The sequence below is a fragment of the Impatiens glandulifera genome, chromosome 5 (genome assembly GCF_907164915.1).
Source record: "Impatiens glandulifera chromosome 5, dImpGla2.1, whole genome shotgun sequence".
Classification (NCBI taxonomy): domain Eukaryota; kingdom Viridiplantae; phylum Streptophyta; class Magnoliopsida; order Ericales; family Balsaminaceae; genus Impatiens; species Impatiens glandulifera.
In genome coordinates this window covers 39,599,497-39,726,267 of record NC_061866.1, presented here as the reverse complement: position 1 = coordinate 39,726,267, position 126,771 = coordinate 39,599,497, and the positions used below count along the sequence as shown (strand labels likewise).

Here is a 126,771-nt window from a genome sequence, read left to right as displayed (position 1 = left end):
CAATTGCTATAGGCCTATAGAGATTGGTTTGGGGTTTTCCGAATATGCTTCCAAATACTCATCCTGAATGCAGTTCATTAATAAATTGAGTTTCAATTTCTCTATTCATATATATATATATATATATATATATATATATATATTTGAATCTAACCAAACTAAAAACGAAATCTTATTTAATACAACTACCCAAAACATATTTGAATCTAAACAATATGAATCTAACCAAAACTCAAACAAAATCAACCATATATCTAACATATACTAACCAAAATCAAACAAAAATCTAACATATATTAAACAAAATCAAACAAAATCAATCCTAAATCTAATATACTAACCAAAATTATAAAAAAAAACCTGAATCTAACATATACTAACCAAAATTAAAACAAAATTACCATAAATCTAACATATACTAACCAAAATTAAAACAAAATCATCTAAATCTAACATTTATATATATAAATCTAACATATACTAACCTTAAGTTGAAGAATCTGTAGAGGGAGAGAGAGGCGCCTGGAGAATAATCGGGTAAAGAAAAGGGGATCTGGTTTTTAATTAGTAAGGTTTTTACCGAGAGTTCTTCTAAAACTCTCGGTAATTAAATAATGGCAAAATCAAAGGTAAATCCTAAACCTTCGCAATTACCCATTCTCAATACTTTGCGGTTTTTTTGGAATGTTTTTTTTAGGGAAAAGTTAAAACCGAAGGTTTATTGAAAACCTTCACAATTACCAATCTAGGAAAAGATAAAATCGAAAGTTTTCCAATAAACCTTCATAATTACCAATTCCCACACTTAGAATTAGTTTTAGTTTTTGGGGGGAAAAGTCAAAACCAAAGGTTTATTAAATAACTTTTGCAATTACCAATTTGGGAAAAGATAAAATCGAAAGTTTTCCAACAAACTTTCACAATTATCAATTCCCAACACTTAGAATTATTTTTGGAAAAGGTCAAAACCGAAGATTTATTGAAAAACCTTCGCAATTACCCCATTTTTAACACTTGGATTTTTTTTTGGTTTTTTGATAAAAGTCAAAACCAAAGGTTTATTGAATAACTTTCGCAATTACAATCTAAGAAAAGAAAAAATCGAAAGTTTTCCAATAAACCTTTGCAATTACCAATTCCCAACACTTAAAATTATTTTTAGGAAAGGTCAAAACCGAAGGTTTATTGAAAAACCTTCGCAATTACCCCATTTCCAACACTTCATTTTTTTGTAGGTTTTTTTGGAAGAGTCAAAACCGAAGGTTTATTGTAAAACCTTTGGTAAAAACTTGTATCACCGAAGGTTTTATACGCCTCTCGGAATCTATTTTGAATAACGAAAGATTTCTTCCTCTCGGGACCATTATTGAGAGTTTTATAAATTTCTCAGTAAACTCTATTGGTAAAGGTCCATTTTTTAATAGTGATGAATCACATTCTAGTTATTTTATTATAAATTTTGTGTTATAGTCATATAATATAATAAATCAAACTCCTTCAACAAAGTAATACAGTAAAACTTTAATAATATTTGAAGTAGGTATAAATACATACATAAATTTCGTTTGTAATCTCCATTGATGAACATATTTACTAATATAAGATAATATATATGTAAGATATAATACTATAAATTGTGTTAATATCTATAAGCATGAAGAATCGGCTTACCCTAATTAACAAATAATATTATGAAATTATAATAATATTAAAATAATATTTTGAATTTTTAAAATTCAAAATAACCCAAAAAGAGATTAAAGATCAAATTAGGACTAATTATTGTGATAATAAAACCCTAATTAGAAATTATATAAAAATCCAAAAATAATTTGAAGTTAAAATATTGTGTTTATTTTACATAAATTAAACTCAAAAGGAGGTTGAAATTATTTAATTATGATTTTAAACATAAATTATGTATAATTTATGACTTAAAACAATTAAATAAATACCCCCAATATACCCAAAAATAAAAATAATGAAAAATTATGTTCAAATTTTTTTTTGTGGAACTTTGGTGAAGAAAACGCAAGAAATGGTTAAATATTCATTTTCAAATAACTCATTTATTAAAAGTATAAAATAATAATTCCATGTACCCAAATTATGTTTAATTGTTGCAACATGATTTAGGGTCATCGGATCAGTGCTGGATTTTCATCCAACGCCACGCATCCGGATGTAACGGAATACGTGCATGCCCAGGGCCACACTCGATCGACTAATGGGACGTCAACCTTGTTAGTTTAATCACCCAAGCACCAACGGAACGCCGACGACGCGTTTTGACAAATCAAAACAATGACGTTTTGATCATCTTCTTCGCAAACTTTGGAGGCCCACAACTAGAACTCAAACCCGATGATCTTTTAGAAGCTCCAACTCCTTAGTTTCCTAACCTTATCCTCTCATTTTTCACATGTTCTTATCTTATCCTCGCCTTCAGTTCCCCTAGATCTATAAGTCAAACCCTAGTTCTATCTACGCTGCCAAAGACGAACAGATAACTTAAGGGATAAGATTTCAGTGATCAAATTGAAGTTGAATTAGACTTCAATAACCGACCTAGTTGAGTATAAATACTCTCTAATTCCTCCTCTTCCAAATCATCAAACAAAATCCCAATTTTTAAGCTGAATTGAAGAAATTTCAAAAATTCAAACAAACTGAGTTTTTGCAGAAGTTGTTTCGGAGACCTAAGCTTCAATCCAGGTTTCGGGAAAGCTTCTCATACATCCATGGAGTGTTCTCCGAGTATTTTTAAGCATCTAGATCCATTGTAATTCATATTATGATTTTTGATTGAATTTTTCCAAGTTTGATCGGTTTGATTTGTTCTAGGGTTCAATCATGTGTTTTTTTTGTTTATAATCATTCCCTAGATGATATATGAACTTTCTATTGAAATAGTTTTGATCAAATCAACATAAACAACAAAAATTTGGTTTGAACATCTAGATTTTTTAATTTGATGTTCTTGAACTATAAATTTAAATTTTTTTATTCAAATAGCTACTAAACATGTTTGTAAACATGTTATAAAATTTCCTGATCATTATAAGAACATCCCGATCATGATTGATCCATCTGAAATTTAAAAAAAAAATGGATTTGAATTTCAGTTTGTAAATTTGCTATAGAGCTTGAATGATGTTCTTGTTTTGGTTTTGTTTGAATATGTTCATCATTTCAAAACTTTTGGAACAAGAATTAGGTCATGATATGGCCTAATTCAAAAGATCCCAAATTTTGAACTAAAACAGTTTTGAGAAATTGATCTTTGTATTGATCGATTGATCGTGATTAGGGTTAGGGATTTTAATCTATGCAATCATATGAGTTGATTGCAACTTACAAAACATTATTTCATTATCTGTATCAAAGATACAAGACTGCAAATCTTTACCAATTCAAGAACATTCGGTCCTCTTGGACCAAGGCAAAGGACCGAGGTTCTTAGCCTTGGACAGAGAACTTAGACCGAGGATCCTCAGTCCGGACCGAGACCAAGGACCGATGTTCTTGGGTCTGGACCAAGACCAAGGACCGATGTTCTTGAGTCACGATCGAGACTTAGTTTTGATGTTCTTGAGCAATGATCGAGGAATCCGACCAAAGTTTCTAACCTTGATCGAGAGGTCTCACTTGGGACTGATCTTCCCAAGTCCACAATCGAGAAAACTAGACTTGGGTCCAAGCTTCCCAAACCTAGGAATGATCAGCCTGAGTATAGGACTGATGCTCATTAACCCTAGGACTAAGACCTCTAGTCCCTCGACCGAGTTGTCTGAATTCGAGACCGAGCCTCCTAAGCCTAGGACTAAACCCTCTAGATCCATGGACCCACACTCTCGAGCCTTAATCTAGACCTTCCCGGTCTAGACTGAGCTTGTCTGAGCCCAGATCGGTAAAAATGGACCCCAAGCCCTATGACTCCGATCCTAAGGCCTATTTGGTTCCAACTTTTAAAATCCAAAATTATTTTTGGAATTTTGGAATTCCAATCTATTTTCAAATAATCCTGAAAGGTCAGAAAATGATGTTTAAATATTTTTGAGATATTTCTCAAACAAATATTTTGGCTAAGGTCTCGTTTGAAATTTATTTTTAACTTCTAACACTTTTCTAATATTTTTTAGGGTTTTTTACTCAGCCTTATGTCAACGCAATCGCATATACGCCCTTTTAAATAATTTTGGTATAATTATTTATGAAATCCTTGATTAGGACCCTCGAACTACTAATTAAAGGAAATAAATCTTATAAATAAATCTTGTAATAGCCAGACTTTGTTTAAAAAAATAAAACCATCATTTGACGGGTGCAGAGGACATAGCGCGAAAATCCTTTCCTAAGCGTAACCAAAATCCGAACTCCTTATAGAAACTCTAGCATAAAGTACGTTTATACATGTACCTTTACTTATTTTTATAAAATCTTTTGGAGACTCTGTGTTCAAATAAATAATTTTTAAAATTAATTATGTTTAATTAATTTAAACCGGGTTTTAATCAAACTATTTGGTCCCTCATATTATTAAAATTTAAATAAAATTAATTATGATTAATTTCTAAAACCTCCCAGGTATTTTCAAAACTTTTTTTAAAAAAATAATGTTTTTAAAAAAAAGATATCTAGCACGCAAACCAAGGTTGAAGCTCATCGAACCTCGAGCCACCCGACGATTCCTGTATTACCATGTGTCATCTAGACATGTGCTAAGCTACAGAAAGGGAATTCTTGAGGGTTACGATATCATTATTATATTATTATATTAATTTTCTTATAAATATAATATAATGTTTATATATTAGACATAACATATAAAATTCTATATAAAATCACTATAATTGTTTCTTTATATTCTAACAACACAATATAATCTAATACAATCTTCTCTTTATTCTAACATAGTATCATAGTATTGTTTATGTTCTTAAGCACACCAAGTCGTAGTCTTCTGTTTCCTCCATCAATCGTTACTTTAGTCATTGGTGGAGGACACTCATAAATTTATTACTATATTATACTTTTTAATAATATTTTTTAAAAATATTTGTGTTGATGTTTGTTTTCTACAGCTATCATATCCTCTAAGTTGTTTTTTCGGTTGTTATTTTATCCTAGCAGTCAATGTCCATATTTTTCGTCTTAATCCAATCATATGAGATTTTTTTGCTGATTATTAGTCAACACGTTTTCATCTTGTCGTTTGATGAATTTCAACACTCACGAGTAACATCGGAGTGGTTTCAGTTGTGGTTTCACCCCAGCATTCAACACCCATGCGATCTACCTTTTTCATTGTTTATTAGTCAACACATTGTCATCTCATTGATGAATGAATCTCAACACTCACGAGTAACATCGAAGTTCTTTTAGTTGTTGTTTCACCCAACATTCAACGCTAATGGGATTCTACTTTATTCATTGGTTTATCAATCAACACAATGTCATCCTATAATTGAATAGATTTCAACACTCACGAGTTTATCAAGTTTGAAGAACATAATATCAACATATCACACTCTCGTCTTCAACCTCAAATTATTCAAGTTCTTTCCATCTTGAGTTTGATGAGCGATGTTATAATATAAAATAATATATATGTAAGTTATTATCATAATATTATAAATTATGATAATTTTATTATTATATTATATTAGTTTTCTTATAAGTCTAATTTAATGTCTATATATTAGACATAACATATGTCATTCAATACAATTTCATCATATCCTTAACAACTATAAAGCCTAACATCAGGGATGAATCAATAAATTTGAGTTGGAGTGAGTTTAAAAAATATTTGAAGTGGGTTTAAAAAAAATAATATAAAAATTATGAAGGAAATAAATAAATAAACATAAATATTACCCCATTTTTATGAATTAGAAAAGAAAATATGAAATAAATTAAAAATAATTAAAAATTTATGGATTATGTCACATTTTATTGTAAATATAAATATATTTGGGTGGGGTCAACCAAGCCTAACATAGATCCTCTATTGCCTACCAAAATAGACTTTTAGTCATTCCTTTCATTCATATTCAATACAAACATGTTATTATAAATGGGAGAGGTTGAATAACTACCTTAACTATGAATCTTTGTTCTCGGAAGCCCATATCATACATTAACTCATATGCAACTGGGTTCTACTGTACCCCTTCCATACACAAATTATGCCTACCTAAAGAATTTGATACAACTTGTCCAATCCATTAGACTTTAATGTTAATCCCATGAATTTGGTACAACTTGTCATATTTGGCAGAATAACTTCCATGTGATTATGATAATCAAGATATCATCGTGAAAGTATCACTTAGTTGTGCACCAACTAGACATGAACCAACTATATCTAGTGTTCCATACATCTCAATTTTCCCACCAAAGTGGTACAACATACACCTGATTATACCATGGTAATCCCAGATATAATTATATCTTCTTTTGGACAGTCAATTGATTGAAGTGTTAAATACCGAATGTATAAGGAGTGTTGTAGAAATGGGAGGATTTATTCCACATCGGCCTAACTTGATACAATAAATCAGGAATTATTATTTTCCCGAATGGAACTGAATTTAGGAGAGCCTATCAAAAAAAAGATTATATTTTAAATAGTTATTAATTTGTTCAAAATAATGTGTTGTACAGTGGTTTGACAGTCATTTAAGTTGGGACGAGGTTTTGAATTAAGAGAAAGACACACGTATACAGATGATTAGAAAAGATAAAAAAAAAATGTGTACTATTTAGTATTTACTAGGCGAAAAATTAACACAATTATAATATTATTTATTATTAATAATGTATTTGTTTTTATAATATTAGTATTGTAAAAAAAGTGTTAGCTTATTTGTTGCAACAATTATTTTCTTAAGTTTGTGATTATCATCCTACTAATAGGTAGAAAGTAGGGTTATGTTTGATTTGAGATATTTAAATAATAAAATTTAAAAAATAATATTTCATTCCTACTCCTAAAAAACCCCTATTGCTTATTTGTTGTAATAGTTATTTCCTTAAAGTTTCTTGATCATTAGCCCACTCACATGGAGAACGTATTATGTGTGAGTTAATACAATTTATAAATCATTTCCGCACTCCTCTCGTATTTATCATATCACTCAATTTATTAAATAAAATATTAAAATATATTTTATTTTTAAATTATTATTTTATATTTTATCACTATATATTCATATATTTTAAGTCTTTTTTCAAAAAAAATACCTCATTAAAATTATCTCAAATCATTACTTTTAAAATAATCCAATCTTTATAAAAAAATTCTAATCCAAAATAGACGGTTTTGTGAAACTAATTAACATAGGAAAATTATTTAAAACAAATTTCAAATAAATAAGTATTTCATTGACAAGGTTATATCCCAAAAAAACATTTTTTCCTTTTATTATACTTGCGCTATTAATTAAAAAAGATCTGCGAGGGGTAAAGGACTACAAGAGCATATATTGAGCTTACAATAATTTGCTCAAAATAAATACATAATGGCCATGAGAAATTCACAATTGGCCTAGAAAATGCACACGGACATGAAATCAAAGTACAAAAGTGAAAAAGGGATGAAACTAGCAATCAATCAACTAAAACAAAATGATAGGGTTGACTTCCCCGACCTCGTCTCTCTTGTCTTTACCCCTGTTCTTTATTTCCTTTATTCTTGTCACCCTTAGGTCTTTTTGGAATAAATTTCCGGATAGAGTATCGGTTTCTTCGTCTTCGATGTCATCTATTGTCACTTTTTTCCTTTAGGGCTTGAGTTTGGAGTTGGGTGTATGAGTTGTTTCCCTTGAGGTGGTTTCTTTGATAACGTTGCAATTTTCTTTGGTTTCGGAGCTCATGGTTTCCAAGATGCTTTGGCTTTTGCTATCATTCATGTAGACGTCGTGCATTTCGAACCAAATTGGTGGGAAAAGAACCACGGTTTCGGGCTAGGTGGGCTCGGGATCGGTTTGGTTCTCGTTGACGTGTTCGTTGTGGCTTTCATTTGCCTTGAGGACTTCAATATATGATTTCTTAATAACCTTGATATTCTCTTGTTCGGGGCTGGCTATGAGTTTCTTTTTCTTTTCCGTCATCTTTTCCCGGTTTCTCGTACATGACCTCAATGGTGGCCATGTTTCCATTATGGCATTTTAGCTCGATGTTTTTTGGGTTTTGCACTCATTGAGTCGATCTCAATGTAAATGCGTGCAAACGTGACCCGTTCAAACGAGTCAAAGTCGGGGTCAAGCTTAAGCGGCTTTCCAATGAATCCGGTGAGGTAGGCAAGTGTTTGGCATTACAAAGGTGCGGTGGGATGTTTCTCAGTCTCACTCACACTTGTTCGGATTGTGGCGGTTTGTTATTGGTGTTCATTTCTTCATTCCATTTGGCGAGCTTGAAGCATAAGCTGAATATGAAAGTGAAATTTGAGTCAGTAATGGCTTGGGCTTCGGGCTCCGTGCCAAAAGTGAGGAAAAAATAGCCAAAGTAGTTGACTTTGACTTTTTTGAGTCCCTTTTCGCTGCATTGTCGGAAGAAGGTTGCCTTGGTTGCTCGGAATGGGGCATTGTGGGTGCCCATGAAGTGACCGATGACAACTCGCTTCCAATCGTTGACGCATCGCTCTTCAATTTCTAGGGGAGTTCGATTTGAGGCGGGTGTTCGAGCATTTTGACTTTAAGGCTATGATCCATATTGAGCTTGCCTCTATTAGCTGTCCCGTTTTTACCCCAAACCTTGTTGGTTTGCCATGTTTGGTTTGTGTTTGCTTATGTAGTATAGGCATAAGTTTTGGGGCACTTATAGAATTCCATCATTACATTGTCTGACCATTGAACGATTTCCTCGTATTCGGCTTTGTCGAGTGAATTTCAATCTTGCTCGAATCGAATTTTGAATTGTCATGACAAGCCAATGACTTTTAAAATTATTATATAAACATATATAAAAAAAAAAAGCCTAATAGAGCATATGAAATACTAAATTGAAATATTACAAATAAAGTGGATATGAAAAAGAAAACTATCTTGTTATTTAAGTAAACTAATAAATAAAGATGGTTATATACAAAGGAGCTCGTTTGATTATTTGAGGTATTTTTTTTTATTTTGTTAAAAATCTTGTTTGATATAAACAAATGTTATTTAAAATTTTAATTAACTGAATTACTATAATATTTTTTATTTAAAATTTAAATTTATAAAAATTAAATAAGCATATTTTATTTAATAAATTAAATAATTTATTAATTAAAAAGATATAGATTGAATGGTTACATTTTGAGTAGAAAAATAAATAAATCAAACGAGCTCTAGGAGAGATTAAGGCCTCTTTGGGATAGGGATTATTTAATATCACGAGTTGTTTGAAAAATAATTATAGTGTGGTTTTCTAAGGATGTATAATTGTTTTAATTAAAAGACTTAAAATGATATATATTTTTTAGTATTTTAATTAATTGGTGAATATTTTATTATTTTGATAAATGAATTAAATGATATAATATATATATGTTGTAGAGAGTAAATAAGAAAAACTTTACAAATATGGAAGTTATATATTAAGTTTTATAGTTGTTTTTTAAAATTAAAATATTTTAGAATGTTATGAAATTCTAAATTATTTTATTACTTGTATTTATAAATATATATTATTTTATAATATAACTAAAACAAGATTCTTGTTTTTCTATTCTATTTATTAAAATATATGATAATATTTATTAAAATATAATATATTAATTATTTATTATAAATATAGATATAGTATATAAATCTTATAGGTTTAAGAATCACATTTATATGTATTTAATCATATAGATCAACATATATTTGATGATAAAACAATGACTAACTTTATATATATATATATATATATATATATATATATATATATATATATATATATATATATATATATATATATATATTTATAATAAAGTTTTGAAATTAATATACATATATAATATCCTTTCTTAAAGCCTCCCCTTGATTTGTAGAAAAAGTTCATGTATGAAATTCATAATAAAGTAATACCACATACAATTTGCAATAATTATAACTAAAATTAAAATGGAATTGACAAATCTAAATTATCATAAAATTATAAAATAAAATATAAAACATAAAAAAATCAAAATTAGCTTAAGAAATTATAAATAGAATAAATCTGCATAAAAATCAAAATTAACTAAAATCCATAAAAACAAATAAATCCCAAAAATAATATAACATCAAAATTCAAAACTAAACTCAATCAAACATAATATTCAAAATTAACTTATCATCCTTAAAATAAACCCCAAAATAACATAGATATGAAACGAATCTCACATAATAAAGCAACCATCTTGGTCCCCATTGTTATTGTTGTTGTTCCCATTGTTGTTGTTGTACCCATTGTTGTTGTTCCCACTGTTGTTGTTGTTCCCATTGTTGTTGTTATAATTGCCAAAATCCATGTTATTATAGGGTTGTATGATATCAGATAGATATCCAGAACCCATGTTATTGGTGGGTGGCAAATCATTTGATTGATATCCATATTGATATCCAGAACCCATATTATTTGTAGGTGGCATATCATTCGATTGATATCCAGAACCCATGTTATTGGTAGGTTGCATAGATCCTGATCCATAATAATAATTTGGTCCGGTCGGATACTCTATTTGGAGTGGTGGATAATAATTGGGTTGAAGCTGAGACTCAAATATTGGTGGAAAGTAATTGGAGGGATATTGAGGTTGAGGTGGGTAATAATCAGTGGAGTATTGAGTCGGGTTGTAGTCGGGAAAAGGGGTGGGTTGAGGTGAATCTTGTGGCGGTAAATTCAAATTTATCGAATGATTTGGATTAGGACCAGGAAAATCAGTATTTCTATATTCACTAGGAGAAGAAGATCCATCAGAAGCATGACCAGAATTCGGTTTAGCGTTGAGCGGCCTCAATTTAGTGTAATTAACTACTTTTCCTTTTAATTTCATAGCCTTGGAAATATATTCCTTCAATTCCTTTGGTTTCATTGTCGTAGTTACACGTATAGAGCCATCATTTCCCAAAATATCTGTATCGGATATCTCTACAAAATCATCCAAAAATAAAATATTGTTAATCAATCTTATTAAATTCATACAAATATGAAAAAGAGAAACAAAAAAATTATAAAGATACCTTGGACTAATAATAATCTTGATTGAAACTCTGAATTGCATCTCCAAGCATCTTTAAGTTTGAAAACAACCTTTTTTTTTATGATAAATTAAAATGAATTCAAGTAAAATAAATATTGAATAGAAAATAATCTTAGTAAAAAAAAATTTGTAAATATTGATAGTTATCTTACCCGATACGTAGAAGGCATTGTTAAAACTAAAATTAGAATAACAAAGATGAAAGACAATTAAAAGAAAACATGTATATTTATAACATAGAAAGACATTATTTTATATAGAAGGTGCAATATTTTGAAATAAGGAATTATATATATTTATTTTAAAATTTTATAATTATTTTTTAAAATAAAATCTTTATAAATATTTTAGATTGTCCAACTTTTAAGTTATTTTATTAAGTTCTATATATAAAATTTATATTATATTATATGATAAAAAAAATTAAAAATCTAATTTGTCTTTTTCATTATCTATATAGTATATAAATATTATAGTTTTAATAATCAAATTTATAAATACTTTCAAATATATATATATTTTTTTAGTAATATGATAATTTAATTTAAGTCAACCTTTATAAATATTTATTATCTATTTGAATTTTCAATTCTTATCTATAAAAGTAAAACTTGAATAAAATAATTATAGGGCATAAATTAAAATAAATTTTAGATTCAGTTAATTATTATTAAAATAGAGTTTATTTAATATTTGCAAAGGTAAAATATTTTGTATTTAACCTCAATATCAATTATAATATGACTTTTAATAAGTATTATGTACACAAATAAATTTATAACATCCTTCCTTAATTATTTATAAATATTCTATAAAAAAACTTTAAGAACTAATTGTTAATTTGGAGAAAATGACAATTAAATTTTAGATCTAATTATATTTGACATTAGATTATATTTAGAATTTTATTTTACTTCTAAAATTAAAGTATATTACCTACAATAAATTTACACATTTACTATCTTTTCTTAAAATTCATAATTCAAAAAACATAAATATATATATATATATATATATATATATATATATATATATATATATATATATATATATATATATATATATATATATATATATATATATATGAGAGAGGGAATTAAAGATTTTCCTACATTAATATTTCAGTTAATTAAAGTATATTACTTCTAAAGTTGGAGAGGAAATTTTACTTTACTTCTAAAATTAAAGTATATTACCTACAATAAATTTACACATATATTATCCTTTCTTAAAGTTCATAATTCAAAAAACATAAATTTATTATATTATATATATATATATATAATAATATTATTTAATATATATATAAGAGGGATAGGGGGGTAATTATATATTTAATATATATATATATAATTCCAATTAGAAGGTATAAAGATAATATTAATGTTCATAATGAAGTCTTAAGTCATCTAACTCATTTATTAACACATCTAATATCTTTTCTTAAATTTACAATTAAAAAACATAAATATATTATATTATATTATATAATATTATATATATATATATATATATATATATTATATTATATATATATTATAATATATATATATAATTCTAATTAGAAGGGTAAATGTGCAATTTGTTCATAAATATATTATATTATATATATATATATTATATAATAATATTATTTAATATATATATATATATATAATTTCAATTATAAGGTGCAATTGGATATGATGATTTGGCATAAAGATAAAATATATTAATGAAGTTTTAAGGTATCCATCTCATTTAGTGACAGAGATCTTTTAATGAAAAGTTTAGACTTTTTGTCCGAGTCTCAGAAATGTAATTCGCAAGTAACGAATTTCAACCCTTTGCAAATGGAAAGACATCTTATAGCATTTAGTTTTTTATTATTATTCCTTTTAACGTCTTCCTACAATTGGTATGGATAAAAGTAACTTAATTCTTTCAATTTTAATCTTTGGGTTAAAAAGATTCGGGGATTCGATTGATGTGTTTTTCAAGTAATTGATTGACGAGTTAAAAGAGTTGTGGCATACCGGTGTAATGACTTACAACGCGGGTCGTAAAGAATATTTTAATATGTTTGCAGCTATGTTATGGAAAATTAATAATTTTCCACCGTATGCAAATTTATCTAGATGGAGTACAAATGGAAAACTTGCACGTACGTGTTGTAATAAGAATATAGTTTCGCTCAGATTGGTACACACCCATAAAGAGTTTTACATGAGTCATCAACGATTTTCTTCCACCTAATCATGTTGGCGTGGGGAAAGAGATTTTCTTGACAGTAATACTGAGTTAAGACAGACACCTGATCTTTTGTCTGTAACTGAAATATTACTGTAGGCAAAAAATTTGAAAAACATTTGTTTGACTAAATATCATCCTAAAAGAGTAAGATTTCTCATCAATAAACGGGTACAAGTTCAACACCGAGAAACATGAAAAAATCTTAACCACACAAAATAGTGATGTCTTAGTAATTAGCAACAATAGGGGAGAGACAATAAATTACTACGGAGTACTCACAAATATCATAAAAGTTCAGTACTTTGGTGATAACCGAGTAATTTTTTTCAAAAGTGTAAATGGTTTGATGTAAATTTCAAGAATCGTGGTATAAAAGTATATAAGTTTGGGTTTATAAGTGTTAATGTGAACATGACATTGAGAACTCAGTTTCATGATCCGATTGTAATGGCAAGTCAAGCACAACAAGTTTTTTACGCTACGGATATGGCATCTAGACCTCGATGGAAAATTGTCACAAAAATAAATTCCCGTTATTCGAAAATATATGGTTAATTTGGGTCAAATAGAATAGGAACGCCTATATAAAATTTGAACTTTATTTTTCTAACAGATATCATGGAACATAAGAGATGAGTTACACGACAAGACATATTGAGATAGATAGACGAGCTCCAAACTTGTAACGATGTCGACATACTGTCCAGTGATCTTCTGACCTTTATGGGATCACTTGCACGTCTAACTACGTATCTGTTAGACTTGCACGTCTAACTACGTATCTGTTAGACTTGCACATCTAATTACGTATCTGTTAGATTTGCACGTCTAACTACGTATCTATTAGACTGGACGTCTAACTACGTATCTGACTGGCACGTCTAACTACATATATGTTAGATTGACAAGTCTAATTAGCCTACTTAGACCCGTCTAATTAGCATACTTAGACCACGTCTAACTTAGCAAAATCTGATGCATCTGCATAGAAACAATTAGACAGCTTAGCTTCTTTCATTCATCTTTTACTTATATTTAAGTTTCACTCATACATCATCAAAATAACGTTAATCAAATAAAATTTTACCCAAAAATTTCCCCCTTTTTGATGATGTTAAAACTTAGTTAACTAATTGAAAACATATAAGCACAATTAATCAAAGCAGCAAAGGTTCATCTATTCATACTTTCAAAAAGTTGATGAGATACATATCATTATCGAAATTTTTTCAAATAAAACAGCAAAAGATGCAAAAGATTTTCTTCCCCCTAAATTTAAGGCTATATCATTCTTTTTCCCCCTTTTTAATATCATCGGAAGGAAAGATTCCTACTGATCATTTTAGGCCAGAAAGATCTCCCGATTTCTTTTCTTTTGTTTGAGCCTCCTAGCTTGGATAATGTAGTCAAGAACTTTTTGATAGTTCAAGACCCTTGATGATTTGATGAGGATCCTTGGGCCCCTGACACTGGAAATGATAAAAGGAATGAACTTGCTGAGTGGAGCAGCATATCCAGGGGACCTCCTTTCAAACATTCCCACCAGGATGCGGAAAATGACTCTCGACTAGTTGATTGCTGTACCCTTAGTGATAGCAATCATCATCTCGAAGACCATCTTCGAGTAATGGTTAGAACATCCCTTAGCCAAAAGGGATCGAGAAATGATATGTTGTTGAGTAACGAAAACTCAACTTTCAGATAGGACCGTAGTCTAGAGTTATTGACAGGAACTAAAGTCCCATCACGAAAGGTGTCGGAGAAGACAAGTCTCATTTCAGAAAGGACTTCTTCTAAGAACGTTGGGAACTCGGATATCCCCTCGGTCGGAAAGTTGAAGAATTGAGTGAAAGACTCTTCAGTGAAGGCAGCGATATCATCAAATATTTTGGTTGCGACAAGCATGCCACCGTATAACTCAGCGTTTTTTAAAAGTTCACGAACCTCAGGCTCATGAATGACGACGGGAGCCTTGAGGAATTTCTCAAGGCCTGAAGCTTTGAGCGATTCAAACATAGCTACCATAGCCAGAATTTCCATCATTGACACGGAGTAAAAGTCAATTTGAAGGGTGGATGGTACAATAGAACCCATTTTGAAATGAGAGTGCAGAGATTTCTTGAAGAATACTAAGAGACACACGAAGAACTCTTAGAGAGAGAAGAAGATTTGCATAAAGGAGATACTCAACTCTTTGAGTATGACCGTTTCTTTTATAAATGAATGTTGACGTATGACCATTAAAACAATGATTATATGAACCGTCAAAGATGAACGGATATATGTTTACAAGGGACGCATTATTCAAGATAAGCAGCATTTAAGACCATAATCATCAAATTTTCATAAAATTTCATGCGTGTAGATAAAAGTTATCAGAACATTTAGTCATTCTTTTAACGTTAGGAGACACATGTCTCCAAGTTATTGAAGAAATGACTTTTCAATTTTGGCGAAAATAGTACCTGGACAACTACTATAGGAGTGGACAGTTGTCCCAACTAGCCTGAAGATGAGCAGTCCAAGTACACATGTAGTTAGACGTTTAACTTACCTTTCACACTCTATGCCTCTAATCTGAATAGACGTCTATTAGACACATGAGTCTATTAGACACAAGCGTCTAATCATAATTGTCTTATAGGCGGCTAAAAGTCAATTAGACTTCGGACGTCTAATTACGCATAAACACCACATGCTAGACATGTGTCTGGTTAGACGTGAGCATCCAACTGCTCTTGTCTTTCAGCCGTCTAAACGTCTAATAGATTTGAACGTCTAACCGCGCAGCTTATCAACCAAGACATTTATTCAAAAAAAAGCATAGACTGCTTGAGCAAGCATGCGTCTATGTAGATATGCTTCTTAGACTTCTGATCTATTGGACATATTGAGACCTATGTCTGCTCGTCTGTCTAGTTATATTTGAACAACATGTTTGCCCTCAATATGTGCATGCTCAATTCAGATGAAAAATTAGTCAAGATCAACAAGCCCTAAAATATTTCTAAAGTAAGAAAACTTAGACTCGGGAAGTGGCTTCGTGAAGGCTTCAGCCACTTCAGGCTATTGAATGTCATATGCTATGTTCGAGCAATCGGCTGTCCAGATGCCATTTGACTCTTCCAGGCTGCTTCCTATTTTACCTGTATACAAAAACAATAACGAATCTGGTACCCATTTTTCTTTGGGTCCATGGCTTATTAGTCCCTTAGGAATCCATACTTTGATTATTTTTATGGATTTCCCATGTTGTGTTGTGATCGGTGCGTCTGATTTAGGCTTAGCAGACGTCTTCTTACTAGCAGTTGATCCCTTAACCTTGGAGGATGATTTTGATTTAAAAATTCTTGACTTCTTGTCAAGTTTTAGTTTGCCAGACTTGCTGGGTGTTTTCTTCCTACATTTTAGCCAGCTAATAGTCGGCAGAACATAAATAAGGTCATCCTTCAAGGTTAGTTTTTCACATCTTAAGTTAGTTCCATTATCTGTTAAGTTACCTTTGACAAAGTTTAAAGACTTAAACTTGCCAGTATCTAAGTTTAACTTTTTACAGGACTGGTCTGGGTCATTGTTGTCAAATCCTAAACCATATTTGCATCCGGCAGGCCTCAGCATATGAATTTGCTATCTGACAGCGTCTCCAGATTTTGTCCATGAACTAACCACATACTTCAACCGTCTGTTTTCAGAAGATAGGACCTCAACCTTTTCTTTGAGCATCTCATTCCAGATGAGATCTCAGCTACTTTGTTTTCAAAAAAAATTGGTTTAGAAACTTGAGATGAAGAAGAGTTATCAGGTTCATATTTTAATTTCATTTCAATGAATGAGTTTGATAACTTCTTGTACTCAGTGACCATGTCATTGAGTGCAGAAGTTAAATCATCTCGAGTAAAGTCTTCTAAAGAGAAATCAAATACCTTAGGTTGATCATCTACCATTAAGCATGTGATGACTTCATTCTCGTTATCGCTAGGTGAGTCACTATTGGCCCACTTTGACTTGTTTTCAACACTTACAAGAACCGTATGCTCAGTTCGGTTCTTCTTTCTTTGAACATTATTTCCATAAATTTGAATCAGCTTCTCCCAGATTTCTTTAGCAGAGGAGCATGACTTGATTTCACTAAATATGTTCATGTTGATGGACTTGAACATTACGTCTTTGGAAACATTATCCAGGTTGTTCATCATTTTATCTTCAGTCGTCCAGTTACATCTTGGCTTTTCAATCTTTATCAGGCCATTAGTGATGACATTCCACATGTCACAGTCAAGGACAGCCAAGTGCGCTTGCATTCTCATCATCTAATAATCGTGGTTTTCTTTCAATCTAGAGGGATATCGTTGATGATAGACATAATTCAGGTTCTTGATGCTTGAGAATAGAAAACATGACTCTGATACTAATTGATAGGATCAGTGTAATCAATAGAGACGGGGGTCTGACTATTGATAACAAATTTGGATTAACGGAACGGTTTGATAGAAATCCTGTTAGGGATTAATATCTCTTTCTATTTTTCGCAAACCTTCACAAACACTTGAAATGATTTAAGTGCGGAATTGTTTGTTTGGGTTTGAAGCCTTAATCCAATGAATAATAAAAGACAGAAGGAAAGAACATAGAAATATGTTTATGGATGTTCGGAGCTAACTCTCCTACGTCACCCCTTCTTCCAACAACCGGAAGTATTTTACTAAACTTTTTGAATCAAATACACTTCACTGAATAACTAGCACTCTATTGAACAGAACAGAATATGTTCAACTAACAATATGATTAAGAATATCTCTCAACTAAAATAGTGTTTTTGATTCTCTCTTTTGAACTTGAATATGATGTACAATCAGTAAGTGCAAGAGTGATTCGGTAATTCGTGAGTAATGTGAGTAGACTAACTTGTAGTTCTTCTAGCAGATTTGTCCATTGTCCTTGAGCAGCTAAATATAGTGGAAGGACACCAAAGGTCAAATATTCTATATGGACATGTGGCACGCGTCCATAGGATGGCTGCCTAAAGGAAAGAGTATAGCAGGCTCTATGCTTCTAGAACGTTGCCGTAATGAACGGTAGTGGGCGGGATATTCTTATGCAACTGTCTTGTACTGAACAAGTAGTGAGAGGAATATTTGCGTACGTGGCGTACATTTATTTGATGTAAGTAGATGGCGTACTGAACTGCAAGAGAAAGTGGAGCAGGAGTAGCGTACAACTAGTTGATCATGGGTAGACGTATGCTAACTTCAGATGGCTACTAAAGTGAGGCATTAGCGTGCTCCATTAGACTACCAAGTCTAATAGAGCTAGACGCCAACGTCTATCAAAGAGATCCATGAGATTACCACGTCTAATGGAGTTACACTACAACGTCTAACTACGCATCCCATTAGACAACCACGTCTAATGGAGTTAGACTACAACGTCTAACCTTACATCACTTCATACTAATCTGAAGGAGTTAGACTAGCATGTCTAACTACGTATTTGTTAGACTAACACGTCTAACTACGTATCCGTTAGACTTGCACGTCTAACTATGTATATGTTAGACTGACACGTCTAACTACGTATCTGTTAGACTTGCACGTCTAACTACGTATCTGTTAGACTGACACGTCTAACTACATATCTATTAGACTGACACGTCTAACTACGTATATGTTAGACTGGCACGTCTAACTACGTATCTGTTAGACTAGCACGTCTAACTAAGTATCTACGTATTTGTTAGACTTGCATGTCTAACTACGTATTTGTTAGACTAGCACGTCTAACTACGTATCTATTAGACTAGCACGTCTAACTATGTATCTGTTAGACTGACATGTCTAACTACGTATATGTTAGACTGGCACGTCTAACTACGAATCGGTTAGAATGGCATGTCTAACTACGTAACACGTCTAATTAGCCTGCTTAGACCACGTCTAACTTAGCCAAATCTGATGCACCTACATAGAAATAATTAGACGGCTTAGCTTATTTCATTCAACTTTTACTTATATTTAAGTTTTACTCATACATTATCAAAATAACGTTAATCAAATAAAATTTGGCCCAATAGAGCGGAAAGAAGGCAGATGTATCTCACCTAAGGATTTTTGGGAGTATTGACTACAAACATGTGCTGGAGAAAGGGAGAACCAAACTTGATGATAAAAACGAGAAGTTTTGTTCATCGGTTATGAAGGAAAATCAAAAGGGTACAAATTCTATAATCATGTCAACAAAAAGATTGGTATGGGTCGTGATGTGAAGTTCGATGAATATATTTATTAGAATTGGGAAGTTAATGAAGATTCCATCAACGAGTTCTTCACATTCTTCTTTGAGGACAATCAAGGAGAAGAAACATGGCAGTCCGCAGTTTTTACGACGACACCGAACACATCTTCTAGTGCATCTTCATCAAGTGGAAGCCCTAATGAAGGATCACGAAGGATGAGAACTATCTAAGAACTTTACGAGAATACAGAAGTAATGAATGATGTCTCTATGTTCTGTCTTTTAGCTAAAACAACGCCTTTGAGTTTTGAAGAGGCTATAAAGGAGAAGAAATGGAGACAAGCCATGGAAGAGGAAATTTGAGCCATTAAAAGAAACAATACATGGGAACTCACTTCTCTTCATAGGGGTTAGAACTTCATTTGTGTCAAGTGAATATTTAAAGAGAAAAAGAATGCCAAAGGTGTTGTCAAAAAATATAAAGTGAGATTAGTCGTCAAAGGGTATGCACAACGACACGAAGTGGACTATGATGAAGTATTTACTCTAGTTGCTCGTCTAGAAATAATCAGATTTTTGTTTCACTACCGGCACAAAAAAATTGGAAAATATTCCAATTGTACGTGAAGTCAGTATTTTTTAACAGTTTCCTTAAGGAGGATGTTTTTGTGGAACAACCAGAAAGTTATGTGATGAAAGGACAAAAAGGAATTGTATTAAAGTTGAAGAGGACTTTATACGGTCTCAAACAAGCGGCTTGTACATGGTATAGTCGGATTGATGCTTATTTTCGTGAGAAAGGATTTGAAAGATGTTCACATGAGTTTGCACTTTATTTAAAAATGGATAAAAATGAAGATTGTTTATTCGTTTGCCTCTATGTGGATGATATTATTTTCACTGAAAATAATCTGTGTCTCTTTAAGATTTCAAGAATTATATGGCCCCACAATTTGAGATGACAAATATTGGTTTAATATCATTTTATCTCATATTAGAAGTGTGTCAATCAGGTGATGAAATTTTTGTTGGGCAACAAGTATATGTAAAGGAAATTCTGGATAGATTCAATATGTCAAATAACAAACTAGTGGCTACTCCTATGGAGGTTGGAGCTAAATTGAGCAAGAACGAAAATGGAGAAAATGTGGATCCAACACTATTCAAAAGTCTCGTTGGATGTCTAAGGTATTTGACATTTACTCGGTCGGATATAATTTTTAGTGTGGGAACTATTAGTCATTCATGGAGGTGCCCACGACGGAGCACATGAAGGCGGCAAAAAGGATTTTGATATATTTGAAAGGTACTATTAATTTTGGACTATTTTATTCATCGTCCAAGGAATTTCAACTTGTTGGATATTTTGATAGTGATTTTTCCAAAGATATAGATGATCGGAAGAGCACAACTAGATTTGTGTTTCTTATGGGGTCTAATGTAATCTCATGGAGTTCGAAGAAACAAGTGATAATGTCGTTATCATCCTGTGAAGTTGAATTTGTTGCAATGACAATATGCGTTTGTCACGAAATCTAGCTAAGAAGAATGTTGAAGGAGATAGGTTTGTCAGAGAATGAAGCGACCACAATTTTTGTCGACAAGAAGTCTTTTCAAGCTCTAGCAAGGAATCCTGTTTTTCATGATCGAAGTAAACACATTGATTCGTGATATCACTTCATTCGAGAGAGTATTACGAAAAAAGAGATCAGACTTGAATATGTGAAATATGTTAAATCAAATTGCAAATATTTTTACGAAGTCTCTTGTAGTGGAAGTTTTTAGTAGAATGAGGAGTATGCTTGGAATCACGAATAAGAATTAATTTTATAGGGGAGTGCTGAAAATAAAATTAATTAATTGAAAATTAGACGTTATTATCTTTTGTTTAATAGGTGTATTAATTAGAATTAAAGGTCTAGTTAATATTAGACGTTATTATCTTTTGTTTAATAGGAGTCTTAATTAGTATTAATTCGGACAATTTAAGAGTTTTTTTGTCCTAATATATATAGAGTAGTTGTATTTGCAGAAAAAAGATGAACTAAAATAAAATATATTCCCCTTTCTTTTTAATTATCTTGAGTTGGTGAGTGAATACCTTTCTTTTTAATTATCTTGAGTTGGTGAGTGAATACGTCGATTCTTCACTAACGTTTCCAACAATAATTTTCATGTCATTATGATAATAAATATATTGTCTTTGAATTATCACTTAGTTGTGCACCAACTAGACTTGAACCGATTATATCTAGTGTTCCATACATTTCAATATCCCCACCAAAGTGGTGCAACATACACATGATTATACAAAGGTAATCCCAGATATAATTATCTCTTCTTTTGGACAATCTATTGATTGAAGAAGTGTTAATTACCATATACAAGGAGTGTTGTAGAAATGGGAGGATTTCTTCAACATCGGTCTAACATCATGCAATAAATCAAGAATTATCATTTTCCTGAATGGAACTGAATTTAGGAGAGCCTATCAAATAATTAATTGGAAAATATTATATTTAAGCAATTATTAATTTGTTTAAAATAATGTGTTGTATTAGTGGTTTGACATTTAAGCTAGGATGAGGTTTTGAATGAAGAGAACGACACCACATGTACAGATGTGGATTAAAAAATGAAAAAAAAAAATGTGTACTATCTCCTTGAGAAAAATTAACACAAGAATAATATTATTTATTATTATTTAGATTTTTTTATTAATTACATTACTTCATTCATTAAATAAAATATTAAACTATTTTTTATTTTAAATTATTATTTTATATTTTATCATTATATATTAATATCTTTTAAAAAAATTTAATAAAAATAAAATAAAATTTACCTCATCAAATTATCTCAAAACATTACTACTTTTTAAAAAACCATTTTTTAAATAATTAGGTCTTTATAAAAAATTATAATCCGAAATACAATGTTGGGTGAAAATAATTAACAAAAGAAAATTATTTTAAACAAATTTTAAATAAATAAGTATTTCATTTACAAGATTATATCCCAAAAAAAACATTATTTCATTGACATGACTTACAATGACATTCTCATGGATTTATACAAATTAAAATCCTCAATTCTCCATCTAATCAAATAATCAAATCTTCCTTAATACAAATGATAGAATCTAGCATGTATCCTATAATATAAAAAATCGTAAAAAAAATATTACGGTAAAATGGTAATAATATTTTTAATTTTATTTTTAATCGTTTTAAGTTTATGGGCGAGTCAACTCACAATCCGACTCAAGTATCCATTTACTCTCACATTACAGAACGATCTTTAAAATAATTGATACAATTTGATTTTTCAACTCAATTAGTTTGACCTCTAGATTCCACTTCTTCCCCATACTACGAGTGAAAGGGAAATATAAAGACTACCATTAAAATAGCCTAAGCGAGACTTACTATATCCATATAAATTATGCCCCCTATCTCTATAAATATGACGGAATTCTTCCATTATTTCTCACTAATAATAGTGAAATCTATAGCGCGGAGTCAAAATAGAATCATGGCCGATTAAAAACTATTGATGAACTACCGTGTTCATCAAATTTGGTGTTGAATTTAAAATAAAAAAAATATTATTAGCTTAGTTGGTTAAATGGTTGTACTTGTTTTGTTATGTTGCAAGTTCGAACCATACCTATAGCATTTTTAATTTTATTTTTAACCGTTTTAAGTTTATGAGCGGGTCAACCCACAATATGACTCAAATATTTATTTACTCTCACATATATATCCAAATTAACCACAGCTCTCGACCCGGCAATCCGGACACTTTAAAAATTAAGCATCATTATATATATAGAGATAATTTTATTTTTAGCCGTTTTAAGTTTATGGGCGGGTCAACCCACAATCCGACCCAAATATCTATTTACTCTCACATATATATCCAAATTAATCACAACTCTCGACCCGACAATTCGGACATTTTAAAAATTAAGCATCATTATATATATATATAATTATATATAGATTAGGAATCATATTAAATCCATGAAAATATGTGATTTCAATAATATTATTAAAAAATATTGAAAAAGAAAAGAAAAAAAACTACATATTGAATCATAAACAATAAATTAGTAAAGCTGTAATGATCATTTTCATTCAATCAATTGATTAAGGCGTTCTCAAACGTCCGCCAAACCGAAAAACACAAATTTTACTCTAAGACCATCTCCAACCGAAAAACTCATTTTCAAACTCATTTTGGTATAAATATCACATCAAACAGTAATTCTACTCCAACCGAAAAACCTATTCTCAAACTCAAAAGAATATTCTTATAATATTATTTTTTATATCAATTTTATAATTGTTTAATATCACCTATATATTTTTCAATGTTATAAATTGTACTATAATATTTTAATATCACCCTATTATTTTAAATTTAATTGTAAATTAATTATAAAAATTCAATAATACACATAAAATAAATATTATAAAAAAATATTGTATAAAATAATACTGTTTGATAAAACAAACATTATTAAAAAATATCATTAAATATTCTTCATTATTATAATATTTGAACATTATTATAATTTTTTTTAAAACATTATTATAAATTTATGTTATATAAATAAATTAAAATAATAAATTATATAAATAAATTAAATAAATAAATGTAATGTATAAAATATACCTAAACTAAGTTTAGGGGTTGAATTAAAAATAAAAAAAAAAAAGTTTTGCGATTATGAATAGTGCAAACGCATATTTGCGTTTGCAAGAGAGAAAATAGATGAAAACTCATTTTAAGTTTAAGAATGGGTGTCGGTTGGAGGAAAAATGACTGAAAACCATTTTGAGTTTGGACATAGAGTAAGGTTGGAGATGGTCTAACCGGCCTGACAAACGCAATCACATAATGGGAATTGACACTCTCTCCAAAAAAACAATATATATATATATATATATATATATTATCACTATCCATTTATACCATTTTTTGGTCATTTTTCAAAAATGGCTCTTAAACTTTTTTTTGCTTTTTTTAATAACTTTTAATTTTTATATATATAAATTAATCCTTCAACTTATATTTTTTTTTACTTTTAAGATAAAAAAATTATAATATTTTTTAAATATATAATTATATTGTTAAATTTATTATACTTGAAATTATATTTAATTTATTTTATATTTTTACGTTATATTTGATAACTTAAATTCTATAAATTATAAATTTATAATTATTAATTTTAATATAATATTTTTGTTTATTTAAATATATTATTGAATTATTTTGTTGTTTATAAATTATTGATATATATATATACTTAATTTTATTTTAATATTATTAAATGAATGAGAAAAGATTGGAGTTAAATATGTAAAATTAATAAATATATAGATAATATTAATAAGGTTAAAAAGTTAGTGTAAGAAAAGAATATTTTTTTGGGTTTGAAAATGAATTTTTGGGTTGGAGATGAATTATTGATGTCATGTGTATTATATTTTGGATTTGAGAATGAGTTTGTAGGTTAAAAATGGTCTAAGAAGTTACCATACAAAATTTTCTATTTAAATGAGAGTATTTAAACAGAATCTTCAAAAAATAGTTATTTGAATATATATTTTTTATTCCTTTATGTTTCATTTTAGTAGGTATATATAAATATTCAAGCTTATTTAATAGAGCATATGAAATACTAAATTGAAATATTACAAATAAAATGGATATGAAAAAGAAAGAAATCTTGTTATTTAAGTAAACTAATAAATAAAGATGGTTATATACAAAGGAGCTCGTTTGATGAGAGTTATTTGAGGTATTTTTATTATAAACCTTGTTTGATATAAAAATGTTATTTAAAATTTTTATTAATTGAATTACTATAATGTTTTTTTATTTAAAATTTTAATTAATAAATTAAATAAGAATATTTTAATTAAATAATTAAATAATTTATTAATTAAAAAGACATGAGATGATATGGTTATATTTTGAGTAAAAAAACAAATCAAACGAGCTCCAAGAGAGATTAAGGCCTCATTGGATAGGAATTATTTAAATATCACACTTTATTTGAAAAATAATTATAGATGGTGATTTTGAAGAGATGTATAATTGTTTTAATTAAAAGACTTAAAATGATTTTTTTTTTTTTTAGTATTTTAGTTAATTAGAGAATATTTTACTATTTGATTATTGAACTAAGTGATACAAAACATATAGAGGGTGAATAAAAAATTCTTTACAAATATGGAAGTTATATATTAAGTTTTATAGTTATTTTTTAAAATAAAATATTTTAGAATGTTATGAATTTTAAATTATTTTATTAATTTATATTTATATATATATATATATATTATTTTATAATATTCTAGTTCTCTTTTATTTATTAAAATATATGATATTATTTATTTAAATATAATATATTAATTATTTATTATAAATATAATTATGGTATATAAATCTTATAGGTTTAAGAATCACATTCATATGTATTTAATCATATAGATTTATAATAAAACAATGACTAGTTATATATATATATATATATATATATATATATATATATATATATATATATATATATATATATATATATATATATATATATATATATAAATATATATATATATATATATATTAAAAAAAATATTAAAGTTTAGAAATTAATTAATTGACATATATAATATCATTTCTTAAAATCTTTCTTACTTTTTTTTTTTTTTAAATCCTAAATCTATATATATCTAATGATACTTAATAAATAAAATGTAGGGTGATATTCACGCTCTCACCACATCTCACATAAGTTTATTATATTTTATAACATTCTCTCTCTTATCATACTTACCTATTAATAATTACTAGTTTATCTTTCATACCATAATTATTAATTTATCTTTTCTAATTAATTTTTATTTTATTTTATTTTATTAATTTTTCTTTCCTAATTATATATATTATTTTTCTTTATTAATTTTATATAAAAACTTATATTTAATATTATATATATATATTTAATATATATATATATATAATAACTTTTAAATGATTTATTAAACTTAAAATAAAATTACAAATTTCCCTTTTATATTCATTTCTCTCTCATATTTATAATATATCTTTCGAGGAGTGATAGAGAGAGGATATTTAGCGAGGGAATGACTTGGCATCAATGTAAAAGTGGGAGGAAAGAGAAAAAAGAGAGAAATTATTTGATTTTTTCAGCGAATAAGATTATGCCAAATTATTCCCTCACCAAATTCCCTCACCTAATCATTTCTCATATCTTTTTTAATTAATTTCTGTTTGTAACACTAATAATTAATTTATCTTTTATATTCTTTTTCCTCATTTATATTTATATATATATATATATATTTCATTTTTTTTCTTACACATATTTTTTTTATTTTTTTAATAAAATAAATATTATTAAATTTTTAATTCATTTAAAAATTAATATTAAGCGTTTCTCTCATCTATATGTATAGTATATTTTATCATTAATTATATATATATATATATTTTTCATATTATCCTTCTATGCATATTTATTATTTATATAATTAATTAATTTTTTTTTATTCATTATATATTTTTATTTATTATTAATTAACAAAGATTAAATATTTATACATACAAAATTTTAAATTCAAAAAACACAAATGGTCTAATGGTTAAAGTGTTCACATTTCGTATTAGAGACCAGAGTTCGAGTCTCAATTTATGCGAATTTATAAATATGTGATTGTGCATCTGGGTATGAGTGGGTGAATTTGTGGTTGATGTGGATGACATGTATGAGTCTCTACGCAGTGAGTCAATTTGAGTCCCTACGTAAATGCTTATGTGATTGATGGGGAATGTCAAAAGTAAGGGTATGATGACATATGTGAGTCCTTACATTAATGCGTGTGTGAATTTGTGATTGATGGGGAATACGGAAATAATATATAATGATGTTTAAATCTAAAAATTTAGGGTTGTGCATCTGGGTATGAGTGGGTGAATTTGTGGTTGATGTGGATGACATGTATGAGTCTCTACGCAGTGAGTCAATTTGAGTCCCTACGTAAATGCTTATGTGATTGATGGGGAATGTCAAAAGTAAGGGTATGATGACATATGTGAGTCCTTACATTAATGCGTGTGTGAATTTGTGATTGATGGGGAATACGGAAATAATATATAATGATGTTTAAATCTAAAAATTTAGGGTTGTGCATCTGGGTATGAGTGGGTGAATTTGTGGTTGATGTGGATGACATGTATGAGTCTCTACGCAGTGAGTCAATTTGAGTCCCTACGTAAATGCTTATGTGATTGATGGGGAATGTCAAAAGTAAGGGTATGATGACATATGTGAGTCCTTACATTAATGCGTGTGTGAATTTGTGATTGATGGGGAATACGGAAATAATATATAATGATGTTTAAATCTAAAAATTTAGGGTGATATCTACCAAATTTTTACACATTTTATATTAATTTCTCATCAAATTTTCGCGGTACAATCGTCTCTCTTTTCTCCTTAACTCTTGGTCTTTCTTCAATCAACTCTCATTTCTACTTAGGCATAGTTAACACGAGAATAAAAGGTGAGCGTCGACAATGGAAGAGAGACCAGAGAAAAATATTCGATCTTGATTTGAAGAAAAAATGGGAAGCGAACGAATACGAGGATTCGAAATTAAAAGGAAGCCGATGATTCTCTACCTCTGTGGATTTTGAAAAGTTTTTTTTAATTTTAAATTAATTAATTTTTTGTTTTTACACATTTTATATGAATTTCTAATCAAAATTTCATAGAGGATCTTGATTTTGACGGAGAAGTGCGACGATGACGCAACGGAGGAGGGCGACGACGATGCAAGAGAGACATAGAGGAAAATATTCGATCTTGATTTGAAAAAATGGGAAGCGAATGAAGACGATGATTCGAAATCAAGAAGAAGACGAGTATTCTCTGTCTTCGTAGATTTAGAAAAGAAAAGAATAATTTTTTTATTTTTACACATTTTATATGAATTTCTCATCAAATTCGTCTCTCCTTTCTTCTTAGGTCTAGGTCTTTCTTAAATTGACTCTCATTTTTTTCCTTAGGTATAAATAGCACGAGAAGAGGAGGTGGACGACGGCGACGGGGCGAAGGAGGGCGACGCCGCCGTAAGAGAGACCTAGAGGAAAAAATTCGATCCTGATTAAGAAAAATGGAAAGCAAAAGAAGACAAGGATTTGAAATTAAGAGAAACCCGATAATTCTCTGCCTCCAAGAATTTAGAATTTTTTTTTAACATTTATTATTATTATTAAAAAAAATTCAAAAACAAAACCTAATAAGATATTTTATAATAAAACTATAAATAAAATTGTATTTTATTGAATAATATTATTATTTTAATTATTTATATATATATATATATAATACAAAAATATAATAAATAGATTATATATATATATATAAATAATACAAAATATATTTAACTCTATATTTTGATCTGTTTTAAATAATTGGTAAATATTTATTAATTTAATTTATAATATTATTATAAATATATATTTTTTATACAAAATATTATAAAATTGAATTATTATTTTTTATATAAAAAATAATAATTAATGTTATTGTTTAACAAAAATAAAATTGTATATATAATAACACTTAAGTATAAATATATTTGTAGTTTTAAAATAAGAATTTTATGGTGTTGACATAAAAAAGATGGTTCAATATTATTTTTTAATAGACATTTCACATATATTTTAATTAATATTTTGACTTTTAATATATAATAAACTGTTTTTGAAATTTTTGAGAGGATATAGTAAAAGCTGAAATAATTATGTACAAAAGAGAAAAATACTAACATATTTTCCTCAAATACTATTTTTGCCAATTTAAGATAGTGTGATAATTCACATGAAAAAATAAATAAATTAAATTAATAGAACGAAAAAAACTAAAATTTTGAATAAATGACCATATTTGTATTATTTTATTTTAGTTTTATTTTAAAAAAAAAGTTTCTATAAAGAAAAATTATAATATATTTGAAATTAGATAACTTTATAAAATATTAATAAAAATGGAAATATGAAAAAATATATATACACAATATTAAAATTTCTCAAACTTATATATTTAATATGTATAGTGTCTAACAATTATAATACTATAAAATTTATGTCAAACACAATTTAATGGTAAATTTTATGTAATAAAATTTAAATAATTATTAATTTTTTATAATTCACGTGTAATGATGTAAATAAAAGAAATGAAACTTAAAAGTGTTAAGTTTTATATAACAAAATTTAATTAAAGTGAAAATTTATGTTTATTATATTTGATTAAATATATTTAAATTATTAAATATAGCAACCGTTAATATATATAATTAATATATAATTAATATATATAATTAATATATTATATAGTGTGATTTATTTATTTTATATAAAAATTTTGATTTATTTTTATATATTTGATCGTTTGCATTGCACAGAAATCATGCTAACTAAATTTATAATATCATATACAATTTGTAATAATTAATAATTATGACTAAAATAAAAATGGAATTGACAAATCTAAATTATCATAAAATTGTAAAATAAAATATTAAAAACATAATAAATCAAAATTAGCTTATGAAATTATAAATAGAATAAATCTGCGTAGAAATCAAAATTAATTTAAATCCATAAAAACAAATAAATCCCAAAAATAATAAAGCATCAAAATTCAAAACTAAACTCAATCAAACATAAAATTCAAAATTAACTTATCATCCTTAAAAAAAATAAACCCCAAAATAACATAGATATGAAACGAATCTCACATAATAAAGCAACCATCTTGGTCCCCATTGTTGTTGTCCCCATTGTTGTTGTTCCCATTGTTGTTGTTCCCGTTGTTGTTGTACCCATTGTTGTTGTTCCCATTGTTGTTGTTATAATTGCCAAAATCCATGTTATTATAGGGTTGTGTGATATCAGATAGATATCCAGAACCCATGTTATTGGTGGGTGGCATATCATTCGATTGATATCCATATTGATATCCAGAACCCATGTTATTGGTGGGTGGCATATCATTCGATTGATATCCATATTGATATCCAGAACCAATATTATTTGTGGGTGGCATATCATTCAATTGATATCCAGAACCCATGTTATTGGTGGGTTGCATAGATCCAGATCCATAATAATAATTTGGTCCGGTCGGATACTCTATTTGGAGTGATGGATAATAATTGGGTAGAGGCTGAGACTCAAGTATTGGTGGAAAGTAATTGGAGGGATATTGAGGTTGAGGTGGGTAATAATCAGTGGAGTATTGAGTCGGGTTGTAGTCGGGAAAAGGGGTGGGTTGAGGTGAATCTTGTGGCGGTAAATTCAAATTTATCGAATGATTTGGATTAGGACCAGGAAAATCAGTATTTCTATATTCACTAGGAGAAGAAGATCCATCAGAAGCATGACCAGAATTCGGTTTAGCGTTGAGCGGCCTCAATTTAGTGTAATTAACTACTTTTCCTTTTATTTTCATAGTCTTGGAAATATATTCCTTCAATTCCTTTGGTTTCATTGTCGTAGTTACCCGTATAGAGCCATCATTTCCCAAAATATCTGTATCGGATATCTCTACAAAATCATCCAAAAATAAAATATTGCTAATCAATTTTATTAAATTCATACAAATATGAAAAAGAGAAACAAAAAAATTATAAAGTTACCTTGGACTAATAATAATCTTGATTGAAACTCTGAATTGCATCTCCAAGCATCTTTAAGTTTGAAAACAACCTTTTTTTTATGATAAATTAAAATGAATTCAAGTAAAATAAATATTGAATAGAAAATAATCTTAGTAAAAAAAGTTTGTAAATATTGATAGTTATCTTACCCGATAAGTAGAAGGCATTGCTAAAACTAAAATTAGAATAATAAAGATGAAAGACAATTAAAAGAAAACATGTGTATTTATAACATAGAAAGACATTATTTTATATGGAATGTGCAATATTTTGAAATAAGGAATTATATATATTTATTTTATAATTTTATAATTATTTTTTAAAATAAAATCTTTATAAATATTTTAGATTGTCTAACTTTTAAGTTATTTTATTAGGTTCTATATATAAAATTTATATTATATTATATGATAAAAAAAATTAAAAATCTAATTTGTCTTTTTCATATATTAAAATATATGATATTATTTAATTATTTATTATCTATATAGTATATAAATATAATAGTTTTAATAATCAAATTTATAAATAGTTTCAAATATATATATTTTTTTTTAGTAATATGATAATTTTATTTAAGTCAACCTTTATAAATATTTATTATCTATTTGAATTTTCAATTCTTATCTATAAAAGTAAAACTTGAATAAAATAATTATAGGGCACAAATTAAAATAAATTTTAGATTCAGATAATTATTATTATTACTATTATTATTAAAATAGAGTTTATTTAATATTTGCAAAGGTAAAATATTTTGTATTTAACCTCAATATCAATTATAATATTACTTTTAATAAGTATTATGTACACAAATAAATTTATAACATCCTTCCTTAATTATTTATAAATATTCTATAAAATTACTTTAAGAACTAATTGTTAATTTGGAGAAATTGACAATTAAAATTTAGATCTAATTATATTTGACATTAGATTATATTTAGAATTTTATTTTACTTCTAAAATTAAAGTATATTACCTACAATAAATTTACACATATACTATCCTTTCTTAAAATTCACAATTCAAAAAACATAAATATATTATATTATATATATATTAATATTATTTAATATATATATATATATATATATCTATATACATATATATATATATATATTTTATATATAAAAGAGAGGGAATTAAAGATTCGCCTACATTAATATTTCAGTTAATTACAGTATATTACTTCTAAAGTTGGAGAGGGTATTTTATTTTACTTCTAAAATTAGAGTATATTACCTACAATAAATTTACACATATATTATCATTTCTTAAAATTCATAATTCAAAAAACATAAATTTATTATATTATATATATATATATATAATAATATTATTTAATATATATATAGGAGGGATAGAGGAGGAAATTATATATTTAATATATATATAATTCCAATTAGAATCAATTAGAAGGTATAAAGATAATATTAATGTTAATAACAAAGTCTTAAGTCATCCAACTCATTTATTGACACATTTAATATCCTTTCTTAAATTTACAATTAAAAAACATAAATATATTATATTATATTATATTATATATATATATATATATTATAATAATATTATTTAATATATATATATATATATAATTCTAATTAGAATTTGTCCATAAATATATTATATTATATAATATTATATATATTATATAATAATATTATTTAATATATATATATATAAATTCAATTATAAGGTGCAATTGGATATGATGACTTGACATAAAGATAAAATATATTAACGAAGATCTTTCAATGAAAAGTTTAAAGGCTTTTTTTCTGAGCCTCAAAATGTAACTCGCAAGTGACGAATTTCAACCTTTTACAAATGGAAAGACATCTTATAGCATTTAGTTTGTTATTTTTATCCCTTTTAATGTCCTCCAACAATTTGTATGGATAAAAGTAACTTAATTCTTTCAATTTTAATCCTTGGGTCAAAAAAATTCGGGAATTTGATTGACATGTTTTTCAAGTAATTGATTGACAAGTTAAAAGAGTTGTGGCATACCGGTGTGATGACTTACGACGCGGGTCGTAAAGTATATTTTAATATGCTTGCAGCTATGTTATGGACAATTAATAATTTTCCAGCATGTGCAAATTTATCTGGATGGAGTACGAAGGAAAAACTTGCACGTCCGTGTTGTAATAAAAATATAGCTTCGATCAGATTGGTACACACCCATAAAGAGTGTTAATAAGTTAAGACCGACACCTGATCTTTTGTCTGTAACTGAAATATTAATGCAGACAAAAAATTTGAAAGACATCTATTTGACTAAATATCATCCTAAAAGAATAAGATTTCTCATCAATAAACTGGTACAAGTTCAACACCGAGAAGCATGACATAAGGTTAACCACACAAAATAGTGGTGTCTTAGTAATTAGCAACAATAGGGGCGAGACACTAAATTACTACGGAGTACTCACAAATATCTTAGAAGTTCAGTACTTTTGTGATAACCGAGTAATTTTTTTTAAGTGTAGATGGTTTGATGTACATTTCAAGAACCGTGGTATAAAAGTATATAAGTTTGGGTTTATAAGTGTTAATGTGAACATGACATTGAGAACTCAGTTTCTTGATCCGATTGTAATGGCAAGTCAAGCACAACAGGTTTTTTACGCTACGGATATGGCATCTAGACCTGGATGGAAAATTGTCACAAAAATAAATTCCCGTTATTCGAACATATATTGGTTAATTTGGGTCAAATAGAATAGGAACGCCTATATAAAATTTGAACTTTATTTTTCTAACAGATATCATGGAACATGAGGGACGAGTTACACGACAAGACATATTGAGATAGATAGACGAGCTCTAAGCTTGTAACGATGTAGACATACTTTCTAGTGATCCTCTGGTCTTTATCGGATCACTTCCGAACATTGAGGGACTGGAGGATCTGGATCCCACCATTCCCGAGGAGTACATAGCAGTCACCACAGAGGAGACCAAGACAAGTTGTTAATTAGAACTTATAAGTGATATTTAAATAATTATATAAATTTTAACAATTGTCGTTTTATTATCACTAGTAAAAAATGACAAATGGCGACCATCTTCACCAATTAATTGTAAACCAATAAGTATTAACATAATAATACTGATTGGTTTTCTACCAAACGGTATTATTATGTTAATACCGATTGGTGTTACAACCAATCGGTACATTCCCAATAATACTTCCAATTGGTAGAAAAATCAATCGATATAGCCCTAAAAAAACTAGGAAAAAAAGGCGGCAATTTTGTCGGCAAATTTCCGTTCTTAACCAATGACCAATATGATTTGAAGCTTCCTTTGTAACTCCCGGAACTTCTTGCCACTTTTTTAGTCATATTAAAACTAATCGGTATTTTTAAGCCATGGTACCGATTAGTTTAAATACCCGATTTAATTAGAAAATATAGTTTCTCCTCTCTCTCTCTGTTATCCTCTGTCTCCCCGTCTAGCCATTCACGATCATAGAATAATCTCATCTCTATGTGTTCAATTGAAAGGAAGTAGCTGAATATGATCGTGTATCAATCACTTCAGAGAGAGAAGAACATAATCTGGTTGTTGATTTGATTCTCTTCTCTCTATACTTTTAATTCTCTTCCATTACGTTCTAAACAATCTAGAGTTTTTCGTTCGAAGTTCGATTTGGAGAAAAAGAAATGTGAAGAGAGAAGACAAGACATCAGTGTCTTCTATCTATGTAGAAGTCTCATATCTTTTGATAGAGAAATCTATAATAATGGCACATGTTTAACAATCCAGAAATAGACAAGCTATAACAAAGGCCTAACAATTCTTTTTCCCCTTCTATATAATCAAATAGGCAACTAATTCAATTGAGCATCAAACAATCAAAGAAACAGAGAGCAAGACACTAAGATATTACGTGGAAAACCCAAATTAGGTAAAAAAAAAACACGGGTCACTTCGACCACTTAAATCATCAACTATATCAAATGGGTATACAATGTTGTTCAATACAAGTCTAGAGGTAATCTAATAAAAGTTATCAATTAACCTCATCCTAACTTGTCATTCACATACATTATCATCATCACTAAAGATGGCTAACCAAATGGAGAAGGGATAAAGGAAATTAGAAGAAGAAAATACTGTTTTAATGGAGGAATTGTTGCTTCAATGGAGGAAGAGGAAGAGAGAATCAAAAACCAAAATTGCTATGTTTTTTTCTTTAATTAAATATGTCCTAATGGGCTTTATTAATTTGTCAGGCCCAGCTGCCAAATGAGCTGACCAACAAATCTCCCCCGTCGGCGCAACTTCGCGGGCTCCAATAAACCCACTCTCTCCCGACAATCTAAAACTTGTCCTTAGGCAAGGACTTCGTAAACATATCGACATCATTCTAACTTGTATGAATCTTCTACAAGTTTAGCTCTTTTTCCTCAAACACATCACGTATCTAATGATATCTCATGTCGATGTGTTTGGATCTCGAATGAAAAGCTGAATTCTTTGAGAGATGAATGGCACTTTGACTGTCGCAAAACAAAATGAACTTTTATTGCTTTTGGCCCAACTCTTGTAGGAACTTCTTCATCCGTAACACATCTTTACATGCCTCGGTAGCTACAATATACTCAGCTTCTGTAGTAGACAAAGCAACACACTTTTGTAACCTTGAATGTCACGAAACAGCACCACCTGCAAAGGTAACCAAAAAACCTGATACAAATTTTCTTGAATCAACATCACCCGCCATATCAGAATCTGTAAAGCATTCCAAAATAGGAGTATCACTTCCGAAGCATAAATGTGCTTTCGAAGAGCCTCGAAGATATCTGAGAATCCACTTAACAGCCAACCAATGTTCTTCTCCCGGGTTGGAGAGATACTGACTAACAACACCAACTGTGTGTGCTATGTCCGGTCTTGTACATACCATGGCATATATAAGACTACCAACTGTGGAGGCATAAAGTACATTCTTCATTTCATCTTTCTCTTTCTCACTTGTAGGATATTGTTTAGAACTCAACTTGAAATGACCTACAAGTGAAACTGAAACCGGTTTTGCATTTTTCATTGTAAACCTCTCAAGTACCTTCTCAATGTACTTCTCCTGTGATAGCCAAAGTGTTCTGTTCTTTTTGTCTCTTGTGATTTTCATGCCTAGGACCTGCTTCACTGAACCCAAATCCTTCATCACAAAAGACTTGTTCAAATCCCTTTTAAGCTTCTCAATTTCTGCAATAACTTGCCCAATAATCAACATATCATCAACATAGAGAATAAGAATAACATAATCATCAACACCGTATCTCTTGATAAAATACAATGATCAGAAGTAGTCTTACTGTACCCATTTGCTTCCATGAAGGAGTCAAATTTCCTGTACCATTGTCTAGGCACTTGCTTGAGCCCATACAAGCTTTTACTCAACCTGCAAACAAGATCTTCTTTACCTTTAACTTTGAAACCCTCAGGTTGTTCCATATAGATCTCTTCCTCCAAGTCAGCATGGAGAAATGCAGTCTTCACATCTAGTTGTTCAATATCCAAATCTTGACTAGAATCCAATACTAACACAACTCTCATGGATAACCTCTTCACAACCGGTGAGAAAATCTCTTCAAAATCAATCCCCTTTTTTCTGTCCAAAGCCCTTCACAACCAGTCTTTCTTTGTATTGAGGTTGTGAGCTATTCTCTTGATGTTTCAACTTGAATACCCACTTGTTCTTCAAAGTCTCCTTTCCTTTCGGAAGTTTCACCAAGTCATAAGTCTCGTTCTCTTGCAAGGAATGTATATCTTCTTGCATTGCCACCGACCACTTGTTCTTGTTTTCATGAGACAATACTTATTGATAGGTTTTTTAATCTCCCCCGTCAGTCAACATCACATACTCATAGGGAGGATACCTACTAGAATGTTGTCGTTGCCTACTAGATCTTCTAATATGTTGATCATCGGATGGCTTTAGAGAACTATCATCATCTTGTTCAGCTTCCTCTATTGGCTCAACATCAACTAGAGCAGTCTCATGAACCTCAACTTGGGAATTTTCCACATCATTGGGCTGTGATTGTGGTGTACGAATCCTACCATTATCGGGCAATACTTTCTCCGTAGACTTCGGGTTTTCTTTTTTCTCAAAGTCTTCAATGGTCTGATCTTCAAAGAATACAACATATCTGCTTCTAATGAGTTTCTTGTTAACCGGATCCCAACATTGGTACCTAAATTCTTCGTGGCCATACTCAATAAAGATACACTATCTCGTCTTGCTATCAAGCTTAGCTCTCTCATTTCGAGGAACATGAACAAACACTTTACAATCAAAAACTATCAAGTGATCATAAGAGACATATTTACATCTCCAAACTCTTTCAGGAACGTCGCCATCTAAAGGACTTAAGGATGAAAGATTTATCAGATCAACCGCTGTCTTCATTGCCTCTCCCCAAAAGGATTTTGGCAACTTAGCATGAGACAACATACACAAAATTCTCTCATTGATAGATCTGTTCATCCTCTCTGCGACTCCATTCTGTTGAGGTGTTTTTGGAATAGTCTTCAAAAGCTTGATCCCATGTCTTTTATAGTATTCCACAAATGGTCCTCTGTATTCGCCACCATTGTCCGAACGAACACATTTAAATTTCTTCCCAGTTTCTCTCTCCACTACAGCGTGAAAGACTTGAAGTAATCCAATGCTTGATCCTTAGTCTTAAAGCAATAGGCCCACACCTTTCTTGATCAATCATCGATAAAAGTGATGTAATAATGAGCACCACCTAAAGTCAAGGAGTCCATAGAACATATGTTTGTGTGAACCATATCTAGAATATTGGGCTTCCTAGATATAGAGAAACTTTTGAAGAAACTCTATGTTGCTTACCAACTAAGCAATTTGTGCATGTATTCAAATATGTGGAATTTAATCCCTGAAGATGGATTGTCTTGGAGAGAACTCGCATGTCATTCTGACTTAAGTGACCAAGTCGCTTATGCCAAAGTTGTGCTGAACAATCATTAACTGCATTTGCTTCTACCCCGTAAAACTTAGTCTTTGTCACATAAAGAGAATCGACTTTCTTTCCTTTAGCTATCATCAAAGACCCCTTAGTGAGTTTCCATTTTCCTTCACCAAAGTAACTATGATAGCCCTCATCATCAATAATACATGTAGAGATCAAATTCATCCGAATATCGAGAACATGTGGAACAATCTTCAAAAGTAACTTGCACAAAGTGTTAGTATCCAAACATACATCTCCTTTTCCAACAATCTTACACGTAACATGGTTTCCCAACGTCACTGAACCAAACTATCCACTAGTGTAAGAAGCAAATATATCACAATGATTGGTGACATGATAAGAAGCACCCGAGTCTACCACTCATTGTGTATCTTGAGAAACAAGGTTGATATTATCATTGTCGTAAACAATATCGATGTTGTTACCACCCACATCTGCAACCTTACTAATTATGTCTTGCTTATTCTCCTTTTATTCCCTCTTCAAAGATCTGCACTGATACTTCTTGTGTCCTGGCTTGCCACAATGACAACAGGTCATCTCTTTTCTCGAGCTAGATGTTCCCCGTGACCTGTCTGAACTGCCACTACGATTCTTTGGAGTTTTACTTTTACTTTTACCCCTTCTCATCGATCACGAAACCTGGCTTGGAGTCGAGAAGCCCTATTCTTTTCTTTTAGTCTCTCATTCAACACGCTCTCTTTCATCATTTTCAAAGTGAGCTTACCTTGTGGAACAGAATTGGTAATTGAAACCACAAGTGTCTCCCAACTATCAGGCATGAAATTAATCAAACACATAGCATGAAAGCTCATCATCAAATTTCATTCCTATCGCAGCCAACCTCATTTAGAATCCCTTGAAAACATTTAGATGCTCGGACATAGAAGACTCATCTTGATATTTCAACGAGCAAAGGTTCCTAAATAGAAATGCTCTGTTTTGAGTGTTGTTCTTCTCATACAGCTCACTCAAAATAGTCCACACTTTATGAGCATTAACCTTAGTAGCCACATGCTGATACACACTGTTGTTAACCCATTGCCTGATTTTACCAATTACCTTTCTGTTCAGCTTCTTTCAATCTGCATCTGTCATAGCCTCTGGTTTGCCTTTATCACCCAAAATAGTGTCTTCATAATCATAATTACACAATAAGTCCTCCATCTGTGACTTCCAGATTGTGTAATTGATAGTTGTGAGTTTGATCATCGTGTCATTACTACTCAACGATTCTTCCATTTGAATTATACAAGAATCATCACCAAACGAACTCAGATCTGATACCACTTGTTGGAGAAATCGAATAATAGCACTTGTTTAACAATCTAGAAATAAACAAGCTACAAAAAATGTCTAACAATTCTTTTTCCCCTTCTATATAATCAAATAGGCATACAATTCAATTGAGCATCAAACAATCAAACAATCAAAAAAACAGAAAGCAAGACACCAAGATTTTACGTGGAAAACCCAAATTAGGTAAAAACTACATGACACTTCGGCCACTTAAATCATTCACTATATCAAATGGGTATACAATGTTGTTCAATACAACCCTAAAGGTAATCTAATAAAATTTATCAATTAACCTCATCTTAACTTGTCATTCACATACATTATCATCATCACTAAAGATGGCTAACCAAATGAAGAAGGGATAAAGGAAATTAGAAAAAGAACTTATTGCTTAAATGAAGAAATTGTTGTTTGAATGGAGGAAGAGGGAGAGAGAACCAAAACCAAAACTATTGTGTTTTTTTTTTTCTTTAATTAAATATGCCCTAATGAACTTTATTAATTTGTGAGCTGACCCAACATCTTTTTCCTATAAAATATGTACTAATTGATCTTCTTCCATGTGCAAGCTCAACTCAAGGCCTCTGATTCAACACCTTACAGACTTATATGTTGAATCTACAATGATTTATCTCAAATAGTCGAAAGGATCTTGCAGGATATGGAAGTCTCTTCAACGTTAGATTCCGATTGTTCCAGGAACTCCTCTCTCTCCAACACAAACTAAACATGCGCTTCGTGACTATCTCTCGAAGCAAACGACATAGCGAGAATATCTCCGCGTCCAGATCTGAGAAACTCAATCTGAATCCAATATCGATCGTGGTTCGTATAGTTCCGTCAGTAATCGAAATAAGTTCGTTAATACATGTCTGTAGGCAATGGAAAAGTAGGACAAATTGTTTTGGCTGCCGCAGCAAATCACCTTACTCATGTTTCTCTAGATCTTGGAGGAAATTGACCAACTTTTATTGATTCAGATATCGATTTGAAGGTGTTGTAATTATAAATCCTTTCTCCCGAGATTTAATTAATTTCATGTATTAATCAACAGATCAGTGTGTTCTTTTGGTGACTACAAGGCATATCATTGCTAGAAAGTGGGGATTAAATAGTGGGCAAACATCATTTCTTCTGATCTTTATATAAAAAAAATATTATTTGCTCCTAAAATTGGTGAGAGTCGTGTTTTATTTATTTTAAAAAGAATATGCTGATCAAACTATATTAATTTTTGTTTCTCCAGATTGATGCTTTGAAAAGTGAGTTGAATAAATTATTTGGAAGCGATCCTTTGAAATCTAAAGTTATGTCTGGCATTCTATATAACTAATCCAAAGACAAGTCATTTCAGCTTATTTGTTTTCGAATAACAAGGAGCTTGAAGGAGGAGTTTATTGGAAATGTAATCAGCTGGAGTTTAGTGATCAATTATGTTTGGTCTTCATTTGTCAAGGCCTAGCTATTTCAATTACTGCAGATTGAGGTTTTATTAACTTATCAAAATTTGGTTTCCTTATTGTGTCATTAAAAACAGTATTCATTATATAATATCTATCAAAATTTGGTTTCTTCATGTATTTGGTTTAGTGATCAGTTCAGTCACCATGGCAATCTTATCTTTTAGCAAACTTTCAAATATTATTAAAATGATAAATGGTATTATTAAAATGTATGTTAAATATCTTGCTAGAAAAATTTAATTATAATTAATATTTTTATTTAGTTTTTTTGAAAAAAAGGTCTATATATATCGATTGGTTAAATACTAATCAGTGTTACCCTATTCCGATTGGTTTAAATACAAATCGGTATTACCTATACTGAGTGGATAGAGTCCATCGTCATGTCTTAAATTTTATTACCGAGAGAGCTTCTAGCGATTAGTGATGATCGGATTACATCCAATCGGTATTACCCTATACCAATTGACAATCAAGGTATTACTGATCGGTTTACCGACCGGTATAAACCCTTTTTTTACTAGCGTGTTATTTTGCAGATCTTCATCGAGGAGGAAAGGACGGGGAAAGAACAAAAACATGCTATTGGGAAATTGCCAACTAGGCAGAAGATGTGATTAGAGTTTAGAGAGGTGGATGGGAAATCAAATTGTGATAACGCCACCTATTGGTCTAAACGTATTGGCACCATTATCTAGGATCCCATGGTGGTGTCACATAGGGGTGTAAACGAGTCGAGACGAGCTTGAACTAGCCTTGACTCGAGTTCGGCATGAGTCATTTTTTATTGGCTCAACTTGAGCCCGAGCTCGTTCGAGCTTTCAATATTGAGCTCGAACTCGGCTCGAAAGGCTCGGAAGACTCGAATTTAAATATATTTATATATTAATTTCTTATATTAAAAAAAACCTAAATTATTATCCATCAATCACCAATTCACCACACAAATATTTCAAATTCCTAGTTACATATTAATAAAAAAAAATCATAAATCAAAATATAGTAAATCAAACATAAAGTTTCAACAACATTCGTCATGCGTGTTCATCTCAAATTTCAGTAACATGCTTGTTCATCCCAATCACAAATTCTCGATCATACATAATGTATTACTGTATATACATTCATTAACATAAAGTTATAATATACTCAAATATAATAATAATATAATAATTGTACTAGAAAAACACAATAAACAAATAAAAAAAACTAAAAATAGAATCTATTAAATTTATTTTGAAAAATACTAATACTTTATAGCGAAATAAAAATAGTTTTATATCTTATAAAATATAATACAATGCATATATTAAATAATATTATAGAATAATTATATTTTTATTTTAAAAAATTATGTTCCTTAATTAAATTATTGTTAAATCTATTTATTTTCTTATAAGTATTATATAAAAATATTATTCTGGTATATCTTGATATCAAAATATTGAAAATCTCATACCTTTTATGTACCAATAATTTTGGTATTAGTATCATAAGCAATAAGTCCATAGATAAACTTATGGGTATGTTTCAAATTTTGAATAAAAAATAAAGTATAATAAAAAAATATATATATGATTAGGCACGAAAAAGATAGACAAGTCATCAAGCGAGTTTTACTTAAGCTCGAATTTGGCTCGAATCTTAAACGAGCTGGATCGAGCTCCGCTCGAATTTGATTTTAACCGAACTCGAATCAAGCTTTGATCGAGCGGTTCACGAGTGGCTCATGAGCGGCTCGGCTCATTACACCTCTAGTGCCACATCGTCTAGTACATTGGTCTAATTTGTCTAATGTCAAGTTAGACTATATATGACAGTACATCACCGTGAGTTTGATAGTTTTAACGTGTTATCTTATAATTGAAGCCTTCATAATCCTAAAATCTGTTGTTATTTTCAGAATCTGTTCGAGGTCGTGCCCCCATCCCATTGACACCTACGTAACGAGTTATAGAGATGTCACATGTGAAGAAAATATAGGATAATTGGAGATGTAAGAACCACGAGGACTACATCAAACCGCATCGAGAAACGACCAGCTAAACCGAGCAAACCCTCTTAATAAATTCAACCACTCAGATTGGAATTATCTGTTGGACCATCACTACTTCACAAATGAATTTAAGGTATAGTAGTCATTTTTAATTCATTATATGTTTAATCGACTATAACTAACAACTATCTTATAATTGCAGAGGAAGAGTGAGACCAATGCCAGCAACAGAACTAATGTCAATGTTGCGGGACGAGGTGGAGTAGATGCACGAGGCATTTGAACGTGCGATGGAAGAGATTCTCGCAGAACAAGATGCTCTAGGGGAACAAATCACTATGATTATATCTAGGATGTCTCCCCCTCCAAATCAGTAGTAGTATATACATTGATTGATATTTTTGTATTAATACGATTTGAGATATTTGTAATAATACGAATTGATTTTTAATTTCAAATTATCTTTTTGTTAATCGTAGTTGAACAAGATATAAAATAGGTTGCTCTCAGCCAAAAATATGTCAACAACTCTAAAGGATTATCAATGACGGCAAATGAGGATCGACCGTCACCGATATTATTAACTATCGGTGACGGTTAATAAGGACAGTTAACAATATCAGCGAAGGCGAATATAGACCATTGTTGTTAATATTAAAAATATAAGCGATGTCGAATAGAGATTATCGTCACTTATAATAAACAATATCAGCGACGGCACTAATACTCATAATTTTTTGGGAAGATGTTTTCAGCAGCGTTACAACTATTAGGGACGATATAATATAATTTTAAATATTTTAGAATGTTAGTTCTAAATTATTTTATTACATTATTATTTTATAATATAACTAAAACAAGATTCTAGTTTTTCTCCTATATTTATTAAAATGCAAATTATTTGGGCGGCTCTCGAATTACTCCGATCGGTCAATTTTAGCTCTCAAATTAATTTTCGAAATAATTCGCCCTTTCAACTTTTAGAAATGTCACCAATAACCCTTTCGTCAACTTTGCTTAAGCTTAAATTTTTTTTATATATATATTATCTTAATCTTATTTTTTATATTTATATATATATTATTAAATCTCTTATATATAATATTATATATATATATATCTTTTATTATTAATTTTTATATTTATATAATTATTAAATCTCTTTTATATATATATATATATATATATATATATATATATATATATATATATATATATATATATATATATATATATATAAATTTATATAATTTATAGAATATATATTTTAAAAAATAATTTGAAAGGTTAAAAATATTGATAACCTTCAACGTACTCATTTTAGCAATTAAATTATTTTTTAAAATATATATTATATAAATTAATTAAATATAATATATATAAATTATATATATATATATATTTATTATATAAATTATTTTAAATTTTATTTTATATAGATATAGATAAAAATAAATAATATATATATAATATTATATATAAAGCGGTTTAATAATTATATATATAAAATATAAGGTTAAAGATAATATATAAAAAATAATATTTTAAGCTTAAGTCGTTATATTTTATTAAAAGTTGAAAGGGTGATTTGTTTCAAAAATTAATTTGAGAGTCAAAGTGAGCGATCGAAATAATTAAAGGGCCCCAAGGTAATTTGCCCTTTATTAAAATATATGTTATTATCTATTAAAATATATTATATTAATTATTTATTATGAATATTATATTATATAAATCTTATAGTTAACAATCAAATTTATATGTATTTAATCATTTGAATCAACTTATATTTGATAATAAAACAATGAATAATAATATATAAATATATATATATATTTTTTAAATAAATATTAAAAATTAAAGTTTATATAAATTAATTGACATATATAATATCCTTTCTTAAATCCTCTATTTACTTTGTAGAAAAAGTTCACGGATTAAATTTATAATAAAGTAATACCACATACAATTTGCAATAATTATGGCTAAAATTAGAATGGAAATGACAAATCTAAATTATCATAAATTTGTAAAATGAAATATTATAAAAAAAAAAAAATCAAAATTAACTTATGAAATTATAAATAGAATAAATCTGCATAAAAATCAAAATTAACTTAAATCCATAAAAACAAATAAATCCCAAAAATAATATAGCATCAAAATTCAAAACTAAACTCAATCAAACATAAAATTCAAAATTAACTTATTATCCTTAAAAAAAAATAAACCCCAAAATAACATATATATGAAACGAATCTCACATAATAAAGCAACCATCTTGGTCCCCATTGTTATTGTTCCCATTGTTGTTGTACCCATTGTTGTTGTTGTACCCATTGTTGTTGTTCCACTGTTGTTGTTGTTCTCATTGTTGTTGTTGTTATAATTGCCAAAATCCATGTTATTATAGGGTTGTATGATATCAGATAGATATCCAGAACCCATGTTATTGGTGGGTGGCATATCATTTGATTGATATCCATATTGATATCCAGAACCCATATTATTTGTGGGTGGCATATCATTCGATTGATATCCAGAACCCATGTTATTGGTAGGTTGCATAGATCCTGATCCATAATAATAATTGGGTCCAGTCGGATACTCTATTTGGAGTGGTGGATAATAAATGGGTTGAGGCTGAGGCTCAATTGGTGGAAAGTAATTGGAGGGATATTGAGGTTGAGGTGGGTAATAATCAGTGGAGTATTGAGTCGGGTTGTAGTCAGGAAAAGGATACGAACCGTCATTCAGGGTGGGTTGAGGTGAATCTCGTGGCGGTAAATTCAAATTTATCGAATGATTTGGATTAGGACCAGGAAAATCAGTATTTCTATATTCACTAGGAGAAGAAGATCCATCAGAAGCATGACCAGAATTCGGTTTAGCGTTGAGCGGCCTCAATTTAGTGTAATTAACTACTTTTCCCTTTATTTTCATAGTCTTGGAAATATATTCCTTCAATTTCTTTGGTTTCATTGTCGTAGTTACCCGTATAGAGCCATCATTTCCCAAAATATCTGTATCCGATATCTCTACAAAATCATCCAAAAATAAAATATTGTTAATCAATCGTATTAAATTCATACAAATATGAAAAAGAGAAACAAATAAATGATGAAGTTACCTTGGACTAATAATAATCTTGATTGAAACTCTGAATCGCATCTCCAAGCATCTTTAAGTTTGAAAACAACCTTTTTTTTATGATAAATTAAAATGAATTCAAGTAAAATAAATATTGAATAGAAAATAATCTTAGTAAAAAAAATTTGTAAATATTGATAGTTATCTTACCCGATAAGTAGAAGGCATTGTTAAAACTACAAATTAGAATAACAAATATGATAGACAATTAAAAGAAAACATGTATATTTATAACATAGAAAGACATTATTTTATATGGAAGGTGCAATATTTTGAAATAAGGAATTATATATATTTATTTTAAAATTTTATAATTATTTTTTAAAATAAAATCTTTGTAAATATTTTAGATTGTCCACCTTTTAAATTATTTTATTAGGTTCTATATATAAAATTTATATTATATTCTATGATAAAAAAAATTAAAAATCTAATTTTTCTTTTTCATATATTAAAATATATGATATTATTTAATTATTTATTATCTATATAGTATATAAATATTATAGTTTTAATAATCAAATTTATAAATACTTTCAAATATATATTTTTTTTAGTAATATGATAATTTTATTTAAGTCAACCTTTATAAATATTTATTATCTATTTGAATTTTCAATTCTTATCTATAAAAGTAAAACTTGAATAAAATAATTATAGGGCATAAATTAAAATAAATTTTAGATTCAGTTAACCATTATTATTACTATTGTTATTAAAATAGAGTTTATTTAATATTTGCAAAGGTAAAATATTTTGTATTTAACCTCAATATCAATTATAATATTACTTTTAATAAGTATTATGTACACAAATAAATTTATAACATCCTTCCTTAATTATTTATAAATATTCTATAAAATAACTTTAAAAACTAATTGTTAATTTAGAGAAATTGACAATTAAATTTTAGATCTAATTATATTTGACATTAGATTATATTTAGAATTTTATTTTACTTCTAAAATTAAAGTATATTACCTACAATAAATTTACACATATACTATCCTTTCTTAAAATTCAAAAAACATAAATATATTATATTATATTATATATATATATATATATATATATATATATAAGAGAGGGAATTAAAGATTTGCCTACATTAATATTTAATATTTAAGTTAATTAAAGTATATTCCTTCTAAAGTTGGAGAGGGAATTTTAATTTACTTTTAAAATTAAAGTATATTACCTACAATAAATTTACACATATATTATCCTTTCTTAAAATTCATAATTCAAAAAACATAAATTTATTATAGTGTATATATATATATAATAATATTATTTAATATATATAGGAGGATAGGGGAAGGAATTATATATTTAATATATATATAATTCCAATTAGAAGGTATAAAGATAATATTAATGTTGATAACAAAGTCATAAGTCATTCAATTCATTTATTGACACATCTAATATCTTTTTTAAATTTACAATTAAAAAATATAAATATATTATATTATATAATATTATATAGATATATTATATAATAATATTATTTAATATATATATATATAAGTCTAATTAGAAGGTGTAAATGTGTAATTTGCCCATAAATATATTATATATATATATATATATATCTATATATATATATATATATATATATATATATATATATATATATATATATATATATATATATAATATATATATATATATATATATATATAATGACAGAGATCTTTCAATGAAAAGTTTAAAGACTTTTTTTCGAGCCTCGAAATGTAATTCGCAAGTGACGAATTTCAACCCTTTACAAATGGAAAGGCATCTTATAGCATTTAGTTTGTTATTATTATCTCTTTTAACGTTCTCCTACAATTTGTATGGATAAAAGTAACTTAATTCTTTCAACTTTAATCCTTGGGTTAAAAAGATTTGGGGATTCAATTGACGTGTTTTTCAAATAATTGATTGACAAGTTAAAAGAGTTGTGGCATACCGGTCGTAAAGAATATTTTAATATGTTTGCAGCTATGTTATATACAATTAATAATTTTCCAGAATATGCAAATTTATCTAGATGGAGTACGAAGAAAAAACTTGCACGTCTGTGTTGTAATAAGAATATAGTTTCGCTCAGATTGGTACACACCCATAAAGAGTGTTACATGTGTCAACGTAGATTTTCTTCCACCTAATCATCGTTGGCGTGGGGAAAGAGATTTTCTTGAAGTAATACTGAGTTAAGATCGACACCTGATCTTTTGTCTATAACTGAAATATTACTGCAGGCGAAAAATTTGAAAGACATCTGTTTGACTAAATATCATCCTAAAAGAGTAAGATTTCTCGGGTACAAATTCAACACCGAGAAACGTGAAAAAATCTTAACCACACAAAATAGTGATGTCTTAGTAATTAGCAACAATAGGGGAGTGACAATAAATTACTACGACTACGAAGTACTCACAAATATCATAAAAGTTCAGTACTTTGGTGATAACCGAGTAATTTTTTTAAGTGTAGATGGTTTGATTACATTTCAAGAGCCGTGGTATAAAAGTATATAAGTTTGGGTTTATAAGTGTTAATGTGAACATGACATTGAGAACTCAGTTTCTTGATCCGATTGTAATGGCAAGTCAAGCACAACAGGTTTTTTACGCTACGGATATGGCATCTAGACCTGGATGGAAAATTGTCACAAAAATAAATTCCTGTTATTCGAACATATATTGGTTAATTTGGGTCAAATAGAATAAGAACGCCTATATAAAATTTAAACTTTATTTTTCTAACAGATATCATGGAACATGAGGGACGAGTTACACGACAAGACATATTGTGATAGATAGACGAGCTCCAAACTTGTAACAATGTCAACATACTGTCCAGTGATCCTCTGACCTTTATGGGATCACTTCCGAACATTGAAGGACTGGAGGATCTGGATTCCACCTTTCCCGAGGAGTACGTAGCCGCCACCACGGAGGAGACCAAGACAAGTTATTAATTAGAACTTATAAGTGATATTTAAATAATTATATAAATTTTAATAATTGCTGTTTTATTATCACTAGTAAAAAAATGACAAATGACGACCATCAGTATTAATATAATAATATTGATTGGTTTTCTACCCAACGGTATTATTGTGTTAATACCTATTGGTGTTACAACCAATCGGTAAAGTCCCAATAATACTTCTGATTGGCCGATTGGGTAGAAAAATCAATCGATATAGCCCTAAAAAAAGGCAGTAATTTTGCCGGCAAATTCCCGTTCTTAACCCATGACCAATATGACTCGAAGCTTCTTTTGTAACTCCCGGAACTTCTTGCCACTTTTTTAGTCATATTAAAACCAATCGGTATTTTTAAGCCATGGTACCGATTAGTTTAAATACCCAATTTAATTAGCAAATATAGTTTCTCCTCGGTCTCCCCCCGTCTAGCCAGGATCATAGAAGAATCTCATCTCTATGTGTTCAATTTGAAGGAAGTAGCTGAATCTGATCGTGTATCAATAGCTTCAGAGAGAGAGAAGAACATCATCCGGTTGTTGACTTGATTCTCTTTCTCTCGATACTTTTAATTCTCTTCCATTAACGTTCTAAACAATCTAGAGTTTTTCGTTCGAAGTTCGATTTGGAGAAAAAGAAATGTGAAGAGAGAAGACAAGACATCGGTGTTTGCTCCCAGGGTAGAATGTTAAAACAATAAAAATTTATATGTATGTGTCAGGTATTAAATTTTATGTAGTCCATTTGGCATTGGAATGAAACGATAATGGAGAGGTCAGGTGTTCAAACCCTGCCTCTCCCCTGATTTTTTATAATAATTTTAATTTTTTTTATTATATTTTAAAATTTAATATAATTTATAATTATACTCTTTCTAATATAATTTATATGCATTAATAATCTATACATTAATAATTTATAATTTTTTTTCTCTAAATGTCTATTCACTTGATAATATATTTTTATCATGATGATTTTGTAATTTTATTATTATTTATATATATATATTTTTTTTTATATTCTCATATAATTAGCTTCACTTATTATACTTTCATATTTTCTTTATTTATAGTTAGTTTTTTTTATTTAAAACTTAATTAATTTAACTTTTTACATTTTTAAACTTAATTTTTCTTCAACTATATAGTTTTAAATTTATAAATTTCTTTTTAAATGAAATATTCTTATCTTTGATTAAATTTTATATATTTATTTTATTTTAGTAAGATATTCATGGAACAATTTGATTAATGTTTTTATTTATTACCCGTATTAGTGTAACTAGCATTTAGCCTGTGCATTTGCACGAGTATAATATAAAAAACCGTGAAGAAAAATTACGGATAACATTTTTAATTTTATTTTTAACTGTTTTAAGTTTATGGGATAGTCAACCCACAATCCGACCCAAGTATCAATTTACTCAAAATATATATATATATATATATATATATTAAGTTAAAAAGTTGAACTTATATTAATGTTAAAACATCCCGCGTTAATCAAATTTGGTGTTGAATTTAAAATATAAAATCTTAGTAACCTAGTTCGTTAAAAGATTGTACTTGTTTTGTTAGGTTGTAAGTTCGAAACATACCTCTAGCATTTTTTATTTTATTTTTAACTGTTTTAAGTTTATGGGTGGGTCAACCCACAATCCGACCCAAGTATCCAAATTAACCACAGCTCTCGACCCGGCAATCCAGACATTTTAAAAATTAAGCATCATTATATATATATATATATATATATATATATAATATTTTTCGGCCCAATGAAAAAAAAAATCCTGGATTCGTCCTTGCATATCTTCTTCCTATAAAATACGTACTAATTGATCTTCTTCCATGTACAAGCTCAACTCAAGGCCTTCATTCATTATCGGACTACCGACGTTGAGGTAACTACTTCTCAAAACACCTTACAGACTTACAGTATGTTAATCGAAGGATCTTGCAGGATATGGAAGTCTCTTCGACGTTAGTATTCCGATTGTTCTAGGAACTCACTCCTCTCTCCAACACAAACCAAACATGCGCTTCGTGACTATCTCTCAATCTGCATCCAATATCGATTGTAGTTCGTATAGTTCTGTCAGTAAGCGAAATAAGCTCGTTAATACTTGTCTGTAGGCAATGGAAAAGTATGACAAAAATTGTTATGGCTTCCGCAGCAAAGCACCTTACTCATGTTTCTCTAGAGCTTGGAGGAAAATGACCAACTTTTATTGATTCAGATATGATTTGAAGGTGTTGTAATTATAAATCCTTTCTCCCGAGATTTAATTAATTTCATGTATTAATCAACAGATCAGTATGTTGTTTTGGTGACTACAAGGCATATCATTGCTAGAAAGTGGGGCAAACATGCATTTCTTCTGATCATTTATATACAAAAAAATTATTTGCTCCTAAAATTGGTGAGAGTCGTGTTTTATTTATTTTAAAAAGAATATGCTGATCAAACTATATTAATTTTTGTTTCTCCAGATTGATGCTTTGAAAAGTGAGTTGAATAAATTATTTGGGAGCGATCCTTTGAAATCTAAAGATATGTCTCGCATTGTGAATGACAAACATTTTGCTCGGTTGAGAAGGTTGTTGGAGGATGATAAGGTTTCTGGAAACATAGTTCATGGGGGTGAACTAGATGAAAAGAACATGTAAGTCAAATTATGATTTTTTATTTTTCGCTTATTCATATGTTTGGCTTGTTTGTTGTAAGTTGTAACAGAAAGATATCTCCTACGATTTTACTAGATGTCCCTGATGATTCTCTAATCATGAATGAAGAGACATTTGTTCCTCTACTCCCAATTATCACGGGGTAAAAGAGTTTGTTTTTGTTGTGTTTAACTTTTTATATATGTATATATAGCTCTGTCATACATATGTTTGGTTGTAGATTGAGTCTGCAAGAGGTATTCTATATAACTAATCCAAAGGACAAGCCATTGGCAGCTTATTTGTTTTCGAATAACAAGGAGCTGAAGGAGGAGTTCATTAGAAATCTATCAGCTGGAAGTTTAGTGATCAATTATGTTGGTCTTCATTTTTCAAGGCCTAGCTAATTTCAATTACTACTGCATATTGAGGTTTTATTAACTTATCAAAATTTGGTTTCTTATTGTGTCATTAAAAACAGTATTCATTTATATAATATCTATCCAAATTTGGTTTCTTCATGTATTTGGTTTAGTGATCAGTTCAGTCACCATGGCAATCTTATCTTTTAGCAAACTTTCAAATATTATTAAAATGATAAATGTATTATTAAAATGTATGTTTAAATATCTTGCTAGAAAAATATAATTATAATTAATATTTTTTATTTAGTTTTTTTTAAAAAAGGTATATATATATATATATATATATATATATATATATATATATATATATATATATATATATATATATATATATATATATATATATATATATATATATATATATATATATATATATATATCGATTGGTTAAATACTAATCAGTGTTACCCTATTCCGATTGGTTTAAATACAAATCGGTATTACCCTATATTGAGTGGATAGAGTCCAATCGGCATGTCTTAAATTTTATTACCGAGAGAGCTTCTACCGATTGGCGATGATCGGATTACATCCAATCGGTATTACCCTATACCAATTGGCAATCAAGGTATTACCGATCGGTTTACCGACCGGTATAAACCCTTTTTTTACTAGCGTGTTATTCTGCAGATCTTCATCGAGGAGGAAAGGACGGGGAGAACAAAAACAATGCTATTGGGAAATTGCCAACTAGGCAGAAGATGTGATTAGAGTTTAGAGAGGTGGATGGGAAATCAAATTGTGATAACGCCACCTATTGGTCTAGACGTAATGGCACCATTATCCAGGATCCCATGGTGGTGTCACATAGGGGTGTAAACGAGTCGAGACAAGCTTGAACTAGCATTGACTCGAGTTCGGCTTGAGTCGTTTTTTATTGCTCGACTTGAGTTCGAGCTCGTTCGAACTTTCAATATTAAGCTTGAACTCGGCTCGATCACATAACCAAAGACTCGAGTTCGGCTCGAATTTAAATATATTTATATATTAATTTCTTATATTAAAAAAAACTAAATTATTATCCATCAATCACCAATTCACCACACAAATATTTCAAATTCCTAGTTACATATTAATAAAAAAATCATAAATCAAAATATAGTAAATCAAACATAAAATTCAGCAACATTCCTCATGCGTGTTCATCTCAAATTTCAGCAACATACTTTATCATCCCAATCACAAATTCTTATCATACATCATGTATTAATATATACATTCATTAACATAAAGTTATAATATACTCAAATATAATAATAATATAATAATTGTACTAGAAAAACACAATAAACAAATAAGAAGGAACTAAAAATAGAATCTTTTAAATTTATTTTGAAAAATACTAATACTTTAGTGAAATAAAAATAGTTTTATATCTTATAAAATATAATACATTGAGATTGCATATATTAAATAATATTATAGAATAATTATATTTTAATTTTAAAAATTATGTTCATTAATTAAATTATTGTCAAATCTATTTATTTTCTTATAAGTATTATATAAAAATATTTTTATGGTATATCTTGATATCAAAATATTGAAAATCTCATACCTTTTACTTACCAATAATTTTGGTATTAGTATCATAAGCAAAAAGTCCATAGATAAACTTATGGGTATGTTTCAAATTTTGAATAAAAAATAAAATATAATAAAAAAAATATATGATTAGGCTCGAAAAAGATCGACAAACCATCAGGCGGGTTTTACCTAAGCTCGAATTCGACTCGAATCTTAAACGAGTTGGCTCGAGCTCCGCTCAAATTCGATTTTAACCGAACTCGAATCGAGCTTTGACCGAGCGGCTCACGAGTGGCTCATGAGCGGCTCGGCTCATTTACACCCCTAGTGCCACATCGTTTGGTGCAATGGTCTAATTTGTCAAATATTAAGTTAGACCATATATGACAGTACATCACCGTGAGTTTGATAGTTTTAATGTGTTATCTTATAATTTGAAGCCTTCATAATCCTAAAATCTGTTGTTATTTTTAGAATCCATTCGAGGTCGTGCCCCCATCTCATTGACACCTACGTAACGAGTTAGAGAGATGTCACATGTGAAGAAAATATAGGATAAGTAGAGATGTAAGAACCACGAGGACTACATCAAACCGCATCGGGAAACGACCAACTAATCCGAGCAAACCCTCTTAATGAATTCAACAACTTAGATTGGAATTATTTGTTGGATCGTCACTACTTCACAAATGAATTTAAGGTATAGTAGTCATTTTTAATTCATTATATGTTTAATCTACTATAACTAACAACTATCTTATAATTGCAGAGGAAGAGTGAGACCAATGCCGGAAATAGAGTTAATGTCGACAACAGAGCTAATGTCAATGTTGCGGGACGAGGTGGAGTCGTGGAGTAGATGTGCAAGGCATTTGAATGTGCGATGGAAGAGATGTTCGCAGAACAAGATGCTCTACGGAAACAAATCACTATAATTATATCTAGGATGTCTCCCCCTCCAAATCAGCAGTAGTATATACACTGATTGATATTTTTGTAATAATACGATTTGAGATATTTGTAATAATACGAATTGATTTTTAATTTCAAATTATCTTTTTGTTAATCGTAGTTGAACAAGATATAAAATAGGTTGCTCTCGGCCAAAAATATGTCAACAACTCGAAAGGATTATCAATGACGGCGAATGTGGATCGACCGTCGCTGATATTATTAACTATCAGCGACGGTTAATAAGGATAGTTCACAATATCAGCGAAGTCGAATATAGACCATTGTTGCTGATATTAACAATATAAGCGATGTCGAATAAAGATTATCGTCACTGATAATAAACAATATCAGCGACGACACTAATACACATAATTTTTTGGGACGATGTTTTCAGCGGTGTTACGACTATTAGGGAGTAGGGACGATATAATATAATTTTAAATATTTTAGAATGTTAGTTCTAAATTATTTCATTACATTATTATTTTATAATATAACTAAAAAAAATTCTAGTTTTTCTCTTATGGGCAAATTATTTGGGCGGCCCTCAAATTACTCCGATTGCTCACTTTTAGCTCTCAAATTAATTTTTGAAACAAATCGCTCTTCAAATTTTAGAATGGTCACCAATGACCTTTTTGTCAACTTTTTGGTTAAACATAACGGCTTAAACTTAAGAATATATATATATATATATATATTATCTTTAATATGATTTTTTATATTTATATATATAATTATTAAATCACTTATATATAATATTATATATATATATATATATATATATATATCTTTTATTATTAATTTTTATATTTATATAATTATTAAATCTCTTATTTATATATATATATATATATATATATATATATATATATATTATTTACTTATTTATATATATATATATATATAACAAAGTTTAAAAATAAATTATATTTATTATCTCTAATCATTAATTATATATATATATATATATATATATAAATAAATTTATAGAATATATATTTTAAAAAATAATTTAAAAGGTTAAAACTAATGCTAACCTTCAACTTACTCAATTACTTTTAGCACTCAAATTATTTTTTTAAATATACATTATATAAATATTATATATAAATTAATTAAAGATAATATATATAAATTATTTTAAATTTTATTTTGTATAGATATCGATAAAAATAAATAATATATATATATATAATATTATATATAAGCGATTAAATAATTATATATAAATATAAAATATAAGGTTAAAAATAATATATATACAAAAATAATATTTTAAACTTAAGTCGTTATGTTTAACTAAAAGGTTGACGGAAGGGCTATTGATGACCTTTATAAAAGTTGAAAAGACGATTTGTTTCAAAAATTAATTTGAGGGCCAAAAGTGAGCGATCGAAATAATTAAAGGGCTCAAGGTAATTTTTTCTATATTAAAATATATGATAATATTTATTAAAATATAATATATTAATTATTTATTATAAATATAATTATAGTATATAAATCTTATAGGTTTAAGAATCACATTTATATATGTATTTAATTATATAGATCAACTTATATTTGATAATAAAACAATGACTAATTATATATATATATATATATAATTTGTTTTTAAAAAAAAAAGTTTTGAAATTAATATTGATGCGGTGCGAGTCGAAGAGGCGTTTATGCGAAAGTTGCAGCATCCGAAAATATCTCGCAAGTGTCAGATTTCGACGATTGCCTAGTGTTTTTCGGGCGGAAACGTTTAAGGGCTCAAAATCGCATTTTTATTAGTTTCGGGTGTTTTTTTGCAATTTATTAAAAGTTGTTTATTTCTTTTGCAAGCTAGGGTTTGAGTATTTAAAAGAATCTTAAAACACTTTGTTAGTGGAAGATTATTAATCAGAAAACGAGGTTTCCTCAATATCTATCAACTTTCGGTATTCGTAAGAATCAACGAATCTTGATAAAGGTTCATCCTAGCCACGCACGCTGCATCAGTTGGTATCAGTTTCCAGTCGACCCTGAGGTATGCCGCCCCGAAGACAGCCGCGCAACCCTACCCCTGGTGTTGATGATGGTGACCTTGCTGAGTTGCGACGTGAAAACGCTGAGTTTCGCCGTGATAACGACGATTTGAGGCGGCAGGTTGAATGGTTGACGCAACGGATGGATGCATCTATGCACATGCACCACCCTGAAGATGATGTTACGATGACAGATGAAAACCCTCTCGGTGGTCTTCGGAATCGATCCCCTGAACGCCCCAATCATCGCTGGGAGCAGGCTTTCAGGGTGGACATCCCTAAGTTCGATGGTAGTCTACCACCGGAAGAGTTTATTGATTGGCTTTCTCAGGTTGAAGAGATTCTGGATTTCAAGGAAGTTCCTGCAGATCGTCGTGTACCCCTTGTTACGATCCGCTTACATGGTCGTGCACAAGCATGGTGGCAGCAGTTGAAACAGACACGTGTTCTTCATGGTAAGGCAAAGCTCACGAATTGGGACAAATTTAGGAAGCATATTAGGGCTGCGTTTCTACCATATAATTACGAACGTAACCTGTACCAGCGGTTCCAGAATCTTCGTCAGGGTTCTCGTTCCGTGGATGACTATTCCACTGAGTTTTACACCTTTGTGGCTCGTGTTGACCTGTCTGAGTCCCCTCTCCAGTTGGTTTCTCGCTATATTGGTGGCCTTCGCCTCCAGTTGCAGGATATTTTGAATATGTTTGATCCCTTGACTGTTTCTGAGGCACATCAGCGTGCTTCACAGGCTGAGAAACAGCTAGCCAGGCGCGGTTCGGGTAGCTTTGGAAAACAGGTTGTCCCCACTAGTGGCATTGGTTCTTCTTCCCAGCCGGCCCATCCCACCCCAGCCCCCCCTCGCAGCACTACAGCCCCCCCGCAGGGACGTCCCGGTGTCTTGCGTTGTTTCAATTGTGGTGAAGTTGGCCATCGCCAAGCAGAGTGTCGCAACCCAAAGTCCACCAATCGTGGTCTTTTTACTGAGGTGGATGATCCTGACTCTGCTCTTCCTTCAGATTCAGCCCCAGTGTATGATGTTTATGATGATGAGGCAGCGGAGGAGTATGTTTCTGGTGATGTTGGCCCCCTTTTGGTGATTCGTCGATCATGTTTAACCCCTCGTGCTCCTGACAACGAGTGGTTACGCAATAATCTGTTCCATTCCACTTGTACCATCGGTGGCAAAGTTTGCACCTTCATCATTGATGCTGGGAGTTGTGAGAATGTGATTTCTGAGGTTGCAGTTTCGAAGCTGGGTCTGTCCACTGAACCTCACCCCAAGCCTTATCGCCTGTCCTGGCTGAGTCAAGGTACGAATGTTACAGTTTTCAAGCGCGTACTTGTTAATTTTTCCATTGGTTCCCATTATCGTGATGCTGTATATTGTGATGTGGTTCCTATGGATGCTTGTCACCTTTTACTTGGTCGCCCTTGGCAGTTTGATCATTCTGTTATACATGATGGGCGTGCTAATACCTACACGTTCTTATTTCATGGTACCAAGATTGTGTTGATGCCAAATCAGCCCAAGAAGGGTGCTGCCCCCACTCATCATGCGTCCCCCCCTACCACCTTGTTGTCTCGGGGTCCTTTTCAGACCGCCATGGTCGAATCGGGCATGGTGTTTGCTCTATTTTGTTCGCTGATTACCTGTGGTGCTAGTTCTGAGGTGCCTATTCCAGTGCAGCCGCTGTTACAGGAGTTTGCAGATGTTTTTCCTGAGAATCTGCCTTGTGCCTTGCCTCCTTTGCGTGATATCCAGCATCACATTGACTTGGTTCCAGGTGCTGCCCTACCCAACCGTCCTCATTACCGCATGAGTCCCAAAGAACATGAAGAGTTGCGTAGACAGGTGGAGGACTTGCTGGCTAAGGGACACATTCGAGAGAGCCTTAGTCCCTGTGCTGTCCCGGCCCTTCTTACCCCAAAAAAGGATGGGTCTTGGCGTATGTGCATTGATAGTCGTGCTATCAACAAGATTACAGTGCGTTATCGGTTTCCTATTCCCCGGTTGGATGACTTGTTGGATCAGTTGGGTGGTGCTTCTGTGTTTAGCAAACTGGATCTCAAGAGTGGATACCATCAGATTCGTATTCGCATGGGTGATGAGTGGAAGACTCCCTTTAAGACTCGTGAGGGCTTATATGAGTGGCTGGTTATGCCGTTTGGTCTGTCGAATGCTCCTAGCACCTTTATGCGTGTGATGAACCAGGCTCTTCGCCCTTTCATTGGGAAGTTTGTAGTCGTTTACTTCGACGACATCTTGATTTACAGTGACAGCGAGGTAGCACACCTCTCCCATCTTCGTGAGGTGTTATCTGTTCTCCAGCGTGACAAGTTCTATGCTGCTTCCTCGAAGTGCACATTTCTTACTGATTCTACCCAGTTCCTCGGTTATGTGGTGTCTCGGGAGGGCCTGAAAGTGGACCCGAGTAAGGTACTGGCTGTCAATCAGTGGCCCCGCCCCTCTTCGATCACTGAAGTTCGCAGTTTTCATGGCTTGGCTTCCTTCTATCGGCGTTTTATTCCTCACTTCAGTAGTGTTACGGCTCCTATCACTGATTGTATGAAGGGGGTTAAGTTCTTCTAGACGGATGATGCCGAGGCTGCCTTTGTTGAGATCAAGCACCGACTCACTTCAGCCCCTATTTTGGTTCTTCCTGATTTTTCCCAGCCATTTGAACTACATTGTGATGCTTCGAAATTGGGTATTGGGGCTGTACTTAGCCAATCTGGGCGTCCTGTTGCTTATTTTAGTGAGAAACTGTCTAGCGCTAAACTTCGTTTCAGTACCTATGATATTGAGTTCTATGTTATTGTCCAGGCAGTCAAACACTGGCGTCATTATTTATTTCAGCGGGAGTTTGTCTTATATACGGATCATGATTCCCTCAAGCATCTTGGTGGTCAGGACAAGATTTCTCATCGTAATGCTTCGTGGGTCTCTTATTTACAGCAGTTTACTTTTGTGATTAAACACAAGGCTGGTGTGTCTAATCGCGTGGCTGATGCTTTGAGTCGTCGTCATGGGCTATTGGCGGAGATGCGTGTCCATGTACCCGGCTTTGATTCGTTTGTGGACCTCTATCGTGATGATCCTTTCTTTTCTCAGGTCCTCATTCGCATCCAACAGGGGGATTCGAGGGACTTTGTCTTGGAGGATGGGTTCCTTTTCCGCGGTGTGCAGCTGTGCATTCCAGATTGCAGCCTGCGTTTGAGGATGATTCAGGAACTCCACAAAGAAGGGCATGTTGGGCGTGATCGTACCTTCCAGCTTCTTGCAGCTTCTTATTTCTGGCCTTCGATGCACAAAGAGGTGGGGCGTTTTGTTGCTCGCTGTCGTGTTTGTCAGTTGGCTAAGGGCGCTTCGACTAATGCCGGGTTATACTTGCCTCTGCCTATTCCCACTCAACCATGGTCTGATGTCAGTATGGATTTTGTCCTTGGGCTGCCACGTACCCAGCGTGGTTCTGATTCGATTTTTGTGGTGGTTGACCGATTCTCGAAGATGGTTCATTTCATTCCCTGCAAGAAAACCTCTGATGCTGTGGCTGTTGCACAGCTTTATTTCAGGGATGTGTATCGCCTTCATGGACTTCCTGCCTCCATAGTTTCTAATCGGGACACTCGCTTTGTGAGTCACTTTTGGAGGAGTCTTTGGCGTTTGGTTAATACTCAGCTGAATTTTAGCAGTGCCTATCACCCGCAAACTGATGGCCAAACTGAAGTTGTTAATAGGTCTTTGGGGAACCTTCTGCGCAGTTTAGTTGGGGATCATCCTAAGGCTTGGGATCTGAAGCTGCCTCAGGCCGAGTTTGCTCACAATCATGCTGTTAATCGCTCCACTGGTTTCAGTCCTTTCCATGTGATTTACGGGCTGTCTCCGCGTGCTCCTCTTGATTTGTTAGCGCTGCCCAGCAAGGTGCGTCCTCATTCCACTGTTGCGGATTTTGTTGGTCAGTTGGCTCAGGTTCATCAGACCACTCATGACCGTTTGGTTGCTGCTACTGCCAAGTACAAGGAGAAGGCTGATTCGAGAAGGCGTGCTGTTGATTTTGAAGTTGGTGACTTTGTGTGGGTTATTCTGACTAAGGATCGTTTTCCAGCTCATGAATATAGCAAGCTTGCTGCTAAGAAGATTGGTCCTGTTGAGATTGTGGAGAAGATCAACCCCAATGCTTATCATTTACGCCTTCCCAGCCATGTGCGTACCTCTGATGTGTTCAATGTGAAGCATCTTGTTCCTTTTATGGGTGAGTCTTCTTCTGATGAGGATGATGCGGTTCCAGATTCGAGGACGAATCTTTTCTACCCTGGGGGGAATGATGCGGTGCGAGTCGAAGAGGCGTTTATGCGAAAGTTGCAGCATCCGAAAATATCTCGCAAGTGTCAGATTTCGACGATTGCCTAGTGTTTTTCGGGCGGAAACGTTTAGGGGCTCAAAATCGCATTTTTATTAGTTTCGGGTGTTTTTTTGCAATTTATTAAAAGTTGTTTATTTCTTTTGCAAGCTAGGGTTTGAGTATTTAAAAGAATCTTAAAACACTTTGTTAGTGGAAGATTATTAATCAGAAAACGAGGTTTCCTCAATATCTATCAACTTTCGGTATTCGTAAGAATCAACGAATCTTGATAAAGGTTCATCCTAGCCACGCACGCTGCATCAAATATACATATAATATCCTTTCTTAAAGCCACCCCTTGATTTGTAGAAAAAGTTAATGTATGAAATTCATAATAAAGTAATACCACATACAATTTGCAATAATTATAACTAAAATTAAAATAGAATTGACAAATCTAAATTATCATAAAATTGTAAAATAAAATATTAAACATAAAAAATCAAAATTAGCTTATGAAATTATAAATAGAATAAATCTGCATAAAAATCAAAATTAACTTAAATCCATAAAAACAAATAAATCCCAAAAGTAATATAGCATCAAAATTCAAAACTAAACATAATATTCAAAATTAACTTATCATCCTTACAAAAAAATAAACCCCAAAATAACATAGATATGAAACGAATCTCACATAATAAAGCAACCATCTTGGTCCCCATTGTTGTTGTTGTTCCCATTGTTGTTGTTGTACCCATTGTTGTTATTATAATTACCAAAATCCATGTTATTATTGGGCTGTATGATATCAGATAGATATCCAGAACCCATGTTATTGGCGGGTTGTATGATATCAGATAGATATCCAGAACCCATGTTATTGGTGGGTGGCATATCATTTGATTGATATCCATATTGATATCCAGAACCCATATTATTTGTGGGTGGCATATCATTCAATTGATATCCAGAACCCATGTTATTGGTGGGTTGCATAGATCCAGATCCATAATCATAATTTGGTCCGGTCGGATACTCTATTTGGAGTGGTGGATAATAATTAGGTTGAGGCTGAGACTCAAATATTGGTGGAAAGTAATTGGAGGGATATTGAGGTTGAGGTGGGTAATAATCAGTGTTTCTATATTCACTAGGAGAAGAAGATCCATCAGAAGCATGACCAGAATTCGGTTTAGAGTTGAGCGGCCTCAATTTAGTGTAATTAACTACTTTTCCCTTTATTTTCATAGTCTTGGAAATATATTCCTTCAATTCCTTTGGTTTCATTGTCGTAGTTACCCGTATAGAACCATCATTTCCCAAAATATCTGTATCGGATATCTCTACAAAATCATCCAAAAATAAAATATTGTTAATCATTCTTATTAAATTCATACAAATATGAAAAAGAGAAACAAATAAATGATGAAGTTACCTTGGACTAATAATAATCTTGATTGAAACTCTGAATCGCATCTCCAAGCATCTTTAAGTTTAAAAACAACCTTTTTTTTATGATAAATTAAAATGAATTCAAGTAAAATAAATATTGAATAGAAAATAATCTTAGTAAAAAAAATTTGTAAATATTGATAGTTATCTTACCTGATATGTAGAAGGCATTGCTAAAACCACAAATTAGAATAACAAGGATGATAGACAATTAAAAAAAAAACATGTATATTTATAACATAGAAAGACATTATTTTATATGGAATGTGCAATATTTTGAAATAAGGAATTATATATATTTATTTTAAAATTTTATAATTATTTTTTAAAATAAAATTTTTGTAAATATTTTAGATTGTCCAACTTTTAAATTATTTTATTAGGTTCTATATATAAAATTTTATATTAATATTCTATGATAAACAAATTAAAAATCTAATTTGTCTTTTTCATATATTAAAATATATGATATTATTTAACTATTTATTATCTATATAGAATATACATATTATAGTTTTAATAATCAAATTTATAAATACTTTCAAATATATATTTTTTTATAGTAATATGATAATTTTATTTAAGTCAACCTTTATAAAGATTTATATCTATTTGAATTTTCAATTCTTATCTATAAATGTAAAAGTTGAATAAAATAATTATAGGGCATAAATTAAAATAAATTTTAGATTCAGTTAATTATTATTATTATTATTAAAATAGAGTTTATTTTATATTTTCAAAGGTAAAATATTTTTTTGTTAACCTCAATATCAATTATAATATTACTTTTTTTTTAAGTAATATGTACACAAATAAATTCATAACATCCTTCCTTAATTTTTTATAAATATTCTATAAAATAACATTAACAACTAATTGTTTATTTGGAGAAGTAGACAATTAAATTTTAGATCTAATTATATTTGATATTAAAACGTGGTTAAATAGAGGTAGATTATATTTAGAATTTTATTTTACTTCTAAAATTAAAGTATATTATTTACAATAAATTTACACATATAATATCTTTTCTTAAAATTTACAATTCAAAAAACATAAATATTATATTATATATATAATAATAATATATATTATATTATATATATATATATAATTCCAATTTTGTGGTAGAATTGGATCTAATTCTGATTTTATTTTATTTATAGAATTTAACATCATTCTCTATATTAGTTTTTTCTTGATTGATATTAAAATGTTCATTATGAAAATTCGGTTAATTAGTTAGTGGAATTGAATTTAATTTGAATTATAATTTCAATTTCATCAACGAATTTTTATTATTAAAAAAAATTAAAAAATTATAATTCATAATTTTATATTTAAAAAATATATAATAAAAATAATTTAAATATATATTATATATATTATTAAAATATTAATTTAATACAACCTATTATAATATCTCAAGTGTCATGAATTTAATTTTAGGTTCAATTCTCATTAAAAAAAAATTATATATTAATTTGACTGGTTAGCTTACTAAATTCAAAAAAAATATTGGCACAACATGTTTATTCATAAATTTTACGACAAAATATCAATGCAAAATATAATTTCAAAATTAAAAATAAATATAAATATATATATATATATATTACACATTTTAACTTCTTAAATTAAAAAAATATTGTAAATATAAAATAATAATATATTTTTGTTCTTGAAAAATATAATAAAATATATATATATTAAAAATTATAATTTCAATCTTAAAAATATTAGAATTTAGAATGTTAAAATAATAATATTGAAATTTTAATTCTAATTCTTAAACAATTTTTACCTTATAAATAAAATTATACACATAATCCCTATTTCAATTCAATTAAATAAATTTTTATTCTAATTTTAATTTCACTAAATAATTAGACTTATGTAATTTTGAGATAGAAAGAGAAAATTCTTGTGAAAACTTGGCTTCCAAGATCTCAACTTTGGAAAAGGTTGAAACCTAGTTCAATTAATCTTATAGAGGAAGTTTTCGTCATGGTTAGTTGTCCCTCCAGCTCTAGTCATGGCGGAAAAAAAATATATTATAATTGATATTGAGGTTAAAAAAAAAAGTGGGAAAATTATATTAAATTGTTAAGAGAATTAGCAAATTTTTACAAAATTGGAAAATGAAGTCGATGATGAACATTAAGAGAAATGCTTGATATGAATTCTCGATTCTCCCAGTGAACGTCGGGATTGCATTTCTCTTAATGTTGACTTCCTTTTCCAGTTCGGTAAAGATTTGCTAATTCTCCTAACAATTTAATATAATTTTCCCACTTTTTTTTTAACCTCAATATCAATTATAATATATATTTTATTTTAAGGTATTATGTACACAAATTGGCAAAAGGTTCTGAATTAGTTTGTACCGGTCTGATTGGGCCAAGAACAATAGAGTCAGTAGTAACTGTCTTTTCTAATAAATTTATAACATCATTCCTTAATTATTTATAAATATTCTTTCAAATAACATTAAGAACTAAGGCCCTGTTCTCTTTGGATGTTTTAAAAAACTTAAATTAAATCAATTTTTTAATCAATCATTTCTCAACAATTACATTACTCATTTCATTAATAAAAATATTAAAATATCCTCTAATTTAAATTATTATTTTATATTTTATTTATATATATCAATACTCTTTAAGTATTTTTACCAAAAATAATTATTATCTTCTCAAAATCATCACCCATCAATCAATTTTTCTCTCTCTTAATTTTTTTTAAATTGACAAGGCCTAATAGTTTATTTGGAGAAATTGACAATTAAATTTTATGTCTAATTATATTTGACATTAAAACGTGATTAAATAGAAATAGATTATATTTAAAATTTTATTTTACTTTTAAAATTAAAGTATATTACCTATAATAAATTTACACATATAATATCCTTTCTTATAATTCACAATTAAAAAAAAATAATTATATTATATTATATTATATATATTATATTATATTATATAAATAAATAAATATATATATATATTCCAATTATGGGATAATTGGATTCTGATTTTATTTTATTTTTCTGATTTAACAACTTTCTCTATATTGGTTTTTTCTTGATTGGTATAGAAAAGTTTATGGTGAAAATTCTCTTAATTAGTTGGTGGAATTGAATTTCATTTGAATTATAATTTCAGTTTCATCAATAATTTTTATTATTAAAAAACTTATAAAATTCAAATTTTTATGTTTAAGAGATATATAATAAAAATAATTTAAATATATATTATCGATATTATTAAAATATTAATTTAATATAACCTATTGAGATATGGTATTATGAATTTTATTGTAAGTTATTCTCATTATTATTATAATTATTATATATATATATATATATAAATTCGACTCGTTAACTTAAGTTCGTTAACTTAAGTTAGTAAATTTAAAAAATAAAAATATTGACATAAAATGTTTCATTAATTTTAAAAACAAAATATTGATTCAAAATATAACTTTATAAATTAAAAAAAAATATATATATATATATATATATATATATATATATATATATAATATATATTAGACATTTGAACTTTTTAGATTAAAAAAAAAAATTATTCAAAATATTAATTATGTTGTAAATATAAAATAATAAGATTTTTTGTTCAAGAAAAATATATATATATTAAAAAATTATAATTTCAATCTTAAAAATAATAGAATTTAGAATGTTAAAATAATAATATTAAAATTTTAATTCTTATTCTTAAAGTTTCTTATCTTAGAAATAAAATTATACACTTAATTTTAATTCTAATTTCAATTTCACTAAATAATTGTATGAGATACATAATTTTGAATTAAATAATGTTTAGGGACTTATGAAGTAATTTTGAGATAGAGAGAAAGAGAAAGTTCATGTGAAAACTTGGCTTCCAAGATCTCAACTTTGGAAAAGGTTGAAACCGCTGGTTCAATCATCCCTTCTAAGGAAGTTCTCGCCATGGCTAGAGCTGGAGGGATAACCAACGCAGTGAACGTCGGGATTGCGGTTCAAGCAGACTGGGAGAATCGAGAGTTCATATCAAGCATTTCTCTTAATGTTCGTCGTCTCTTCGACTTCCTTGTCCAATTCGGTAAGATTTGCTAATTCACTTAACAATTTGATCCTAAATTCGGATTCCACAAATGGGTTATGACCTAGATTTGTCCTGTTTAGTATATTGCACTAATAATCACTTGATATGCTTCTTAATGTAAACTTGACCTATTTTTCATTTCAGAATCTACAACTAAGAGTAAATTGGCATCATTGAATGAGAAACTTGATTTGTTAGAACGCCGTTTGGAAATGCTTGAAGTTCAAGTGGGAACTGCAGCTTCTAACCCGTCTCTATTCAATTCATGATGGTTTGTGTGTACACTTTTGTTCCATATTGGTTATCAGATATCTATGTAAACAAATTTTTATTTGTTTTTTTCAATGACAATCACTTGTTTTTGAATCAACTGTACTACTCTGTTGTGCATTTAGAAACATGAAACTTGACTGTTATCCATCTTTAAATATATTGGTATGTCTCATTATGTGCAAAAGCATTGTCTATAGTTACTACAAACTTGTTAAATGCTGCTTGTAAACTACTTAATAGTTTAGTTTATCACACGCGAATGGGAAAACCATTAGCTGGAAAGGTAACTGTAATGACTGGTCTCAATTTGATATCGTGAACACAAAAAGAACCATGAACTGTCTAAACATGTCAAAGTCTTGATATATCTTCAAAAGTAATGATAAAACACTTAATAAGTAATTGAATCATGGAATCCCTAATCTGAATACTTAGCCATGAATGATTTCTTGACTTGTATTGTATGTAGCAAACATGATCCACACCTCTTCTTTGAAAATATATTTCCTGGCTCTACATGTTCAGCTCTTGATAGTTTTCTAATAGAATCTTTCATCATGTGTTCAACTAAATATCAAAACTTCTATCATTTATTTGCTAAATTGCAAGCATGTTCTTTAAATTAATGGTTAGAACAAAGTGTAGTACAATAGGAATACTGGTTCCCCCATTTGGAAGCACTTTTTGAATATGTTTTTAGATCCAAATTCAATACAAAAACGTTTAGAAACTAAACTTTACCATACACAGATTCAATATTCACTTTTGTTTATAGATCTGGATCGAGATACAAATACAGATTAAAAAAGTGTTACCAAATGGGGTTTTATTTATGCTAATTCACATTTTTTTCTGTATTTTTCAAGTTTATCCTTGATAATTTTCTGTTGTTATCACTGGCTGTGGCTCATTGTTTTTAATTTGTACCATTGTACCATTTGTAATTAATTTGTACCATTGTTTTTAATCTGAGAAGGCATTAATAATTAGAGAAGCCACCTCAATAGCATTGTTCTCGGTGGCTGTAAGTTTTGTTTGTTCAAATAGACTTTGTACTTGTGTAATTATCAATATAGTCAAGTTGTGAATCTTGTGATGTTCCTAGTTGTCTTGTGGACTATATGAGGTTGTGAATGAGATATAGTAATGTTAACAGAACTGCACCAAAAAAACATGATTTATATTATTGTCTTATGCCATGAATGAATTTTGGTTTTGGTTTTGGTTTTGGTTTTGGTTTTGGTTTTGGTTTTGGTTTTGGTTTTGGTTTTGGTTTTGGTTTTGGTTTTGGTTTTGGTTTTGGTTTTGGTTTTGGTTTTGGCAAGGAAGTGACTGAATATGTTGTGGTGTTTATTATTTCAATGAAACAACACTAAGTATCTCGAGTCTTGACTAATTGTTGAATATTTCATGGTTCTTGACCGACTAATTGTTGAATACATTTGTTTGATTTTCTCATCCAGAATTGGATCCAGGTCATACTAAAGAAAATGCAAACTATATAATTGTTTTATGTCATTATAATTCAATTGGCATTTTTAGGTGCTTTTTAATAGAGTCGGTCATATCCCCCTGTTCTAGTTTAGCGGCAACAAAAAGTTAATATCTCCGGCCTCTATGAGGTCCTAGATTTGAGCCCGTCAGTTGACAAGTTTTGTTCCTTTAGTTAATTGACAAATTTTATCCTCATTTGTGATGTATCATACTACTCGATTTAAATCAATTTGCTCATTTATTTGTAAAGGAGGAGGTAGAAGTATAGTTGTCAATAGCTCCCGTAGCGTTAGCTATAGCGGATAGCCCGTCCCGCCTAGAACAGTCATCTTTGACTGGGCTCAAAGCACAATCAATGGGAAGTGGTGGACAAATACCGATAAGCAATCGAAATATCCTTTCCTTTTTTGTCCCATTTTCTGATTTGAATAGAAAAGAAAGAATGAAATATCAATAAAAAAAGATGGCTTGGAAGATGTATCACGAAAATAGGTAGAAGATTTTGCTAAAACCAACTCAGCTAGTTATAGGCTACGCATTTTCAAATAGCTCCGCTTCTGTTGATATAGCTCATATAACGTTGAAAATTATGTCCTTTCTTTTTTTTCCTATTATTATTTTTCTCTCTAACCTTTTCCTATTATTTTCTTTACTTTATTATAATTCTTTTTCCTCATTTCTTTCCTTATTATTTTTTCTCTCTTTGTCTTTTTTTTTTCCTCCTCTTTCTTCTTTTCTCTTCTTCCCTCTATATTAAATGAACCAAATGATGACAACTAATAATTGATAAGGATATTAAATGAAGAACGTGACTTTGTTCATGATAGTGATGATTTGATTTGACAAGATGTAGTCGATATTGTTGGAGTGGATGAAGCTCCTTATACATTGATGCAATCAAATACAAATTCATCACTTTTAAGAAGCTCGAAGGCAAACACTTAAGTCTTGGAGGAAAAGATTAATAAGAACATCTAGATGAAGAAGATGAAGGCAACCATTCGATGTTTTTTACTTTTAACATTTACATATTTTTTACGCTTTATTTTCAAATATCATTCACTACGCTATTCGCTTTACGCTATAACTATGAGCAGCTATTGAACACTATACGCTATTGACAACTATGAGGAGAAGATGAGTTTGGAGAAAATATGTACGAATATTTATAGAAACAAGTTACTCGAACTAGGAATATAAAGATCAAACTCGAGGTCGAACTCGATTCCTGATGTCGATCAAACTACTTTGTGTATTTTATGTTTGCTTCTATTATAAATAGTAAATACAATTTTTGCTTCTAGTATAAATAGTAAATACAAGATAAGAAAGAAGAGATAATATATATATATATATAAGAATCTTAAACACATACAATTATTTTTATTAAACAAACATAGACAAATAATAAAAGGTTAATTAGCCGATGAAGAAGAGTATTGATGGGTCGCAGCAACACTCATCAATGAGACAGCAGCAACATAAAGCAGCAAGACTGCACTAACATCAAAATCAAATAAATTATTAATATTAATCTGGATTTTTTTGTATATATATATATATATATGGATCATCAAGAACATAGCAGAAATGATTCTAGTTAAGTTTATACCATCCTTCAAGGAAACCGGGCTCGGACCTCCTAGGCGGAGGAGGAACATATTGGTATTGATATGGAGGTGGTGCCATTACTGGTGGACCTTGATAATATCCTTTTTCATTTACAATATTAAGATTGAGAAGAAGAAGAAATGATTATATTAATTTGTTGAAATTGATTGATTATTGATTCATAAGAAAGATATATAGTAATACTAATTACCTTGAGCAGGGTAAGGATATGCATATTTTGGAGGTTCATTCATCATCTCAGCAGCAGCCTCTTCTTCTAATTAGAGATATATTGGGGGAGAAGAAGAAGAAACAATAGTCACTAATAAATAATAATCTTTCTTTCACCAGTAGAGTGGAGCTTAACAGTTGAACTTACTCCCAAACTATTTATATTAAAAAAAAATAAAAATACTATGATATTGAAAAATTATAATATTTTTATTTTTAATTAAAATAACTCTTACGATTGAGTTATCATAAGTTAATAACATATATAATTAATCAAATTTATTAATTTAATATATTATTAATTATTTAATCTACTAAATAACTAATTTTTATTTACTTAATTTAAAAATAAAATTATTTGAAAAAGAAAAACACATCAAACAAGCTCTATTTGAGTGGGGTTGTTATTTTGATGAAATTATTGGAGTGGTTGGAACTTGTTTCTTAAAATAGAACCCTCCTTTTCTCTTAGATATGACAATAATTTTTTTTTTTAGAGTAACGGTAGAATGAGGGAAAAATCATAAGAAAGTATAGGGAAATAATGTATTATTTTTTTGAGTAGTTTGAAAATCTAAAAATTCTTTCTTTTATTAAATTTTCAAACCATGTAATGACACATTATTTTTATAAATTTTCTTGTCATTTTTTCTCGCTCACTATCATTATTTTTTTTTTTATTAATATAAAAATTATAATAAAATAATTTATATATCTCTTACATACGACTTTTGTTTGGGGAGAAAAAAACAATCATTGTTAATGAATTTTATGGGTAATGATTAATTTTGATAAAAAAAACTTAAAATGTATTAATATATAAAAATAAAATAAAAAATAATAATTTTAAATAAAAAGTATTTTAGTATTTTAGTTAATAAAATTAATAATTTAATTATTAAAATATAATTAATTAAAAAATTAAATTATTTTAAAACTCAAACTCCACCATCAATGAATATGAGAAATACATTTTATCACGTACTTCATGCACTTCAGTTTTGAAGATTCTAGTAGTTACAGTTATATTTTTTAAAGAAAATTTATAATAAAACTGTATAAACATTTTTTTAATGTTATATATATATATATATATAATATTAAAATTTTATATTATTATAAATAAATTTAAAACTCTTATAAAATATAAAAATAAAATAAAATAAAAATATGAATGATATTATATATTTAATTGTGTTTATTAGTTTTCGAAGTAAAGTTGGAACGAAATTACGGATAATTACTAGTCAAACTTTGAAAATTTGAATTGTAAACTGGAAAAATTAAAATTTTCATTCATGTTCCTATATGATTTTAATATTTAATTTATTTAAAAAATTATATTTTTGAGATTAACATACTTATAATTGTAATTATTTTTAAAAATGGTGAAAAATAAAAAGTAAATATAAAAGATGTGATTAATTAGATAAAAATTATTTAAATAAGATAAAGAAAATTAATTATTTTTTTTCTACTAAACATTTGTTATTTTAAATTATAATTAAATAAAATTTGTAATAAATAAGAATGAAAATATTTTTCATTTATAATATATATATATATATATATATATATATATATATATATATATATATATATATATATATATATATATATATATATATAACGTTGTTGGATCATTGAAAATTTAATCATTTACACAAATTGAAAAATAGAGTTTAAAATATATAATAAATATATTATTTTTAAAAATAAATATATTTAAATTTATAATATAAAATATTTAATTGATTAAAAGATATATATAACGGTGATGTAAGTTATTTTGTATATTATAAGTTGGAGCTTATGAAAACTCATATAATAGCTAATTAACTAATGTCCTAAAGTCCTCAATATAATGGGTTAAAGTTATTTAGAAATTAGTAGTTTATTTGATCTAATTTATTCCTTAACATCATAAAAAACAATTAGGCATGTTTGATTCTACAACTTATTTATTGAAATTTATTTGCTTCACTACATAAGCTTTAGAGCATCTTATTTATTAGCCAAACAGTTCCCTACACGGTTCTTGAGCGGAGAGATGGAACCCACATTTCACTAATTTGTCAAGAAGAGCATTCATTACTAATTTGTCGCTCTTGACTTTATTATGGCTAACTTTGACTAATTTTATTCGCTGTCGGATTGGAAAGCAAATCAAGATATTCATTTATTTGTAGGACATTTCCAATTTTATTTAATATTGGAATATGAATTATTTATTAGATTATTAAAATATTTTTATATTAAAATTAAAAGAGATATTTGTTATAAACAGACCAGACAAAAATAAAAGAGAGTAAAAATTCTTATTGCTTATTCATATCCGTATATTATAATATTTCATATATATGTCCGGTTTATATGATTTGAAAAGTCATATATAATGAGATCTATTTATTATAGCATTTATAATACTCTTTATTGGATGTCATTTGTATACTTTCTTATTAAAAATTTTACCAGAAAATTCAGTGGGATAAAACAATGGTGGAGAAATAGAGTGCAGTACATAAACTCTTTCTTTTATTACATCAAGTGACTCTTAAGTCTCCGCATGCCAATTTTATATAGGAGCTTTTTCAAAGTTAGTAGAAGACAATACTTTTGTAAATAAATCTTCTAGATTATCTGATAAACGAATTTGATGAATATTAATATCACCTTTTTCTAGAGATTTAATGAGTGATTTTTTTTGGTGATATGTGTTACGTTCTATTGTTTTTAATATATCCTCCCTTTAATTGTGCAATACAAGTAACATTATCCTTATATAAATTTGTTGGAGAATTCTTATTTACGGATGACTCTCGAATGTGATAAATAATTGATCTCAATTATACACATTCTCGACTTGCCTCGTGAATAACGATGATCTCGAAATGATTTTAAGATGCGGCGGTAATTAATTGTTTCCCAGATCTCCAAGATATAGTTGTACCACCATATGTGAATAAGTAACTCGTTTGAGACCTACCATTATGAGGATCAGATAAATATCTTGCAATCAATTCAGTTTCACACACATATGGATAATATAATCTCATGTCCATAGTTCCTCGAAGGTACCGAAAAATATGCTTCACTCCATTCCAATGTCTCCTTATCGGTGAAGAACTATATATCGCTAATAAATTTACTGCAAATAATATATCAGGTCTAGTATGACTAGCTAGATACATTTGTGCTCCAATATCATTAAGCTATGGTACTTCATTACCGATTAGTTTTTCATCACTCTTATGAGGTCGAAATGAATATTTATTTACATCAAGCGATTTCAAGATCATTGGACTACTCAAGGAATGCGTTTTATCCATAAAGAATATTTTCAGTACTTTTGATGTATAAGTAGATTGATGAACACACATTATATTCTCTAAATGCTCAACTTGCAAAACAAGACATAACTTTATTTTCCTAAGATCTTTCATCTCAAATTCTTTCTTAAGATAATTAACTGTTTTAGATAGTTAATTTGTAGTTCCAATAATATTAAGTTCGTCCACATAAATTGCAATTATTACAAATTGTGATTCAGATCTTTTAATAAACACACATGAACATATTGGGTCATTTTGAAATCAATTCTTTAACAAATATTCATTGAGACATTTATACCACATACGTCTAGATTGTTTCAATCCATATAGAGATCGACATAATTTAACTGAGTAAAGGTATCGACGATCTGAATTACATGCTTCTGACATTTTAAATCCTTCAGAGAGTTTCATGTATATGGTGTTATCAAGAGAGCCATAATATGTCGTAACAACATTCATCAATCTCACCTACAATTTCTCGTGTATTGATAATCTTATCAATTATCAAATATCTAAATGTTGTTGCATCTATCATAAGAGAATATGTCTCCTCATAATCAATACTAGGTCTCTACGAGAATACCTGGGCAACAAGTTGTGCCTTATATATATGACATTTTCATTTTTCTCATTTCTTTTTCTTATAAATACACATTTATTACCGATTGGTTTAATATCTTAAGGGGTACGGACGATAGGTCCAAAAACATTATTTTGCGAGTGATTTTAATTCATCTTCAATCTCATCTTTTTCAGTTTGGCCAATCATTTCTCCGTCTACATTCTTCTACAGACTTTGGCTCAAGATCCTCGTCTTCATTAACAATATTGCATGCTATAGCATATGCAAAATTTTCATCGACGTCGATTTCATCTTTTTCTAGTCAAAATATAGTTTATAGAGATCTCTTCATTTTTAGGTACCTGTGATTCCTCCAAAATTATTTTTTCAATGACTATATATTCTTCTGGAGTAATTGTTTCCTCAATTTGAGCCTTTACTTATTTTTTTGAGGATTTTTATCTTTAGAACTGATTGGTCTACCACGCTTCACCTTCATTTTAGGCTCGTTAGTAGTAATGGGTTGTCCTTCAGGGACATCAATCCTAATTGGAGCATTTGTAGTTGGAATATAAGACTTCTTAACCTTTTTAGGGCCAGTAAATGAATCTATCAATTGATTTTCTAAATTTTGCAAGTAAATGATTTTTTGAACTTCAAGTTCAGATGACTTTGTTCGAGGATCATAATGAGCTAATGATAGCTCACGCCAGATTATTTCCTTTTCCAACTGCTTATTTTTCCCTTTTAATGTTGGAAATATGATTTCATCGAAATGATAGTCGGAAAACAATGTTGTGAATAAGTCACCCATCAATGGCTTGGAAATATTTAATTATAGACGGTGATTCATATCCAACATATATCTCCAATCTTATTTGAGGTCCCATCTTTGTGTGTTGTGGTGGAGCAATTGACACATATACCTCACATCCAAAAATTCTTAGATGGAAATATTTGATTCCTGACCATAAACCATTTCTAAAGGGGATACTTCATTATAATGTGTAGTTCTGCTACGATTTAATGATGCAGCGTGTAAAATAAGCATGTCCCCAAGCTTGTATCGGAAGTTTCATTTTCATAATAAGGTCATTTTGTGTGTGAACATGTGTTATTGGATGTTCAACACTTATCCCAATTGACATACAATACTTATTAAAATCTTGGGATGTAAAATTTTCCAATATTATCAAGATGAAAGATTTAATTAAATAGTCTGGGGAAGTGAGCTTGTAATTTGATAATTTGTGCAAGCAATTTTGCAAACGCTTGATTACGAGTTGATAATAAACACACATGTGACCATCTTGTTGATGCGTCAATTAATACCATAAAATATTTGAATGGTCCACATGGTGGATGAATAAGCCTACATATATCACCTTATATTCTTACAAGAAGTTTCAAGGGTTCAACCCTAATTTTAGATGGCGATGGCCTTATATTATTAAATTCCCTTGTGAACAAGCAACACAAAAAAAATCATTGGGTTGAAATTTTTTTTGATTTTTCGGTGAATGCCAACATGAATAATTAATTATTTTTCGCATCATAATAACTTCAAGATTTTCCAATCTATCATGCCATGTAATAAAATTATTTTGATCGAAAAACTTTTAATTTGTAACGACATGTCTTCCTCAACACTTATGTTAGTGAGATATAATCCAGAGGAAACTGTGGGTAATTTTTTTAAGAAACATTTTTTTAATACCCGAGATAATACTTTTGATAGATAAATATCCTTTATTGTTTTCATTTGAAGCCTCCGTGTGATATCCATTTCTACGGATATCTTTAAAACTCAATATGTTTATTTCAGACTTGGACGAATACAACACATTATCACTAAAAATGTTTGTTCCTCTGGATAATATAATATTTGTTCTTCTGGAGCCTTCATTAATTTTTGAACTACCCGAAATTGTATTCACGTATGTCTCCTTCATCACCAAAATAGTAAAAAAAAATCTTGCTTTTTAAAATGGTATGGGTTGAGGCACTGTTTACGAGACAAATACAATTTTCATTCATCGAGTATTGTTTCCAGGAACATGCATTTTCTTTATTAAATAAAAATAATATATTAAGAATTAATAATGAACAAACAATAATAATACAAACGCCACATCAAACTAAATATAGGCTTCATGGTTATAAAATTTATTTTCTAAAATTTTATTAAACTTTATAGAGAAAACACAAATATCAAATGACATTGTTCTTATTTTCATGCTCGACAAGAAAGTTGGCTACATCCAATCGGGATAAATCATTGAGACCAAAAGTCGAGTTGGTCTCAATGGTCCATTTTCCTTTTAACGATGATTGATAAAGATCGATAAAATGTTTTGGCGTACTACATGTACGTGATCATTGACCTTTCATGTCGCAACGATAGCATATGTTTTTCACGGTCTTATTGATTTGGTTCTTTTTGTCATTATATTTCTCTTTGTTGTGGATATAGTGTCGACCACCACCACCACGCCCACGACCATTTCTGCGGGCACGACCTGAAAAATGACCGTGGCCACGACCACAATGTCGTCCTCTATAATTATATGATGACACATTCACTTCAAGGAACGTGGTTGATCCAGTTTGTTGGGTCAAATTATTTTGATTAAATTAATTAAGAGAATAAGTTTATTCTATACCAACTTTATTTTGATGATATATGATTAAAAACTTAAGTGTGATATATGTCCGTGTGGGTAAGGTGCGATACCTCGTTCTTCTTTTCTCGACATTGTGTTGAGTAATGTCCCATCTCGTTGCATTTAAAACACCAAATGTGACTTTTGTCTCGAGGAGCTCCTCGACCACCCGAATCACCTTCTTTCTAAGACAGTGCTCATCGGCTCCTCTCCCTTGGCCTTTACCCCGGGTTCTACCTCCTCGACCACGGGTCCCACAATCTGTGAAATCCCTTTTTCACTAGTTCAACGAGTTTTTCTCATCCTTTTTCAACCGTGTTTTCCACTCCTCCTGAGTGAGTAGCATTTGTCCTTCGTTTCCTCCAACGTTGGTGTTTTTCTTCCAAATGTTGGCCTAGAGATAGAATCACTCACAAGACTTTGAGAAATTTTCTATAAAAAATTTAATATCTTAAAAATATAAAGAAAGGTAGGGAGATAAATTTTATTACTTTTTCATTGAGTCACATCATTTCCTCACACATTCTATTTTCTCTTTCTAATCATTTCTCATTTTGTAATCTCTCATTAATAAAAAATAAATAAATAATTTGATATTTGAAATATTAGAGACTAAATTTTGGAATGTCTCTCCCTATAATTTAGTATATTTTTTTAACTTTGTGAGACACAATTTATATTTTTGCATGGGCCTCTAATTCACGGGGCGACCCGGGAATAGATAGGCCAGTCTGAGTCCGAACTTGAACATGGTCTTACGACGCGGGTCGTGGGTACAAGCATGGCCCGCGGGTCGACGAGCAGATTGGTCATGGGCACATGTTGGAAAGTCACTCAGGAAAGCTCCCCAAGGAATATGGAGAAATACGAAATTTGGCATTGGGCATTGACTTTTTTTTAATTCCGTTCCTCCAAAGGCTAGCTAAAACACAACTTACGTGGATGGTGTAGCGTCTAAAATCTTAAGAAAATATAGTTGGTTCCAAATTTATTTATTTTAATTTTAAAATTGAAATGATTAATTTTTAAATGTCTATAATATTTAATAATATTTTTTTATCTTTAACCAAATTTTAAGTTTATAACCCCAATTTATTCAAATAACTTAAATCAAATTACCTTTAAAATTTTATTATACTTCAAATATTTTTTTTCATATGAGTAATTTATGACATAAACTCTAATCTAACAATATTATAGATTAATCCTTGTTTCCATTCTTTTTTATTCTTGTATTAAATTATATAAATTATTCTTACTTACTTTATATAAAAAAGAAAATAAAAAAATCATATTTTTTTTTATAGAAATAATATATTGTATATATAATATTTTAACTATTCTAGAGGACAATACACTATGCCTCGTTCACCTAGAATGAATAGTGTGGCTAAAAGACGTAATCGTACTCTTAAGGACATGGTAAAAAGTATGATTAGTTGTTCGACTTTACCAGAATCCATATGTGGAGGGACACTAAAGACTACAGCCTACATTTTAAATAGAGTGTCAACTAAAGCAGTCGCTAAAACACATTATGAGTTTTGGACTAGTCGTAAACTTAGTTTAAGGCATTTTCATGTTTTGGGATGTCCTAGTGAGGTAAAGCCTTATAGGTTGAACGAAAGAAAATTTGATCACAAAATAGTCAGTTTATTTTATTGGGTACTCTGAACGGTCAAGGGAATACAAATTTTATGATCCCATATCAATCAATTTTCTCTTTGTGTCCCTATCAATAGAGAGATAAAACTAATTTGACATATTCATTAATTGTAAGATCCATTCCATTTCTAAAAGAAGAGAAGATTAGAGAATCTTTCAATTCTAAAGAAAGAGAAGATGGTGTAGGCACGCTGCTCCTGTTGGAAGTAGTTTTATAACCTCGGGACGTTAACATTCGAGGAAGCAGTTGGAAGGTTGAAGGCCTTCGAGGAGCGCACGCACAAGAAGAGCACTAGCGTTGGAAGAAAAGAAGGACAAGTGCTACTCACTTAGGAGGAGTGGGAGGCATAGTTGAAAAAGGATGAGGAAAACTTGTTGAACCAATAGAAAAAAGATTACACAAATAGTGAGACCCGTGGTCGGGGAGGTAGAACCCGGGGCAGAGGCCAAAGGAGAGGAGGTTGAGGAGCACTATCTTGGAAAGAAAATGAAGGTGATTCGGATGGTCGAGGAGCTCCTTGAGACAAAAGTCACATTCGGTGTTTTAATTGCAACGGGTGGGATATTACTCAACACAATGTCGAGCAAAGAAGAACGAGATAACACACATTAGAGGAGATTCTACTAATTAATGTTGTCATGCTGAATGAAATGAAGCTGACTCTAGAAATTCAAGAAGCTAAGAACGATGGGACATCAAGAGATGATTGGTTCTTGGACAATGGCGCCAACAATCACGACTGACGATAAAAGAAGTTCATTGAACTAGATGAGACAGTCACCAAAAAGGTGAAGTTCGGAGACGGTTCCATAGTACAAATTTATGGAAAATGTTCTATCATGTTTGAATGAAAAAAACTCCCTTCAGAAGCCAATGGTCGTCATTTTTGCATTCGAACATGATAAAACCTTTTGTACAAATTTGTATTGTGGAACCGTCTCCGAACTTTACTTTCCCGGTGACTACCTCGTGTAGTTCAAAGAACTTCTCTTTATTGCCAGTCATGTGATTGATGGCGTCGTTGTCCAAGAACCAAGTATCTCTTGATGTAACGTCGTTCTTAGCTTCTCGAATTTCTAAAGTCAATTTCATTTCCTTTAGTATGACAACATTAATAGGCGGAATCTCCTCCAAGATTACTATAAACAATGTTGATTCGACATTGTCCGCGTGGGTAAGGTGTGTTACCTCGCTCTTCTTTGCTAGACATTGTGTTGAGCAATGTCCCATCTCGTTGCATTTAAAACACCGAATATGACTTTTGTCTTGAGGAGCTCCTCGACCACCCGAATCACCTTCTTTCTAAGACAGTGCTCCTCGGCCTCCTCTACCTTGGCCTTTACCCCGGGTTCTACCTCCTCGATCATGGGTCCCACAATTTGTGAAATCCTTTTTTACTCGTTCAACTAGTTTTTCTCATCCATTTTCAACCGTGTTTTCCACTCCTCCTGAGTGAGTAGCACTTGTCCTTCGCTTCGTTTCTTCCAACGTTGGTGTTTTTCTTCCAAATGTTGGCCTAGAAATAGAATCAATTACAATAGTTACTCTCTCTTATTTTCTTTTTATTGAAAGCAACGTACATTTTATTTATACTTTAAAAAAAACTCTTAATTTTCTAATTTAATGAAATTTATTACAAATACTATATTTTCCTCATTATTGCAAATTTTACATTTTCCTCATTATTGCATATTTTCCGTTTCCCATATTATTGCAAATCTTCCAATTTTTGTAACCGTTAAGAGTAATGAAACCACTCCCGCTAATAATAGTTTAATTTATCGTCGATAAATTATGATTTAATTTAGATAAATTAATATATTATTTAAAGCTTACAATTTTTTTCATAAGTGAGGAATAAGGTTACATTAGAGGCATAATATTAACTATTCTTTTATTTTATTTTGCTATATAGTTTTTTTTTTTAAATCTATGTAACTTATAATGATTTATTTTAAAACAATAAGTTCAATTGATTAACAAAACAAAATAATATGCACAAAAGTAACGGTGGTAAAAGAAAAGGAGATTATGAAGTTTGTATAGCCACAAAAGACCGGATCAAACGACACTAAAAAAACCATTTGTATTCTATTTAGTACAAAGTATTTTGTTTTCTATTTGCTATTCTTTAATTTGGAGATAAATTTCAAACTTGTGATCAAATTAACAACCATCTTCTCAATCTCTCTTCTCCAACAATGTTAGGGGTTGTCATTTGCATCTAATTAATATCTCCCTTTCATTTTATCCTTCATAAAAAAGAAAAGGAAATCCAGGCTATGAGGGGGCCTCGCGATGGAGGAGCCAACGATCCCAATTAGCTCGTTGTCCTCCGAACACGACTCATCGCCCCCTTCATCATCATCATCGACGTCATCATCGCCATTGTCATCATCGCCATTGCCATTGTCATTGTCATCGCACACAAGCCAACCTCGGTCTCTTGTTCAACCTTCGAACAAGAATAAACACAAACCGGCAAAAGTCTTTCGCGTTTTTCGCTCCATGTTCCGATCATTCCCTATCATAACACCAACCATGTGCAAGATGCCCTCCCATTCAACCAACATGTTTCTAGACGGAAAGGTTACCCACTCCGGATACCAAACCACAGGAACTCTATTTGGTCATCGAAAAGGACGTATTAGCTTATCAATACAAGAAAATCCTAGAACACTCCCAACCCTAGTTGTCGAATTAGCCATGCAAACCAACGTGTTGCAAAAGGAGATGAGTTTGGGAATGGTGAGGATCGCATTGGAATGCGAGAAACGGTTGGAAAAGGGTAAGAAGATCAAACTTTTACAAGAGCCCGTTTGGACTATGTTTTGCAATGGAAAGAAAACCGGGTATGCGTCAAGGAGGGAGGCTAGCGAAGAGGATCTTCGTATTATGGAGCTTTTGAAGGCGGTTTCAATGGGCGCCGGAGTTCTTCCTGGGAAATCGGGTGAGGATGGACAAGAAATGGAAATGGCGTACATAAGGGCGCATTTCGAGCATGCCATTGGATCCAAGAATTCAGAGACGTTTTATATGATGAGCCCCGGAGGAAACAATGGACCTGAGTTGAGTATTTTCTTTGTAAGGATATGATTGTTTTTTGTTTGTTCATATGGATTTTTTGTGAGTTATAACTATATATAACATGATCTTTTTTGAGGGGATTGATTAATTGAGTTAGTATATACATTTATCCATGTTGATTAATTAGCTTTGTTAATCAGGTAGACTAAAATTACAAGAGCTATGATATTTAGATACTATTTTTTCTTGACTAATATAATAACATTAATTGCTTGAAAAGAACATGATCCATTCTTTTCCAGCTCTTATTAGTTAATTGGTCAAGTATATTTTGTTTGTGATTCAAAACGGGTGAATATTCCCTGTCTTCTGGAGAGGTTTAGAGTTCAAGTCGGTCCAAGTTTAAACCTGATTAAATGATTAAGTGTGCTTAACCGGCCTAATATTCCTCTCTAGAAGAAACTAGAACTCGAAAATTTGTAACCAGAAGAAAATGATGAGAGAATGACTGAACCTAAAAACATTAAAACTAGAAAAAATTGAATAATACAATAACCTTGCAAACGCACCACACGTCTTCATATTTCTTTAGGAAACAATATTATTAACACCAAGTCCCTTATATATAGGGAATATCTATCAAGAATTATAATGTTATTCAAACCATATTACAATAATTAGTATATAGGACAAATACGAAAATAATTTAGGTAAGAAAATATGGAATTGAAAGCTTCAGAGTTTTGACAATGAAATGCTCAAAACAAAACTCATCAAGCTTTGACACAACAGTTAAAGTAGCTGAAGATGCTTCTTCTTGCCTGCCAACAATTAAGGAACCAAATGACATATAAACGCTTTCAAATAATCCACAATATGCAACCAACATTTGTATGCTTTTATCAAGATTAATCAAATATATATATATATATATATAACAAATTTATTCAAGTTTCAAAAAAAAATATTATAAAATATCCAAGTTTCCTACTGGTCACATCTTTAATTAAGCTTATTTAGATTATTTTGAAAGAAAACGAATACAAACTAAAAGAATTCATTTTGAATTTTAACTTTGACAAAATAAATGAGATCGTACAAAAATATGTATAACATAGGAAGTTATAGAACATGTGAGTTTCGTTTTATTTTAAATTAGTCTTACCACTTATGTTATTTGCTACCTTACAAATAAAAAATATTTTATCTAATTAAAATAAATATCTTGTATTTATTCAAATTTATAAGAATATGTATGTTTCTATCACTCTTACAAGTACTAGACCTAGTTTGAATATTTTGAGATTCCCAAAACTATATATAGAATATCTCACTAAAAATTGGGGTAATATTGAGTTTCAGAGCCATTACAAATTAATAAATACCCTATCCACTAAAATAAAATAAAATAAAATAAAAAACAAATGTCTATTTATAAGTGTCTCAATCAAAATCGACAACTAAGCCAAACAAGTCTTTATCTATAAAATTAAATAAATTATCAATTGCATGTGCATTTCTTATATAGTTTGCCTGTGGCACAGGCAAATCAACATCCTCCACATCCAAGTGGCATCTATTTATTATTTTCTAAAAAAGGCATAACTTTGTGTATTAATAAATGAAAGATGTAAACAACACTTATAAAGTATAAAATGCACGAAAAAAGTAAATAAAGAGGAAAATACTTAACTTGTTAAATAGCCCAAAAAATCTGAAAATAGTATTTTACATCTAATTTCAATTCTACTTTAAGCTTAAAATTCTCTACTTTGGCTGTCTCTATCCTTGTGTGAATCAATGTGGCTTATTTGTTTGTTAATGTAGTTATTATCCTTAATTTATTAATTTTCAATTAACAAAATATAAAATAGGTATTTTAATCAGGGTCATAATAACAACACTAAAAGAGTTGACACTTTATATATTTGCTTGTGATTGCTAAATTTAGATATTTTATTTTTTTTGGTATAAGGATGTGTTTATTTATTCCTGTTAGTTAGGTGTAAGATCAAAATATAAGTTTGATAGTGACAATTTATAGTTCCTTAAGCATTACCATTAACTACTGATCTTCTATATATATATGTAATTATTTGGAAATTAACACTTTTATCTTTATTTATGTATCTAATTATGACCTAAATACATAATTAACCTTTGAAAACTAATTAGTAAGTTGTCAAATTTATCTTATAAAAATTAATATTTCGAAAGAATGATAGTGGGTTAACATTCAAACTAATTAATGTGAATTATAACCCAATTCAAATTGAAAAATACCCCCATTAGTCAAATATAGGGTTTTGATATAATAGAAAATTAATATATTGTGATTGAATGTAGCTATTTCTTATTCTAAATAATTTTGTACTTAGAAATATATTAATTAAAGTAATTGAATATAACGGTGAATTGTCAGGATAGTTCTACTTAATTAAAAATAAAAAGTAAAATTATGATTGATCAATAAACTTGATAAAAAAAATGTTTGAAATTGTAATTATTTTATTATTTTGTTTGGTTAATTACAAAATTTATAGGATAAATTCAATTAGTTTATAGGGTCATTAATCTTAACTAAAACATTAATGACCCAAGAGAAGGACATAATAAATACCCCATTTATCATCCTAAATAGACATTAAGTAACTACCACCTGCTGGCTGCTACTATCCTAGTTCATTAATAATATTTAATGGGTGTCTTTAAGCCTAAGGTAATAAATTGGCTGGCTCCACAGGTGTTGGCTAACTCAATAATTTGTCCTCTCAAAGTTGATTAATCCAGAACTAAGTGAATTCTTCTTTTCATTTGATTTATTATGAATACTAACAGTTTAAGATTTTCAATCATCAATTAAGAGCTTTCTGTTGATGGGTTCAGGGGAACTTACAGTTGAAGTGTGATTTTGATGTGTGTGAAAATGGTGAGGAGCATCAACAACAGCATTAACTGTAGAAGAAGGCCTGTTAGAGGAAGATGAAGAGGAAGAAACAAGCTCTTCTTCATTTCCAAGGCTGGCTCTTGATGCATCTCTCTTGTTCAGTTTCCTCATTTCCCTGATTTTGGAGAAATCCATTGAATAATCAGGAACTTCTCCCTTTTGATCCCAGTCACCAAACTGTGGAACTGATAGCCATGGCGCAGAACCATTCTTCTGTCAACAACAACAACATCAGCAATCATAAGAAGATCTTGAATTAATTACTATTTGACTCATTCTCAATGAAGAATTATAACTAGCTAGCCACAAATAAATTAACTGGATATATCTCTCTCTATAACAATCTATACACGCAAACAAAAGTCAAATACATGTGTTCTTCATCATCATCATCATGCCGGCAATACGCATTTCATATTTTGAAAATTCATTGGTCAAATATCAACCATAGAAAAGTGTAATACTCCAATTTCAACATTCTGCCGTCCAGTCAACAAATGATAACAACAATTTTCTCATTGCATATCTTTGGTTTTACAATTATACTTCTTATTAGCTAAGCTATACAATCTTTTGCATATGAACATCAGTAGCAGAAAATTAATTAGAAGATTGCTAACGATAACGATAGACAATCTGATTCTTAGCTTGATTTTAAAATGACGAAACTCAATATCACAAACTAAGACAAAAAAATGACTAGAACTATAAGGAAGTGCAAAAACAATTAACGAAAATCTACTCGAATCATGACAGAGAACGCATAGATTCAACTGGAAATTGAAGAAAATCAAGTAGAATTACAGATCCATCACAAAACTGATCAATAATATGACAAAGAAGTAAAGCTAGCTAGCTAGCAATAGTGTATACATCCAGAGTTCATCCATCAATCGCGCTAAACTTAAACAAATACAGACGATTCTTACATCATACCGACATGTGTATAGAGAGAAAGAGAGAGAAAGAGAGGTTCACCTCCTTGCGGTCTTCCATGAGATGAGATTACCAGAGGAAAGCGTCGTGATCCGTGTATGAGCAGATTCAGCACTAGCTGCTCTGTGTTGTTGATTTGGAATAGAGAGAGAAAGAGTAGCAACGGAGAGGGTGGGAAAGGAAGCGCGTAAGATTCTGTTATAGGGTGGTTCGTTGGTTATAACTATCACTGTCAGATACAACAACTGAATTTGTTGGTGTTGAGAATTGAAAACCGTATCTGATTGCACAGCGCCACAGCCTTAATAGTGTGTTGACATATTTAACGAGAAGGGAAAAAAATAGTGTTGCCACGTGTCTGGACTATAATTTAACTATTCTTTTATTATTAACACTTTGAATTATTTTATTTTCCGCGAATATCCAATTTGGCATATATATCATTTATTAATAATTTAGGACGTTGGTTTACTTTTAATATTAGTTTGATATTTTCTCAAATATATATATATATACGATCGAGATAGGAAATTTGAAAGAGGGAACGAGGAAGGAATGATGTAATGTAATTTGATTAGTAAAAAAATAACAAAATTTTTCTATATTTTCTCTCTCCTCACTTTTTATCATTTTTCCAAACTGATGTAGTGACACATTATTACTTCCCTTATTTCCTCATATATATATATATATATTTAAATTTATGTTTTATTATTATAATAATTTTATATTAATATATAAATAAACGAAAGATAATTAATAAAATGATTAGAAATAGAAAAAATAGATGAGAGGGTGAATAAAATGATTAAAATATATAGAATAGACGAAAAGAATAAATAAAATGATTAAAAAAATATTAAATAGATTAAAAAAATGAATAACATGATTAGAAAAAAGTTAAATATATAAATGAATAAAAAAAATTATTTAAAAGTGATGAGAAAAAAAAAGTTGAAGAAGAATATAAAGAGAAAATTTAGTTTAAAAGATTTAATTATAATTTTTAAACTTCGTCTCTATCTTACTTTATTATCATACATTAATTAAACTTAAATAAAAATTTAAAAAATATATATTTTTTTTCAAATAAATTTTTGTGGATAAAATTCTCAAATAAATAAAATCAAACAATATGTTCGAGTAGACAATAATAACATGGGTCCATTCCACAACCACCACATTCTTTTCTGTTCTTATTCACTTTATATCCACAGTTACATTTACTTTATTAACATGTTTATATTTTTAATTCTAAACTCATTAATTACACTTTTTACCATCTAAACTCAATTACTTCATTTTATAAATATAAAATATATAATTAAATAATTTTAATAAAATTTAAATATTATATATTAATATAAATATATTATATAAATATTAATAACACATGGTTTATTTTACTTAATTTTATAAATATAATATATAATTAAATACTAAATTAAATCATTAAAATAAAATATATTTCATAAAATTGAAAATTAAAATAAAATACATATTTTATCTTTATAATTTAATTTTACTCTATACAACTTTTATTTTATATTTGACTTGTTATTACAAATATTATATTTATTTTAATTTTTAATTTAATGTATTATATTTATAAATTTAAGTTAAAATAAAATATTTGTGTTATTTTAATATTTTGTAATAAATTTTATTTTAATATATAATATTTAAATTTTATTTAAATTATTCAATTAAATATTATTAATTTTAATGAAGTAATTAATGAATTAATTGATGAAAAAATGTAATTAATTAGTAAAGAGGGAAAAATTAATATTGTGAGAGAGAATAAAAAGATGATTATAATTGAAAAAAACAAAATATAAAACATCTATGGTAGCTGTGGAATAGAACAATAAGTCATACCACTATCATTTCATGGTCCTAGTAAAAAAAATAGAAGTATATCCCTATAAATATGAGATGCTGGGCATGTTTGTAAAGATTAATTTGAGTTTGAATTTAATTATATACCAGAAAAATGTTAATAATATTTTTTTTTAAAATATTCACTATCTCATTCTAAATGTGATAATATTTAAAAATATATTTATTAATTCAAACTAATAATAATATGATATTCTAACTTGAAAGAACTTTTCTAATGATTGGATCATTTTCAGGGATGTGCCAATATACAGTGGTTTCTACAGAACAAAAAATCGAAAAACTAAGGTTAGTGGGTTAAAAAAATAATATAAGATTTTTATATCAAATCAATTGAGAATAGTGATCTTAATAATATGATTGGAAAAAAAAGTTCTTAATAATGTTTTGCAATATAGTTGACAGGTTCATTTGGACTTCTCTAAATAATGTGTACTTTTGAATTCTAGTGACAACAAAATTTGTATAATGAAACTTTTTTAATTATTTCTTACATTTTTTTTAATGTTCTTTTTCACGTCTTTAATCTTAAAAAAAGATAGAAAAAATGAAGGTATTGTAATGATAGAAATTAATCCCATGGTTATTATTGATAAACAATGTTACAATATATACTAGTCAAAAGACTCTTAATAAGGTAAACCACTAATCTAGGAATCTAAACAAGGTAACCCACTAATCTAGGAATCTAAACAAGGTAACAAGATATATACAATATACTAATACACCCCCGCAGTCGAAACGGGAGATTCTCGGACGCTGAGACTGTCTCTGAAATCTTCAAATAGTATGCGCGGAAGTCCTTTGGTGAATATGTCAGCGATTTGAAAACGAGAAGGCATATGAAGAATGCGAACTTTACCTCTATCTACTTTTTCCCTTACAAAGTGTATGTCCATTTCGATGTGTTTGGTACGTTGATGTTGGACCGGATTTTGGGAGAGATAAATCGCACTTATGTTGTCGCAGTAGACCAGTGTGGCTTTGTCCAATGAGATACGAAGTTCTAACAATAAATTGCGAAGCCAACAGGATTCGGAGACAACATTGGCAACTCCTCTATATTCAGCTTCAGCACTAGAACGAGAAAGTGTGGATTGCCGTTTTGACGACCAAGACAGAAGATTATCGCCTAGGAAGACGCAATAGCCAGATGTAGAGCGACGGGTATCTGGACATCCTCCCCAGTCTGCATCAGTATATGAAACGAGTGTAGACAGTGAGGATTTGTAAAGATGAAGGCCATAGTGCTTTGTACCCTGTAAGTATCGAATGATTCTGTGTAAGGCAGCCAAGTGAGCCTCTTTCGGATCATGCATGTGGAGGCAAATTTGCTGGACTGCATATGAAATATCAGGACGTGTGAAAGTAAGATACTGTAGTGCTCCGGCTAAACTTCTGTAATGAGTGGGGTCAGAGACTGGTGGACTAGTTGATTTTCCAAGTTTGCCATTTGTATCGACCGGCGTTTGTGTTGATTTGCAAGTAGACATTCCAGCACGATCAATAATTTCTTCAGCATATTTCTTCTGACTAAGACAAAGTCCATCCTTAGTATACGATACAGCAACTCCCAAGAAATAGCTTAATTTACCTAAATCCTTCATAGCAAATTCTGCGCCTAAGCTTTTCATGAGAGTCTGACGTAACTGATCAGACGAAGCCGTAATGATAATGTCATCAACATACAAGAGTAGATAGGCAATTTCGGACCCATGTTGATAGATAAAAAGCGAATGATCAGTCGTGCTGTGTGTAAAACCGATTGTAGAGACAAAATCTGCAAACCTTTGATACCAAGCACGAGGAGCTTGTTTTAAGCCGTATAAAGATTTGCGCAATAAACAAACATGGTCGGGAAAGATTTTGTCTCTAAAACCGAAAGGCTGATGCATGTAAACTGTTTCGTTGAGATTACCATGTAAAAATGCATTCTTGACGTCCATTTGGTGAATGGACCAAGACTTCGATAAAGCAATGCTCAGAACAGTTCGTATGGTGGCTGGTTTGACAACAGGACTAAAGGTTTCTTCACAATTGATTCCAATCTGCTGAGACCTGCCATCACCAACAAGACGGGCTTTATGCCTCTCAAAAGAGCCGTCAGAGTTAGTTTTATGCTTAAAATCCACATGCATCGTATAATATCAACACCCTGAGGACGCGGAACCAAGTCCCAAGTCTTATTACTAATTAAAGCGTTAAACTCATCGTCCATGGCGGCTTTCCAATTCGGGTCTGATAAAGCTAACTTTGGGTTTTTGGGAATAGGCGATGGAGATGTGAGTGTGTTTAGATTGAAAATGCGTTTTGGACAGACAATCCCATCCATTGCGCGGGTTCGTATTGTCCGTGTTGGATTGATGATGGTTGGTGAATGATTTGGACGGTTTGGTCTTGTGGACGGGCTGGTCGTGTTTGGGTTTGGGCCTGGTGAAGTGGTGATGGGTGATGGTGGGTTTGGTGGAGTGTGTTGAGTTGATAATGGGCTCGGTAATGGAGTGTTGTTTGGTGGGGAAATGGACTCGGTGATGGGCGGGGTTTGGATGTGTATTGGGATGGTTATTGGTTCGGATTGAGATGGGTGAGTTGAGTTTGGGTTTTGGACAAGAGAAAAGGGAAATTTTGTTTCGTCAAAAATGACGTGACGAGAGATGATAAATCTTTTTGAGGCTGGGTCGTAGCATTTGTAGCCGCGATGATTAGAGGGGTATCCTAAAAAGACACAAGGGGTAGAGCGTTTATGAAGTTTGTGAATAGTGGTTGGAGGAAGAAGAGGATAGCAAAGACAACCGAAATTTTTAGGTGAGAGTAAGAAGGAGTTCGGTTATATAGAAGTTGAGTGGGTGAGAAATTTCGAATTTGTTTATTTGGAAGAATATTTAGGAGATAAGTGGTCATTTCGAGGGCGTGATGCCAAAAATTTAACGGGAGAGAAGCATGAGTAAGCAATGTTCGAATCATGTTATTTATGGTGCGTATTTTTCTTTCTGCTTTACCATTTTGAGGAGAAGTATAGGGGCAAGAGAGGCGAAATTGTAGACCATTTTTGTCACAAAATGTACGAAATTGACTGTTGTTATATTCAGTTCCGTTGTCACATTGGATTGTTTTAATGGGCTTTTGAAATTGTGTTTGAATTTGATTTTGAAGTGTAGAGAAGACGGAGAATACTTGGGATTTGTTTCCAATTGGAAAAGTCCAAAGGAAATTTGTGTAATCATCAAGAAACAGAATATAGTATTTATGTCCATTTGTACTTAGCACAGGCGACGTCCACAAATCACTATGAATAATATCGAATGGGGAAGTAGTACAAGAGACAGAATTGGTAAATGGTAACTTAACTTGTTTACCAAAGATGCAAGACTCACAGAGTTTAGACCCTAAAACGGGCTTACAAGAAATAGAATTTGATTTATTGAGAGAATGCAAAATATCGACACCGGGGTGTCCTAATCTATTATGCCATAAATTTGACGAAATTGCAGTAACGAAGAATTAGTTGGGGGTTTTTGGCTTTGGCTCGACAGAGAGAGTGGGTAGAGATCCCCCGAGCTATTGTTCCTCATGATAACCTTCCCCGTCTGGAAATCCTTTACAGAAAAACCAAGTGAGTCAAATTCTACAGAGACGTTGTTATCACGAGTAAACCGACGAATAGATATAAGATTTTTAATGAGTTTGGGAGCATGTAGAACATTGTTCAGAAGTAAGGGTGGTAAGGGTGGTTTTAAGTTAGTTTTACCAATACCGCGAATCGGGATTTCCTGTCCACTCCCAACCATGATATTTTTAACACAATTTAAATTAGAATAAGGCGAGAGACTACCTGAGTTGGGGTGTCATGTGTGAAGTGCTCCCGAATCCATGTACCAAGTATCGTCAGGCGGAGTAAGGGATAAAGTGTGCATCGCCTGATTGATATCGGTTGCAACGTAACTTTGGGGCTGCTGCTGGCTCGTCTCAGCCATGTAGGCCTGCTGTGGCCGAGAACCGAGTACGCCTGCTCCTGCTGTCCGAGTGTGTTGCTGCTGATAGCCAGAACCGCGCCAGGAGGCGCCTTGTTGCTGTTGACCAGATGCGTGCCAGGGGGCGCTTTGCTGCTGCGGCCAGATCTGTTGTGTCGGGTAGGGACAAGGGGGTGCTGTCCAGCCCGCAGGCGCCCACTGTGCCCATTGCTGTTGGCCAGGAGGTGCCCAGAATTGCTGCTGCTGGTGGTATGTGCGGCTGGTGTTGCGACCGCGTCCTCTGCCGCGCTGGCTGCGTCCTCGGCCCTGGCCGGCCTGTTCCTGCGCGCTAGAGGTGCCCTGCTGCTGCTGCTGGCCGGTAGCACGGGCTGATTGGCTAGAGTTGTTTCCGCGGCCTTGGCTACGATCGTCCGAGGCAATAAAAGAGGTGTTTGTGTGGACGAATTCATCCTTCCTTGTTTCAACAAGGAGCAATCAGATCTAGCATCGTAGAAAGATGGGAGAGGCTTCTTTTGACCTATTATGGTGGCGATTGTTTCGTAGTTTTCATTCAAACCCCCAAGTAGACGCAACACCAGTCGATTTTCAGAAACGGGGCAATCAACATTAGCAAGTTGATCCGCAATCATCTTCAATTCAGTGCAATAAGCACTCATGTTTGGGAAATCATTGAGACGAATTTGAGAAAACCTATTTTCAAGATACATAGCGCGAGAACCTGTGTTATCTTGAAATATATTCGCTAAACGTTCCCAAGCCTGAGCAGCCGTCATACCAGGTTTTTGGATCGTGTTTAGTAGATCCTTGGATATTGTTCCAAATATCCATTGCTTGACAAGGGCGTCAAGGCGTTTCCACAGAAGAGAGTCGGTCTCGGAAGATGTTGAAGGTGTTTCGGAGGCGTTGGGAGTTTTTGGTTTGAGATGTTCGTAAACATTGTGAATCAAGCAGTGGTTTTCGAGAAGGTCTGCCCAAGAGAGATATTCCTCGCTACCCATCTCTAGGGTGATAGGAATTATGGAGCGGAGATTGTTAACAGAGAAAGCAGAGTGGTATTGAGAAACAGACATGGTGGTGGGCGTCTGACTTTGATTGGAGGAGGAGTCTGAATTAGTAGGTGGGACAGACATTAGAAGTTTGTGCGTGAGGCAGCAAGGTGGGAGGAAGAGAAAAAAAAAATTCGATTGATGATCTTGAGAGGATCTTTACTCTGATACCATGATAGAAATTAATCCCATGGTTATTATTGATAAACAATGTTACAATATATACTAGTCAAAAGACTCTTAATAAGGTAAACCACTAATCTAGGAATCTAAACAAGGTAACCCACTAATCTAGGAATCTAAACAAGGTAACAAGATATATACAATATACTAATATGTAAGCCTATAAAAGTCTTTACCTAATTTAAAATATTAAATTATGGAAAGGTACTAACATGGCCTGGGCAAGTTGGATCAAGAACAACTAAAATGTCATTGATAACTTTTGACTAAATTCGATCAATTTGCTTCCTAAACCGACTTTAGAAGGCTATAAATAGTTTTCCTTGTTGAATCCGAAGGCAAGAGAGAACCTCTCGAGCTCTTCTGAAAATTATAAAAAAAACTGCCATTAAAGCTCAAATATTCTAGATTTTTTGAAAATCGGTGTAAGGCCTTAAAGTTTGGATCCAAGCATCCCTAAAGCTTCCCTAAGGTCTAAGGAGTGTCTTCAATCCTCGATAATCATCTAATCACTCTCTAATTCAATCTTCTAGTTTAAAATTGAAATTTTTATATTGTATACTACATGGTTTTGGATTTTGTGATTGGAAAACGATCCTAGGATCATTTGTATGCTTTTTGTTGAAGCTAAAATCGATCAATCGATTAAAACTAGAAAACCCAAAATTTGAATTTGGAAAATCCCAAATCGGGTTTTCTAATGCTCAAGAACATCCGCCCATAAAACTTCCCAATATGTTTTTAATGATGCTGGGAACCTATTTGGATCATGTTTGATCCATCCCGAACATGTTTAATCAAAATAAAAAATTTCAAAATAAATGAAAATTTTAAATTCTTGAATTGGTCAAAATAAACAACTAGTGTTCATGTTTTGGTGTCAATCAATTATATAAGAAAGTTATTGACAAACTCCTTACACTTCATTAAAGCTTAAAAAACCAAGAACCCAATTTTTATCTCCAAACTGTTTTTATGAAATCGAACATCATCCAGGTTGAATTAAACCTTGAGATGATGTTCATTTTGTTTCTAGGAGTTTTGTGAAGCTACCCAGGCCCCTAGATCAAATGATCTAAGCCTTAATTAAAATTACAAAGTTTGTAGTTTTGATGTTCTTGAAGATTGTAAGCACTAAAAGTCCACATTCCCAATTTATAAATTTTAAAATAATTATTTTGATTGTTTTCAAAATCAAATAATTAACCCCAATGCCAAAACCTAACTAAAAAATTAATTTAATTAATTATTGTAATAATTAAATCTAAATTAATTAAGGGTAATGGTCAAATCAAATAAATAAAATAATTTGGGATAAATGTTGTACACATTTTATCATAAATTAATTTTAAAAAATCAAGGGATTAAAAATAAATAATTTAGGATGGATGTTGTATCTATTTTATCCAAAATAAATTATTTATTAAGCCCAAAAATATACAAAATAAAATAAATTGACATAATAAATGTCATATTTATTTTAAATATTTTGTGTTTTTTAAAACATTTTAAAATAAAGCCAAATGGGTGGAAAAAAATCAATTTCAAATAAACCCTTAAGGTTTTAAATAATAAATAAAATTCGCAATCGGGTGTAGCCGAAATCTGAAAGGATTGTTACAGTCGAAACCACGATCATCAAATGAGTGTTGGATTCTCATCCAACGCCCAAGAGCAGCCCATGTCGCCTACTACAACAAAATAAGGCACGCACGAAGCAGCAGATCATCAAACGGCCACTTCAACGTCGTCTCCTCAAACGTGGACAGAACATTCGTGCGCTGACGGAACGCTCTGCGTTTGCCAAATGCGCCCGAAACAACGTTGTTTCGCCTGGATCATCATCTTCATCGTGATCGCCAAAAGGATAAACATACGCAACCATCTTTGATATTTTAAAGATGGAACTCAGTCGTTTCTGAATTTTTTGACTGCATTGGAAAAGTGAAATGATACCCTACTACGGTGATTATTTCCCCTATATCTAGGATCGTAATTACGACCTATATCAACAAGTTGGATCAAGAACAACCAAAACACCATCATGAGTGTTTGACTGATTCAAGCCAACTTGATCCTCAAACCGACTTTTGATATTTTTGAAGCCAAGAGACAGCCTCTCAAGCTTCAAATCCGAAAAACACAGAAATCCGCCAATGAAGCTCAATGTTTTTAGAATTTTGGAATTTTCACCACATGCCTTAAAGCTTGGATCCAGGCATCCCAAAAGCTTCCCTGAGGTCTAAGAAGTGTTCTTCGATCCTTGGTATGCTTCAAAACACCCTTTAATTCAATCTTCCCGTTTGAAATTAAAAAATTTATATTTCAATTTTATAAGTTTGTATATTGCTTGGTTTTGGATTTCTTGATTGAAAAATGATCCTAGGATCATTTACAAGTTTTCTGTGGAAGATATGATCAATCAATCGATCTTAAACAAAAAAAACTAAATTTGAATTTGGAAAAATTAAAAAACGGATTTTTTATTCTTTGGCTAATCCTCAAGAACAACAGCTCAAAAAGCTTCTCGGCTTGTTTCTAATGATGTTGGGCACCTATTTAGATCATGTTTGATCCAGCTCGGTCATATTTGATCAAAATCAAAATTTGCAAAATAAATGAAATACAAATGAACAACAATTCTTCATGTTTTGGTACCAATCAATCACATGAAGTATAAGGAAATTATTGGCAAGCTCCTTATACTTCATTAAACTTTAAAAACCAAAAATCCAATTTTTGGCCTTCAAACTATTTTGAACAAATTGATCATCACCTAGGTCGAATGGTACATTGGGATGATGTTTCTAATGTGCATGAGAGCTTTGTGAAGTTACCTAAGTCCTTTGATCAAAGAATCAAAACCTCCATTAAAACTGCAAGACCTGCAATTTTGATGTTCTTGAGGACCGACAAGTTCGACCATGACCAAGAGGTCCGACCGAGGTTATTTAGTCAGGACCGAGAGGTCCGACCGATGTTCTTCATCTAGGACTGAGAGGTCCAACCAATGTTCTTCAGCTAGGACCGAGAAATCGGACCGATGTTTTCCAACCAGGACCGAGAGGTCCGATAAAAGATTTTTACATCCGACTGAGAAATTGAACATATGATCGAGGAGTCTCACATCCGACTAAGAATTTTTGAGCCCATGATCGATGACTTTCACCCAAGACCGATTAGTTTGTTGAGAATTCTGGCACCCGACCGAGAATTCTAGCCAAGAACTAAGAGACTTAGCACCCCGACCGAGAATTCTAGCCAAGGACCGAGAGGCCTTAACACCTCGACCGAGGATCCTAAGTCAAGACCGATGGAGACCTAACCTAGGACCGAGAGCCTTTTAGCCTGACCGATGAAAACGAACACAGGATCGAGGACACCGGTCCTAAGGCCCGCTTGGTTCCGATTTTAAAATTCTAAAATTATTTTTATAATTTTGGAACCCCAAATCATTTTCTAAAAATCATAAAAAATAGAAAATGATTTCAAAATATTTTTGGGATATTTCTAAAAAAAATATTTTGATAAAGGATCGTTTGAGATTTATTTTTAAACTCTAATGCCTTTTAAATTATTATTTTCAAGTATTTTCCTCTCTAGTCAACGTCATCGCGAACATGTACCAACAATTAAATATTGTTTACAATTTTTAAATACACAAAAATTGTGCATGTCTAGGACCGGAAGAATAATTGGTTAAATAAAATTTTATACAACCAAATTTCAAATGCCAAGACTTCATAAAGTAGAAACCGTTTTTAAAACGGGTATGGAGGATAAAGTGAGAAAGCTCTTTCCCGAGTATCACCAAACTACGAACTAAACGAAACTCTAGTGAAAACTAATTTGTACACGTACACCTTTTATTGATTTTAAAAATTAATTGTTGACTCTGTTTTCAAATAAATAATCTTTTAAATTAATTATTTTTAATTAATTTAAACACAGATTTTCAAAAATCAAATTTTAGTTTGGTTATAACAAATATAAAGATTATTTAAACTTGAACCCAAATTAATTATTTTTATAATTAATTTCAAAGTTGTCATGAATTATTTAAAACCTTTTAAAATAATTATTTATTTTAAAAAGATTTATGACACATAAACCGAGGTTGAATTTCTCGAACCTCGAGCTTTTCTGAGACCAAGGGTTTTTTTGGGGTTATAAGGATCGAGAGGTTCGACCGAGGATCTTTAATCAGGATTGAGAAATTTCGGCTAAGACCAAAAAGTCCGATTGAGAAATTTCATTTAGGACCGAGAAGTCCGACCGAAAAATTTCAGTTATAACCGAGAGATCCGACCGTGAAATTTTGACTAGGACCGAGAGGTCCGACCAAGGATTTTGACATTCGACCTAGAAGTCCAACCGATAAATTTCAGCTAGCACTGAGAGGTCCGACCAAGGATTTTGACATCGACCGAGAATCTGAACCTAGGACCGATGAGTCTCGCACCCGATTGAGAACTCCTAAACTTGGGACCGATGAAGTTAACCTCAAGCTAACTTAGGACCGATGGTTTCCACACCCGACTGAGTGACTTCAGCACCTTGACCGAGGAACTTCCAACATAGGACCGAGGGTCCTAGCACCGACCAATGAAAACGTACCCAAGACCGAGGACATCGATCCTATAACATGTTTGGTTGCACTTTCATTTTCTAAAATTATTTTTTTAATTTTAGAACCTCAAATCATTTTCTAAAAATCCCCAAAATAAAATAAAAAATATTTTCAAAATATTTTTGGGATATTTTCACAAAAAAAATATTTTGATAAAGCTCGTTTGAAATTTATTTTTAAACCTTAATATCTTTAATACTGATGTTCTTCACGTATTTCTTCTCTAGTCATCATCATCAGCAATAAGTACACCAACATTTAAATATTGTTGTTACAGTTTTAAATATACAAAAAAGCATATGCATGTCTAGGACCGCAAGAATAATTGGTTAAAATAAAACGTTATGCAACCAATTTTCAAAAAGCCAATATTTTATAAAGTACAGACCGTTTTTAAAATGGATACAAATGATGAGGCGCGAAAACTCTTTCTCAAGTATCATCAAACTACGAATCAAATGAAACTCTAGTTAAAAATACATTTGTACATATATACCTTTTTATTGATATTAAAATTATCAATTGGCGACTTTGTTTCAAATAAATAATCTTTTAAATTAATTATTTTTAATTTATTTAAATATAGATTTCCAAAAAATAAATTTTAATTTGACTATTTAAACTTGAACCCAAATTAATTATTTTTATAATTAATTTCAAGCTGTCAAATTCGTTTAAAATTTTTTAAATAATATTTTATTTTAAAAATATTCTTGACACGCAAATAAATTTTGAAAATTTCCAAACCTTAATTTTTTCCGAAAAAAGGGTTTTCTGGAGGGTTACAAATGTCTAATGTGAATGATGAGATTATAAGGTTGTAAACGAGTCAAGTATCCTCTTGAAGTAAATCGATCTTACACTTCCACATTCCAAACAACGTAGCAAATCAATTTTCACATGCTCGAAAAAATTTCAAGTAATATTATCTTGGTCCTAGTTAGCTATTTAGATTATTATTATTGTACTAATGAACTTGTAAGAGATTTTTTCTTCAAGATGTTATGTTCATAGGAGTAATTCATTGAGACTAAAATGTTATGTTCTGTAATAATTTTTTTCATACTTTCGATAACCTCAAGCGTTTATTCCTAGGAAGCAGTGATATTCTCATGTTTATGATTTTTTTTACTCGAATGTTATTTAATAAAATAGTGAGAAGAGAGCAAACCCCCAAAACCCGAAAAGCCCTCTTCAGTTCTTCATCTTCTTGAACAAACATGGTTTCTGCAACATCAGCCTCCACGAATCTTGCTCTTTCCCACTACATTCATCCAGAACTTTTCTCAACTCATCCACCAATTTCGATCGCTTCTACCCTCTTTCCCAAACTGCCACATCCATCAAGATTTACTTTGTTCGCCCTGTCTTCCAAACACTATTCTCCATGTCCAACTCCGACATCTGCGGTCCGCCCACATATTCGTTCTTCTTTCTCTCCACTAAAGAACATCTCCAACTTCTGCACGGAAAAGGCTGTAGCCGTGCTTATCGGTTCATTCGTTTTGATGGGTTACATCGGTGCTAGGCCAGTATTGGCGACACCTTTGCAGAAAACCAGTTATGTTGAAAAGATGGAAGAGGTGAGAAGAACAGAGAATAACGATGGGGATGAAGAGACTATGTGTGAGAAATTGGTGGAGCAGAACCCGAGTGATGTTGAAGCATTGAAAAGAGTTTTATATTGTAAAATGAGGAAAGGGAAGACGACTGAAGCTATTCGGTATGTTGAAAAGCTGATTGATCTTCAACCAAAAGAGGTCGAGTGGCGAGTCCTGAACGCCCTTTGTTACGAGATTGCTGGGATGTTTAGCACAGCTAAGAGATTATTCAAGCAAATTTTAAAGGAGAGGCCTTTACATCTAAGAGCTTTACATGTATGTATGAATGCTTACTCAACATTTTCATCATCTTCTTTATTGTCTGTTTTTTCTTTCTTATTTTGAATTGTATGATCATGTTTCTGATAGTCAATTAGGGTGTTTGGTTTTACAATATGAAGCTTTAGCTAAGGGTGTATTTTGTTTATACTTACAGGCTCTAGTTTGGTTGATTGTTCATGAATATAAGCTAGTAATAATGTATATTAACTTCAATATCCATGAAACAACCTAGGTATTGGCGAAACTCTATGTTATTTTGACCCATTACAATATGTAGAAGTTGATAAAGCACTTTGAAAGGATGCTAGCTAATTGGAATCTGTAAAGGATGAAGTTGATTATTTATGATGTGTGAATTATTCCTCTTGTTGTGTAAATACATGAGAGGAAGAGAGGAAAACGTTACACTTTTGATAGTGAAATGATTTCTAAATGATCAAAGTGGTAGAACATGACTCAACCACTATAAATTCTCTTTCTTTTTGAATTTTAGGAAGCTAACACGACCCCCAGTAATGTTGTTTCCCACTTCAACTTAGAACATTCTTAGTGAAAATCATCCACTATAAATTGTTGTGGTATCATCGCTTTGGAATGCTTGCTGTGAATGTGAGAATTTTATCTTGGGAAATAAGTTCATTTTGCTGTTTTAACTTGCATCAAATACTCGCTTTGCTTCTTCAACTTGTGCCGAGCTCATTTTGTTTTTTGAACTTTTTACAACGGCTCAAATTACATTGGTTAACTCTGTTAAGTTCTTAAATCATCTCTATACAATTTATGTAGATCCTAATCTCATTCATTGACTAAAAATATTATTTTCTTTCTAAATCAAGACCTTAATGTATTTAACCATTAAATGATGAAGAGAGTAATTTGAGCCATTTTTTAAGTTGTGGAAGCAAAAGAAGCTTTTCCTTTATCTTGTCATTGAGTGGAGGGTTGAAATTGTTCAAGTATGCCAACACAATATATTGAGAAAGATTGTGTTGATAACTTTATTAATACAAACTTTAACATTTCAAAAAGTAAATAATATTAAGAAAGATAGTTCCAAACTCTTGTCCAGTATAGCCAAAACATTTAAATTTGAGTTTTCTTATTATCAAATTTGAATTGAGCTTTACAAATATCCAACTTAATCAGCTCGTATTAAGCTCGCCATCAAATAGCGTTATTAACAACTCTAACAGTAAGAAGGTTGGTGAGTTTTCAGAGAATTGAGCTTCCAATGCAGCAGCTGTGAGGAGTACAATAAGGGCTATCCTTGTTCAATAAAAATCCTTTTTTTCTTATTCATTAAGGAAAAACTTTTCAATGGGTCCATTCAATTTAACCCACTATTTACTTATTCAGGTGCCAGTATGAACCATTTCTTCTGATTGTAACCTGCATCTTAAGAGGTTGTTTGATACTACTTGAATATGTACTCATGAATTTTAATGCTTCTTAAGATGATTTTACTAAATTTTGTATTGAAACCTGAAATGATGGACTGGTTTGTAGAAAACGCAAATTGAGGAATTTCTCTTTAGGATGATTTTACTTGGCATTTTTTAGGCTTATTTTCATTATTAGTTTGTTGACAGTAAAAATAATCTAATGAAGATCAAATTTCTTCTATCGGGCTCAAGAGATGAATAGATAAAATTTGTAACATTCATACTTCCCACTCTAATTGTCGTTCCTTCAAGAGTAGCATATTTATTCTGTGATAAGATTATTTATGATGTGTCACTATATAGTTTCGAATCACATCCCACGAGTACTTAGGACAAATGAGAAACACTCAATATCTCAACTGGATTCATATTAAGATGAAATCTAATTGAAAAAATGTTTTCGAATGGGGCCTTTGCAATCTCAGATTAGTTGTATAATCAGCCAATTAAAAGAAAATACGCAGAATGTACGTAACAATTGATTACAGAGAATACGATTCCTTTCCATTATATTTTCTTTTCAACATCTCATAACAAATTATTCATTTTGCTTTGACCATTCATTGGATATGTGCAGGGTCTGGCAATGACAATGCACAAGAACCATGAAGGACCAGCTGTCTTTGAGATGTTGATTAATGCTCTCCAGTTAGCTCGTCGGAAGAAAAGAGTCACTGAAGAGAGAAACATTAGAATTCTAATTGCTCAGATGCATGTCGTGAAGGTGAATACTTTGAACCATTCTTATTACTAACATATTTCCTTTCATTATTTATTCAATTTGCTTTTTGTTTATTCTAAATGCTTCACTTCTTTCAGAAGATTGATTGTTCACTTGGCTCGTTTCAAAAAATGCTTCAACACTTTAGTTTATATGACTTTGTATCACCATAAATAAATGCACACGTATAGCTTATTGGAAACTTAAATTTTGTATCTATCTCTTTCACAATTATGATCTCATTGAAAAATCGCAAAAGCTTATAACTTTAAGGGTTTTTTTTGTTTGGTATAAGATTGGTTTTTGGATCACCCACCCATGATAGCTCAAGTGGATAGTGTTGGGACTAGAAAGGTTGTGAGATCTTAAGATCGAATATCACTGAAAACACTTTGATTGAAGTGGGTCCTCGAGAGATTAATCCTGGGTTAAACCTAATCATGATCCAAAATATATAGTCTTTATACCAAGTAAATCCAATATCACTCTATAAATTATGGTCCAGATTATTTCTATATTGTGAATTTCGACTAACATAACAACATGAAAGTAGTAGAACATTCTAACTCATAGAAATATGATCCTGAAACTTATCATGTTCCCTGCAGGGAGAATTGGAGGAGGGTTTGAAAGATTTCCAAAGTCTGGTTGATGAGAACCCTCGGGATTTTAGGCCTTATCTTTGTCAGGCAAGTGATTGATTAGTATTATGGTTCAATTTTCACAAGGATTAGTTTATGCTTCATCAAATTGATTGAGATATAGGAGCATTTTGCTTGTAGTTTCTGACATAGCATTATTTGATATAGGGCATAATTTATAGTTTGATGGGTAAAACGAAGGAAGCCCAAGAACATTTCGAGTTGTATCGAAGTATGGTACCGGAAGAATTTCCAGAGAGGGGATTCTTGGATGAAGTCGTACTTGAAGCGAAAAATAAATCAAGGGACCAGCTGAAGAAAGAGTTCAATGTTAATTTCTCTAACAAGAATCAATAGGAACTATTACAATTTGGATTTAAGAACTTTTGAGTTCTTGTAGAGGTATGAATAGTCCCCCCACCCCCTTAGGGGAGTTTGATTTATTAGGCTTTTCATTTTCTGAGTTGTTGTGAAAACTGGGTAGTTGTGGTGTGTACATAAAGGCTAGTTTGATTGCTCAATTTTACAAGACCAATATCTCTTTTTTGGCTATTTTTGTAATTTTCTTTTATGAATAGAGTGTTTAGATCAGTTTACATACTCGACTAATGCACTTTCGTTTAGATTTGAGTTGATGTTGTGTTTTGTCTGGTGCAATATTTCATTTAATCAGATTGAATTTTTTATTTCGGATTTTTGTGATTTGAATAATACTCACAATTGACATTGGGTTGTTTGCTGCTCATATTCTTTAATTGTGTTGATAATTATTTTTCGAGTCCGTATTCGTTTAGCAGTAAAGGAGACGAAACTGTCGAATCTGAAATTATTTTAATATTTTCAATAACGAGTTATTTCATTTGATCTTTTATATGGAGACTCTCTTATTTGTATCTCTTATAATTTGTACAAAATCATATACAGATGGTCAATTATTATTTGGCACTTAATAATTTTCAGTTAAGAATAATTTTAACTGCTGCTCAGAATATTTGATAGAAATTTTTGCACATCATTTTAGTAGTTTGATTGACTTATTCTATTTTAACACTCTCGTTTAAGAACTAGTTCGTCTTAGAGTTATCATTAATTAATTGCATTGTCTTAGAGTTATCATTAATTAATTGCATTATTGATTTTCTCTATTTAAAATTTTAATTTTTGTAAATTGTAATTTAATATTTACATTCATGGTTTGTATTGATTTTTAGTAGGTTTCATTTTGTACTATTTAATAAAAAAAAATTATGAATAACTATTTATAATAATAATATATATATATAAATAAAAATATAAAAGCTATATATATATATATAAATAAAAATATAAAAGCTAGGCTAACCTTTCACACAGGAGAAGACTTTATTCCACCAAATTATTGTTATTCAAACCAATAAAATTATTAGATAATAATAAATGAGTCGTAAATATATATGTATATATAAATTAAAAAAAATAGTTATTCGTTGTTTAATATCTGAGTATAAGAATTAGGATGGTGAGGAGTATTTTCCTCGTATGGTAGTGAAATATATTTCGAACTTAATTTTTATTTTACTATCCGATCCTAACAAGTATCTTTTTTTCTATGGTCATCTTCAATTCATCGGGTACCAAATTTTCAACGACTACTAAAATAATTAGTCATTTAACTTCATAATAATATCTGATAAGGTAAGAATTAGGAGATACGTAGTGAAGTACACATCTCCGAACTTGATTTTTTTTACTATCTGATCTTAACAAGTATCTCTTTTTCTATCCTCATCTCCAATTCATTGGGTACCCAATTTCTATCTAATACTCGATTACCAAAACTTATAAAATTGTAGAGGTTGATGAATAAAATATAATTTTAATAAATAATTTTAAAATTAAGAATATTGAAATGTTAAGAAAATAAATAAAAGTATTCCTCATACACTAATGTTGTACATATTAAAGAAGAGTTGTTATAGAGTACAGAAAAATTAGAATAAAGATGGAAGAAAAGTTAAAGATTAAATACAAAAGTATGATAGTGAGAATTAATATTTGTTATTAAAAGAAATTAAATTTTTTTTTTTAGAATTTAACAAAAACAAAGTTAAGATGAGACATAGATAAGAACAAAATAAATATTATATTTATGATAATATTTATAATGATGAGATATTTAAAATGTTATATTAATTTTTTAATAAAAAAATATTTTATTTTGTATATTATTATAGTCGGGTATTGAGTTTGAGTTTGAGTTTGGTAAACTCTTTATCCTTAGTTTCTATAATCCCGTATTCAATTGGGTACCTTCTCCTTTCCCATGCTCAACCCAGAACTCGACTAGATTTAAAATCGAATATACGTATACCAATTATCATCTTAAAAAAATATAAAAAATTATTCCATAAAATTAAATGAGGAAAACAAAATTAATGGCTTAAATTAAGGGTAATTAGGGATGAGTAGAGAGAAGTTTGATAAAATAAAAACAAAACTGGGGAATATATGAACAGTTTGATTGAGGGGTCATCAGAAAGATCTGCCTCATCCGATCCTTTCGCTGCCTTGTAAGAACTCTCTTTCTCTCTCTTTCTTTCTCAATCTCTTTCATTTTCTTGAATAAACCTGCAACTAATTGGCACTTAGGTCTTCCTATAAAATTTTACGATATCTAATTCTTTTTCATGATTCGATCTGAAGACTTCATCTTGTGAACTTGCGACTCGTGGGTATTTCGCCAATCCAGATTTCTATATATCTGTTTCTACGCTTTCGGTCCTTTCAAAGGCGATCTTTCACATTTTGCTCGCCAACTCTTCTTCATCTTGATCTTCCACCGTTCGGCAGTAAATCCAGAGTTTGGAACTTCGTGCCACACAGAACCTCTTTGGTGTCTTCGATTCTGCTTCGGCCTCGTTACTCCAATTGCCATCCAAGGTTTGTCTTCGTCCCCGGATTCCTAACTTTTCTGATTATATTGCTTGTTTCAACTCTTGATTACACTATAATCTGTAGTTTTTCTTTCATAACCCTCATCATATTTTTCATTGCTTTCTGTTTGTGTTAAAATTGTTGTGAATACTGATGTATCAACACACTCTGTTTCTTATGTCTTTCCTGTTTTTTTTTTTTGCTTCCTTCACATGGGATTGACCACATTTCTAATAAGGAGTATTAAGCTGTTTGGTTAAATATTTGCTTCCCCTTTGTAAACAACTATTTTTTTCCCTATCTGTTAAGTTAATTTTGGATTTGAGAGTGCAGCTGCCTCCATCCCCTTTCACCCCCTTTCACCTTTGAGTTACTGCTGAAATTTTTTGATCTTTCATGCAATGGTTTTGGATTTGAGACTTTTCCTTTCAGCACCATTGTTTATGATGCAAAAGTAGGGGGTGGGGACAGCTCTCCTTGAAGTCCCTTCTGCTTCCAGCCCTTGTCACTTAATTATCATTGAATTCTTCGTCGCCTTCTCATAAGTGGATGAAGTGACCATCTTTCCTTGGTTCTAACCACAAGATACCTCCTCTGACTCCCTTTTTCTTCATTGCTAAATAAGATTAGAACTGTTTATGATATTTGGATGGTATTGGAATCTGTTGCACAATCTCTAATCTTGTCTGAAAGGGTATCCCTGACTTTTCCTGCCTGAGCATATTTCCTGTTATTGCCACTGCCATTGATGATGACTTGGTATATTAGGAGAGAGAAGCATTTCATTTCACCAATTTCCTGGATGTTCTGAAGGGATTCAGTATTCTCCAAAAGAGAGGCTTTTGGACATACTAATAAAAACAATTAAGTGTAGTGCTATTATGTAATAGACCTCTAGGGTTTATACAAGAAGATATGATCAACTAGGATTTCTCGAATAAAGGAGATGAGAACTAGAGAATATTATAGATGAGAAAGCAATAGCCTAAGCTGAGGGAGAAATAGTCTTGTTTGCAACATACATAATCTGATAAGAAGTACCTTAGTTATTTCCTCTATTTATAATACCGAAGGCTCGTTTAACTCAGTGGTATAATGCAAGGCTCATGGCCACAAGGTCGTGGGTCCAAGCCTTCATGACCATTTTCATAAGAAAAATAAAATTTCTCTATTTATAATACCAAGCTAACAATATCTAACTAATTATATTCTTCAACTAACAGGCTTAAGTCAGGCCCACGAGGTCAAGCCCTCAAAGATCAGACCTAGGTCCTTTACATATTCAGGCTTCAAACCAAGGAATAGATTAAAAGTCAAACCCAATGAAATCATCCATAATTTGAAGGTTAAATTTGTCACGTTTGAAGCTAATTTATGGATCATCACCACAAACTATTAGCACACTTTGAAATTGTGATCCGAATAGGGAGCATAAGAAAATATATGGCATGATGCAAACAGAATGTTGAGCATGCTGGGATTTCATGGGGCATTTTCATAATTACATCTCAAGGCTGAGGGCTTCTCCACCTCAGTCGTAACCCTGACTTAGGTGGATAAAAGCTATTGAGAGGGTACAAAGTTCAATGGAACTGCATTTTGCTAACAGTGAAAAAAAGAAGAGGGTTTGGTACAGTGGAGAGACACTTTATTGTTAATGCAAAGGACACATAAAGTTTGATATTTGTATTGACCAAAAAATTACTAGTTACAGAAGAGAAGTGAACATGGGAAGAAAAATAAGCAATTAAATTTATGTTTAGAAGTTTGGGGTAGTTGGGTGTGATCTTTTCTTGCAGATGATTCATTGAAAGAATGGGTTGGATTGTTACTGAGTTAGTAACTTAGTGAAGTTGTGCTATCTCTTGTTTATGCTCTTAACATGGCATATATACAATATCTGAATTATACTACTCCTTGCATTCTAATTTTTCTTGGACATATGCCACCATTTTATTTCTCTCTTTGTTTTTGTATATATATTGTAATCTTGAATCATATGTTAACATCACTTTAATTAATATGCAAGAAAATCTTCTAGTTTCATCTTCTCTTATATCTCATTCTCTACAGATAATGTTACAGTTTACCAAACAATAGGTCTGGAGACTCTGGACAGTCTTAATAGCTCAAACTACTTACCTATTTTTCTAAAATAGTTCATTGGGATGTTGATGTATATCATAAATTATATTACAGTAAGAGGGATTTAGGAATTGTCCTTTATAATAGAAATTGGTAAGTCTCAGTTAGTGTTAAAATAAAGTAAGATTTAATGGAGTTAACGATGAAAGGTGATTTGTGTTAGTAAGTTGTGAATTTTGAGCCGACACGTGTTCAACAAACAAAATGAACAAAGAATAAAAGCTTGGCGACCCTTTTGAAAGTAACCCAACCTGAAAAAAGGTGCAAAAATGTAAACCAAACGAGGATTTTAGGATTCATACATTATGTGAAGAGTTTTAGCGTAAAGAAGTAAGGCAACTTGAATTTAATTATTGAATCTCTAAGTGATCATTTAGATTACCATGTGCTAATGAATTTATACACAAAGGAGAGAGAAAATAAAGAATTATAGAGTTTAAAGCGAGTATTATGGAGACAGGATTTCCATGGTGATGAATAACCATTGAAGCCATGCAAGACTAAACACATGTCATGGGAACTCAAATGACACTTCATAATTCACCACTTCTTCTCAAGTAGTGTAGAACAGATTGTGTATGCTCAACATGACACATATTTCTTCGTGGTTTGGTCATGAGAAGCTTCGGTGAAAATGTTAGCAATTTGGTTGCGAGAAGAAACGTACATCGACTTATTTGATCTGTTTAGAAATATTCCATGATTAAATGATTGTCAAGGTGATTGATTTTGTCGTGATGAACATGGTTCTTGGTAATACTTATTGCTTGATTATCGCATAGTAACTAGATGAGTTTCTCAATAAATATTCCCAATTCATTCAGTCACTGGACAAATCCAAATTCCTTCACATATTCCTAGAGTGAGAGCTCTATATTCTCGATGTTACTTCTTGGGACAACATACTGTTTCTTGCTTATTTAGGTGATAAGATTGCCCAAACAACATGCAATAACCACAAATATGGAGCATGTCGGGGACCTTCCTGTCATTATTTTGTGTAAAAGAAAGACCCTTTCCCTACGTACTTATGAGATACCCCATAATTCTGAATATTTTTATGAGGGACAATTCATATATTGGTTGACTACACTACAACAAACCCAATATGTGGTTGAGTGTGGGATAAATAAAGGAATCATCCTACAAAGTATATTTACATTGGGCTTATTTGGATACACTTTTTGTTTTTGTATCTAGATCTAAATGAGAAACAACCAATACTTTTTTTAATTTGTCTTCCATTGAGTTTAGTTTACAAATGTTTCTTTATCTATATTTAATTGAGAAATCTGATAGAAAAATGTTTCCAAATGAAGCCATTGTGATAAGAGATATTCCTTGCTTAAATCAAGTCAGTTCCTTGTCGAGAAAAACTTTAAGGGGACTGAGATTCTTGTATCAAATTCCTGATTAAGAAGCTTTTCCATTCTTGAGATTTCAACTTCATTGTGAGCTATGATGATGATGTCATCAACATAAACAAATATAACAATAAGCTTCTTTCTAAGTGAAGTTTTCATGAACATAGTATAATCTGTTTTTTACTTGGAGTATCCCTGTCTCATCACGTAAGTGGAACTTTTTGAACTAGGCTCTACAGATTTCTTCTGCCTTCACAAAGATTTGTGGAGTCTACATACTTTTCTGGATTTAGCTTCTCTTAACGGTATTTTCATATATACTTCTTCCAGATCTTCATTAAAAAAGACCTTAACATTGAGTTGATGAAGTTGTTTTTCTCCATTAACTGACATTGACAAGAGAATAATGTTGATGTAGAGCTTTGCAACATGGGAAAATGTTTCAAGATTTGGAGAAGCCTTTTGAATAAATATGAATTTTGAATCTTTTCATACCATTTGCTTTGTGTTGGCTTTGAAAGTCCACTTTCATTCAATGACCTTTAATCTTTAGTAAGGTTGCATGTGGACCGAGTGCGTTTTTTTAAATGTGCCTACATTTCTTCATCCACAACTTTTTCCATTCGGGGGTAGTTAAGAGCCTCATAGATATAGTTTGGTACATGCACTTTATCAAACTCAACAGTACATGCTCGATAAAATTTTAGAAACCTTTGTGGGAGACAATTAGATATGAGATGCATTGTGTGATATCTGGTTCTTTTTCTAAAAGCAATTGAGATGTTAAGAGTATAATTCAAAGGAATTTCACATTTTGGTGTCATACCTAATGAAATTTCTATTCAACTCGGTTCGGTTTGGATTCATGACCCGGTGTTGATGTGTAAATCATCGTGTGTATGCCCGTAACTTTTTTTCTGCAGGTGGTGAAGATGGTTTAAAAAGAGATGAATGTGTTCATGAGTCTGAATTAGTGGACTAATGAATGAATGGTTGGTTCTAATTGAGGATGAATACCATATGATACTCATATTTACTCACATTCTCCCCCAAAATATTAAGGTAGAATCTAAGTAGCACCGATACTCTGAAAAAATTGGAGTATTGGATACGATACATTAAAATGGATACAGGTATCGTTGACTTTCTTTCTGTAGGGTTTGACCAATTTGATACGGCTTGGACACTTTTTTTGGTGGATTTTAAAAAAAAATAAAACTTATAGGATTCAAACTGAAAGTAATTAAAATTTTGAGGGATTAATATAAAGTTACTAAAAAGTTAAATAAATTAACCCCTCTAACCTAATACTTCTCATTTCTTTTTTCTTACAGCAGTTCCTCTTGCCTTCTTTTTTTTTTCTTTTTAACTGCCGTCTTGCCTTGCTTCATCTTTTCCCAAGCATAAACTGCTCATACTCGCTAGCTACCGCCGCCCAATTGCCCACGCTTGCTAGCTGCCGCTCCATTAGTAATATTTTGTCTTATTTTCTTCTCCCTTTGTAACCCACTAGCTTTGCTAACTGTTATTGCTGTCTAAGATTCCTAGTTTCCTATTTAGCATATGATTTTGTTTGTCTGTTTCTTAATCATTTCTTTTGCTTTAGTATATTTGTCAATCTTATCAAATTAAGTTATTTAGGTTTGTAATGGAAACTTTCAGCCTAATTTGTCAAATAATATTTATATAGTTGTAATAATTTACCCTAAACGTATTGTGTCATATATTTCAAAATTTTCTGTATTGCCGTATTGTAGATACGATACCTGTATCTGTATCCATGCAACATAGGGTAGAATAGATGCATATTACTTTTTGGATTAATGTGGTGTTTTGAGAAACATCCCAAATATGGATTTTGTTGAAATCATGATTTGAATCACAATATTGATTACCAATAAAGGCCAATATTTATCTCCTATCAAAGCCCCAGTTCTTGAAAACACACTCATCCTGAAGTGTTATCAGAACTCCATCGCAACCTCGATCAAGAAAATGTCTTTTGTCTTATTCCATCCTCCTTCCAAGAAGGCCAAACAAATTAGGTGGGATACCTTGTTAATCTCAAGCATTCCATGCTTAAAATAACAACTCCCTAATAATGGAACTTTGTCAACAATCTGATGGAAAAAAAGCATGGATAAGGATGTGAGAAAATTAGGAGAAATGGGATGAGATCACAGAATAAAACTACATAGATACATGTTTATACAATTCTAGTACAAAATAACAATATATATACTTAATAGCTAATCTAATGCAATTTTATGGAAAGAAAATAAATTATGTTGTATTTTATGTGTCGTGTCCTTAAAAACATAATAAACATGGAATTTTAGGATAGAATGAGCCTATTTGTAAATAATTAGTATTTTGTCACAATCTCTGTACTCATTGTCGCTTCTTACATGTTCTATTCTTACTGAAAGCACCCACCTTCATTGAAGTGGAAAGATATTGAGGTGATCCATGGAAAAAGACAGTCTATATATTCTTGCTAATGCATTTCTCATTGTTTGATTTCAGTTATAGCCATCAGTTGAAAACATGGAGCTGAATTCAATTAAAGATGCGTTTGACCGTGTTACAAAGAAACAAAAGTTGTCTGCTTCAAAATCACAAGAAGTTGTCGATCAGATCATCCAGGAAATAGAACAAACCTTGTCAAAGCTCACAACCTCCGAAGATCCCATGTCTCAAACCAACTCCACAATCCTAACCGAGCTAAAAGCAAAGTTGAACGGGATTTCTCCTCTCTCCAATCTCGAAAGCACCCAGAAGGAACTCAACATCGCTCTAACCAAATACCCAAAACTCTTAGAGAAGTCATTCAATCCCGACATATCAAAGGCTTACAGAAACATAGACTTCAACTCCCACTTAGTTAACCAGATAATTGCAAGCCATTTCTACCGAGAAGGCCTATTTGAACTAGGCGACTTCTTCATAAGTGAGGCTGGTGAAACTGAAGAAGAAGCCGCTTCTCTAAGAACCCCTTTCCTTGAAATGTCTAGAATCCTTGAATCCATGAAGAATCGCGAACTGGGTCCCGCACTTTCCTGGGCCGCTGCCAATCGTGACAAATTAAAGCAAAACGGTTCCGATCTCGAACTGAAACTTCACCGTCTACAGTTCATCGAGATTCTACAGAACAGCGGAAGAGACGAGGGTCTTAAATACGTGAGAACCTTTCTCGTTCCATTTGCAACCGAGCATATGGAGGAAATTCAGAGGCTCACGGCGTGTGTTTTATGGGCAGGACGATTAGAGAAATCCCCATATTCGGAGTTACTATCCGAACATTGCGAAAACTTTGCTGACGAACTGACGAGGCAATACTGTAACATACTCGGTCAGTCTTGTAAGAGTCCATTGAGTGCGACGGTTATGGCAGGTATTCAAGGTTTGCCAACTTTGTTAAAGCTGATGAACGTGATGATGGGGAAGAAACAGGAATGGCTTACGATGAAACAACTGCCAGTTCCTTTGGATTTGGATAGGGAATTTCAGTTTCATTCGGTTTTTGTTTGTCCAGTTAGTCGCGAACAAGCGAGTGAAGAGAATCCTCCTATGTTGCTGTCGTGCGGGCATGTTTTGTGTAAGCAGTCTATTACTAAGTTGTCGAAGAATAACAGTACACGACCGTTTAAGTGCCCTTACTGCCCGTCTGAAGTTGAAGCTGCAAATTGTAGACAATTGTACTTTTGATGTTCATGTTTTTTTTTTTTTTTAAGTTATTGTTAGTGGATATGTGTTTTCCGTCATTTGTTATCTTAAGTATTTCGTTATGGACTTAATCGATTATGTTACTGTTTTGTGTGTCGTTCTTGCGTTAATGGATTTCTGTGTAAATAGTAATTTATTTTCAAATCCTGTAAGCTTTCAATCTAGAATCTCATATATGATTTATCTGTCAAACTTATATAGCAATGATTTCATCTTAATTGTAATGATTTATGTCTAATATGGCTTGTTACTATAAACCTTAAATCAATATTGATGTTTTTGTAGGGTTTAGGGTTGAAAAACACCCATTCTTTGTGGCTTAAGTTTTAAAGGAGGGGGATAAAGCGGAAATTTGATCAAATGAAAGAGGGTCATTCTCAAAAGTAACTTCAAAAATTTCAGTTTTTATATTTAATTTTTTTTTTAAATTTGGGCAGTTTTATCATTATTTTTTTATTTTTTTTTTATTTTAGCTTATCCGGCAACCCCATTTCTCACTTTTCTTTTCCTCTTTCTTCCCCCATTGACCGATACTCTTCCCCCCAAACTCTCGCCTCAGACTCCCATGCCTAAGCCCGGACTCCCCCAACTACACCATCCGCGACTCCCCCGACGTTCGCAATAGGACAACTATCGCCAAGACGCTTCTAACCCCTTGAGCACGACTACTACCCGACGATCGTCAAGCCACGGACGCTTCCAGCCCGACTCCCCAATGTTCGCCCAACATATCTCAGGTTAGATTGTTGGGTAGTAGTCGGGCTAGAAGCGTTTTGGCGATAGTCGTTCTATTGCGAACGTCGGGGGAGTCGGGGATGGTGTAGTTGGGGGAGTTCGGGCTTGGGCGTGGGAGCTTGGGGGAAGAGTATCGGTCGCGAGGGGGAGAAAGAGGGAAAGAAAAGTGAGAAATGTGAGATTGCCGGATTAAAAAAATAAAAATAATAATTAATAAAGGTAAAACTGTCCAAATTTTAAATAAAAGGTTAAATATAAAAAATGAAATCTTTGAAGTTACTTTTGATGGTCATTTGATCAAATTTTCCGATGAAGTTGATTTAGGCTTTGTTCGGTCAATATTTTTTAAATAATTTATACAAAATTATTTTTCTAAACAATCACTTCTTATCTATCACATCATTCATTTCATTAATCAAAATATTAAAATATCTTTTATTTTAAATTATTATTTTTTATTTTATTTATATATATCAATATTTTTTAAATTTTTTATTAAAAATAATTATTACTTTTTCAAAATCATCAACCATTATTATTTTTTTCTCATTCTAAGTTATTCAAATAACTCCAACCCAAACAATGCTTTAGATTCAATTCACAATAAAAAAAATTGTTTTAAGTTGAAATGAATATCAAGTAAATTTTTAGGCTAACGGCAGCCAGAGGTGGTTATCCTAAGCCTCAATGAGATTTTATGTTCGAGTCCGTCAGACTGCAAGTTCTGCGTCTAGATAAGTGTGTTTACGGGTTACGTGTTTAACCTGCGGGAATTAGTCACACTTCAAAGGAGTGTTTAACTCGCGGAAATTAATCACACTCTAAAGTAGAAGTAAAACCAAAGTGACGAAGATGTAATTATATTAATATTTTTTAAAATAATTTCATTACATTATTATTATATAAAAGGGTATGATTTTTATTATAAAAATATTTTATACAATGATTATAAACTATAAAGTTGTTGATAATAAATAATATTAATTTGTAGAAACTGCCAATTAAATGATTTGCATGTGCTATGATCTTGTTTCTCCTGCAAAGAAGGAAGGTATTTGTAATATTTAATTATTACTAACTTCAAACAGCAATTTTTAGGGCTTTTTCAGAATGAAAGGGACCAATTTAATTAATTATCATCTTACCACTTATTTCATTTTGGACAGCCTGGCATTTTAATGCATCATCATCATTAGAGGGAGAAAGGTCACACTATCAACTTCTCTACAAAAAAATTAGTATTATTATTGGTTCACATTAAATATTGCTATCAATACAAAATTTAGTAATCATTTGGTTCACATTAAATTTATTAATAGCAATTTTTAAAATAAAAAGCACGACTCACAGACTCACAGTAAATATCAAGGAACAAAAAGAAATCTTATTTTTTTATTTTACTTTATATATTTCAGGTGATATTAAACCAATATAATAATTTTGTAAAATTAAACTATTCTACTTGGTTAAATATTAATATTAATTTTAAATTTAAATATTATTGTTAGTGCAAATTTTTATTTTTAATTGCCTTGGAGAGGGGTGGCTCTAGGCATCCACCAAGTAAGAATTTTTACTTATCTTATTTAATATTTTTTTTTTTCACTTTAACTGTCCTAATAAGTTTAATATATAAAAAATAAAATTCAGATCTTCAATTTAAGAGGAGTTAAGAGATCAAATTTACTATTTTTTTTTTTTATAAATTTATAAAACTGTGATATTCATTTCAATTTAAAATATATATTTTATTATTGTGAATTGAATCTAAGTTATTTATTCTTTAAGATATATAGGTTAAATATGACAAATTAAAATGTGACTGAATTTTAATGTTAATTTATTTTGAGAAATAAATATATATTTTTGTAACAGCCTAATGATTTGGTCAAGCTGGGTTTTGTGTTAATCAATGGTAATTTTATTTCATTTGATTTAATGTTCATTTCAGAAAGAATGAAAAAAATTAAAAATACCAAAAAGGCTCAATTATAATCAAATAGAATTGTTTACTGAGTTACTGTTACAAAAATTGTGTTAAAGTTTAATTAAATAACCACTCTAGAATAATATCTAAATTATATATATGAAAAAACAAATATAAAAAAAAGATCTTAGAGCCTTTTTTATTTTATTGGGAATCTCACAAACAAATTATGAGTATTTTTGGAAATATTTTTATTTTATTTTTTCATCGTAGTATAAATTTAAACAAAATTATTTCTTATTTTTATAATACTAATGTGAATTATTGGGAGAGGATTTATGACCTTTATTGGAAATTTGGAATAACTAATTAAATTATAAAAATATAAAAAATTGAATTATGAGAAGAAAAAGGAAAAAAATTATTATAGTTGTCTCATTGAGTACTATATTGCCAATTTTCTTAGATTAAATTATCAAAAGTTGACTGAAACTAATGTATTAAATTTTAAATTTCAATGCCCTAATTGGAACCCAACTTAGTAGCTGAGCTGGGGTTTGGACAAAAAAAGAAAAGTTAATCTATTAAAAAATTAATTAATTTAAAAATTATATATTTTTTTAATTATCTTATTGAGATTAATTTAAATGAAATAATTTAATTAAGTATATATTAATAAATTTAATAGCATTAGTTCGTTCAACTTTAGCTAAGCTCCGGTTTTATGTGTTTTCAAACCAGGCAAATATGTTTGAATTGTTTTAAAATTAAAAACAATTACATAAACAAATTTATTATAAAAGAAAATCTAATCCCATTAAACTAAAAATGTCGTGACAAACATAATTGTCGGTTAAAACTAAGAAAACTAGAAAGATTTATGTGCGATGCACACAAATAAAAATATAAATAAAATAAAAAATAATAATAATATTTATTCCATGTTTAAATTTTTTTAAAAATCATGAAAAATATATTAAAATAAAAAATATATAACTCTCATTACACATTTTATTCATTTCGGTAAAACAACTTATCTTCTCACATATTTAATCACATATTTTTTCCGAATGAACCTTTTATCTTGTGATCTTACACTTTCACTTTGCTCAATCAAATATTTGATTCAACTTTTTTAATATTTAACATTGTGACCTCACACTTTGGTCAATCAAATATTTGATTCATATTTTTTTAACCACTTTCAATTGATAACGACCTATTATCTCTTGACAAATTACATCTCAATCACACTTGGTTAAAGAGTTGTACTTATTTTGTTAGGTTACAAGTTCGAAACATACATATAACATTTTTTATTTTATTTTTAACCGTTTTAAGTTTATGGGCGGGTCAACCCATAATCCGACCAAAGTATTCATTTACTCTCACATATATATATATTCAAATTAAACACAACTTTCGACCCAGAAATCCGGACACTTTAAAAATTAAGCATCATTTTATATATATATATAGTTGAACTTGTATTGTTAAAAATATTCCACATTTATCATATTTGATGTTGAATTTAAAATATAAATTATTATTAGTAGCATAATTGGTTAAAGAGTTGTACTTGTTTGTTATGTTGCAAGTTTGAAACATACCTATAGCATTTTTAATTTTATTTTTTTAACTATTTTAAGTTTATATACGGGTCAACCCACAATCCGACCCAAGTATTAAATTTACTCTCACATATATATCCAAATTAACCACAACTCTCGACCCGGCAATCCGAACACTTTAAAAATTAAGCATCATTTTATATATATATAATTTTATTTATAAGGAATATTGAAGGATGAAGCTACACGAACACTAACAATTATGATTTCATTAATTGAAAATAGGAATTGATAGTGGGATTTACTTTTCTAAGTAAAACTGTTTTTATTTGAATGAAAAAAAAAAAAAGTAAAATGTCCAACTAAACATAACCCCTACTTAATTTTTTATTTTATTTTATCATTTTCCTGTATCTTTAATTGGCTAGGGACAACTCATTTAAAATTAGCTAAATCTTGATTATTATTTGTTAGTGTAATTTGAAACATTTTTGTAGAGTTATAGTGGGAGATAAATTTGAAGAAAACGTTTATAAATTCTTTTAAAAAAATACTTTCAAATATTTCATTTAATGTTAATTTAGATGTGATAAAGCTATTAAAGATGATTTAATTAGATATATATATATATATATATATATATATATATATATATATACATTAATTTATTAAGTTTTTTCCTAAATCTCGATTCTAAAATATATATTTAATGGGATCAAATGTTACTTTTAATTTTATCCTAAATAGGTCTAAATTAAATATACTAAAAATGAACCCTTCGAATGATAATCATTGTGGGTGGGGTATCTTATTCTTCTGTCATCCTCACCAATCAACATTTTTTTTCTCACCTAACCTTTAAGGCCACCACGACCTTTGTCTAGGATTGTTATGTTTGGGAGGTGAACCTAATCATAATGAGGGGATGGTAAAAAATTAAAAATTAAAAATTAAAAGGTTAGAAGCAAAAACGGATTAAGGAATTCGAGTTACGGTGGGTTTGAAAAAAAAAACGGGAGTTTAAAAAAATAATAAGAAAATTATGGATAAAACAAGGATAGATAAAAATAAATTTTGTCTTCTAAAAAAAGATAGATAAAAAGTAGTGTATTAAATTAAAAGAATTTAAGAAAAATTAGGGTTAATGTTACATTTGTACCGTAAATTTTTTTTTCGAGGTGGGTCGAGACCCTACATAAATCTGCCCTTGTTAGAAGTTAGCATATGATCTCCACTTTGTTTGAAAGGAAACTCGAATATATAACATTTCTTCTCTTAAGAATCGTGAGTTAGTAATAAACATATTTCTATATTCTATACTCTTTATTTGGTTGTACACATGATATCGAATAATAAGAACTCTTGAACTATATCTAAAACTCAATCACAATTGTATGTAACATTATGATATAACAAAAATCCTCATATAAATCAAATATACAATATTTTTAATTTGTCTCGATAATAAATTAAGAGAGTTTTTAATTGTTTCTTCTGAACTTTGCTATGAATTCCTAATTAACTTGTTAGCATTTTCAAAAACAAAATCTATTAATGATTCATTCTACCTAACATAACAATATAATGAGGTTTTCTTTTTCAAATAATACGGACTTCATGGAATTGAGTTATTGGATAATTTGACCGTTACCGGCTTAATGTTTTTAAAATAAATTATCTTCTAATATCATTAATTAGATAACAAAAAATATGAAGGAAATTCAGATAAAAAATGATTCAATTATCTTTTTATTATTTTATTATGAAGCAAAGTTTAATTCATTATGATTGTTATTATTAGTTTGTTTAATGTCGTTCCTACAAGACCTAGCTAGCTAGCTAAACTACTCTAGTATTAATTTATTAACAGCTGGAATCATCTTATTTAAGTATAAATGTTTTCAAAGACAAAAATTAAATAATTATTTATTATAAAAAAATAATAATAATGTCTAATCTACTTTTAAATAACTCAATAACCAAAATCTCAAATTAAAAAATATTTTATTATTTCACTCAATAATATAAATTTTACTTGGTCAAGTACATGACAAAAGAATGACAAGAAAGAGAAATTCTAGTATAATGAAAAGAATAGTGTAAATTTCTAGGGAAAATTATGAATTTTTTAATTAATACAATCTTGCATAAATTAAAAATTCAATCTATCAATATCACACAATTATATATAAGAACTCTATTTGATGTGGGATTTTCTTGGATTTCTTTTTAAAATTTTATTTAACTATTTTATAGTGTTTTTTTTAACATCATTATTATTATAACCATTAAATTATTTATATACTGAAATACTTATATTTTATTTTTATAAAATTTAAATACAAACAAAAATAAAATAATTTTATTAACCTAATTATATATAAAAATAAGATTAAACATTAAAGATAATATTTCTCAAATTATAGTTTTACTTTTATAGGACGCAGATAAGTATTCCCGTCTAAATAATACGTTATGCGTTGTCATGACATTGATAGTTTTTATTTAGATATTGCTATAATTTATTTGTTAAGATGATTTTATGATTTTCGTTGGGAGAAGTTTTGAGAGTCAAATATTCCATCTAAGATCCCGGTGTTTTGATGTAGGGCTATTCACGGTGAAATTCTTACAAATGATATCTGACTGTTTTTTTTATTATAGTAAGTTGTTGTTGCATATGTTACGAGTTGGTTAAATCGATAACTTACTTAATTTTGCATTGTCGATGAGTGACAATATCGAAAGTCTTTTATTAAGTATTAATAGAATTCACTAAGTAATGTTCGAGTCTTTGGATAGATGCTGAAAAGTTTAGATTAATGTGTTTTATTTAACATGTCTACATATTTGAGTTACTATTCAAATTATTTTCTGATGGACTATCCACTTTAAGGGAAATCGTCGAATCTTCGCTCACTAATTGTAGTCCGATGTATATCATTCACAATGTTATTATTATGACATTTTTTAGATTTATTCCGAAAAACCGGTGGAGTCCGTCGTTCTTCTCGATTATCTATGAACTCGATAACTTAATAACTTTTTTTCTTTCTTATTTTTTCATATCATGTTCTGTAATTACACTTAAAAACAAATTCCCTTTTGAAAGAAAAAAAAAAAAAAAAAAAAAAAAAAAACCTAATTTGTTTTCCAATAACCTACATCAAACAAGCTCCAATAGGATAATACCAATTATCTCAATAATCAACCAACCTACCTAAGGAATAACAAATAATTTCTTAATAAACCCACAATCAAACCAGTGCCAATTCAAGACAAAGAATCATCAATGATTATATGTACAGTACTACAGAGTATGCCTTTTATAAACGTCATTTTCATATTCTTTGCTAAATAATAATAATAATAATAAATAAAACGACAAATTTTGCACTGCCCACAACAAACAATCTATCTGCTCCCCACTTAATACAGCCAAATTTATTATTAAACCTTTAATCTACCCTATTTTATTTATTTATTTATCTCCTATTTTAATCATTATTATTCATAACAATATCATTAAAAATATCATTAATTAAACACAAAACCAACCCCCCTCTCCCTCTTTCTCATCATCATCAGTCAATTTAAATATATCATTTATTTATGAATTAATTATTAAATAGTAATTTTTCTAGAATCTTGCATTTTCAAACCCATGTAAATCCCCAACTCTATTCATCGATTTTCTCATCATAGCTACCTTAGCCAATTTTTCAGCCGCTCTCCAAGCCGATGTCGGCGTCAACGGCTCACCCTTCTCATCCACAAATCTACTCAAATTAGGAGACGCAGCCGCCGCCCGCCGCCGGCATTGCAAGTCAGCTACCGCTGCTTCTAAGCTTCGAACCAGATCGTCTTGTCCTGCACATTGATGACGAATTAACCCTCGAGCCGATTCGAGAATGTTATGCGCGCCGGTTAAGTCGTTTCGTTCTATAAGACGGCGTGACTCGGCTAAGGCGCGTCCAAATACGAAGATGGTTTTGATACTTGATGATCGTACGGTCGTGATTGGAGGTGGAATCAAGAGTGGTTGAACTTTGTCGTAGATTAGTTCTTCTGTTGATGGATCTTTATGGAAACATCTAACGGTTAAGATGTGGTGGTGATGGTGGTGGGACCGGTTTGATGATGATGATGATGGAACTTTCATTTCTATCAAAACTTCTCTTTCTTCTTCAGCGTGTAGATCGCCGAGCTTGATTGAACCAGAATGGTGAGGAATTGTTCTTCCGGTTAAAGAATAAACCGATACAATCTCAGATTGTGATGAACCAGAACCAGATGAAATAGCTAGCTGAATCCTGAGATCTTGAACCACGACGTTTAATAAATCAAGAACAGATTTCGCAAAATCGTCATTGAAAGAAGATGATGAAGTGTTTCCATGGCTGCCGTCGAGTTTAATGGAGTGAACTGGAATAGTGAGATGAGAGAAACGTGTTGAGGAATCAACGTCTGACATTAGAATGATACTTGAAACTGGATTTCTATCTCTTCGATCTTCGATAACCTTTATGGCTTTCTTAACTGCATCATTTGGATTTGTTTTTCCTTGACAAGAGATGATTGCTTCGATGATTCGACGAGCGGATGATCGGCCGTTGGCTGACATTCGTCGGAGCGGTAATAATCGTTTCGAATTGGCGGAGAATGCTACGATTGAGAGACGATCGGTTGATGATAGTGATGAAACGATCAGTCGCATAGCGCGTTTCATCGCTTGGACCTTATCGGATGTCATATTACAACCGACGTCAAGAACAGTTACTAAATCGATTGGAGCTCGAAGAGAATTTCTCGCTGGAGATGGTGGAGCTTTAACTTTGAGAACTACTGCGTAGTTCTCACTGTTACGATTAGTCGATACCATTACCGTCTCTGGTAACAACATCGCCTCCACATTTCTCAAGTTAACCGTCGCTGAAACAGAAGATGGACTTGAATCGGTGAAAAATCCTTTGAATTCTTCATCATTTTCATCTGTTTCCGGTATAGGATTGAAACGAATACCAGATTTCGGTGAGGATAATGGCTCATCGTCATTATAGATCTTTAAATCCGATCTCGCAGCGTACAGTTTCTTATCTGATGATGCCTCTGTTCTCCTCTTAACAGTTTGTTCAACAACAACAGGCTCCGTATTCAACACCGGCAATTCTTTCCAAATAGAACAGCAAACAGGACACGAAAGATTTCCTTGCTTCTTAACTTGAGAAGCGATGCAAGGAAAATGAAAGCTATGAGAACATTCAGCAGTGAAGATAGCCGTACCTTGCCCCGATTTAACGCTATGAAAACAGATTCCACACCTAGTCTTCTCAAATGAAAAGTAATTGTAAGTATCATCATCATCATCATCCTATCAGGAAATCTAAAAAACAAAGAAAAGTAAATCATACTTTGGATAATCGCAAGGTAGACTTAAGGAGAGAGAAAGTGAACGGCGAGCGTGGCGATGACGACGGTGTTGAGCGATTAGTCTTGCATTGTAGAGTTGGACTGTTAGTCAAAGAAGGCGAAGGAACGGCGGTTTGACATCGGAGAGGATGCAATTGCAGACGAGGAGTTGATGGATTTGAGAAGAAAGAGAGCTTGGAGGCGAAGCTTGAGGTTGAAGTTGAAGGAGATGGCCGAGATTCCTTCTTTAGTTTGATTTCCTTGGATTCTCGATCTCTTGTAACAGAAGTACAGAAAGCTCTTCTCCATCCAACCACCATTGTTATCTTCTCTCTCTTTGGAAGAGGTATTGTTAGGTCTTATTAAGAGCCATGTCCCTTTTTATACAAATTGAATGAAGAAGAAGAAGGTGGGAGTAGTTTACGAATTTCGAGGCGGTTATGGTATGGTATGGTACGGTTATGACTGGCGATTGCAGGTAATCTTTTTAATTCTGCCGGTCATAATAAGTCAACCCATTTGAAACCGACCCAAGAGATACTTTGGGCGGAAGATTAGGACACAATAATTATAATTTAAATATAATATGTTTGGAAATAAATTGAATAAGATGGAACGAAGAATTGGAACAAATGACACTACAAATAGGACATAGGTTGAATAACTTTTATCAAAAGTGCGGGTGCATAATTTAAATTTAATTTAAATAGTGTTGATGATCCTATTTTTTTTTTAATGATAATAGTGTTGGTGATCCTATTTTTATTAATGACAATTATATTCTTACGTGACGTAACCGATTTTTTTTTTTTTTCAAATTTTTTTTTTCCGTTTCGCGATTGTGTGACGCTGCGTAACGCAACTGGGGTTGCGTGACGCAAATGGGGCATTTTCGTCCAAAAAATTTCATAATTAAAATTTTTTGAAAAATAAAAAAATGCGTCACGAAACCTGAGGATGCGTGACGCAATATAGACATTTTTGTCAGAAAAAAAAGGGAATCACCAGTAATATTTAATTTATTCATTCTCACCAAACGCAACTCACCCTATTTTTTGGGTCAATTTGTTCAAATTTCTCGATGGAACGAAAGAGTTGAATGTAAAAGTAAAAAGAAAAAGAGATTTGGGAGGGCTGTGGCATAATTTAGGGTGAACGCACGTGACGGTACCTTCTTTGAAGGGATAGGTCAATATTATTATGTGTATAATATATAAATAAATAAAAAGAAGTGTTTCACTATTTTGATGAAGGGGGATGATTTCATTCTATAACATGTGATCTTTCTTTGGCCTTGCCATGCGGATCGTATGTGACTGTGATGGATACTCATCTCACCCACTTATTATTATTTTATAATTTATTTTTACATCAATATTTTGGTCTTGTGTTCAGATTGATATTGAATATTTAGAAGAAAGATATTACACTTAAGTTTGTTTGGATTTAGGTTATTTGAGGTTATTTGAATGTAGAGAAAAATAATAATAGTTGTTGATGATTTTGAGAAGTTCATGATTAATTTAAATAAAAATATTTAAAAGGTATTGATATGTACAATAAAATAAAATAATATTTTAAAAATAGATGGTATTTTAAGTAATGAATTAAGTGATACGATTGATAAAAGAGATAGTAAAATAATTTTTGAGTGATTTTGTTATTTAAATAACCCAATCCCAATAAAATTTTATTGAGTTTTTTTTATTGAAATACTATTAAAAAGTCAATAAAACAAATGTAACAAACAAGGCTAAAAAAGGGAACATCTCACATTCTCTTACCTCAAAACGAGCTTAAAAACAAATATGTTCGTCCACAGACTTACTTTATATTTAACTTATTTAAATATAAATTTTTAAAAAATAGTTTATTTTTTAAAAATTTATTAATCATAATATTAAAAAAAATATATTTTTTGGTTATATATTAATAATACTTTTTAATTTATTTTTACTAAAAATATATTATTTTTCTTCATAATATTGTGTTTTTTATTATTCATAATATTTGTAATAAATCCCAAAATATTTGAATATTTGAAAATAATTTTTTATTTAGAAACAATAAATAATGTATTTGGGTTATTTATGATTATTTTAACTCACTCACTATCTATCCATACCTCTCTATTTAATTATTTTTTGACTCAGTAAATAAAATATAAGTTTATCACTTTTAATGTTCATTACAAATATAGTATTTAAATAGGATTATCAACCTATGATTATTTGATTATAAATTGATTTTTTAAATAACCTCATATCAAACAAGGATCATTTTAAAGATTAACATTTATTATTTTTAATAATAGCCGTTTGAGAAGAGAGGTTTGGAATTGAACAGGTTTGGTGACAGACATCTTTTTACTGTTGGTGTACAAATGGCAAAGATATGAGGACTGATAGGGTAATAGGTAACTAGTAAATAGTAATAATAACTAGTAATAACTTTAACGGTCCACCAATTACCCCCTTATCATTACTTGTTTGGTCAATCATTTTTAGGGCACATCTTGGGATTCAGATCAATTGCTTTATTTTATTATATTTGTGATTGTAAATCAATTCTGTAACTAATCTCTTTAAATATAGATTATTATAGTTACTAGACCCAGTTTGATGTTTGATTATTGTTTTTTTTTTTTAGATATTTTTGGAATTTTGTCTAAAAAAAATTATTTAATAAAAAAGTAGGTTATTTATATTTTTTATTTGTTAAACTATTATATTATCATTTTTATATTATTGTGATCCTCAAATAATTTTATATAGCACACCAAACTATTTTTAATTTAATTTAATTTTGACAAGATTTTTTAAGTTCATAATCTAACATTATTTTATTTCTCCACCTATAAGTGTATTACATAATTCATTAATCAAAATAATTAAATATAATATATTTTAAATTATTAATTTTTATTTTATTTATATATTAACACTTATTAAAAACATTTTACCAAAACAAATATGATTTATTCAAAATTATTACTATCATTAACTTTTTTATTTTTATGATAAGAGATAATAAATTAAATGATTGATAATTATTTCAAAGAGATATGAAAATTTTGATAAAAAACTTAAATGATATTAATAAATATAATAATTTAAAATATAAATTATTTTAATATTTTAATTAATGAATTAAATAATATTAATAAGTCTATTTTTTTATTGAATAAAAAGAAAACTACTTTAATAAAAAAATGACTATTAAAGAAGTCACTATGCAAATTGAAGTTTGAAAACTATGTTTGATGTTATCTAAAACTATTTGATTAAACAGACTATTCTAAACTAATGAATAAATTTGGAGGTTATTTTTAATTTTTTAATTTTATTTTAATTTGAAAATTAGAACATCCCTAAAGTCACGAGGTTATTTCAAATTAACTTAGTGGGTTAGTATTCATCGGGTATTTTAGACATTTATTATTGACACATGAGTTATCTATAGATTTTGAGTATTTAATTGGTTGAATTAATATTTTATTATTTCAATTTATAAAAAAATGTTAATAAATTGCAATGATTTAATGGTTGAAATAAAATATATTGAGATGGTTAAATTTGAAGTAAAAATTAAAGAAAAACAAATCAAACAACCATTTAGTTTATGTATTAAATGTTGAGGAACTCATTTATATTAGACTCCTTAATGGCTTAAATATTTATTCTTCACTTTCATTGAAAATCACTCCAAATATAAAAACACAAAATTTAATTCTGAATCAACATCATCTTAATGAAAAAAAGTTTGGTGTTTAATTTCTCATTTTTTTCAAAGACTTTATTTGTAAATTTTCACACAAATCAGGGTCCATAATAACAATTCCCCAAATTTCTGATGATCAGATTCATTTATGGAATCATTTATAACAATATCAAGCTGTCCTGATATAAAATCAAGCATTTATTATCCTTACTTCTTCAATTCTTACCTACTTGCAGTAATTTGACAAATCAAAAAATTATGCTAATTCTTTGTAACATATTAATTCTAACCCACTAATTAACTCATCAGTAAATGAATTAAGATAATAATTGCATAAATTTATTAATTTTGTTTAAAAATAAATTTTAATCTAAAACAAAAATAAAAAAATTACAAGTTAAATCTCCATATTTTGTTACTAGTTTACAGTTAATGACTAAAAGTTTAATACAATTTTATTTTAAGTTGTATTTAATAAAATATAAAATTAATATATAGAAAAAAACTTTAAAACTATTTTATGTTTATAGTTAAATAATTTGATTATTTTCAATAATTAAATTGTCTTTTGTTTGTATGTTTACCTAATTAAATTAAGTATTCTAATTTATTTAAACTGAATAAAAATTATTCAAAGAAGTTAATTGAAAAAAAATATTTATTTAAGACTAATTAATAAGTTGTGTTATCAAAACACATTATGACTAAAGTCATCAATACCTACACAAGAGTAATAAAATTTGAAAGTATTATGATTGGGAATAGTTAGTTATCTTCTATTTAAACATGTTTAATGGATAATTATAATTAATTTAAACCATCAAGATTAATACAAGAACTGTCAAAGACTTGTTCATCATAATTTCATTTTATGTTATTTTGGTGAAAAAAGGACTAATATACTATGGACTTGATTTCATGTTTTGGGAGGAATTCTAACATGGCTACAAAAATGATATTTATTACAAAGTGTTCAAATGATAAGTATATTATCTAAGAAAATTTAAGCTTTTAGGTTCAATTTTCACTAAAGATTATAATTTATAGGAGATATCGTCATACTTGTTATTCGAAACTAAATTAAAAAAAAACTTGTATGTATCATATCAGAGTAACGTTTTTAACATATGAAAGTAACAAATAATTTGCATACTCATGAAACACATGAAATGATTGATACATCAAAAACTTACAAATGAGAACTTTTCAAAGATTAAACAAGCCAGCTCTAGGATAAATCAATTGAAAAC

General features: G+C 30.3%; 10 protein-coding genes across 10 annotated transcripts; 4 read left to right on the top strand and 6 right to left on the bottom strand.

Annotated features, from left to right (window-relative positions):
• Positions 1-10,351: 10,351 nt before the first annotated feature.
• On the bottom strand, positions 10,352-11,047 carry LOC124939325 (GATA zinc finger domain-containing protein 15-like). Its single transcript, XM_047479809.1, has one exon. It carries the CDS (start codon positions 11,045-11,047, stop codon positions 10,352-10,354), a length of 696 nt encoding a protein of 231 aa, XP_047335765.1.
• A 19,471-nt stretch (positions 11,048-30,518) lies between these two features.
• Positions 30,519-46,541, bottom strand: LOC124939324 (homeobox protein 2-like). The gene is made up of 7 exons (XM_047479808.1): positions 46,524-46,541; positions 46,354-46,423; positions 45,488-46,261; positions 37,348-37,581; positions 36,602-36,678; positions 31,423-31,492; positions 30,519-31,330 (listed from the first exon to the last, which is right to left on the bottom strand). Exons 1-7 carry the CDS (start codon positions 46,539-46,541, stop codon positions 30,519-30,521), a joined length of 2,055 nt encoding a protein of 684 aa, XP_047335764.1.
• A 15,432-nt stretch (positions 46,542-61,973) lies between these two features.
• On the bottom strand, positions 61,974-62,906 carry LOC124939323 (GATA zinc finger domain-containing protein 15-like). Its single transcript, XM_047479807.1, has 3 exons — positions 62,889-62,906; positions 62,719-62,788; positions 61,974-62,626 (listed from the first exon to the last, which is right to left on the bottom strand). The coding sequence occupies exons 1-3, from the start codon at positions 62,904-62,906 to the stop codon at positions 61,974-61,976; spliced, it is 741 nt and encodes a 246-aa protein (XP_047335763.1).
• Positions 62,907-66,595: 3,689 nt separating this feature from the next.
• On the top strand, positions 66,596-67,304 carry LOC124939960 (protein BRICK 1). Its single transcript, XM_047480427.1, has 2 exons — positions 66,596-66,844; positions 66,992-67,304. Exons 1-2 carry the CDS (start codon positions 66,712-66,714, stop codon positions 67,114-67,116), a joined length of 258 nt encoding a protein of 85 aa, XP_047336383.1. The 5' UTR covers positions 66,596-66,711; the 3' UTR covers positions 67,117-67,304.
• A 2,585-nt stretch (positions 67,305-69,889) lies between these two features.
• On the bottom strand, positions 69,890-70,579 carry LOC124937534 (cysteine-rich and transmembrane domain-containing protein WIH2-like). Its single transcript, XM_047477809.1, has 3 exons — positions 70,437-70,579; positions 70,227-70,326; positions 69,890-70,114 (listed from the first exon to the last, which is right to left on the bottom strand). Exons 1-3 carry the CDS (start codon positions 70,480-70,482, stop codon positions 70,030-70,032), a joined length of 231 nt encoding a protein of 76 aa, XP_047333765.1. The 5' UTR covers positions 70,483-70,579; the 3' UTR covers positions 69,890-70,029.
• Positions 70,580-80,980: 10,401 nt separating this feature from the next.
• LOC124939322 (protein MIZU-KUSSEI 1-like) lies at positions 80,981-81,812 on the top strand. Its single transcript, XM_047479806.1, has one exon. It carries the CDS (start codon positions 80,981-80,983, stop codon positions 81,776-81,778), a length of 798 nt encoding a protein of 265 aa, XP_047335762.1. The 3' UTR covers positions 81,779-81,812.
• Positions 81,813-84,557: 2,745 nt separating this feature from the next.
• LOC124939321 lies at positions 84,558-85,822 on the bottom strand. Its single transcript, XM_047479805.1, has 2 exons — positions 85,635-85,822; positions 84,558-84,869 (listed from the first exon to the last, which is right to left on the bottom strand). Exons 1-2 carry the CDS (start codon positions 85,650-85,652, stop codon positions 84,558-84,560), a joined length of 330 nt encoding a protein of 109 aa, XP_047335761.1. The 5' UTR covers positions 85,653-85,822.
• Positions 85,823-98,486: 12,664 nt separating this feature from the next.
• On the top strand, positions 98,487-102,613 carry LOC124938165 (protein SLOW GREEN 1, chloroplastic). The gene is made up of 4 exons (XM_047478551.1): positions 98,487-99,201; positions 101,227-101,373; positions 101,979-102,059; positions 102,180-102,613. The coding sequence occupies exons 1-4, from the start codon at positions 98,545-98,547 to the stop codon at positions 102,366-102,368; spliced, it is 1,074 nt and encodes a 357-aa protein (XP_047334507.1). The 5' UTR covers positions 98,487-98,544; the 3' UTR covers positions 102,369-102,613.
• A 1,849-nt stretch (positions 102,614-104,462) lies between these two features.
• On the top strand, positions 104,463-112,368 carry LOC124937908 (protein RMD5 homolog). The gene is made up of 3 exons (XM_047478241.1): positions 104,463-104,560; positions 104,694-104,930; positions 110,960-112,368. The coding sequence occupies exon 3, from the start codon at positions 110,981-110,983 to the stop codon at positions 112,139-112,141; it is 1,161 nt and encodes a 386-aa protein (XP_047334197.1). The 5' UTR covers positions 104,463-104,560; positions 104,694-104,930; positions 110,960-110,980; the 3' UTR covers positions 112,142-112,368.
• Positions 112,369-119,695: 7,327 nt separating this feature from the next.
• On the bottom strand, positions 119,696-122,189 carry LOC124937455 (E3 ubiquitin-protein ligase WAVH1). Its single transcript, XM_047477722.1, has 2 exons — positions 121,804-122,189; positions 119,696-121,718 (listed from the first exon to the last, which is right to left on the bottom strand). The coding sequence occupies exons 1-2, from the start codon at positions 122,119-122,121 to the stop codon at positions 120,033-120,035; spliced, it is 2,004 nt and encodes a 667-aa protein (XP_047333678.1). The 5' UTR covers positions 122,122-122,189; the 3' UTR covers positions 119,696-120,032.
• Positions 122,190-126,771: the final 4,582 nt, after the last annotated feature.

Coding starts and splice junctions, on each gene's coding strand:
- LOC124939325 (XM_047479809.1), bottom strand. CDS start 11,047: ATGAAACCAAAGGAATTGAAGGAATATATTTCCAAGGCTATGAAATTA.
- LOC124939324 (XM_047479808.1), bottom strand. Junction 37,582..45,487: donor CAAGATGGTTGCTTTATTAT/GTGAGATTCGTT, acceptor AGACCATTGAAG/ACTTTGAGAAAAAAGAAAAC. Junction 31,331..31,422: donor AAGATTATTATTAGTCCAAG/GTAACTTTATAA, acceptor ATGATTTTGTAG/AGATATCCGATACAGATATT.
- LOC124939323 (XM_047479807.1), bottom strand. Junction 62,627..62,718: donor AAGATTATTATTAGTCCAAG/GTAACTTCATCA, acceptor ATGATTTTGTAG/AGATATCCGATACAGATATT.
- LOC124939960 (XM_047480427.1), top strand. CDS start 66,712: ATGGCTAGAGCTGGAGGGATAACCAACGCAGTGAACGTCGGGATTGCG. Junction 66,845..66,991: donor CGACTTCCTTGTCCAATTCG/GTAAGATTTGCT, acceptor TTTTCATTTCAG/AATCTACAACTAAGAGTAAA.
- LOC124937534 (XM_047477809.1), bottom strand. CDS start 70,482: ATGATGAATGAACCTCCAAAATATGCATATCCTTACCCTGCTCAAG. Junction 70,327..70,436: donor ATATCCTTACCCTGCTCAAG/GTAATTAGTATT, acceptor TAAATGAAAAAG/GATATTATCAAGGTCCACCA. Junction 70,115..70,226: donor CCCGGTTTCCTTGAAGGATG/GTATAAACTTAA, acceptor TTTTGATGTTAG/TGCAGTCTTGCTGCTTTATG.
- LOC124939322 (XM_047479806.1), top strand. CDS start 80,981: ATGGAGGAGCCAACGATCCCAATTAGCTCGTTGTCCTCCGAACACGAC.
- LOC124938165 (XM_047478551.1), top strand. CDS start 98,545: ATGGTTTCTGCAACATCAGCCTCCACGAATCTTGCTCTTTCCCACTAC. Junction 99,202..101,226: donor TACATCTAAGAGCTTTACAT/GTATGTATGAAT, acceptor GGATATGTGCAG/GGTCTGGCAATGACAATGCA. Junction 102,060..102,179: donor TTAGGCCTTATCTTTGTCAG/GCAAGTGATTGA, acceptor TATTTGATATAG/GGCATAATTTATAGTTTGAT.
- LOC124937908 (XM_047478241.1), top strand. CDS start 110,981: ATGGAGCTGAATTCAATTAAAGATGCGTTTGACCGTGTTACAAAGAAA.
- LOC124937455 (XM_047477722.1), bottom strand. CDS start 122,121: ATGGTGGTTGGATGGAGAAGAGCTTTCTGTACTTCTGTTACAAGAGAT. Junction 121,719..121,803: donor CTACCTTGCGATTATCCAAA/GTATGATTTACT, acceptor TCATTTGAGAAG/ACTAGGTGTGGAATCTGTTT.